At 41.7% G+C, this 144,179-nt stretch overlaps 3 protein-coding genes, 1 long non-coding RNA gene and 1 pseudogene across 10 annotated transcripts in view; 3 read left to right on the top strand and 2 right to left on the bottom strand.

Moving 5' to 3' along the window:
- Positions 1–2,428: 2,428 nt before the first annotated feature.
- On the bottom strand, positions 2,429–12,823 carry SFR1 (SWI5 dependent homologous recombination repair protein 1). Of its 4 annotated transcripts, none has more exons than XM_075612548.1 (4): positions 12,775–12,823; positions 12,015–12,122; positions 7,767–8,144; positions 2,429–2,853 (listed from the first exon to the last, which is right to left on the bottom strand). In XM_075612548.1, exons 2-4 carry the CDS (start codon positions 12,102–12,104, stop codon positions 2,662–2,664), a joined length of 660 nt encoding a protein of 219 aa, XP_075468663.1. In that variant the 5' UTR covers positions 12,105–12,122; positions 12,775–12,823; the 3' UTR covers positions 2,429–2,661. The 4 variants fall into 4 exon arrangements, with proteins under 4 accessions (XP_075468663.1, XP_075468661.1, XP_075468662.1 ...); XM_075612546.1 differs by having other exon boundaries at positions 12,664–12,801; XM_075612547.1 differs by lacking the exon at positions 12,775–12,823 and adding an exon at positions 12,552–12,654.
- A 14,230-nt stretch (positions 12,824–27,053) lies between these two features.
- On the top strand, positions 27,054–28,966 carry LOC142500967 (uncharacterized). Its single transcript, XR_012803379.1, has 2 exons — positions 27,054–27,445; positions 27,710–28,966. It is a non-coding gene; the product is annotated as an uncharacterized LOC142500967 (long non-coding RNA).
- Positions 28,967–44,674: 15,708 nt separating this feature from the next.
- Positions 44,675–46,092, top strand: LOC142500966 (eukaryotic translation initiation factor 2 subunit 3 pseudogene; annotated as a pseudogene).
- Positions 46,093–66,528: 20,436 nt separating this feature from the next.
- Positions 66,529–133,038, top strand: COL17A1 (collagen type XVII alpha 1 chain). Of its 3 annotated transcripts, none has more exons than XM_075612538.1 (56): positions 66,529–66,734; positions 78,225–78,289; positions 79,950–79,997; positions 81,211–81,312; positions 82,068–82,205; positions 82,517–82,564; positions 83,361–83,396; positions 84,492–84,539; positions 88,030–88,173; positions 88,322–88,465; positions 88,563–88,634; positions 89,729–89,809; positions 89,906–89,977; positions 90,434–90,592; positions 91,030–91,110; positions 91,206–91,244; positions 93,804–93,971; positions 94,476–94,712; positions 95,876–95,914; positions 96,304–96,330; positions 97,923–97,949; positions 98,522–98,584; positions 98,927–99,031; positions 99,848–99,910; positions 100,084–100,119; positions 100,654–100,707; positions 101,575–101,610; positions 101,919–101,954; positions 102,496–102,558; positions 103,797–103,832; positions 104,108–104,179; positions 105,089–105,115; positions 106,016–106,051; positions 107,025–107,060; positions 107,524–107,601; positions 110,911–110,946; positions 111,074–111,133; positions 112,292–112,402; positions 113,446–113,496; positions 116,709–116,771; positions 116,872–116,931; positions 117,727–117,753; positions 118,526–118,579; positions 118,690–118,767; positions 119,742–119,789; positions 120,569–120,709; positions 121,347–121,463; positions 123,341–123,427; positions 124,533–124,631; positions 125,555–125,719; positions 126,259–126,402; positions 127,264–127,656; positions 128,336–128,479; positions 128,818–128,880; positions 129,720–129,782; positions 130,993–133,038. In XM_075612538.1, exons 2-56 carry the CDS (start codon positions 78,235–78,237, stop codon positions 131,040–131,042), a joined length of 4,560 nt encoding a protein of 1,519 aa, XP_075468653.1. In that variant the 5' UTR covers positions 66,529–66,734; positions 78,225–78,234; the 3' UTR covers positions 131,043–133,038. The 3 variants fall into 3 exon arrangements, with proteins under 3 accessions (XP_075468653.1, XP_075468652.1, XP_075468654.1); XM_075612537.1 differs by having other exon boundaries at positions 66,530–66,734; positions 88,316–88,465; XM_075612539.1 differs by lacking the exon at positions 83,361–83,396 and having other exon boundaries at positions 66,530–66,734; positions 88,316–88,465.
- Positions 133,039–136,092: 3,054 nt separating this feature from the next.
- The window catches only part of SLK (STE20 like kinase), a 55,203-nt gene continuing 47,116 nt past the window's right edge, over positions 136,093–144,179 (bottom strand). For both annotated transcript variants that reach the window (XM_075612540.1, XM_075612542.1), the window contains 5 exons: positions 143,124–143,248; positions 142,554–142,742; positions 141,288–141,413; positions 140,535–140,648; positions 136,093–139,186 (listed from right to left, as the gene is read on the bottom strand). In XM_075612540.1, coding sequence (XP_075468655.1) covers positions 139,040–139,186; positions 140,535–140,648; positions 141,288–141,413; positions 142,554–142,742; positions 143,124–143,248 — 701 coding nt within the window. In that variant the 3' untranslated portion in view covers positions 136,093–139,039. The remainder of the gene's footprint in view (positions 139,187–140,534; positions 140,649–141,287; positions 141,414–142,553; positions 142,743–143,123; positions 143,249–144,179) is intronic.

Raw genomic sequence — 144,179 nt, 5'->3', positions numbered from 1 at the left:
CTGAGTTTTGGATTATTTTCAACACAATAATTATTATCAATAAATGTAATTAAAATCAGTAGAGGTAGAGTGCTTACTATAGGATTTCTTTTCTTGTTTTTTTTATTTTTTATTTATTTATTTATTTTCAAAGATTTTTTTATTGGGTAGTTACATGATTACAAACATACAAATATTGAATTTACATCCCAATACAGTATAACATTTTCTTTCTTTTCTGGAAGAAGGGCAGGACAAGGTGCCCATAAGGTGGGGCTTCCCCGAGAGAGGGAAACTAAGACAAGAAGAAAAGTGGGGGAGGGGGAGGGTAACAGAGCGGGAGGGTGGAAGGGGGGGGAGGGGAGGGGACGTTTTCCCCAAGTGGGCACCTCAATTTGCTGAGTATAAGTTCCTATATCGTGAACCCTCAACTGGGTGGAGGGGGGGAAGCGGTGATGGAATTATCCTATAAAATCAGCCATGGTTCCCATACCTTGTAAAATGGGTTAGTTTTTTGTTTTAGGTAGGCTGTGCGTTTTTCCATCTACATCACCTCATTAATTCTCTTTTTAATCATACCCTTAGTAGGGGGGGTTACCTTCTTCCAAGAGGCCGCAATTTCACATCTCGCCGCAGTAAGAATAAAGGAGATTAATTTCCTTACTGGTCGGCCGATTTCCTCAGTCGGTCTCCCAAGCAGGTAGGTCAGTGGATCAATGGGTAGCTCGAGGGTCGTGACCTCTTATTAAATTTTGGACCATAGTCCAGTATCTCTTAATTTCTGGACATGACCACCAGATGTGTGCCATGTCCCCCCTTTGACCACAGCCTCTCCAGCAAAGATCTGATGCCAGAGGGTAGATTTGTCGCAGTCTCACTGGAGTTAAATACCAGTAGAAGAGTATCTTATAGATATTCTCCTTTGTGGTAGTACATATGGACGTCGCGGAGGCTGCTTCCCATATTTCTTTCCAGTCTTCCTCCTCAAAGGATATGTTCAGGTCCGCGGCCCATTTAAGCATGTAATCATGCTCTAGTGGGCCTTCTCTTGTTCCTAACATCGAATAGATTTCTGATATAAGTCCCTTTTGGTCCGCGTCGGGTTTACATAGTCTCTCAAATTTAGTGAGTGAGGGGAACTCCGGGTTTGGGGATATTTTTTGAATAAAGCGTCTGACTTGGAGGTATTTAAACATGTCCAAATCCGGCATCCCGTACTTAGCCTGCAGATCCTGAAAGCTCAGGAGCTTTCCCAGGAATAATACGTCAGCCACTGTCTTAATCCCTTTCACCTTAAATTGGTCAAATTGCCTCGATCTACAACCAGGGGGGAATGTGGGGTTGTCGAATATTGGTGTAATCTGCGTGCCAGGGGAAGAGAGCTTATATTTGAGCTTGGTTTTTAGCCAGATCCCCCAGGTATGTCTTGTCGTCCCTAATTTAAATTTTTGTGGGGGCATATCTCCTCTGTTCATACTCCACAGGCACGCTGGCAGAGAAGGCACTTCGGCATAATGTGTCTCTATTTTGAGCCAGCACCGTTGGGTTGGGTCCGAATTCCAAAGTGCGGCTTGTTTTAGTTGGGCAGCCTGGTAATACTTATGGATGTCCGGGACTCCCATGCCCCCCCTCCCTCGTGGTGACAATAGCACTGATCTTGCTACTCTGGGTCTTTTCCCTTGCCATGTGAAATGGAACATCCTGTTTTGGATGTTTTTGATTTCTGAGCCAGGGACATGGACCGGGAGAGTTTGGAAGAAATATAGCAATCTGGGGAGTATATGCATTTTTATAGATATCACTCTCCCGATCCACGATATCTGATAACCTTCCCATTTGCTCAAATCCTTTTTGATTTTATCAAAGAGCGCTGGGTAGTTATACTGATACAGTGATTGGTAATCCCTCGATACATTCACTCCCAGGTATTTGTTGTATGAGGGGCTCCATTTATATGCAAAATTTTAATGCGGGTTATACAAGCGGGTCCACGGAGCTCCACGCGTACCCGACCATTCCTGGTGACGTCACCGGAAGCCTCTCTTTCTGTTCTTGTTTGTGTATTGCTATGCTTATTCCCTTAGCAACCCTTTACTAAGTGAACATATTAGGCTGAGCAACTCCCACCCTCCTTGGCGCTATGTATACATGTACATACACTCATGTATAGTCGTGTGTATGCATATCATTATTTGCATGTGTATACATACGTGAGAGTGAGTGCGAGTGTGAGTTTGCCCCCCCTCCACCCCCCCCCCAAAAAAAAGTTACATGTAAAAAAAAAATATTTTAAACAGGAGCCACACTCAGACCGCGTTATAAGCGGATCGCACTATAACGGGGTTGAGCTGTACTCTGCATTACTACAAATGGAAGAACAATGGCCACATACAGTATTATTTTCCTTGGAGTTATCAAGTAAAAAAGACCAATTAATCAAAAAGATTACTCAAAGAGAATGGAAACATTTTATTTAAAGGTAAAAAATTGCACTTTACATTTCAAAAAACAAAAAATTGTTTATCTGTGAAACTGAGCCACTACAGGCATCTTGTATGCCAACAGTCAAATAACAACAAATCTGCCCGTAAACATTTTACATTTTGTAATTTGTCATTATAAATTAATTTTTTTGTCAGTGCCCTTCATATCCATGTCGATTTGTAATTATAATTCCAAAGTTTACTGATCTTCAAAATCTTCTTCAGTCCTATTGTAGTGAAGTAATTTGTCATCCAACCCAAAGCTCTCTATTAACTGAGTAAGAGACAGTTTTCCATTCTCTGTTGATAAAGCCGATTGGAGTTCATAGAGCAAAAGTTGACTACCTTTCCTCCATTTTTCTATCAAAGACTGTACCTCTGTCAAGTTGTTCTACATAAGAAAGAAAATATACAATTGTAGTATTAGAAAAGATTGGAAAAATAATAAGATATTGATATTAAAAAAAAAATTGGGGTAACTCAAAACTGTAACCAGTGGAAGAATAAAGATGAAAATTCAGACTCCTCCCATAAGTGCATATCTACTGTAGAACATGTTGATCTAAAGCAATACATTACTCCACCTAACTAGTCTAGTGATATAAAGAAGAACAAGTTAAACACCTTGCACTGTCAGTGTATGTATGGATATTTTTATTTATACTGTATAGCGTCCACAGTATACTTACTGCTTTACAAAAGAGACAATACAGTACAGGGAACTATAATACAATAAGTGCAACAAACAAAAGTGCTATGTTGGGAGACAGAGACAGCAGGTGGAGGAATAAGTGCAGTAGATGGCAGTGCTTGGCCACAATGGTTGGTAGGAGCGACTGTGGGTGTGGGACAGTAGTCATTAGTCTATGCTATTGAAAATGCTTAATTTAAGAGGCGAGTTTTAAGGTTTGACTTATACTGTAGGTGGGGAGAGAAGGTGCTTGGCATATACAGGTAAACCCCGTTATAGCGCGACCCGTTATAACGCGGTTTTCACGTGGCTCCCGTTTTTTGATTTTTAAAACTGCTCACTGCACACACTGCTCACTGCACACACTGCACAGTGCTCACTGCGCACACTCACTGCGCACACTCACTGCACACACTCTCACTGCGCACACACCTCACTGCACACTGCGCACAGTGCTCACTGCACACACTCTCACTGCACACACTCTCAATGCACACACTCTCAATGCACACACTCTCACTGCACACACTCTCACTGCACACACTCACTGCACACACTCTCACTGCTCACTGCACAGTGCTCACACTCACTGCGCACAGTGCTCACTGCGCACACTCTCACTGCGCACACTCTCACTGCGCACACTCTCACTGCGCACACACACTCACTGCGCACACACACTCACTGCGCACACACACTGACTGCGCACACACACTCACTGCGCACACACACTCACTGCGCACACTCACTCACTGCGCACACACACACTGCACACACACTCACTGCGCACACACACTCACTGCGCACGCACACTCACTGCGCACGCACACTCACTGCGCACACACACTCACTGCGCACACACACACTGCACACACACCTCACTGCACACTGCGCACAGCGCTCACTGCGCACAGCGCTCACTGCACACACTCTCACTGCACACACTCTCACTGCACACACTCTCACTGCACACACTCTCACTGCACACACTCTCACTGCACACACTCTCACTGCACACACTCTCACTGCTCACTGCACACACTGCTCACTGCACACACTGCTCACTGCACACACTGCTCACTGCACACACTGCTCACTGCACACACTGCTCACTGCACACACTGCTCACTGCTCACTGCGCACACTCTCAGTGCGCACACTCTCAGTGCGCACACTGCACACACCACACTGCACACTGCACACACTCTCACTGCACACAGCGCTCACTGCGCAGTGCTCACTGCGCACAGTGCTCACTGCGCACACTCTCACTGCGCACACTCACTGCGCACACTCTCACTGCGCACACTGCAAACACTCTCACTGCACGCACTCTCACTGCACGCACTCTCACTGCACACACTCTCACTGCACACACTGCTCACTGCACACACACACCCACACACACATATACACCCATACACACACACACCCACATACACACACACACATACACACACCCAGCTTCTCTCTCACTCTACACAGACGGGGGGGTCGGAACAGAGGAAAGGCCGCGACCAGCACCACCACCCGCTCCCCCCCCTCCTCCCGCACAGGCAGCCGGAGCGCCGGGGACAGCGGTGGGGAGAAGAAACCCCCCGCTACCACCTCCATGCAGGCAGCGGGAGCACCGGGCACGTGGGGGGAATCAGAGGTAAGCTGGAACCCGAGGGACATCCCCGCTCCCATCTCCTGCCCCGCGGGCTGACACGCGGTGACAGTGGGAAGCGGGGACCGGAGGGACATCCCCGCTCCCATCTCCTGCCCCACGGGCTGTCACGCGGTGACAGGGGGAAGCGGGAACCCGAGGGACATCCCCGCTCCCATCTCCTGCCCCGCGGGCTGACACGCGGTGACAGTGGGAAGCGGGGACCGGAGGGACATCCCCGCTCCCATCTCCTGCCCCACGGGCTGTCACGCGGTGACAGGGGGAAGTGGGAACCCGAGGGACATCCCCGCTCCCATCTCCTGCCCCGCGGGGTGAAAGGTGCCGCGGGGGGGGGAGGGTGATGATGCGCCGATGCTGCCGGGGGGTGGCGGTTTTGGCCGGGGGGGAAAGGAACTCAGGCCTTTGGGAAACACTGTTCTAACTAATTTTTTTGTGGCGGCCATTTTGTTTTCGCGCGACCCCGTTACTAACGCGGTGGTCTCGGGGTGGACCCCGAGGACCGCGTTATAACGGGGTTTACCTGTACCAAGTGTGAGGGAGTTCCACAGGTAAGGAGCAGTGAGGGAATAGGGTTTGAGGCGAGAGACAGCAGCAGAGGTGAAAAGGGTGCAAAGTACACAGTTATGGGTAGAGCGCAGGAGACGAGCAGGGGGATCAAAGCTGATATTTAGGGAGGAGCAGGAGAGGAGAGACTTGAAGGTCAGGGGGAGAACTTTGTAGGTAATCCAAAACTTGATGGGAAGCCAGGAGAGGGATTTAAGGAGGAGATGAGAAGAGACTGTTTTGGGAGAAAGTAAAATTATTCTAGCAATTTAGAATTTTAGATAGATTGCAAAAGAGAAAGTTGTGAGGCAGGGAAGCCTGTTAGCAGTATTTTACAATAATCTAGATGGGAGAGGATATGGGCATGCATTAACGTTTATGCAGTAGACTAAGAGGAAAGGGTGAAATGTTACAGAGGAAGAAGCAACACATTTTAGCCATGCTGTGAATGGAGAAGGAAAGGGAGAAGTCAAATGTCACTCTTAGGCAAGGTGCTTTGGTGACATGATAGATGGTAATACTGTACAATTTACTGTGATGGAAAAAGGGGATATTAGGTCAAATTTGTGGGGAAATATGACGAGCTCAGTTTTACACATATTAAGTTTAAGGCAACGGAGAATCATCAACGAGGATATAGCCAGACGGTGGGAGTGAATGGATATATCTGCATATCATCTGCATAGAGCTGATACCCAAGGGCAAGAGAGTTGATGAGGCCACCAAGTGATAGTATATAGAAAAAGAAAAGGAGAGATCCCAGCACAGAGCCTGATGTACAGCAACAGACAGATCAACAGGAGACTAAGACCTGTTGGCAACACAAACCGAAAATGTGCAATGTGAGACATATGATGAGTGCCACGTGAGACCAGGACAATTACACCAGGGATCAGTACACTAGACCAGGGGAGCGCAAACTTTTTTTGCTGCGCTCCCCATGCCTGCTCTCCTCCGTCGTGCGCCCCCCTCCTTACCTCGCGCAGGGTCGTGTGACGACACATGACCTGCGGCATAATTTGACGTCACGTTACCAAGGCAAACGTGACGTCACATGAAACTGCGTTGCCATGGTCACGTGCCCTGAAGCCGGCTGAATCCCGGTAAGTAGAAGTTGCAGAGGCCTTGCGCGGTCCTCCGGCATTTAATTTAAATTAAGCCACTCCCCTTATCTCGCCCAGGATCTCCTTTCTGTGGAGATTGAATACTGGTATACCCATTCTCCACACAAAGGACCACACATTTAAACCATTAAGCATACGATTAACCCGTTTCCCGAAGTGCTGGAACCAGGCTAAAAAATATCATATAAGCCCAATGTGGGCACAGTATACATATACAGGATGGGTACCATGAACTGTGTGTACACAAATACATTACATTATTGACAGGTAGGGGTAATGGCAGGCTTAACCTTTATTAAAAGCAGCCAAATCTACCCCCACCGTCTTAATGAGAACCAGGATAGAGCTTGGTTACGGATACCAATAGAATTTAGAATGTGAAGAGTGTGATCAACATCAACCTTATCGAAGACAACAGAGAGATTAGTAAGATAAGTATGGAAATATGACCATGGGATTTTGCTTCATGTAGATCATTGGCTACTTTAGTCAGCACAGTCTCTGTTGAGAGTACTATACGAAAGCCAGATTGCAAAGGATCCAAGAGGGCATGGGAATTAAGAAACTTGATCATACGGTGTGATACCAATACAAACTATAATAGCAAATCTTCATAAACATCAGATCCATGAGGATAAAGTGCTGCTCAAGTAAGATTGATGTATATTTCTACATAAGTATCACATGGATACACAAATAGTTGGGGTGCATCTTTAAATAAATCCTAAAAAAATAAATATGTGCATCTTTAAAATTAGTTGCACCCTCTGCTTGCTGAAAGAAATCAAATATTTATATATTTAAAAAAAAAAAAAACACGTCTGCACCCCCGTTTTAATAATAATGGTTTGTTCTTGTATAGCGCTGCTAGTTTTACGTAGCGCTTTACAGAGACATTTTGCAGACACAGTACCTGCCCGTAGAGCTTACAATCTATGTTTTTGGTGCCTGAGGCACAGGGAGATAAGGTGCCCAAGATCACAAGGAGCTGACATCGGGAATTGAACTGGGTTCCCCTGTGTCTTTACATCAGTGTCTTTACTCACTGTGCCGCTCCTTCTCCCTCCATCTTTAAGAGATGTATTATCAAGAGGTCTAATGGCATCAGTTTAAGAGCAAGCGTGCCTTGACAGAAGATATGAAAGAGTGACGCGGTGTGTCATGCCTTTATCGATTGTAAAGTACTATTTTTTTTAATTGTTGCTTTGGTTAATAACATATATAGTAACATTATTCTAGTCACCACGACTAATCAAATTCACAATTATAATGCTTACCTTAGATCTGTACAATTTAACCATTTTCAATCTCCTCAAAATGTCTTCCTTCTCGTCGATATGCTTCAGCAACCTCCTCTTTTCCTGTAACATCTCCTGATGATTCCCATCCTTAGACGTGCTTGGTGGGGACACTTCTAATGAAGTTCTGACTTCTGATTTGCAAGTGTGTCTAACATTGAGAGGAGTTCTCGACTGTGTTGTCCCCACCGCACTTTCCCCGGAGTCTTCATGGCGTGCTGGTAAGTTATCAGTGGAATTGTTTGCAGAACTGCCCCTTTCGTCACAATCAATTTTAAGGCGTTTGGCCACAGAGAATCCAGCTCCAAAAGATCTTCGGGTTTTTCGTAGCCGTTCCTGAAGTGTTGCGCTCATGGGCTGCAGAGAAAGGAAGGGGTTAACCAAAGAAAAATCAACTTTTTGGCAGAATGTGTAAACAAAAATCTAGGAGAAAAAATTCCAGCACTCGATAAATTAAAACACATGGAATAAAGAAAAAAATGTATTAGTCAAAAAAACAAAAACAATATCGCAAGGGCAGTGTACGGGAGAAAAGTCCACAGAAAAAGTTCATCCACACTTACCCAGAAAAACAAAACAGAGCACCGGGGGGGGTAAGACAGGGAGCAGACTAGAGACCTAAATCACGAGGGGGAACACAAATTGTTTTTTGACTAATATTATTACATGTGTTTTCATATACTGTACTTAGAGTACTGGAACTTTTTCTTCCATTAACCTTTTATCCTCCGGCTTTGATGGCCAAAAGTAATGGCACTCCAGTACCGCTAGTGCTATCCCACTTTAACCACTGGTTCTAACTAGTGCAATGAAACTATTGACGCTTGCTCATTTTGTAGTGGCATAGCGGGCTCACCACTTTGATGGAGCGGTCAGCCCAAACCAAATGGAAGTGCAGCCCCCTCCCCTTCCATGAACCCATCCATGTCCTGGGTATGTCATGTGATCGCTTTAGTAGTGGTCACATGACACGGACGTAGCAGAGATTCGGGGGCACTCTGGCATTGTAAAGGTTGTTAAATACATATATTTTTTTAAATGCAAAGCACAGTGCCACTACTTTATGACACTTCGAGCACTGGTTAGACCAATTGGTAGGCCCAATTAAAATTTCATTTTGATGTCTTAGGGCAGGGGTACGCAAACTGGGCGGCGCAAGATTTTTTGGCGGGGGCGCGGTGGTTACACAGGTCCCATGCTCTTCAGCGCGTGGCCTGTGTAACTCACTTACCTGAATTGAGCCTGCTTCAGGCCACGTGTCGCCATGCCAACTCTGCGTCAAAAGACACCGCGGAGTCATGCGACGTGACCCGGGGCGTCACTTGACGCCCGTCGCCATGGCAATGCGGCGTGACACCGCGTTAAAGGGAAGGGGGAGCGGAGGCAGGGGGCGCAGCGCAGGAAGTTTGCGCACCCATGTCTTAGGAAACAAAAAAATATGTTTTGATTTTAAATAATCATAAGAAGAAATAGTTTAAGCAAACGCTCTGCGGTCAATGGTTACTGCCACCAATATGATCAAGAAATTGACACATTTGTACAATTAAATATTTAACCAATGATTTCTGTATTTTTATGTTGTGTTTACTGTAAAATGAAACAAACTACGATCAAGCAGCAGCCCCACATAACGTGCTTTTTTTAAAGTAATTTCTTTCCCAAATGGGAACCCGAGGGTCCACCAGACCACATTACTTTCAGATCTAAGGACCCCCCATATCCTGAGAAAAATCACTTGTGGAGATACCAGTGTGCTGCCATCTCTCTGAGGGAAATCATGTCTGTCTAATCTCACGGGTCCCTTCGGCCAATAGGAAGCTTTGTATTGGGTGGCAGAGTAAATGTCAAGCAAGACCACCAGTAACAAGGGTGGGAACCCTGGCGCCCCCGTGGCCAGAAAATCTTGGGAGTTAGACACACACACATTTTCAAGTTTTGTTATAGGCTTACCTACATTTTATCTGGGTAGGTTATAGCAACATCCAATCATTTATCATTTTATCTACTTCTAGAAAATAGAACTTTGTATAAATATATTTTGATTCATGCTTCTGCAACGTAGGAGAGTGGGCAGAATTTGTGGCATCACTATTTTCTTGTGCAACCACAGTGACTAAGTGTTGAGGCATCTAGATACAAGTTATATTTGATAAAAGTACATTCTGAGAATTCCCTGGGTGAATCACTTTTTTTCTTTCACAGAATGCCTCATTACACAGATTCTCTGGAAGTATTACAGATAAAAGAATGTTTCATATTTGTGCGTCTGGTTGCACTTTGACAGGACCCCCAGGGAGACGTTTATTCTTAAATATATTGATTAAAGAGGCACTCCTGGCGCCACTTGGAGTGTGTTTAAAAAAAAATAGGTTTCAAGTAGGGGTCTCTGCAGCTGAACCGCTTAAATTTTAGCTCAGGGGACCCCCTGCTTCCCAAAATATTTACCTCGAAAGGTGGTGCCGGTAGCAGGCCAGACCGGGCTATTGATATGGCGGCTTTAAATGTCCCACATTCTGCAGGTCAATAGGAAGCCATGATGTCATCCCTTGTGACTTCCCATTGAACGCAGGACATTTAAACTGCGCAAAGATACCGACACCCCCTTCCGAGGTAAGTATCTCGGGAAGCAGGGGGGCCCCAGAGCTGAAATCTATGGAAATCCAAAGACCCCCTGCTTCAAACCTATTGAGAAATAAAAAAAAGCGTTGCCAGGAGTGCTCCTTAAAGACCGCTATTCCTATCAAAGACTAGCCCTTTGTTTTAGGGTGTATAAATGTTCTTTAATAAACAGTAACTTCACACACAAGAATTGTTTTATGTACTTTTTTACTAGAAAGAAAACATAACGATATCTCAGAAACCAAGGGGTCTTTCGGAGTTCTGAGGTCTATGCCAGTTAATGTAATTAGTCGGTTAATTTGGGGGAATTATTGCTTTGCAAATCACTTACAAAAGATTACTGTCCACCATACAGAATAAGTGCTACTGCCACTTTTAAGTAAAGGGCCTATAGAACAAGTTTAGGCATCAGAGATCATCATTCATCCTGAGCCTTACAGGTTAACATGAGTGCTATATTTAACAAATGAAGCTTGCAAGGGCGACATCATTTTCTGCTAAGGATTATAGTTTTGCGATCTGGAAGGGAGTGCAGCATTAAATACAATTTCAGCATGATGTACCTTTTCTACATTCTGTATGCAGGAAAATGAATAAAATCTGTACAGCTCAGTTTGAAAAAGACAATTTGGGCCATTCAAAATGTGCAACATTATGTATCTTTCAACTGCAAAATGAGGCAGTTGGATTAATCCTATGTTCGCGGAGCACTTTGAAGCAACGGAGAGAAGCCGGGGGAAGTGACGTCACGGAGTCGACGGCGCGACGAAGAGGAAGAGCAGAACACACCGCGAGGTTGACCGGCCGCACGCATCCCCACTGCAGGGAGGTGGTGAGAACATCTGATGCACCGCAACCTTTGATTATATCCATTGCGCTTTTTTTTTTATAGCACTATTGTAAGTGTTCATTTTATCCATTGTCATAAAGCTGTGTTTATCATATTGATCTGCACTATTAGTTCTTTCTCTCTCTCGAGTGCTACCACCTGTTAGAGGCACTGACTGGCACATTGAGAAGCTTACCACATCTACATATCCTCAACTCATTCCAGTGCCTGTTTTCATTTGGAATCCTGTAAGTAGGATACCCATAGAGCCAAGTTATCGCTTTATTTCTATATTGCTGTACCATCTACACTTAATAGTTGTTTTTTTTCCATTCTCTTGCGGCCGATATGCTCCCCCTGGATTACAAGAATTACATGTGATGTAAAAGGGGGAAGCATCATTAAGACCTTTGTAAAATCAGGGCTAAAATTTTACATTTAATTCTAGAGCAGGGCTCTTCAACTGGTGGCCCTTGGGTACTGCTTCTACTAATTTCATAGAAGTTGCTTAGTCAGCTAATTCCAATTTTTCACTCTGAAACACACTTGCAAGTTAAGGTAATGTAAACATATATTTTATTATTTTCAAGTCTTTAAATATAAGTCTAAAAAGTATCTAAAACAATGAGCTTCTAATTAAAAATGTGTTCTGATCTTGAGGCTATGGGAAACCAGTGTGGGGATTTGTTTTAATCTAATTAGACATTTACTTTATCAAGTAATCCATTATTAAGGATGTTGAGGATCCAGTGTAATATGTTTTGAAATGCACTACTTACCTGTTTAAACGCTATATTGTGTTGAGAGTCTGGTGAACCAAAATTAATCTGAGGATTATATAAAGCAGGCTCTGTTGAAGGGGTTTCCATGTTGACAATAAGAATTTTCTACAAAAAAACAAAAAGGTTAGAGTTTAAATGTAATGAAATATAACCTGATTAAATTGGTATAAAGAATGACATATTATATGTCTGCTTTATAACTAATTTACTATATTTTTACTGTATATTGGAAGTAATCACACACCAAAAGCAATCATTTGACTTTGAATACTGATCGCTCCTGTTTCCCTATTTATGTAAGAGAAACGAGGGCCAAAATCTTTGATTTATGAAGCCTTTGTATTTTTCAACATCATAATAGGGCTGGATTCCCGTCAATATTAAACATGAAGGGCATTTTATGATCAGATTAAGCCTGGGATGTTTCAACATTTTGCAAACGCTGCATTTCAATTGCCATGGACGTAACCGCTGGAAATATAAACTTCTTTCTACGGGGAACGTTTCCAAAGTGTAAACATAAGGCTCACTAACCCTTTCAGTGCTGGGAGCGGGGGGTCAGCAACGCATTAGTGTGTGTGTGGTGTGCGCGTGCGCGCGCTGCTGCTCACTGACGTGTGTGCGCGCGCTGCTGCTGCTCACTGACCGATCTGTCCTGAGGTGATGTTGCTGCCAAGCAGTACAAGCATTCATGTTACCGGAGTCACACGCGGCTGTCACTCCCATAACACCACACATACAACCCGTCACTGCTCACCAAGGCAACCACTGACGTCACGACCCCTGATGGCGCACAGGGAGAACAAGTGGGAGGAGCACGTCTCCTAGCGTCAGAAGCTGCGCGCTCGACCTCTACTGGCTGGGGGGTGTCACTGCAGCCCCATATCCACTGCCATGCAAGGTCAGAGACGAGTGGTGGGTGGTAGTGTTGCTGGAGCTGCAGATAGGTCTGCTAGATATGTTGAATTCCATGACTAAGGTATATGACACTGAGGTAACGAGCATCATTTGTTATTTAAAACCCTAAGAACATTATATGAAGTTAAATGTGACACTTCTCCATTTCTTAATACTACAAATACCACAAGTAGTGGAGATTGGGTCAAAATAATAAGCACGTGTGTTCAGGCTCCGTGGAAGACCTTACTGGTTGGATCTATAGTGGTGACAAACATACATTTCTATTTTCGTGAATCTTTCAAGCATAAGTCGGGACTGGGGACTGGGGATTGGGGTAGTACAACAAAAATCACATTGTCAAAAGTAAAATCAGGGACATCAGAGTGGTATAAATACACACAGACCAAAAGCATCAGATGGCACAACAATAGCCCAGATTTATTTGTAAGCTCCCTAAAGTGTGCTCAGCTTTAGTGCTGTCTAATAAATATGGACCAAAAAAGTGTCATCCATGACTTTTGAGTTCTTTTTCATGCTAATTGTGCTGGGTGCCTGTAACTTGCATCAACAGCTGTACTCGTTCAGTAAATATATACAGTACTGCACTTTATCACACTTCCTATGAAACGACCACCCTCCAGTATCCACTATGGTCTCTTGGACTGTTGTTCCTCTCACCCACGTTAATGCTTCCTTCTGGTATCTCGTGTATACGCAAACTCCAGGTTGTCTCTAATGGTGTATATATTTAATCTACAACACTAGTGTCTAGAGGGAATATTTGCATTTTCTTTTGCTGGGGTCCTCAGCACTGCTGTTCTGTGCGGCCCGGAAGCGTAGGTGTAAGTGTTCTGTACCCACATCGTGGTACAAAAAGATACGTGGATAACTCATGCCACAGAATATACGCAAGGGACACGCCATCACAAAGAGCACGTTTGGAAACATTGTTGGGCCTGTTTAAAAGACAAAACTAGGCCAAGTAACTACTCTAGACCAGGGGTGGCCAACTCCAGTACTCAAGGGCCAGGGCCACCAACAGGTCTGGTTTTCAGAATAACCCTGTTTCAGCACGTGGCACAGCACGGCTCAGTCATTATGACTGAGCCACCTGTGCTGAAGCAGTGATATCCTGAAAACCTGACCTGTTGGTGACTCTTGAGGACTGGAGTTGGCCACCCCTGCTCTAGAGCCTCTATCACTGCATTATGGCGCAGGAGGCAAATAATAAGAGTCCTGCTGTGAGCAACTGCCAATCACAAGATATTAATAGGTGATAAAAGAGAAGAAAACTGAAACCATCGTAGATAGTACAAGATATGAATATACCCCGTATCTGGTGCTCTAGGGTCAAAAATTCCACATTACTGTTGGAACTACGATCATTCACCCAGTAGCACATGCACGCTGCCTAGGGGTCACACTCGACTCCTCTCTCACATTGAAAACATAGCTAAAACCTGTCGCTTTTTCCTCCGCAATATGATACGCCCTTTCCTCTATTACTCTACTGCTAAAACTCTGACTCAGGCTCTCATTCTCTCCCGTCTCGATTACTGTAACCTCCTGCTGTCCGGCCTTCCTACCTCTCACCTGTCTCCCCTACAATCTATCCTAAACGCTGCTGCCAGAATCACTCTATTCTTTCCTAGATCTGTCTCAGCATCTCCCCTCATGAAATCCCTCTCCTGGCTTCTGATTAAATCCCGCATCTCACACTCCATTCTTCTCCTAACTTTTAAAGCTTTAAACTCTTCTGCCCCTCCTTACATCTTAGTCCTAATTTCTCACTATGCACCATCCAGACTCTTGCGTTCTGTTCAAGGATGTCTTCTCCCTACCCACTTACCAGAATGCCTTCCTACTGTCTCTGTACGTTCTCCCTACCTACCAATTAGACTGTAAGCTCCTCGGGGCAGGGACTCCTCTTCCACAATGTTACTTTTATGTCTGATGCCCTTATTCCCATGATGTGTTATTTGTAGTTATTTGTTATTTATATGATTGTCAAGTGTATTACTGCTGTGAAGCGCTTTGTACAATAATGGCGCTATATAAATAAAGATACATACATACATACATACATACATACAAAAAGGCAAACCATGTGTATAAACCACATAGAGTCAATCAATGTTAGCTAAAAATGCTAGGGACGCGACATAGGCTGCCTTTCAATAAATCACATAAAGGGGATGGACAATCTAACTTATGAGGAGAGGCTAGCTAAATTAGATTTATTTAATTAGAAAGGAGGTGACTAAGGGGATATGATAACTATATACAAATATATTCGGGGACAATACAAGGAGCTTTCAAAAGAACTATTCATCTCAAGGGCAGTACAAAGGACACAGGGTCGGAGGAAAGGAGATTTCACCAGCAACAAAGGAAAGGGTTCTTTTACGCAGGGGTGAGCAAACTTTTTATGCCGAGCACCCCTTTTCATCCATGAAATTTCTCGGGCCCCCCCCCCCCTGCCTGATGTAATCAAAATCACATGACGTCAGCGCATGTGAGCTGTTTCAGCCAATGAGGGCGAACCAGCTTTGTGACGCGTCTGCCATGCATCTACAATCTCCTGCAGCCATGTTCACAACTCGCTTGAACTCCCGGCGTGCGTGCGTGCAGGCAGTATACTGGTATTGGATCACTGTTTTTTTTACTGCTGGCATCAGGTAATATGTTTTTTCTGGTGCACAAAGGCAATCCATTTGAGGGGGCTTTCATCCACCTCTTTGCTACATCCCTTCCCTCTTCCACACCCCTTTTTTCCCCCTCCATTTTTTCCTTCTCTCGTTTGCTTTCCCCAGTGTCATCCACTCCTACCTACCAGTTTCATGTATTATTTATTCCCATTTTAAATGTTGCCCAGGGATCAGAGACCCCCATAAACAAACGCAAGGGGGGTACTTATGAATCTCCCCTGCTGATCAATACTCCCAAGTTACCCCCCGGACCCAAAGAATAACCCTCAGCCCCCCAAAACTCATCCTCCCAAGCAACTCAATTCTGCCATCTCTGTCTGACCTTCATCCCTCCGTTTGGCCATCTTTCTCTCCCCCTCCCCCAATATGTCTCCCACCTCTCCATGTCTCTCTTTCTCTCCCCCTCCCCCCAATGTGTCTCTCACCTCTCCATGTCTCTTCCCCTCCCCCCAATGTGTCTCCCACCTCTCCATGTCTCTCCCCCTCCCCCCAATGTGTCTCCCACCTCTCCATGTCTCTCTTGACACACTCACGCACTCACATACTCTCTCTCTTACTTACTTTCTCCAGTCCCCCATGTCGACTGAAAACTGGGGCAGGAGGAGGGGCTGTCTGTGTGCAGGGAAGGCCCCGTCCCTGCTGCAGGCAGACATCACACAGGAGCAGCCTCAGCATGGAGCTTGAGCTTACCCGCCCGTGCACAGCTCTGCCCGCCCCCAGGCTTCCCCGCACGCAGCCTGTGCCCCCCCTAAATAATCTTGCGCCCTCCCAATGGGGAGCGCCCCCAGTTTGCGCACCGCTGCTTTACAGTAAGGGCAGTTACAATGTGGAATTCATTACCCATGGAGACTGTGATGGCAGATACAATAGATTTGTTCAAAAAAAGGTTGGACATCTTTTTAGATAGGAAAGGTATACAGGGATATGCCAAATAAAACAAAACATGGGAAGGATGTTGATCCAGGGAGTAATCCGATTGCCAATTCTTGGAGTCAGGAAGGAATTTATTTTCCCCTTATGAGATATCATTGGATGATATGACACTGGGGTTTTTTGTTTGCCTTCCTCTGGATCAATAAGGAAGTATAGATATAGGATAGAGTATCTGTACTGCTATGTAACGATATAATAACTACATATGTAACATAGAGCACAATAAACGTGTGGACAAAAATACAGGTAGGGGGTGAATATAGCGGGGGAAGAGTTTGAGTCTTTGACAAAGTACCTTGCATGGTATGAAACGCGTCAGAATTATCGCTGGAGCTATGATTGTACGATTCGTCAATACATTTGTTTTTTATAGATTGCGTTCAGCCGTTTCACGGACCGCATTGCAGTGCACAGCCTTCTCTGCCATTTTTTGAAACCATCGTAGGAGGAGCAGCAGCATACAACAGCTAAAACAGACTGGACCGAAGCCTAAAGGCGCATGAAGAGCGATTGGGAGATTGTGTTGTACAGTAAATGCTTGTGAAGTCACTTTGAAATAATATATCATCACATAAGGGCAATTTATATGTTGTATGCCAATATTAATCTGATATAAAGCAACATCGTGTAGAGAGCATATAGGTTTTGGGTAGAGATGGGCGAATCCGCCCAAATACGTTTCCTGGATTTTCTCGCATTTTCCCCCCAAAATCCATTTTGCGGTGTAAAATCCGCCCAACGGATTTGCTCGGTTTTAATCTGCGCAGATTCATCAAAAGCTGCCATTGGGTACAATCCGTTGACGGATTTGTAGAATCCAGTTCACGGATTCAGCAACTCATTGGAGGATTCTTAAAAATCCGTCGATTGGATTCTACAAATCCGTCAACAGATTCCGGAATCCTCGGAGTGTATTCCCAATAATAATAAAAAATTTGCAAAACGCAAATCGCCCTTTTTAAGATTGATCCGTGGAAATCCCCAGACCAAAGTAACTGTACGACTTGCTGCTGATCCAACCCCCGTCTCCTCCCCCCGCTAAAAAAAAATCACCCATCTATAGTTTTGGGGCCTGTATCTTCGGTTTGGTGAAGCAGATAGTGTTATCATGTTACATGCCCTAAAGCAATTTCTGATTTAAGTAAAAAGTTATTCTGGAAGCAGTACAAAGATATCTGTCTCCTACGCCCCAGAATTCTCTCTCTCGTCATCCAATACAATGAACAGAGCATGCACTTCAGCAAGAATAGACGCTCCATCAGTTACTGTTACTGGGGATAATGGGACATTTTTGGGGAGCTTCAGAAATAAAAAGTTTTTGATTAGATGTATGGATTAGTCACAAGTGTATCCTGATTAGATGTATGGATTAGTCAGAAATGTACCATGATTAGAGATGTATGGATTAGTCACAAGTGTATCTTGATTGTCCAAACACAGTTGCAAAGTGATTTTGAGAGGAGGCTAGATCTGTGTGTGGGGTGCGGTCCCGTTTTAACATGTCTGTAGAACAGTGGATGAATAGTAGAGTCATTGTTGTGACTGTCACATGGAGAAATGTAAAACCCCATGTGAAAGAATTTCATTTGTTTTCACTCATCAAACAGATCTTTTGCTGCCAAACAATAAGCCAACCTATGGAGGTTTCTTCTGCATTCACAAGCCCTGTTATTATTATTTTCCAGCATAACCTCTACGTCAGAAGGTGGTCCATACAATTGTGTTTAATTCGTTCCAGTATGTTGGCCTGCCACGAACAACTTTTTTTAGAAGCGTAACACATTATTGTTGGAAGTGTGTCCAATCCCAATGCAGATATTGGAAATTCAAAATTAAATGCTAAAACCAGAAAAACAGATGACTTAGAGAACATAGGCGTTAGGCTCTTTCACTTGTCTCTTTATGAGATTGGTGGATTTCACCAAGTGGCGTATGATTCATCCTGATACATAAGGTATAGTGCACACTCTGCACATTTTCTGTGGCTTGAGGCATTGAGGTGGAGTGTTATTAAATGTCTCACCAGCTGCTGAGGCCATTCTGTAACTCCAGTGTATAACAGAAGGGACCTGAGGCAATATTTTTTCTGGCAGCAGACTTGCAAACAACTTGCTCCTAAAGTGTTCTAACTTGTTTATAACCCTCTTAGTTATAAAATAGTACAGGAGATTTTCTCTATGCGTGGAACGACCAACAGCAATTTCTTTCAGGAGTGTGGGACTTGTTGGGAACATGACACATGTAGGAGGTGATAGTTTGAGATTAGTATCCAAAGTAAATATAAAATAACAGCAAACACTGAGAAAGAATGCATGCTGTGTCTTCAGATATACGTTAGATTAGCCAAGAGGGAGGAAGGGTAGGAGTTCTTTCACATCCATATTGATTAATTGCGAACCAAAGGTACTGTAGCATTTTTAAGATGCTTTCTGAAATGTTAAAGCATTATCAGCCTGTGTTGAAAAACCAAGGAGGAATGTGCTATACTGTATACTAATGCAGAGTATATTGGTGTGTACTTTTTTACTTTCTCCCTGAAAAAGCTCCCTCAACCCAGTGCAAATCAGTAGAATATTAATCGAGGTAATGCATTTTTCTACCAGATCTCCCTGATGTTGACCGCTATACATGGGGAGCCTGGCTCCAAACCATATACAAGCTCATTCATCCACGCGAGTCACTTTATCTCCTGCGTCTCAGGCACAGACAAATGCAAGTGTAAGGTTCATGTGGCAGGGGTACATAGCACTATTCCCATTCCATGTTCAGTACAAAAATGTGATTGGGACTGCAAATCATATACAATACTAGCTTAGTAAATATGGACTTAAATATCTTGGCCACATAATAGCACAATCTATGTTGAAAAAAAGCACATTGGTTGTCGATGCCCAGTATTTTTAACAAACCTCCTTACATTATTTGTACACTGTCACTAAAGATGGATCTGCTCTTTTTTGGGTGAGCGCCATTTCTGTTCAGGGAAAACAATTGCTTTGGAATAACATTGGTATTCCATTTTGATTGCCTGCTAATAAAAAAATAGTATTGTTTCATTTCCAAAGAATGTTCAGAGCACAGTACTGACCAATCTGTAGGTCACTACAAGTGTATTTCTGTCAAACCTCTCAGGTGGTTGGCAAAGTGAAACAAAATGATCATTTAGGGCAGGGGTCTCCAAACTACGGCCCAGGGGCCACATGAGGCCCTCCACAAGATTTTATTCGGCCCGCAGCAACTTGAGATATATATATATATTTGCTCATTGTATATGATTTCCCAGTGTAAGCACAGCATTCTCTCTTTGTAATTGTCACATTTCTCTTTTGTTCTGAATCATATCATGCCGATTACCCCAAAAAGATCCAAATAAAACTTATTCATTCATTTCTAAAATGTATAAATATATAAAAGTTATAAAAAGATGTTTTTTTCTTTGGCCGGCGAAAATGTGTAGAATATACTGTATGACGAGTCCCTCGTATCCTAAAAGTTGGGAGACCACTGGTTTAGGGCATGGGTGCTCTGCTCCAGTCCTCAAGCCCCCCCAACAGATCAGGTTTTCCGGATATGCCAGGATCAGAGGCTCAGTCAAAGCTCTGATTGAGCCACGTGTGCTGAGGCAGGGATATCCTGAAAACCTGACCTGTTGGAGGGTGGGGGGGGAGGGCTTGAGGACTTAAGTTGACCACCCCTGGTTTAGGGGAACTGAATAATCAGGACAATGCTTAATACAAAATAATACATACAATATCAAAAGAACAACGATAACGCACGGTTACCAACAATAACATCCAACATTTCCTTTAAAAAAAGCATTCGAAAAGAAAAAATACATACAAAATTCATGCAAAAAAGTATTTGTATTCTCTGTTATTTCTCCAGTGACACTCATCTCAATAACAGTATGTGTCAACAAATGATGAGCAAGGCTACCGGGAAAGCACTTTTACAGCAGTGTGTTAACAGTCTTCTGCCAGGACGTCTGTACTTTAGCAACTTGGCACAACTTGTGATGCTGGCACTAACTCCACTTTACCAGGCGAGCAGACTTATTTTTTTATATACCTGCAGTTACAAGTTTAAGACTTTGCAAAGATGATTAAGTCAAAACAATACCGTGGCCTGATGCATCTTGCAATAAAGTTGCCTGAGTCGCATTTTGGCAGCTCCAGGCAATGTGAAAAGGCTGACGCGCAATCACACAGGACTTTCTACAGGATTAGGAAGACCTTTCTGCACAGGACACCTGATTATTCATATACCCAAACGTCTGTGTCTGTGCAGATTGGTGAAACATACTGATAATCTCTCATTATATATTAGAGTCAAGAAAATGTATAATTTTCCTCTTTCTTTTCCTGTCCCAATACGTCATTTGAAGTGTCACAAATCCCTTGCATTTTCTTCCCAAATCTCCCTTGAAAGGCCAACATGGAATACATCATCGGTGTGCTACATTTTTTTAAATCTGATTTTCCAGAACTATTTGCCTGGACGTCATTGCTGAATTAACTCTTCTGCTGCCGCAGGGGCCTGCAGTGGACTCATTTGTGTAGTTCTGCTGTAGTTTTCTTCTCTACTTCCATAACCTGTGCTTGGCTGTTAGGTATTCACATGATGTAACATAGCAGGTTGAAGCGTTAGGGACGTTGTAATGAAAAAAAAGTGACACGCTCGTCACTCTGTGCTGATTTGCATGGTTTTAGTCAGAAATTGCCAATTAAATGCTGTGAGATTGGAGCAGGATTTAGATCTAAAATCACTTTAAGGAACCATTACCGAATGGCACCAGAAGAGCAGTATTACAATGGCTGTGAACAGCTTGCGTTCCAGAACTGACTTCCAGTAAACAGTGTAATATCTATGAATTAACAAAAAGATTAATCGTTGTAAAATATGTGTCAGATTGCCTCTAAACTGAGCTGTGACGCTCCATACAGAAAACTGGGCCACACTTTGCTTCAGTTCAGTCAGTTTCTTTAATCCTCACACTTAAGACAGTTATGTTGCTCGCATTATGAGATGTATCAACCTTGTTACTGCCAGGGCTATTTACCTGTCTCATAACTTAATAGTAATAACTCTTATGTTATTGTCATGATAAGGCCAGAAAATATTCAGCATTTTGATCAATCTGGCAAACTACAGGTTAATGTAAGTTACAAGTTGCATCTTAAAACTACAAGAAATTGTTTTTCTGGCATGTCAGGCCTTGCTCTGCATTTGTGTGTTTGTCTAGAAGTGAGGCTATCTGAGGCCAAAGTCTGGTGTCAGGATCTGGGGAAGTCACAAACTCATTTATGACGGTAGAAATAAACCCAAAACTTTTTAATATAGCTTGAAAGGAATTCTTCTGGCTACCGAAATCCCAGAGGGTGTGGCCAGATATTCCACATAACTGGGTGAATTTACTATATATGAAATATAATGGGTCGGCCAACGATTCGCAAGAATTACAAATACATCTTTGTAACATCTGCGATCACACAAATTAAATGATACAAAACACTCCATGATTGTGAGAGTGTGAAGGACAGATATTCGTTTGTCTCTCATACGTAGAACTAATCCCCTCAAAAGTCTACATGCTGCAAATTAACCCAAGTGCGATAAATTGCGTTACAATATTCTAGGAATTACGGGGATTAAGATATGGAAGATTTTCTGTATTCAGGCACCTTTTTAAAGTTCTTTTTTTGTCCTCGAGCCATAAAAGTGTCACTACCGATTGATGAAAGATAGTTAAGGAGACACCCAGAAGGGAGGGGGTCTTATGTTGTGCCCAATGTAGAAGGGTTTTAAGACCCTGTAATTGAGATATAAAATCAGATTTTCAACTAAGGGAGAGTCCATGCTGTGACACAGGAAATCTCATATTCTCATCTCAAGGCCCTTTGAGACCCTAATATGTGTGGTAATGTATATTAGGGACATCTGATTATATTATCCTTTTATTTGATGGAACACAAATGTTCCCAGCACACCAAAGAAAAAATAAACTAATAAAGGGTCAGCCAAAAATCAAATATAATTATACATGTATGATGCACATAAGGTCAGACAGAATCCAAGGGAAAACGTATATGTAGTGACAGGGACAAAGACGGGGAAGAGGAAGAGAAAAACACGGGGAATAAAAAGTGTAGGGCAAGGGGGGCAACGTAACGTTTCGGGGTACAGACCCCTTTCTCTGGCCCATTCTCAGGTAGACCGAAGTCACCTGGTACTTCCCTCAACCCTGTAACTGAGTCCCTGGAATACACAGTGACACACTGACACTAGATCTCAAAGGTAAATGAAACAGTGTAATACCAGAGATATAATAGAATACTGCTGGGTCTCAGGGCTAAATACAGGTAAACTGTGAAGCACAGATCTCATACAGAAGTGTCTGTAAACACAGTGACGGCTAAGGAGTATAACTGGCAAAATATGGTGCTAAAAGGTTAATGACCCCACTGAAGTAGACTTGAAACCAGCATACACAGGAAATGTCCAAAGGTAAATTGAGCTCCTCTGCGAGTTTACTGTTCCAGCTCAATTTACCTTTGGACATTTCCTATGTATGCTGGTTTCACGCTTTGAAGAGAGTAATTGCATTTCCTGACACATTTTGCTACAATACATTTTTGTGTGCTAATACATATTTTTCTTAGTAAACAGGAACCAAGGACCCTAGCGATTTATATTTTTCTGTATCCTTGGTGGTGGAAGCATTGACAGATTGAGTTGGGATATTACTTATTTGAGTGACCATGCGGTAGTGAAAAGTGAATCAGCTAGCTAGCTGTGTGTATTACACCTTGTCACATATGCAAGTCACGTGCTCAAATGTGTGCTGTTTGTGACAGCAATTAATACCTTTCTTTCATTCCTTAACACTAATAGGGGTAATAACATAGGTCGATACAGAACTACCAACCAACTGCTAGTGATCTCTCCGTGCCCTTGCCAAAAAGAGGAACAAAAAGGTTTTTGTTACACATTTTAAAATAAAACATTGTTGCCAGCTGGTACAAAAAATGTCCTGTTACTTATTTTCATCATGTGATAAGCGCCATGTACATTAATGGCGCTATATAAATAAAGACATACATACATCATGTCTTTCAAGTTATAACATTACAGACAATTCTGGCAGCAAGGGAGTTATTCATTTAATTGTATTGCATGTCTTTATTTGTATAGCGCTATTAATGTACATAGCGCTTCACAGTAGTAATCCACGTGGTAATTATATAAATAATAAATAAATATAAATAACAGGTCATTGGAATAAGTGCTTCAGACAAACATAACATTTAGGAAGAGGAGTCCCTGCTCCGAGGAGCTTACAATCTAATTGGTAGGTAGGAGGAACGTACAGAGACATGGGAGGGCATTTTGGTAAGTGCTTATGCAGGGGGCCAAGCTTTATGTATCAGGTGTCAAGTAATATCTACAGTGCTACTCATATGCTTCTTTAAGCAAGTGTGTCTTAAAGGTTTCATTTAATGAAACAGAAAGATGCAGACAGGAAAGTTGTAAACGTAAGACCATATTAAACTGAGATTTAAAAAAAAGCGGAAGCATATTTAATAAAACTACAACATTATCTGAGACTAGAAATGCATCTATGTGTATTTATTGTGTAAATTTGAGAGTTAGAATTGCAAAGATGATAATCTTTCCTTCATTCGAACTGGTAAATATCCCCAAAAGTGATATATATATATATATATATACATACATACATACATACAATCTTATTCCGGAGTCCACATTTTTATGCAAAGGCAAATATTTGAACAGGAGTGGTGCAAACTATTCACTGGCAATTTAAAAACAGAGATTAGAATAATCAACAGGTCTCCGTTTAAGTACTTAAATAGGATTGAAAAGAAATGGTGCTCATACGTGCAACCTGGGATTCATACAAACCCAAGAGTGATGAATCTACTGTACAAATACAACAAATCAGTCATCAAAAATCTCAATAAACACAAAAATATGAAAATACTGAAAGAAAAGGGTCACATCCATTAAACACTGTGGACAGCTAATTGCTTTTGCAATAATACTTTTGTGTACTGCAAGTTTTTAAATTCCAGTTACGCTCCTAATCAATATGCTAATGACTTAACACACAGTTGACTTAATTCAAAATGTATTCAAGATTAACATTATTATTCAAGTGAGTGGTAGTGAACACATTGTTACATGAGCCCAGCCATATACGCACCTGCTCTCACCCACACCTCCCTGCCACCTCTTTCCCTGCTAATAGTGTTAACCTATTTAATTTAATACCGACCAACCTTTAAACTCGAATCACAAAAGAAGCATCCCAATAGCCTGCACTCATGGCTACTGTCCCACACTCAGTCACTCTTAACATTAAAGCAGCAGTTCAAGCAATATCCTACATGTGTGTTTTTTTTAATAAATCAGTTTTGAGAAAATATTTGTAGCATTTAAAGAAAAAAAATGTTTCAAATAAATTTTTAATGTTTCTAATGTAGGAAGCATTTCCAAAGTGACCGCCCCCTCCCCTTCTGATAGGCTCAGGTTCTTGAGCCCCGCCCTCTCTCTATCAGTGGACCAATTGTATCTAGTAATTGCCAAGTCAATCATCGTCCAGGACTACATTGCCCAGAATGCTGTGCAAGAACTGAATTAAATAACCCTGAGCAAGCGATCGATTACAGGAGAACGGATCGATCTGCAGCTCAGCTAATCACTTGTCAGTGTGCAGATTGTATTGATGCACATATTGAATGGGATTTTTTATTTTATTTTTAAACGACAGCTTGAACTGCAGCTTTAAGGCCACTGCCATCTACAGCACTTATTCCCTCACCTGCTATTTCTGTAGATCTCCTAACATACCACTTAGATTGTATGCTCTCCGGAGCAGGGATTTCCTTTCCTATTGTCTGACTTTGCTGATCTTATTGTATTATTATAATTCCCTGTACTGTATTGTCTTTGTGAAGCGCTGGGTACACTGTCAGCGCTGTATAAATAAAGATATACATACATACATACATTCAAACAAAAACTATTCACCATATTGATGGGTGGTGATTATGTTCTCCCTATTGGGGAAATGAACCTGTCTTGCTGACTTACATAAGCATTGCATCCATCTCTCAGACAGTCAAGTTATGCTAAGGCCCCGCTCCCAGAGTCAGCGCACCCGCACTGCTGACAGGCGGTGCGCTGAGATACACAGACCGCGATATGCGGTCTGTAGGGAGCGGGAGGTGGGCGGGAGTGGGAGGTTTGACAGGGAGGGGGGCGTGGCTTGAGCGGAGGGACCCGCTACTCTCCCCCCCTCCCTCCACGGACTGCAGGAGGGAGCTGCTACTCTCCCCCCCCCCCTCCCTCCACGGACTGCAGGAGGGAGCTGCTACTCTCCCCCCCCTCCCTCCACGGGCTGCAGGAGGGACCCGCTACTCTCCCTCCACGGGCTGCAGGAGGGACCCGCTACTCTCCCTCCACGGGCTGCAGGAAGGACCCGCTACTCTCCCTCCACGGACTCGGGCTGGAGCTGCTACACACACACACACACGCAGGCAGGCACTCATACATACACACACAGGCAGGCAGGCACTCACGCACTCATACACACACATGCGCGCACACACAGGCAGGCACTCACGCACTCACACACACACACAGACAGAGGCAGGCACTCACGCACTCAGGCACACACATACACACACAGACAGACACAGACAGGCACGCACGCACTCAGACACACACACAGACAGGCACTCACCTGCTTTCACTCCACACTCCTCCCCGCTCCCCGAAGCCTCTCCTCCCGAAGCCTCCCCTCCCCATTGGCTCACAGCCACACCACGTGACGCGTCAACGCTAGGAAACACCATTCTCTTGTGTCTCCTAGCGGCTGACGCGCCACAGCGTGTAGTCAGCTGTGCCGCCAGGGGGGACCGGGACCGGCTCGCGAGGATTCCCCCACTGGTGGGGAACTCGCGACATAGCCGCCCGCGCCAACGAGCGCAGCGGGACCGAGGCCTAAGTCATTAACTGCTTCTGATATCTTAACTTTGAGGAAAATTAAAGAATTTTCAAAATTACAGTATGTGTTTTAACTTTCACTTTTTTTGGAGTACTTGAGTATTAGGTGATCCCCTTTCTATTTGGACTAACAATTGATATATTATAGGACAAGCTTTCGAGAGTTCTCCTCTCTTCCTCTGGTCAGCAACAAGTAGAACTCTCAGAAGCTTATCCTGTAATATCAATCAGTATTGCTGACCTGAGGCATGGAGAGAACTCTCAGAGGCTTGTCTTATAATATCATTTGTTAGTCCAAATAAAAAAAAGGTTATCACCTTATACTGAAGTAACTGCACTAACACGGCTATTTCTATTTACTTAAATTTTTGGTACCTTTGCTAGCATGGAATTTTTATGGCTTATAGCTGTCATTCCGCCTACCCAATTTATTTTTTAACTATGGATTTTTTTTTTTTACAGTATTCGAACCCAGTCTTCGATTTGAGCCATCGGTTGAGCCACCTGTGCTGAAGCAGGGATATCCTTAAAACCTGACCTGTTGGTGGCCCTTGAGGACTGGAGTTTCCCACCCCTGGATTATTGCTTTAACAAGTCCTTCATGTATGTTCTTTGTACACGAGCATTGAAGACCACAAAGAATTATTATTGACTCATAGTGCGATTTAAATCGATACAATAACTTGGGTAGTGCATCAAAGTAACAAGTTATTCATGCAACATGTTTAATCAGCCTTCCTCACTCAGAAGCAAAACGTCAAACTGGCACCCACTCTTTCCTGTCAATGACTGCAAGTAACCCTCTCCTGCATCTCGTTACAACAGACTGTATCAGGCTCTGGAAGTGTGTGTCTTGGTGTAAGTTACATTGTATTTTTTGGGGACGGCATGTTCCCATGCCAATTGCAGGAAACATTTGAACCATGGCCAGATGAACATACACTGCATTTCACAGCTTTGTGTTACCGGCAGCTGTAAAGTATGTTTATATTTGATTTACATCTTTTAACCTAGTTTTCGATATCACATGTTTATGGGACAAGAATACAGATCAGACACAGAAATGACGTTGCATATGTGTTTTTGTAACTCCTTCCTGCACGCTCTTATTTCTCCATACAGCAGCACCAGACGATAACACAAAGCAGATGAAATAGGGAGAAGATACTGTACCTTGCTATGTTTTTTTTAAGGTTTGTTCACTAAACATCGTTAATGTGGTTATAATGCATTTAAATGCACAGCGATCTTAGCCAAGGAAAAAAACATCTTTGTCCTGTTTGAATAAACAGATTTGATTTAAGTGCGCAATTGAGGGTGTGTCCTTCTAAGGTCGCGGACATGGTCAGCGCTGAGCCGCGCTCACGCTTGTGAATGAGCCCCTGCAACCGCAGTGAGAGTGCCTTTTGCAGGGGCTCACGCATGCTTCCGCAGGCGTGTGGAGGCGTAGCAGACAAAAAAAAATTTGTTTCAGCGCTGAGGGGAGCGGAGGGCCGGTCACGTGAGTGGGTCGCCCAATGAGGGCGAACCAGCTCCGTGACGTCACTGGCACGCCCCCGGACAGCACGCGTAGTAAGACCAGGGAAAGCACCCGCTTTCCCTCAGCCTCCGCGCGTCTCCGCACGGCTGCAGTCCCTATGGACTCAGCCTAAGGCCTTGCCCCCGCTGCCTACTACAGCGCCCGCTGTGGCGGACGCTACACGGACTAGAGCCCTCCCCTCAATGGCGCCGGGCCCGCTGCGAGGGGGGGCCGCAGCGCTCGGACGAGAGTTGCTCCTGCTCTCAATAGAATTGAGAGCAGGACTCGCGTCGAGCGATACGGCACGCCCCCTGGCGGTTCAGCCAATGAGGGCGAACCTGCCGGGTGATGTCATGGCCGCTCCCCCGTCACTCCCCCGCCACGCCCCCCCTTCCCCCGGTCTCTCTGCCTGCAGTGAGCTGCAGACCGGGGAATCGGCTGCACGCGCCGCCTATCTCGCGGGCGCGCATTGCAGCGGAGTTACCGGGGCCTTAGCCTAAGCCTGTCCATGAAAAAGGAGATTTTCTTTTAGTATTTAAAAAAAAAAACATAACGAGACAAAATTGGCTTTTATGCTTAAAACCTGTTATTTTAATTGAACTATAAATGAATTATATATGAACAACCAACGTTTAGGGTAATATTGACATTCGTATATTGCAAAGCATTTACATTTTGGCTGTCTTGAATGATTTAAAATTTGTAATGCAAAGTGAAGATCTGTTTTCTAAATTCAGCCACAGTAGTGAGTGTGTAATAATGATACTGTTCTTGTTCTCTTTTCCTGCAGGATTACATGTATTGATGTGCCCTAGACTGACCATAGTTTGGTTTTTGTATTAAAGAAATGTCATGCTTTGGTTTTTGTGTTGCCAAAAGTCGTCGATTGGTTTTGGATTATGGGAAAAATGTGAATTTGATGAATCACTATGCAGTTTGCAAACTATTTAGCAAAATTAATAATAATAATGTCGTGTACTGTATGTCTGTTTCAAAATCCTGCACAGAATAGGATGAGGTACCGCTAAGACACTACAGGACAAGTTAAAAGAAGGAGACTATTTAGAAAGACCATTTAAACAATCAAGTACAGTATGTTATGTTGGAGATGGGTGCAGCTGACTGACTGATGTACTGGACTAGTAAAGACTTTGAGATAATGAGACAGGTCATGTGGTTGTATATATCTGGTCACCTATATACCCGAATACCCAACAGGTAACCTAAGAAAGTTAAACCAACTACAACTGATTGACTGATATACGGAGACTGTAAGGCTGGAGATGAGAGAGAGGTGAGATGACAGTTTATCTCAGATCGCCTATATACCCAACGAGTATACTCAGGTTGTCAACCTAACTGTAACTGGGGTGTGCATGTATGTATATACAGTATATATACATATACATACTGTATACACAGCTCAAATCATTGTACTCAAGAAAGATGCTGGATCAACACTAAAAGACTATGCACTTATCATAAAAACAATTGAGAACTTCTACAAGAAAATCTCTGAGAACGCAGATAAAACAAGGCATATTGTAGCAGAGCAAGAGACGGCCACACTTTCACCTTCTCTAAGCCCCTAAACTATGTCAAATCCCAAAAATTGGAAATAGATTTATTATTCTGACTGAAGGGATGATTTAAAATATAAACATGAATTTGAAATGAATAGCATTATACTACCATTATTATATACAAAGATGATGGTGTAAAACTAAACTGAACAGTGTTTGCACATCGCATTCATTTTAATATTAAAATATTTTCATTCATGATTTTTGGAGAGCAAAGCTATTGAGGATGTCTTCAGATGATAAGCTACGCAGTTTGTCACTTTCGATGCACGTGATGCTTAGGGTCATATTTGATCGAAACTGTCCATATTTATAGAGTATCTTCTTTTTCCTGATATCTTCTTTATTTATCATCTGATTTAAAAACTTGAAATGCATACATTTGTGTCTATTTTTGAGGCCCCTCGTATTATGAGCCCTTAAAATGTAGCTTAGTTTGACATGAAAAAGAATAAATGGGTTTGAAACCAAATAAAAGTCTGTGACATCATTACAAGGGTGAGAAAATTGGGCCCGACGTATGGCAAGAAGAAATTACCATCTTTGGACAAAGATGGTTCTCGACTGGACTCCAATGGAAATTAAGAGGCAAAGATGATGACCAGAAGTAAGATGGGGAAATGAAATTAAGATCATTTGTTTTAGCAACGTGGAGAAGAGAGGCTAGAGGCCGCGTTGCCAGCAGTGGGTCAACAGGGGCTGAGGATGATGATATAAACCGTTATAAATAATTAAGCTTTCAATAAAGAAAAATCCTTTATGTACTCTCACATATGGGGTTATGCACTAAGCAGTGATAAGTGGGTTTTCTAGGTGCTATGCACAAAGCAGTGATAAGTGCTTTTAAGTGAGATACATGCCTTTATAGCGTGATACTGCCTGCTGTGAGATTCACAAAGCAGTGATAACACTGCAGTATCGTACTATAATGGCTTTTTATCCAACTTAAAAGCACTTATCACTGCTTTGTGAATCTCATAGCAGACAGTATCACGCTATAAAGGCATTTATCTCACTTAAAAGACTTATCACTGTTTTGTGAATCTCACAGCAGGCAATATCACGCTATAATGGATTTTTATCTCACTTAAAAGTACTTATCACTGCTTAGTGCATAACCCCCTTAGTGTTCCAGCCCTAACTGTAATAATATTGTAATTACTATATTAATTTTCTTGGTAATCCCTTAAAAAAAAAAAGTTTCAAAATTCTAAAAAACAAAGTTCAGCTACAAAATTAGCCCCGGCTATTCAAAATTTTCTGTGTTGGGCTGGCCGTCTAAGGCAGGGATGTGCAAAGTGGGGGGCGCAAGATTTTTCAGGGTGGGCGTGGCGGTTGAAGAGGCCCTGCGTTCTTCCCCACGGCATTTAAATTAAATGCCAGGGGATTGCATGCTGCAATCATTTACAAAGTCACATCCCCTTCCTCTTCTGAAACAGGCTCTGGCACACCCCTTTTTGAGCCCTGCCCTCACTCTAGCAGTGCACCAATTGTATCTAGTGCCTGCCTGGTCACATGATCTTCCCCATAGAACTTTGCATCTTTGGTCCTCTTCTGCTGCACTGACAGCCATTCAGCGAACCCCCGAGCCGAATCTTCGCTGATGGATCACAGGAGAATGGATCTATCGGCAATTTAGCTAATTACTTATCACTGTTTGGATTGTATTGAGGAAAGAAGGATCCAGTGCTCCACGGTTTTATAAATAAAATAATTTATTGTGCCACACAACGTTTCGACCAATAGGTCTTTCTCAAGTGACTAGTCACTTGAGAAAGACCTATTGGTCGAAACGTTGTGTGGCACAATAAATTACTTTATTTATAAAACCGTAGAGCGCTGGATCCTTCTTTCCTGAGTATCACTTTGGAACATACCTTGACAGGTACTTCCTTGAACCAGCAGCACCGGTAAACTGTATACTTTATTTATTTTGTGGAGTGCAGCATAACCCCCTTTACATTGGATTGTATTGATACACATATTAAAGGGAAAAAATAAATAAAATGTAAACACAAATGGCAGCTTGGACTGCTGCTTTAAGGGGTTAACAGCCTTAATGGGTTAGCTGTGTGGAATCACTCAGGTTACTCCCCTCACCATCATGCAGGATGACTATGCAGAAAGGGATAGTCCCCCCCGTTGTATGCCTTCTGACCAGTGATGTCAGAATAGGGAGATAGAAGGGTATATATAGAATCTCCCTATGTTCTAGAAACAGGTTCCTCAGAGTTCAGACTGAAGCCTCACTGTGAGTTCTGTAAATAGGTTTGTGTGTATTAAGGATGTCCTGTCACCATTTATTGTTTTCAGTTAAGGAACGGGCCCTATTAGTTAGCGCCTATAGTAATGGCCCAAGATTGTTATCATTCTCGAAGAGGAGTGAGCATGTGCTTAGCAGGAGCTCTCAGAGTAGTAGCTCTGGAACGTAATCAGATCTGCTCCAGCTCAAGGTCTTATGTAAATTTCCAATCCAATATACATGGACGGGGTAGGCAGTATACAGAGTAATGGGATATTGGTCCCAGAGGACAGAGTGTATTCCCACCACAGGCCCACTTGAGATGGGGCACTGTTGACGCTATGCAATCTAACTATTAATAAGGGAAACAAGCACAAGTACCTCCCCAGCGTAGAAGTGAGAGCTACCAGAAGAAAAAGCAGAGCAACCACATTATTTGCCACCAGTTAAGGTCTGAAGTGAAGTCTGTTTTTGTATGGTGAGTATTATCAACGGATGTGAATAAAGCTCCTGTTTGTACTATAAAATTTCCTGGCGTCCATCATTATTCTACCAGCACCCAGAAAAGGTTTAAGAGACTGTGTGATATATATATAAATATATATATCCAGGTCAATGTAAACTCCTTTAGAACCTGGCAAGAAGGGTTACACATACAATGAGTATCACAACATTACTGTAGTCATAACTGATCACCAGATAGTAATGCAACCTTCAAGCAACATCACACCTGCCAGAAGTCCTGGGCAACGGTTCAATGAGAAGTAAAAAAAAAGGATAGTGACAGAGACCAGGAACGGGAAACTAGAAATGGAGCAGTACAGTACATACGAAAAAGTCATCAGGGCATGCATTGTGAAGTTGGCAGCTGTGCCATGTGAGATGGGTGAGGTGGGAGATTGTATACAGTTTGCAGGCATTGTTTCATGTTCTGTCGTGTTCAGATAATAGTTCAAAGATTCTCTCTATGATGCATCTTGTAATACTATATATTTATGGAATGTGTTTTCCCTTAATAAGGGAGTGTCACTCGCTCTGCTTGCAAGTCTCTACTAGATTGGCAGAGGACGCCCGAGGAAAGCAGGTGCAATAATGGCAAAATTCAGGGGGAAATATGTAAAGAATCATTCAAGACACTAAAGTTATGTTTTGATTTTTATCTGAGATATTTTACGAAAAATGCATACTTTCTGCTAGTCATAGATAATGCAGCTGTAAAACATTTGTCGTTCCACAAACAACAATCGTTTGTCCTCTAGTGTTAATTACTATGTATGCAAGAAGATTGCATTAAATGTCTGTTCGGCATTATTTATGTTTCCAACGCCAACGGTAAAAACATTAGCAAGACCAAATGAGGAAGCAGGATGAAGGTTGCATGTTAGTTGCCTTTAGCGTGGGACAATTGGGGGGAGAACTGAGCTCCGCCTCCAGCCACAATAAAATGACTGCAGCCTTTCAACTTTTCAAACATCGGGCGCCAAGACGTATGCATATTACCTGACTGTGGTAGATGAGATTGAACCTTGATACCACCACTTTCTATAAAACTGTGGCTCATATTTACTACGCGGAGCTGTGACATAAGGTGCCTTCTGGCGATGGAATATAGCCATGCCTTGGTAATATGTGCCTGTCAGACATGTTCTTGTTGGAGAGCACAAGAGTTGGGATGTGCCTGTCTAGTTGCTTTGTGTTTTTATGTCTCTTATGCCTGATTGTACTTACTTAGGGGAAAAAAATGATAATGTGGAACTAAGTTGGGGCAAACTCCAACAGTACTGTTGGCACCGCTGCACTCCTAATAAATGACCGTCTAATGCTCCTTGTCTAGTAGCTGTGATAAGTGCATTCTGGAAAGATCCCTTTTTGCATGGATTAGCATGTCGCCGTATTAAAGAAGCACTTCTCGCATGTCCAAACCATGTGGGAAATGCTTTTTATTTAGAAGCAATTTCATTCCGGCTCTGCAAAGAAGGGCGATATGGCCAAAATGTCTCAATCTCACAAATGTTGCCAATTTTCTGGCAGTTCCTCCGTTCAGTCCAAATGCAGAACTGGGCGGAAATACTTGTCCATTTTGTCTCATCACCTCAACGCTGGCAAGACTGCCCCAGTAGATTTGAGATGAGCTGTTTTAGGTCTGTTGGGAAGGGACACCCTAATTCAATGACTTAATTACCTTTTTCATGCACTTTTCTAACTTTTCCCTGTACTGTCTTCCTAATTATGTACATTACTGCAAACATTACTGGTCCATAATGCCCTGGCCTGGAGGAGTTGAAGGGCCAAAGCAAAGCTGTGGGTCTCTGTAGACGGACGTTCACAGAGGTACACAATTGGAGACTTTATAAGGTGAAATTATAATAGGCTTTATTGTGCCTTTTCCTTTTCATCAGGAAATCATCCAAACACAGGGGGGGAACAAAGCTTCTATTCACTTGGGAGTATCTCTAGTGAAAATACCATGCAATTAATTCACAACTCCCTAAGTCAAGCATGTCTTGCAGCCCCAAAACATATAGCATGAAATAAGCAGATATAAGCAGTCTCTTAAGAATAAAAGTCTTATCTGTTTCTCGGAGGGAAAATCTTCTCACTTCCTGGTTCAGCTTCAGGTGTAGTAGTTTTCCCTGTGTCTTGAAATCAGCTCTGCTGTGCAGAGCTCAAGACCGGTCAGCTCCAGAGATCTGTGTTCTCTTGGTCAGTCTCTCCTGGGAGACTCAAGAACACTGCTCTGTCTCCAAAGTTCAGCTCTCAGTCAGAGCTAAGGAGTCACTTCCTGTCTCAACAGACAGGCTTTTGTAAGCAATCTAAATCAGGCAGGTGGTGTTTATTAATTGACTACCAGCAGTTAACCACCACACTGCTAGATTAAAGGCACATTACTTGAACAGGGATTACTCCCCTGTTACATACCTTCCCTGTTTGTGGGAAGCTCGGGCTTGCCACGGCCAAAGCCCATCCTTCCACTCTCATTCTAGATATCTCTGTGACTTGAATGAGAGTGGATGGAGGAAGAGAACCCTCAGTCCTGCTGGGATTGGAGCCCTTTCTCCAGTTTATTCGTGTCTCCTCCTGAAGGTGCTTGAGATCAGCACCCCTCAGTCGCTCGAGGACTTTTTCCAAGTATATTCTTTTTTTCTACGTGCGCGGTCATGAGATTTCCCTCGCGTTGGGTGCTCATCTTATTGTAGGCATACTGTATGACAGCAGTTGCAGAGCATTTAAGAACAGCCTTTGAGTTTTCCACTCTTGAAGCTGTCTCTCTGCCCTTTTCCCACTCAATGGGGTTGCAAGTTCAGCCTCTTTGAGATTAAGTTGCAATTTCACACCCACTTCCAGAAAATGTCACATCTTTTCAGCTTCATCAGCTAAGGATTCTTCTGGTTTTAATTCAGCACGTGTACCTTCTTTTGTTGCCTGCTGGGTGGCTGAAGGTTTTGCTAGTGCTTGTTTAGGTGGTTCAAATTTTGCAACCTTGTCTTTCAGATGAGCGGTATTCCCAGCTCTCACTGTACCCTTGTCTTCATGGGTTTTTGAGGCTGTGGGATACTGATGCTTAGTCAGGGTAAATACTTGTCCTTGTAGCACTGTAATCTCATCCGCGAGAGATCCCTGTTTTTTGAGTGCGTCTTGCAAGTCTCTTCTCAGGGAATTTATCTGCATGCTTTGCTTTCTCTGAGCTTGCTTCCACATTTTTATTGCATTGTGAAGCACTATGAACTTCTTTGCTTGGGCCACAGTTACTTGTTTCAGTTTCTGGACCTTCTTGTGCTCCCTTTTGTGCCGCGTCACCTGGGTTCTAAGCTTGGCTTTTAGCGTTGCTTTGGTGATGCTCAGGGTAGCCTTCAGTTTCTCATGCTGCTTTGCGGGGACATACTGGGTCATCAGACGTTCCTGCAGCACTTGAATTTTTTTAACAGCCTGCAGATTGTCATCCTGCAGAGTTCGCTGCTTCTCCTCTGCCTTCTCGAGGTGCGTACGCAGACCTTGCAGTTGGTTCTGCAGTCGGTGCTCTGCTTCAAACTTCTCACCTTCCAAAAGTCTATTTATTTCTTTAAGCTCGTGCAGCTTTTCATTTTTTTCCTTGACGTCGTTTGTCAAATTAAAATTTTCTTCTTTGAGTTTTACGTTTTATCTTTGTAATCTTAAATGTTCTCCTTTTTCAGTCTCTGTACTATTCAGGGCTTCTTTGCAGTCCTCCTTCCATTTACGCACATCTGCTTTGAGACTGACAGTCTCCTGGCGTGAGACATCCTTCTCTAGGTTGAGGGTCTGAAGCTCCTTCTGGGAGACTTGGAGATTTGTATTAAGATTGGCAATAGTTTCTTTAGCAATGTCCAGCTCCTCAGTGAGACTGTGTAGTTCCTTTCTGGAAACTTCCAAGTCTGTGCGGCAGCTGTTGGTCGCACTGGATGTGAGGCATCCAGTGCTCTGCGGAGTGTCTGAACCTCTTTCTGAGATATGTCCACCTCTATCCGAACACTGTTGACCTCCTGTTGTGAGGCATTCAGCTCTATGTGAAGAGTGTGAACCTCTTGCTGGAAGACTGTCATCTGCTTCAGTGCCTCCTCATACTTCCGCTTTAGCGTAGCCACCATTTTATCAGATTGACTCTGCTTTCCATCCATGGCGGAAATAGTAGCATTTGCAGTATCTAGCTCAGTCTTGAGATCGTCCAATTCTGTCCTGGCTAAAAAGTAAATTGTGAGCACATCTTTTTGTAGCCTCACATTATTTTTCTGTAGCTCTGTGTAACCATCTTCCTTTTGTTTCAATTGTTCACGGAGCATATCACAGTCATGCCTGGCATTTTTCAGGGCATCTTCAGGGTTGGTCAAGGGATCGTCACTCACTGGTTCTGGCTCCACTTCCCTGGGGTGGTTGGTTGAGGGTTCCTCACTGTTGGCACCGGACAGAAACTTCTTTGGGGTACACGACTCCTGCCTTGGGCCCTCAGGATATTCGGTTAACCGCGGGACGAATTCTCCATTTTCTCTAGGCTGCAGGGCAACTCGGTCCCCCTTTTCCTTCACAGGATCTGCGGACGTGTCTGTTCCTTCCACGGTAAGTGAAGAACCGCTTTTCTTTTTCTTTTTCCGCTTTTTTGTTTTGGATGACTCCGTCCCATCAGGAATACTGGGGTCTCCTTCTTTATTTGATACTTTAGCAGCTTCATTATATACGCCAGGCTTTTCTTGCAGTTGCTTTAGCTGACATAAATATTGGGTGATCTGCTGCTCCCGCTCTTTCTCTTGTCGACCATATTCGTCATCATAGAGGGCGGTCTTTTCTGTTTGTGCCGAGTTTAGGCACCCCCACCATTCTTGGGGTGTTTTGTGGATGTGACTAGGTTCGGGTTCCCCGTAAGAGATGTTTTCCTCTTTATTGGACTGGAAGGGCCACTCTTCCGTGGGGTAGGGTTCATTACAGGAACGCTGCATCTTGTCCTCCATTTTTAGGCTATCAGGTGTCATTTTCTTCCTGACCTCAGGAGGCGCTATTGCAGCTGTTGCCACTGTATTTTCTAGAACCCCCAATTGTGGTAGTCCTACAGGTGGGCATATTTTGCGTGTAGAGGTCGTAGCTCTCACAGGCATCTCTGTAGAATTTTTCTTTCTTGGATAAGTTTTACAATATCAGCAGTACTGTGCATGCATTTTCTCTTATCAGGTATACAAGATGTGCAGTTGCTAGGTAAAAAAAAGTCGATTTGCTTTACACCATTTACTTGCTAGGTTTAATCTCTCATTAGGTATGCTGAATGTGTGGTTGCTAGGTAAAAACTTCTGTTTGCTTTACACCATTTACTTGCTAGGTGCAATGCCTCCGCTTCAGCAACAGAATTTGGTAATTTTCAGTCTCATCTTTGGGTATTATGGCATTCACACTTCACACTTTGGGTGTCTTTTTGCTCCCAAGATATATATAGGCAGACTTTTTTTTACTTGCAGAAAAAAAAACATTCTTTGCAGTGGACTATTTCTTTCATTCCCGGCAGGGTGACTCAACACTCAGCAATTGGCTTTGAAAAACCTTTTACACAGTTCAGAAATCCCCTTTTCCCCTATAGGAGAATTTTACACTCAGCATTTGTTTGCTAAAAATTCCCCTGCTTCAGCACAGTCTTGTATCAATTTTCACACTTTTCTGCATATACTCCATTCACAGTTGGTAGCCCTATGCGGTGTGGCAACCTTTATTTGCAAAATCAGTACCACTCGTGGGTCACCATCTGTATTCACTGCTTCAGCGAAACTTTTGAAAACAACAAACACCTAGCCCTTTTTAAGGGCTGACTCACTTCTTGAACCCTGACTATGGCTGGAAGGCAAAACCCCTATTTCAATGACCATATTACACTTTGTGATAGGCAAATAAAGTTTTAGCTGTTTCAGCAGTCTCTCTCCTCTTGGGATTGTGGCAAAGAGTCCATCTGTGGTTTTGTAAGTTTTCAGTGGTGTGTATCCCTTTAACTCTGATCTCTGCTGCATGAGGTTTTTTTTGTTTTTTTTCTAAGTTGCTCAGACTTGTTTTTAGGCAAAAAGCATAAAAAAAATTTCACATAAAAATCTCCGGTCCTTTTTAACTACAAAGACACCTCTCATCTCACTTCGGACACCATATGTAGACGGACGTTCACAGAGGTACACAATTGGAGACTTTATAAGGTGAAATTATAATAGGCTTTATTGTGCCTTTTCCTTTTCATCAGGAAATCATCCAAACACGGGGGGGAACAAAGCTTCTATTCACTTGGGAGTATCTCTAGTGAAAATACCATGCAATTAATTCACAACTCCCTAAGTCAAGCATGTCTCGCAGCCCCAAAACATATAGCATGAAATAAGCAGATATAAGCAGTCTCTTAAGAATAAAAGTCTTATCTGTTTCTTGGAGGGAAAATCTTCTCACTTCCTGGTTCAGCTTCAGGTGTAGTAGTTTTCCCTGTGTCTTGAAATCAGCTCTGCTGTGCAGAGCTCAAGACCGGTCAGCTCCAGAGATCTGTGTTCTCTTGGTTAGTCTCTCCTGGGAGACTCAAGAACACTGCTCTGTCTCCAAAGTTCAGCTCTCAGTCAGAGCTAAGGAGTCACTTCCTGTCTCAAAAGACAGGCTTTTGTAAGCAATCTAAATCAGGCAGGTGGTGTTTATTAATTGACTACCAGCAGTTAACCACCACACTGCTAGATTAAAGGCACATTACTTGAACAGGGATTACTCCCCTGTTACAGTCTCTAACCCAGCCTGGGCATTAGTGGTCAGTGATGCCATTTTAAGGGGATTATTAATATAATAGTTTAAATGTATGAGTTTTTACTGTATGCAATTTCTATAACATTATTATATTTTTTATTCTCTGCTCTGTAGCATTTCCATTCTAATTTTGGTGGCACCAGGAGACAAGAAGAGGTAGAATGAATTGCCCTACACTGGCGACACACTTTATTCGAGCTCGGCTAGTCCCACGAATTCGGGTATACCCGGGTGTATTGAGGTTTGTGACTGTTTTCTGCCCGAGTGCATTGAGGTATTTTCCATGCAGGGATTGAAGCATTTTATTCCCGCTGGCTGCAATACTGCACAGTATATATATATATACTGCATTACAATTCATGAATTTATGCCATCTGGTAGACACGCGAAGCATTGCAGCCTATTAAATCCTAATCATTATCATTTAACAGATCAGCCGCCCGTCAGCCAGGCATGAACCCAGGCTGGGAAGGCAAACGCAACGGGGCTTGTCAGAGGTGGGGAGCGGCGCATTCCAGGTATCTGCCAGGTACATACTGGGTATTTGCTCGAATAAAGTGTGTCGGTGCAGTATGATGCAGGGTAGACTGGTTAAAATTCCAATGTCATTGGTTTCAGACTCGTTTACTGACAGAGCCACATCTATAGTATATATAATATTAATGTCCTAGGGACAGTGCGTGCACGGCCAATAGCAATTGAAAAAATGGCAATCTCCCATAAGATCCACCTTAACCAACACTGGACACATATATGTGGAAAAAGTGCCTATTTATTGGTCACCTATCCAATAAGTTTGGCCCCTGAAGAAGGTCCCTCGGGGGGGGGGGGGGGGGGGGCGAAACGTCGGTTATCTAACACATATGTGTGTCCTGTCCAGGGCTGCTTGTGGCAGATCTTTCAGGAGATTATCAATTGAATATACATGTATATATACACACGGAGTAAGCGCTTCTTTGGTTTTTTTTTTAATGTTTTTTTTTACTTATGTGTAACATAAGAAATAAACATTTCGACATTTTATAAAAGACGCATTACCCTTTTCAGTAATTGTAAAATGCAGAGTTTATATAATGGGGCTGTGCTGAGTGATCTCCCCGTGTATGCTACGCTAGTTCTGTGAAAAGTAGATAAATAAGATTGGGCGATTTGTGCAGTATGTTTATTTGATTTCAATAGGCACGATATTTTACAAGCGGGAACGCTTATAGAATACGGCGCCACCACACATTGTTTTCTGTGCAGTACCACAGCTGCTAGAATTGGCCCCAAAGACTTTTAGCCTTTTCATTGGTTGTGTACTTATTGATCTAAACTGACTGACTCCTTTCAGGGTAAACACATCGCATCAGGAAGGACCTGTGTATTTGAATTTGTAAACCTCTGAAAATCTATTTTTAACTTAATGCTAGATAAGCCCTTAATTTATTTTTAAGGGGCGGCCTTTGGCTTTGCGGGGCCCAAGGCAACACGCTGGCAACGGGGCCCCCCTGTAAAAAAAAAAAGGGGGTACTTACCTTGACCAGCAACCCTCCTCCGGCAGCATCGCGGCATCATGTGCATGGCAACGCGATGCTACAGGAGACGGCCCACTCCGGAAAAGGTGAAGAGAAAACACAAGGCTCTCCCTGCTAGTCCAGCCCCATGCTCCCTCCTCGTGTCGGTGCCGGCATCCTTCCGAGCGGAGCGGAGAGCTGGAGGAGGGGGGAGCTGGAGGAAGGGGGGATCTAGAGGAGGGTGGGCCCCACACCCCCTCCTTCAGCTTCCCCCTCTGGTCGGATGAAAGTTGGATTCTTGCGCTAACAGGAGGGGGCGCAAGCCCTGTAGGCACGGGGCCCAAGGTGGCCACCTTGCCGTAGAGCCGAAGGCGAGACAGGACTAATTTGGTGTGCTGAATGTGGTCAGAGAGGGATTTGGAAAAAATAAGGATATCGTCAAGGTATACGGTGACGAAGCTGTCGAGGAGATCACGGAAGATCTCGTTGACAAACACCTGGAAGACTGCCGGGGCATTACACAGGCCGAAAGGCATGACTAGGTATTCATAATGCCCATCCCCGGTGTTAAAGGCGGTCTTCCACTCGGCCCCCTGATGGATGCGGACAAGGTTATAGGCTCCGCGGAGATCAAGTTTGGAAAAAATCGTTACCCCTGTAAACGATCGAAGAGATCGGAGATGAGTGGTATGGGGTAACGATTCTTGATCAGAATTTTGTTAAGACCTCTGTAGTCAATACAGGGGCGCAAGGAACCATCCTTTTTCTTAACAAAAACAAATCCAGCACCAGCTGGAGATGAAGAATTGCGGATAAAAACCTTCCTTAAATTATCCTGAATATACTCGGTCATGGCCTTGGACTCGGGTATGGATAGGGGGTAAGAACGACTCTTGGGTAAGGTAGCACCGGGAAGAAGGTCAATAGGGCAATCAAAGTCTCTATGGGGAGGTAACACCTCAGAACGTACCTTATCGAAGACGTCCGCCTGGTCCCAGTAGACCGTTGGGAGAGAAGTTTTGTACTCTGCGGATAAATCCACTCCAGCTAACATCTGTTTGGGAGGAAGACATGTCTTGAGACACTGGGGGCTCCATCGTATGGGTTCTTTATTAGCCCAATCCAGTTGTGGGTTGTGTAGTTGCAACCAGGGAAGTCCCATAATCACATCCACCGATGGAGTGTGGATCACGTCTAAGATAATCTTCTCTTGGTGACCGTCCTCCGTGGAGAGGGATAGAGAACAAGTCTCCAGGGAAATAAAAGCTGGTTGGAGTGGACGCCCGTCTATGGCCTCCAGACCAACGGGAACAGCCTTAGATTGGAAGGGAATCCCATTCCTATAGGCAAAACTCTGGTCAATGAAGTTTCCCTGAGACCCAGAATCTATGAATGCAGAAGCGGGGATAAGGGAGTTATTCCAGGATAGAGATATAGGCAGCATTATACGTGTGGGCAGTGCTTTTGGAGAGGAAAGAGAAGAGACTATACCCAACAAGACCCTCTCATACTTTATTGGGTCCTGGCGTTTCGTGTGTGTGTGTGTGTGTGTGTGTGTGTGTGTGTGTGTGTACACAGAGGGGGCGGCAGTGTGTGGATATAGATATCTGCAGTGTAAGCGTATATAGTGAGGTTTCATGTATTTACCATTTTATTTTAATTTAAAAAATCTATATAACTATACAAAAGTGTCTATTATTTATGAAAAAAGTCTACATTTAGCCTATAATAGTAATAATCCCCTCAGAACAGGGCATTACTGGCCAATAATGCCCTGGCTGGGTTAAAGGCTCTACCTGTTCTTCGGGGATTATTCTTCGGGGGTTCTTCTACCCTGTTCTTCGGGGATTATTACTTAATTAACATATATACTGTACGCATTAAACAATACTGGTACACGTGCAATGGAAAGTATACTGCGCATGTCCGTTAGAGAACAAAGACATTAACATCTAATATCTCCAAAGTGCATTAGCATGTCTAACGCGCATGTGTATCATGTCAGAAACAATTGAGAAGTTTGGAAATTATAACTACATGGTAATTATCGCCCGTTACTCAGAGCACACACCGGCACTTAGAGAGAAGCATGTCTGGGGCTCAGGATGCGACCCTGGTCCTCCCTCTGTACAGGCAGGGAGGCTGAAGATGCAGCGCTTCACTGAAGAGGACCTAGAGCTTCTTATTAATGGTATCGTGGATCACTATCCCAAGCTTTTCGGTGAGCTTTGTTATAAAACAAGCAGTGCTGAAAAGCAACGAATTTGGAAGAATCCTGACCTCAATCAATGCTCTGGGGCATGTTGTTAGGAGCATTGACATGCTGAGGAAGCATTGGACAGACAGCAAGAGAAAATGTAAGAAGCTGTTGCACCCTGCCAGGTCAGCCAGGATGACCGGAAGAGGTTCACCAGCTGAACTGCACCTCACGGACTACAGAAGTCTAGGACAAAAGGCTGCTGGCGGTTACTTCACCGCGGGGACATTTCACCATGGGACACCGCCGCGGTGTCTGCTCCTGCGCTCGACCGCCATCCGTCGCACTACTAACCCGACAAGCCAGGTCTGCCACGCCCGACCGCCCGCTCCGACAACTGGATGTTTAAATGTCCCGCGTGGGACCGGTATGCTGCCGCTCTGAGCGGCCTATCAAGGCAGTGTAGCGACCCCGCGTGGGACATTAAAACATGCAGTTGTCAGAGCGGCAGGCCTGGCTTGTTGGGTCGGGTGTGCAGAGAACAATGGGCAGTCGGGGGCAGGAGTGGACTTCGCGGTTAAGGGTCCCGCGGTGAGCTGCCCTGTGGCATCCCCATCTAAGCTTAGCATGACTTTATTGTACTCGATTGCCCTTCCCTAAATCTTTTTTCTGTACCCCCTTTAAACTTATGAAAAGAAATGAAGTGTGTAAAAATGTTTTTTAAAAAGCCGCGGTAACTGTGACCGACGTCTATGGATATGCAATGTTAAGGGGAACGCCTCTTGTGCATGTGATTATCAGTAATGTCCGTTATAGCTAACGTAATGCCCTGTCAATCAAAACTGTTATCTCTTAACAATATGTTAACCCCAGTCAATGCATTGTTAAGTCAATAACAAAGTCCTGACCATCTGGACCACAGTCTCTGCATCCTTAAATCTGGTACAAATTTCCTATACCAGCTACACTTCTGTTCATTTAATAAATACAAATACAACTTGTGAGCACATTCACATGTCTCATACAGGTCTACAACCGGCCTTTCCCCATTATCTCTTAGCATACAGTGCTTCCACTGCAGCCAGGGATTCTGGGTAATGAGCACTCACAGTGAGTCACTCTTTACTTTTTATCCATTTTAACATGGGACCCCTACAAGCTTATTTATGCCTGCCGCATTACACAGTGTTTCAGCACAGCCTGGGTTAAAGAAGTTAATTTAATAAATAACTTGAAATAACTTAAATGAAGTCACTCACAAAATGTAAACATAGCTGATCTTGAAAAGCAAAAGGCTGCAAGGCAATGGAATCTTTAATGAAACTGTAGGCAATACCTGTACATTTTATTCTATGCCATTAATAATATGTGCAGCTTTACAGAGGTTAGATTGAATTCATATGTGAAAAACTGTAGCTACCTTAATTCACTGTACTACAAGGTTGCTGTCTTTTACACCATCTTTAAATACATGTTGATAGTCACAGGTTTAAGCTTTTTTCATTACACTTGGTTTTGTTATATTAAAGTATATATATATAAAATATTGCATTATATTTGAGGTTAAATACTTTCAAAGGTGATTCACATGAGTGGGGAGTTGTCAGAGCTAGTAACACAGGAGATATTATGATATTCATAACACAGCCTCAGGTAACCAGTGATAACGTATGTAACCCTTTTGTGATTACTATGGCTGTAAGAGGCAGGTGCAGACGTACACACAGTGAGACAGTTTTGGGGAAATTAAAATATGGCTTTATGGTTGGACGCCTAACTTCCTCTTCACCAAGATGGCGGGCGACAAGCCGGGAGTAACTCTGGGCCAGCCTCATTTATCGAGGCAAGATCTGTTAATCCTGAATGTTACCAAACTGATGCCCCTTTCGCAAGAAATCATCAGCAGACCAGCCACAATTAATATAGGCACCATTGGTCACGTAGTTCATGGTAAATCAACTGTAGTAAGAGCCATTTCTGGTGTCCATACTGTTCGGTTTAAGAATAAACTGGACAGGAATATTACCATCAAGCTGGGATATGCCAACGCTAAGATCTACAAACTTGATGACCCTAGTTGTTCCCGGCCTGAATGCTACTGGTCCTGTGGAAGCAGTACCCCAGACAAGTTCCCAACAGACATACCCAGCACTAAGGGCAACTTTAAGCTGATCAGACAAGTGTCCTTTGGGGATTGCCCAGGCCACGACATCTTGATGGCTACCATGTTGAACGGTTCCGCTGTAATGGACACCGCTTATTGTTAATAGCCGGCAATTAATCCTGCCCGCAGCCCCAGACCCTCTGAACATCTGCTGCCATCGAAATCATGAAACTAAAACACAACCTCATTTTACAAAACAAGATTGATTTGGTCAAAGAAAGTCAAACAAAGGAGTAGTATGAAAAAATCCTGGCATGTGTGCAAGGTACAGTTGCAGACGGAGCTCCCATCATTCCGATCTCAGCCCAGCTCAAGTACAACATTGAAGTTGTTTGTGAATACATTGTAAAGAAAATCCCTGTGCCTCTAAGAGACTTCACTTCTGAGCCAAGATTCATTGTTATCAAATCTTTTGGTATCAATAAATCAGAATGTGAATTTGATGACCTCAAAGGTGATGTTGCTGGAGGCAGTATTCTTAAAGGTGTATTAAAGTTGGGCCAAGAAATTTAAGTCCAGCCTGGTATTGTCTCCAAGGACAGTGAAGGGAAGCTCATGTGCAAGCCAATTTTTTCCAAAATTGTGTCTTTCTTTGTGAACACAATGACAACTACAATATGCTGCTCCGGGAGGCCTTATTGGTGTTGGTACCAAAATTGACCCAACTATGTGTCGTGCTGATAGTATGGTGGGACAGGTTCTGGGGGCATGCGGAGCTCTGCCAGAGATCTTCACAGAGCTGGAAATCTCATACTTCCTTCTGCGACGACTGCTTGGAGTGCGCACTGAAGGGGACAAAAAGGCTGCAAAGATGCAAAAGCTGTCCAAGAATGAGGTGCTGATGGTCAGCATTGGCTCCTTGTCCACCGGAGGTTGTTTAGTGCAGTGAAAACTGATTTAGGGAAAATTGTGCTCACAAACCTGTGTGCACAGAAGTTGAGGGAGAAAATCGCTGTTAGCCGAAGAGTTGAAAAACATTGGCGTTTGATTGGCTGGGGTCAGATAAAACGTAGAGTGACAATCAAGCCCATTATGGATGATGACTAGACAGCAGAAAGGAAAACACGCAGGCTGCTATAGATGTTTCTAGAAATACCTACCAGAAAACACCTGCCATAAACCCATCAAGGAATTGCTACCTACATGGATTCAATAACTTACCATGTACCAGAAGGTTTACATTTATGGTCCCATTTTCTAATTTATAGATGAGGAACTTCTCTCGACGTGAGAGGTTTGCTTAACGCTGTCTACAAAGGCTTTGGGGTGTGTAATACATCAATGCAAATTTGTTACAAAATAAAATACTCAGTTTTATTCATTCTTCCTGATATAGCCACGAGGGTCAGGACCTGTTCCACCAGTGAATGAAAGTCAACAAAATAAACTTTGAAAGACCAGAAAAAAAAATATGGCTTTATTAAGACTGTCCCTTAAAACAAGGCAAAGCATACAAAAGAAAGTCTACTCCACTTTGGAGACTAAATAAACAGTACAGGCCCTAGCTATCTGACCGTTTCGATAGGCCAGTTCCCAGTCCAAAACACATAATATACTGTCCAGGCATAATGTATATAAAAGTCTTATCTTAGTGTGCTGGTCCGGCATCTCCGGGTTCTCCAGTCAAAATTCAGATGTAGGCGTTGCAGTCCTGCTGCTCCCTTGAGGGCCCAGCCTATGGCAGGTTCCTGGGTCCTCTGTGTCCAGGAATCTAGGTCTGATCTCCAGGTGTCTTGATATCAGCACAGCCTTTGTGCTCAATACATTATCTCCTCTGTCACTACACAGTTGTGACTGTGCTAAGGCGTCTCTGGGTCTGTTTTTTTTACCCTCCTCTGATTACCCAGACGGAGCTGGTTAATTAACTAACTGCAATTAACAATCTCTCTGCTAGATTTTTCAGACCACTAGAGGCAACTTTATTTAAACAGGGATAAGTACCTGTTACTATGGCCTTAAGGGGTTAACTGTGTGGGCCCGCACAGAGTAACGCTCCTTCCCCATCATATTGGGCTGGGTGACTAGAATCATAGCCCTACCCTGTGTACAGGATTTGTGAGACTCCATTGTGTGGTGGGCAGGTAATTCACGTAGCCAGCCAGCACACAATGAACTGTGCTTGTAATCTAATTTTGGCTAGATGAAGTGCTTGTGAACATTGGGGAGGTGGGGAAGGATCTGGGAGTCAGGAGAACGTGCACTTGAAAAGCGGAGCTATTGTTCAGGCATCCCAGACTCTGGGTGTCTATCTCTGTGGTGGGTATCAGGCTGAAACTGGAAATCTAGGCTTGGGTCCTAGCCCCGTTGGCTCGATTCCAATTGGTCAGTTTCTTTCCCACTCTCCTTAAGCCTGCCTCTGTGTGATATTCTAGAGCACTGCTACCTCCCACGGCCCTGATTGGTCTGTCCAGATGTCTGCGCTGAAGGCCACATCTTTCGCTTCTCGCCATGCTTCTATGGATTCCCCAATGAAGGGATCCTGCGCTTTAACCCCCTGATTCCTCTGTGGGCCGCCAGCCAACTCCACGCTTACTCCACTTTCTCTGGAGCTGCTCCCACTTCCTCTAAAGAACCCTTTTTCCTCCAACAGCTGCTGCTACCCCACCTCCCCGTCTGCACCTCAGTAACTCCCTCTGTACCTCGGCCACACTGCCCATTGCCCTCTCAACGAGTGCTCTGGCCGGGGAGTCAGCCTCGTGGCCTGCTCTGCTCCATGAGTGCATACGCCCCCTCATCCTCACAGGTGCACTGGCACCTCCATGCAAGGAGGCCCTCTGCACTAAATCAGACATTTCTGGCCTTCCGGTTCCAACCTCCTCCTGCTCTCCAGCTTCCTCCAGCACCTCCTACATATGCTGGTGCAGCCAAGCACTTTGAGGCGCTGCCAAGAGTAAGGGAGGCACAGTGTTACAAAATTGATTTTCTCAGGCCACTTCCTCCCCTTAAGGGCCAGGTGAATGGGCACCTATATCCCTAGGCTCAGCGATCAAACCCCACTAAAGGGAAGGGGGTTCATTTCTACCAAAACAGGGAGAAGGGAAGGAGGGTAGGGCTCTCGTATTGTGCTTACACCTGCCCCTGTGAAATGATTCAGGGCCCTGTATTTGCTTTTGGTCAGGGAAGTAAAACTAAAACTATCTGCCAAACAATTGAGACCAACTGTATTTTTAAGTTTTGTGTATATTTATGCTAAAGATCCTCATGGACTAATGAAACAAAACTTTATGATTAATATGTAAGTAGTCGCAATATGACTGGGAAACACACAGCTTTGAAAAATACATTCGGCTGTTTTTCAATACATTAAATGTACTCTACATTATGAAAGAAATCTGGAATATTTTCCAGTGGAGCTCCATTGTTTGCTGGTTTAACAGCAGCAGTTTTGCAGCTTCTCAAATGTCACTTTGTGAAATGGAAGCCTAGGATACAGTGGGGCCACCGCCCGCCGTATTTCCGCCTCTCCATTGTGCTGTGCTCTTTTATGTCTCATCTCCGTAAATAGCAAAGCCAGACCAGTCCGATACGTTTGAGCAACTCACACTATTTTAATGTAGAGCACAAAAGACTATAGAGAGTTTTGAAGTTCATTGTTTGCTCTCTTGTGTTTCTGATTTCTTGCAAGCTATTCAGAGCAGAGGCATTGAACAAACCTTTGTTGTTCATCTCTGTAGTCCTATTACAGCTTTTATTAGCAATTAACTGTTTACCATGAAATGCATTCAGTCCTCTTACTGAAGGGATTAGAGAGTTCATTAGAATACAGCTTCCAAATGTGCAATTTCCACCCAGTTTCAGTCTGTAAATCCGTTTCAATCTACAGAGGAGTATTCACTCTTTCTAGTTACACATGTATTCAGTGAAGCCTTTTGGCGCAGCACCAGTTCATTAGCGTTAACAAATGTCATTGTTTGTAACAGGACTTTTCATCTATGTGATATTTGCTGCAGTTTCTTGCGCCAGTTTTGGGGAGTTTGACAAATACCTCACTAAGCATTTTCTGTGATTCATAATTTAAAAAAAGCTAATATTGTGGGCGCTGAAATGTCTGAGGCCCCCGTTGGCCATGGATGTTCCAGCAATTTTACTTTGTGACATGATCTCCCAGCTTCAGGAAGAGAAGAAGAAGGACTCTATGACAATTGCATCAACAGCTTCCTGAGATCTGCTGATGTGAGCTTCCTTAGGCTGCGATTATAGTGCAGGCGCCCGCAACACTGCCCGCCGCAAACACAAATGTGTATTCCTCAATGAGGCCACCCATAGTGTGTGCGAGCGCGCAGAGCGACCCCGTGCGCAAATGTTGAAAACACAATTCAAATGCTTTTTTTTCGCGCAAAGGCTGCGTCACATGAGCGGTTCAGCCAATGAGGGCAAACCAGCCATGTGACGCCTCCACCATGCCTCCCGATTGCCAAACAATAGCTTCCAGCCCTAGTTCAGATTTTGTGCGTGACATCATGCGGTCGAGTGCACGCATGCACTATAATCGCGGCCTTAGAAAGGAGCAGAGAAGTGCTGGTGTCAACTGGCTGTCACGATTTGGTTGACCTCATAGGGGCACAGCAACAGTATCTAGTAAAACAAAATGACATTATGTTAGCAGCCTTTTTTCTGAATTTCCTTTATATAATAACATATAGCACACGCAATAAAGTCAAGTTAGAGCCTGTTCCTTTGCGAGGCACGTGACATGTGTCACAATCAAACACACTATGCTCTGTCTTATAATTATTACAGCGCTGACAGCGTACACACGTCTCTGTCCATTATCAAGAACCACAAGCTGCATCCTGTCGCTAGCGGGGTAAATAAGTTATTGTCACGATTAAGCCACGCACGGAATAAAGTATGTGAGCTGTGTAGCAACCAAGGGGTTAACCTTATTTTGAAGCGCACTACCTTAGCTAGGTGTGTTGTGGGTTTATCATGGAATGTCCTGGCTCCACGGCTTGGGTGGTAATACAACCATTAAGGTTAACGCTTGCATTAAAATAACAAGCAACTGCATGATCGGCTTTACAGTCCCCACTAAATCACTGAAACTTTGAAATCCCTGCAGTGCTGTGGTTTCTACTTTTGAGAAAGGTTTAATAGGAGCAGTATGTTTATAAGAACAGCACGTCAAAACCTGAACAGTAAATTAGTATTATTAAGGGCTATGTGCTCTAAATGGTTCATGCTTTGCCATTCAGTTGGAAATGATAGACATACACAGTTTTAATCCACATTAATGAAAAGCTTGATACCAGAAGATTGCATCTTCCGCTTAAAGATGAATCACATGGTAATGGGGGCTTTCCAGTTTCCATTTATGGTCAATAGAACGCTTTTGAATTTGTATAGCCCCACTCGTCACCTATGTTAAATCTTACATATAAAAGGTGTTAATGACTCAGTTATCCTCAGGGACTGTAATAAATGAACACATTTCCGGTATCATTCCATTCCCAGGAGCAAAAAAATTATTCAAGGAAGGTATGTCACGAACAAAATGAAATGTTGCATTAGGTTAGTAACCTGAAGCCTTAGGGTCATTGACTTTGAAAGGACCAGACCCATTTAAAAGTTGAAATTATTCATTTGAAGATCTCATCCTAACTTCTTTACCATCTTTAATGTTTGATAAAGAGCTAAAAATATATATTTTTCTCCATATTCTAAATAATCTTACACTTGATAACATGTGGCTGAAGACATGCAAAATGTTTGCCAAACTTCGGGAACCAAGTGAAATTTGCATTTTTTCCCACCAAAAAGTTTGCAAAAAAAATAAATCCTTAACAATCAATTTTATATACTGCCATTTTAATCCAATTCTGGCTTTAAATTGGCAAAATATTTGAGTACTGACATGCATTTAAAAAAATGGAAAGATGACGTCTACAGCTTCCAAATTGAAGTGTTCATGCAGTCTCAGAAAATTCCTAACGTCAGTGTTTTTTCTTATGTTCCCCCTTTCCCTACTGTATGCCTAAGGGATCTATGTGGGCAACTATGCGTGCAGCTGTACCTGTTGCTCACAGGAGGCCTAAGGCCTCGTCCAGGGTGAAGGGAAGAGCAGAGCGAGCGAGCTGGCGCTCATGAGCAGTGACGTCACCTGCATGTAAGCAGGAGACCAATCTTATCCTGCTATAGGAAATTTGCGAGCACTGGGGGGGCGTGTCAGTGGGACAGGGGGCGTGTCAGTGGGACGGGCGACGTATCTATTGCAGTAACATATATATATATATATCTATAGATAGATAATATATATATATATATATATTGCATATATGCTTAGAGGGCATGAGACTGCGAGCGGCCGAGTCTGTTCCTGAGAGTGGGTCGGTGCGGTATCTCTGACACCATGGGCTCTTGTACCGAGAACATGCCACCGACGCTCCGGACAGGTTATGGACAGATATAAGACAGCTAGTGGTACCCAGGGAGTAAAGGCAGCAGTTGTTGCAGGTAGCTCACTCCATCCTACTAGCGGGGCATCAGGGGGTCTCTCACACCAGAGCCCGGCTACTGCAGGGTTTCTACTGGCCAGAGGCATCCCAGGCAGTAGCAAATTTCTGCCGCTCCTGTGATGATTGCCAGTCAGTAGGCAAGTAGGGTGACGGTGTGAAGGTCCCCCTGAACCCACTACCGGTGATCAACGAGCCCTTCCAGCGGGTAGCAGTAGACATAGTGGGTCCACTCCTAGTCCCTAGCTGGACGGGGAGGCGCTACATCCTCACGGTGGTTGATTTTGCAACCAGGTACCCTGAGGCTGTGGCACTGTCCTCGATCGAAGCTAAAAGGGTAGCAGAAGCTCTGATAGCGATTTTTACTAGGGTTGGGTTCCCTAGTGAGATTCTAACTGATCAAGAGGTGCAATTCATGTCTGAATTGCTCCAGTGTCTCTGGGCTACGTGTGGGGTGACAGCCCTCCGCACTGCCGCTTCCATCCCCAGACAAATGGACTGCGTGAGTGGTTCAATGGTACCCTGCAAATGCTACGGGCTTTCGTAGAAGCTGAACAGGGAGACTGGGAGGCTCATTTACAGCATTTGCTGTTTGCATACCTAGAGGTACCGCAAGAGTCCACGAGTTCTCACCTTTTGAGCTTCTATATGGACGCAGGGTCCAGGTACTGCTTGACCTGTTCCCTGTGGGATGGGAAGGGGAGACTACTGATGCTTCTGTGCTACAGTATGTAGTAGTTCTCAGGGACCGGTTAGAAAGGCTCATGGGGTTGACACAGGCTTACCTGCAGGATGCTCAGACAAAGGAGAAGTTTTGTAATGACAAAAATCCCGTAGCAGAGTTCATCCCTGGGCAACAAAGTGCTTGTTCTGAAACCCACTCAGCAGAACAAACTCATGGCTGCCTGGACTGGCCCGTATACGATACTCCGGCGGATGAACGAGTGCAACTATGTTGTAAGCAATGGAGCTATCCAGCACCCGGTTTACTGCAGCTCACAGCTAGTGCTGCTGCCCTGAGTTGCAACGATTGTGGGTTCTGATCCCGTCGAGCCTGACACCCTCGGTGCCCGAATCCACACAGCGTCAGTTTTTCACAAAGACACAGAGGAGTCGTGCGGCTCCATGTACCTGTAATCTCAAGAAGGTGGAGTCATTGGCTGCCACTCCCATTGACTTTCCCCACCTATACACCGTGTGGCTGGCAAGAGCCAAGGCATGGGAGAAGACCAGCATGCTGCCTTGGTGCTGGTAGAGTGAATACAAGTCCTCACTTGAGGCTCTGAGCCTGCTCACAGTCATCGACTGCCTCAGCAGAGTGGATGCCCAAGATTTGAAGGTACTTCCCGTGAGCTATGTGACAGTGGCAGAGTAGTATAAGGGACTGAGGTACCAGGTCTGTGGACATTGCCATCAAAGAGCTATGGTTGCATTGTTGTTTCCCTGCCCTTACACTGTGTTCCTGCTGGTGTACAGGGAGTGGGTTGCTAGTCACACACAACCAGGCCTCAAATGGTTACTCAACACCTGTAAGGTGTGATGGTCCATCTCAGGGACCCAGGGTGAAATCCTAATTCAAAATTGTGCCTGAAGTACTCTATGGAGGCATGAGACCTGTGGCACAAAGTGGTGGGGAACAGCTACTTTAGTTCTGATTTCACTGGTGTTTTGTTGTTAATTCTAAAAAACTCAGTTGGTTTTAGATTTTAAAAAAAATGTAAGTTAAATTTGGTTGAACTTTTTTGAATTTCAAACTTTTCGCAAAAGTTTGCATGTTTTTCCCCCCAAAAAGTTCAATCATTTTATTAATAAAAATAACAACAAAAACTTTCCAATAATGAGCTTACTTTGGGTTTGGCTTAAATTTCAATTGAATTCAAAGATTGATCTGAGAATCAAACTTTCAAGTTTCAAACTGTATAAGAGTTTGAATCGAAAGCCAAGCTAAACAGAGGTGCTCCTGCCCCCCGTGGGCTAGGCAGGGAAGCCTGCCACTCCAGCAGTCCCCCTTTACCATGCAGCAGAGGCGTGGTTCACGTTTATAGCCTTGCCTGATCTGTTGGCAGTGATTTTATTATATTTGGCTGTGTTGACTTTGGTTGTGTATTCATTGTGCAATATATTTTTACATTGCCCGAATGTGTAATATGGCAGCACGAGGCAGTGACATGGAGACCTCCTCTGTCCACTGGAATCCCCAGCCTAGATCCCTTTTTGCCCTTACTGCATATTCGTGTCTAACTCTTTTTCTGTGTTATTTTGTGTTATTTTGTTATTAGCTGCCTTATTCTGCATTGGTCCCACTTTATTAGAGTCCCACTGTACTGTATGGCTAAAATAGAAGCGAGATTCACTCAGGAGTGTACACAGAGTTGGCCCGCCATCCACAATTCCATGCCTCCAAGCCACCAGCAGCCCCATTCCTGTATCAGGGTAACATCTTTGAGCACCCCACTCAGCCCTGTTCTCACTTTGTTTGCTTGGGGCTCATCAGCGTCATCTCCCCGCCATTGACCTCTCATTTAAAGCTCTGAGCATGCTAGCCCAATGTAGAGGGAGAGGGGGGTTGGCCCGGTATTAAAGGGGTTGCACCCCATATGGCCACCCCCTGACCTCACCAGGGAGGCAAGGGGTTAACTGGACTGCGGTCCAGGAATGTGGCTTACACCTTGTCCTGCCAGGAAACTGTATGTTCCCCTGTTCCCATGTTTCATTATAAACCTGTATTTTTTTTTTCAACTTTGTTTTTATTGGTTTTTAGTGCATACAATCAATGGGTTACATTACGTTGATATTTATTCCTCGTATACACTTCACTTGCAAGGACAAACTACAGATGACGGACGCACGTTGGGGAGACCCACAGGACAAGACCTTAACAGACAGACAACAACTACGGGGACGTAGGGGGGGGAAAGGAGGGGGAGGGGGGGGGAGGGAGGGAGAGGCGTAGACGAGTCCCTTACTACTTGATGATCCGACGACCTGCGCCGGCACTGTTATCACCCTGCTCTTGATCTCCTCGCCGAGAGCCCTGCCAAATCCGCTTCCGCTATTCAACTTCGTTCCAGTTGGGATAGCCCTGGGGGAGCCCTGCCGTCCGATCGTCCCGTGTAGCTCCCCGTCCATCATCCAAGGAGAACCCACTTCCATCTATCAAAGCCATATTGTGGCCTCATTCATCCCCTGAATATCGGTCTGGGCCAACCACAGTGACCAGACTTTTTCGAATTTATCGGCCGAATCGTTAACTAAACTCGTTAACTTCTCCATTCGGCATATGAACCAAATTCTGTTCCTGATTTTGTCTATAGAAGGAATCACATTCTGATTCCACAGTGCTGCGGTCTCGCACCGCATAGCGGTACCAAAGTGTGCTATCAGCTTGTTACCCGACCGAGATACCTCATTCGTAGGTTTACCTAACAAAAACAGCCACGGGTCCAGCTGAATTTTGAGCCCCAAAAAGATCCTCTGCAGCCAATCTCGGATCTGGGTCCAGATCGGCACTATTTTCGGGCAAGACCACAGCATGTGTACCAGGTCCCCTAGTTCCCCGCACTGCCTGGGACAGAGCGGGGAAGATCCCCGGTTGAATTTAGCTAATCTAACTGGGGTGAGATACCACCGTAGTAATACTTTATACGAGTTCTCCTTCAATGTTGTGCAGATGGAGCTAGTGGCCGCGGCCTTAAATACCTCGGCCCAGTCCTCGTCCTCTAGTTGGCCCTGAAGATCCTCTTCCCATTGAGTCATGAAACGGGATTTGACTGTCCTGTCTGTGTCCGTATTCACCACCTCTCTGTATAAGGCAGAGATCAGTTCCCGCGTGCCTGTCCCGCGCACACAGAGCTTCTCAAAATTCGTCAGCGGTGGTCTCACCGGGTGTGCTTTATAATATGCCCTGACCTGGAGGTATTTCATAAAATCCGTGTTAGGAATGCCTGTTTCCGACTGTAATGATTCGAAGGATTTGATCTTTCCTTTAACCTCCAGGTCCTTCAACCGTCTAACCCCCGATTTACGCCAGAGCGGGAAGCTCTTATCTGTCAGACCAGGAGCAAAGTCCGGGTTGCCATATAAAGGTGCCATCAGAGTATGTTTGGAGGTTAATGAGCTGTTATCTTTGGAAGCCTCCCAGACCGAGAGTGAGTTGAGTACAGAGGTCAATGGAATGAGAACATCCCTCACCCGTTTCCTCGGGTACCAGATCAGGTCCATGAGCTCCAGCGGGGCGCACACCTCCCTCTCCAGTGCCACCCACCGCCGCAGCTCAGGGTCACCGTGCCATTGCGTAATTTGGCACAATTGTGCCGCTTTGTAGTAGGATATAACACTCGGCACCGCTAGGCCACCAGCTTCCTTGGCTTTCTGCATCGTCTTTACTCTAATCCGTGGTTTTCTACCATTCCAAATAAATTGGGATATTGATTTTTGGAGCCCTGCAATATCCGCTCTTACCACGGGAATTGGGAGAGTTTGAAACAGATATAGAATCCGGGGAAGGACGTTCATCTTGACGCTATAGATCCTCCCTAACCAGGAAATACCATATGCCTTCCAATCCTGCAGCTCTTTTTTTAGAGTCCTCAGCAGTTTGGGATAGTTAGCCGAATATAAGGAGCTTATCTGTTTTGTGATCTGCACTCCTAGGTACTTCATGGAGGAAGGGCACCATCTAAACCCAAAATTGAGTTCTATCAGCTTCTCCATCTCTCTAGGCATGTTGAGGCTTAAGGCCTCTGATTTGGATTGATTTATTTTGAAGCCTGAGATCTGGGCAAACCGCTCTAGAAGCTCGAACAGATTAGGTAGCGAGACGAGCGGTTTAGAAAGGGTTAGGATGATGTCATCTTCATACAAAGCCACTTTATGCTCCTGGGAGTGGATTTGCACCCCAGAGATATCGGCGTTGTTCCGAATTTGCGCTGCGAGCGGTTCGATGCATAGGGCGAAGAGCAGGGGCGAAAGCGGACACCCCTGCCTCGTGCCGCTTTTAATTGGAAAAAGAACAGACGGGTATCCTTGGTGGACCACCCTAGCTGTTGGAGCCCTGTACAAAGCCTTGACTGCCTGTTGGAATATGCCCCCAAACCCAAATGCTCCAAACGTGGACTCCAGGTATGGCCAATCAATCCTGTCGAAAGCCTTTTCCGCATCTAGGCTTAGGGCCACACTTCGGATCTCCTTGGCTCCTATAAAATCTATGATATCAACAATCCTTCTTGTGTTGTCGGCCACTTGTCTATTTCTAATAAAGCCAACTTGATCCGGGTGGATAAGCCTCGGCAGGATTATATTTAATCTATTGGCCAGCAATTTAGAATAGATTTTAACATCTGTATTTATTAATGATATAGGCCTGTAACTCTGGCAACTAGTGGGATCTTTGTCCTCTTTATGAATTACTGAAATTGACGCTTGGAGCATCTGCCCCGGGAAGGGCTCTCCTGCTAGCACTCCATTGAATAACTGGAGCATGTGAGGAGCTAGAACTCCAATAAATTTTTTATAGTACAGATTGGAGAACCCATCCGGGCCCGGGGCTTTTGATGCTTTTAAGTTTTTTACTACCGCCTCCAATTCCTCCCTCGTAAAGTCGCTCTGTAGTGCCTCGCTCTCCAATCTGGACAATTGTGGCAAGGCCGCGTCTGCCAGGAATTTCCGTAGCTTACTACTTGTCCTAGCATTGTGGACCACCTTCTCCCCATTATATAGCTGTGCGTAAAATTTCGCCAACTCCCCCACTATCACTTTAGGGTTTGAGGAACACTGGCCCCCACTTGTTTTGATAGACTGAATATTATAATTTGGTTTCCGGTTTCGGAGTCTGGTTATAAACCTGTATTTTAATGCTTTAAATTACATTTCTGTATCTCCAGTTCTGGAGGTCACAGAGAGTTGATATTTGGCCAATATGTGGAGTCACTGTAGGCATTAAAAACTGGCAAATTTCGACCCACTGAGCCCACCAGAATGGAACTTATTAATATGTGTAGATATTAAAGAGTATATGTATGGTATTTTGGATCTGCTCTGAAAAATGCAGACTCCATCTGCTATGCTAAATAGGTCAGGAAGGGCAGCCGGATGATTGAGCCTAAGCACTGTGATCAAAATGTAACTGCCCTGATTGTTTACACTAAGTACTAATCAACAGACCAAGTACTAATCAACAAGACTCTGCCACTCTAATTGTTACCTGAGGGCGGAGAATCATCAAACTGGAGTGGTTTGTAAGTGTTATGTCTACACCTACAAACAATGCAGATACTTCATTTGGCAGATTGGTCGTCGCCCCTGATTTAATTATGGGGCTACCCATAGAGTCCCAGTACACATGGGCTAATTAGCTGGGGGGCATGGGTTAATCTGTGTCTCCACGTTAGGGATTGGATACAGATAATTGTTCACCAATCGTCTGTATTCAATGTTAAGAATAGGGTTACACAGGTATATAAACTGTGTCAACACTCCAGTTTTTAGTTCTTCTTCTGATATCATCTTGAATGTCACCGGATTGCTGGAGAATTGCTAGCTGATACTTCTCCATCCACCAACCCTAAGTAAGTGTTACCTTCTTGTCTGTTAATTGTACTATATTGCTGTGTTCACCTTTTTTAAGGAATAAATTATATTTTATTATATCTAAGCCTCGTTCAGTTCAACCCAGATATTTGGTGTTCATTATATCTTGTCATAAGCTACCGTGACACCCAAGCTTTCAGAATTATCCATATGCTGTATTCTGATTGGTCGGCAATTTAAAGCTCCAGACGTACACAATTGGACAGTTTAGAATCCTGGGTTTTGGGATAGAGCCTGCCTCTGATTGGCAAAGCATTTAAATCTCAATTTTACCTATTGACCCATGTATTTGGAGACAGACTGAGGAAGCAACACTGCAAGGGGTTAATAGCATACTTGTAAAGTGGTACATCTTTAAAGTGACACATTTTTTCAGTGGCATACAATATGGAGTTATGCAGGAGTTGAACACAAGAGGAACTGCCGTTGAATTCAGAAATGAAATGTATGATACAATTTCTGTTCTTAACCCTTGTAACTTTCTATTCATCACTTTTACAAGACTACTGTTGTAGGATCGCAGCTCCTGTACCTAAAATGTTAATGTCCCTGATTGCAATTCACTTCTTTACTGTGACCTCCCTTAAACCTCTTACTCTTTCCCAGTTAAATAGCTCTTACTTTGAGAGCTCAGGCTATGTAATCATACACTCTGGCTTACAAAAAAGCTTTGCATTACCTACTGAATGTTAGTGGCAAGCTCTGAAAAACAGCCCACCTACCGCCAATAAGTTAAACTACTATTGCAAACATCATTCCTTTGCAACCACAGACAATTATTTACATTTCAATTCCTTTTGTTACTATCGTTGGAAGGTGATGTTGAATTAAGCCCAGGCCTTCCCTTGTCCACTAACTTCCACGCCAAAGAAACTGTCCCTAATTTGTAGCTTGCTGCCCAAACTAGAAGTAAGCGCACGGTGCTTCTTGCATAAGCCGTAGTTCTAACTGAAACATGGCTAGGTCCCCAAACGCTTGATACTGTACATCTATTTCTGATCACGGTCACTCTATGTTTAGGAATGATCAGTCAGAGAGAGGAGCAGGGGTGTTATTTTATATTGACGATGCATTCAAATTTGTGTTTCTACAGTAAATACCCCCTGTAGCCCATCCTCTTTTAAAAATTGTGTTGGTAAGATTTGCCTCTCTTACTCTAAATCTATCATTATTGTTTGGATCTACCACACACCCAAGGCACCCCTACAATCCCCATCTGATGTGCCTAATTTTCCTGCCAAAATTTATCTTTTTAACACTATTGGTTCTTGGTGACTTCCACCTTAATTGGCTTGACTCTAAAAACAACAAAATCTGTACACAATTCAAATCACTAAATTTAACACAACAAATTTCTCAACCTACTCGATTAAATCTAAAATCCTGTAACTATTTACTGATAGGTTGGATCTTATCCTCCTGTCCCAATAGAATCCAAACGTCTGATATCTTACTTGGCATTTTCAGTGATCATGCAATGGGTGTATTGTGTACGTAAAATCAAATGATTCAAATATATCCTTACTGCCTATTAACTGGAACATTTAGACATTTTAACCTTCAAAAACTTCTTGCTGACCTTACCAACTGCATTTGGTTCAGGATCAATTTGATACCAGACCCTGATTTTGCACTTGACTATTTACAGTCAGAGTTCCTAAAACTGTGTGATATCCGTGCTGCACTGTGCAGAGTCAGAGACCATGCATCTCATCTTCCACCTCAATCTTATTGAGCTTTTCCACTTCAGAGATGCCTTAAGGAATAGATACATATGAAATTCTAGAGCTCTGCGGAATACATGCACACGGCAAACTGACTCGCAAAATCACAATATTACTTAGACAATATTTATCAAAACACATAAAATTCTGCAAAATTGTAGAAGGTCATCAAAAATATTTTTGAGCATTCTAGCAACAAAGAACCCTCTAGTATCAAAAAGGATGATCTCATTTTGTCGGATCCCTCAGCCATTGCAAAGAAATTAAATTAATACTTTCTGGGGTGGGCTTACTTCCTTATTATAAAGTCACAAACGTGACTTTAATCCGGAAGCCCAGACTGAGTGCACTCCTATATCAGCACCCCCTCCTCACTTTGTGTCTGAAGAGGAGATTGTACAGGAGCTCCTAACACTAAAGCTAAACAACCAATGTGGGCCTGACCAATTGCAATCTAAGCTCCTACTGTATATCTTAGTGCCCCGGTCACTGCTAAACCAATTGCCTCCACTAACTCTATTTTGTCTTCTGGACAAATCCAATAAGGCCTGGGAATCCACCCGCCATCCCTGTTTTCAAAAGTGGTGACAAAAACATTGGGCCTCATGCTACAAGCAGCGATAAGCCCCTTATCGCCAGCTTATCGCCAAGAAAGCCTACAGCGACTCAGTAAGCCCCGATAAGATGGCGTAAAGAGCAAAAAGGGCTTTTTTTGCTGAGAAAAAAAAATGCCAAACGTGCAGCGATAAGCCACTATCGCCAGCTTCTCAAACTCGCTCAATTCGAGTAGCCCCGATCAGCTTATCGAGGCTGATCGCCGTTCTAGAATGGAGATTTCCTCTCCAAATCGTCTCGCCACAAAAAGTTGGAAAGAAGGTGGGGAGAAGCTGCGAGACGGCACTTAGAAAATAAAATACATTTTTCCTGCATCGGATTGATGCCGGGAGACTGCGTAGCTGATATCCATTAATATCAGCACTGGAGACCCCTGGCATGAACCCCATGCAATAACAATGCATTTGCAGGCCACTTCATTACCTTAGCGGCTAATGGCTAACCACGGTTAACCACTATACCCACCCTGTATCCATTGAATGGCATAGTAGTACATCATTAATTGCTTTGTTGGTTACTGGTTCAATTAATTTATTGTTTTGTTGGTTAGTGCTTTTATTAATTGCATTTATTGGCTAGTGTTTTTATTTATTGAATTGGGGTGTTTAAGTGTTTGTGTATGTTTTATTATTGTGTCTTTTGGACATTCATGTATTTTGATTAGGGTGCCCATTGACTGCTATAGTAGCTTATCATGCCCATATTATATGGGTATGATGTACTACTATGCCACTTAATGTGTACAGGGTGGGTATAGTGGGTTCCGAGGTTGGTGGTTAGGCCGCCCGGGTGGATAGGGGGAGGGTTGATTAACCCCTTAATTACTATAGCGGTTATTAACCGCTAAGGTGATTAAGGGGCAGGGGGCCATTAGATTGTATTTATTATGTATGCTTTCTGGCAACGGAGGACATGGCCCTGCAGTATGCTGACAAGGATGCCCTTCACATTGGAAGGGGTAAGTAGAACGGTTTTCATTTACTTTATTTATGCTGGCTGGCTGGCTGGCTGGCTAATGTTGCGTTTAATAATGGGCAAATAATCTATTATCCATATCTGGATAATAGCTATTTTGCCCATTACAGTACTGTGTGTTTGGAGGGGGGGTGTATTTATTAAAACGTAGGCCATGTTTTTTTTTTTAATTCAGGATTGGTACCGCAGGCCAGCGGGGACCCACGGGGACGAAGCTGCTTTAATGAAATTTGTATTAATAGTGTGCGGGAGCAGAGGTTCTCCTGAGCTGAACCAGTTTGATTTCAGCCTCAGGGACCCCCTGCTTCTGAGATACAGGCCCTGTTAAGGGGTGCCGGTATCTCCTATGCATGTAAATGTCCCGCATCACGTGACCGGACATTTCAATGCATAGGAGATACCGGCACCCCATACCAGGGCCTGCATCTCTGGAAGCAGGGGCTCCCCGGACCTCAAATCAACGCTGTTCTGCTCCAGAGACCCACCTGCTCATCTGCACTATTAATAAAATTAAAATTTAACAGCTTTAATTTCCGGCGAGATTTGCGCAGAGAGGTGTGAGGGATACTTTTGGTTACCGTCATTATCTGTCCCAGGTAGTGGACCACTACTGTTCCTCCTTTTGTGTTGTTTTAAGAGTACCCAGACACTATTCTTGCTGACGGAGTCCTTATCAGGACTCCATTTACCAATCACTTGCCTTTTTGGGATAGAATTACAAAAAAAAAGGAATTGTATGAATTCAGCAAAAAATAAATGACATGAACTGGACAATATCCAATTATAGGAGAAGGAGTGGCTCAGTGAGTAAAGAGTTAACAGGGGAACCTGGTTCAATTCCCGGTGTCGGCTCCTTGTGACCTTGGGCAAGTCACTTTATCTCCCTGTACCTCAGGCACCAAAAACATAGATTGTAAGCTCCACGGGGCAGGGACCTGTGCCTGCAAAATGTCTCTGTAAAGCGCTACGTAAAAAACTACCAGCGCTATACAAGAACATGCTATTATTATTATTATCCGAACTGCTCAAAGAACTTAAAGGCATGTGATTATCAATAACTCTGTGGGCAGTGTCGGATTCGAATTAAAAAAATGCCGCCCATAGGCACTTACTTGGTGCTGCCCTCGCCCTCCAGCGCCACGCCACCCTGTTGCCATGGCAACGCGAAGCCGTGTGACGTCACGTTGCCGGCCTTGCATGCGTGATCGGCGCTTGCCAGCTGTTTGTGTGCACGCGCGATCAGCACTTGCTGGTCGCAAAGCGCCGATCGCGCATACCGCCACCAAATTCTGCTGCCCCAAAATGTTGCAATGGGAAATCCACCACCGTGGGCGAAGTGTTTTATCAGTATATGAAAAGACACACTTAAAAGACTGTAGTCTGTGTTTGTCATGTGGCTGCAGCAAGGGAATTAATCCGTCACAGCTGATCTCTGCCCTTAAATATCAAACAGTTTGCAGCCTCCTTCGCCTGTTTGAAAATCAGAGTCCACCCTCCATCACTTCCTTTCCTTCTTTTAGTATGGGCCTCATACCCTCTGCTGTACATATCTTACAATTTGTAGGAAACGCAGTTTCTAATTCAATAAATCATAATCAAACCAATTTGTTACAAAATCAACATCTTCTCTAATACATATACAACACCGACAAATAAAACCACACATGGTTTATGTAGCAACCTAGAGGAAAGTGTGTCTTGATGCACTGCGCTATTTGTTGTTGCAAAGTACCTTGTTACATTATTGACAGACACTCTTTTGCAGTCTGTTACATATTGTATTTCTTCTGTCTTCTCCAGGTGGTCTGGTAGGTAGAAGAGATGATGGAGTATAATAGAGAGGGCGGGGATCGAATGCACCAGACAGAGCGAGAGGGTTAAATAAATGAGGTTTGTTCCAGTCGAAGCCAACAGGGAGGAACGCAAATGCAGAAACACTGTTACAACTCATCAAGTAATGGGAGTTTACAGGGAACTCTTAGCTCACTAGGTGCTGAGCGCTGCCGGAGCGAGTATAGCCAGATGACTCCACGTTCTGTCTGTCTCAGGATACCCCAGTGACTCGGGATCACCGTATCTCGGGTGACAGTTCATATTTTCAGTCAGTCTCTAGTCACCGAGACTGACCACGAACAACTGAGGAATTCAGAGGACTCGACAGAGACGGAGCAATCAGGAATGGGGGCTGGTACAGTGCAGTAGGATGGCTCCCAAGGGGCGAGGCCTCAATGAGATGGAAATATGAATTTACCAATAGGGAATGAGCCAACGGGACTGGAACCTAGATATCGCTAACCGGTCCCAGCTCCATATCTTTCGCAGTGTGAGAGGCCTCACTGCCAGGGAGAGAACAATACTCCGGCCTTGGAGTGTGCATTCTCCCAGCAGGTGGGTGCATCCCAACCCAACTCCCCTTCATCTCACAACACTGCACCTGGCCCTCTACAATGGGTAGTCCTTGGATTCATTGTATGCTAGCTTCGCTAATTAACTACGGGCACACAATGAATCCCAAAAGATATACATAGTAAGCACAACTATGAAAATAAACTGGCTGTTACAGAGGGCTAACTGTATGCCACAGATTAACAGGTATGGCAGCCATTTTGACTATACTTAGATTGCCTTTCTGACCCGATACATGCCCGCCATCTTGATGAATAGGGGCACACAGCGGGCTTAACTTTTAATATACTGTGCCAGGCTGCCCCTACCAACACAACCATTGTCTCTTTTTAACATTCACTTAAATGTCTGGTAATGACAGCTAATTGCTGTTGCACCTTAATGTATATATCCCCATGAATTTCAGGCCTACCTTGATTTGAAAGGGTTAAGCACAGTGTTACTCAGAGTATTTCAGTTTTGTACATACCAAAGCCTTCACCAATAAATAACCATTAAAGCAGAGTAATAGTCTACAATGTAATGTGTTTGATGGCAGAGAACAAACCAAACAGTAGTTTGATGTTCTTTTAACTCAATATTTTCTATAAACTCCATTTGACAAGGAACCAGCAACCAACCGACAGAGGTGGACAATGTCTGCCTTTGAATTTCAATCCGACACGGGTTAGCCAGATCGTTTTATCCGCCGATCAGTCTGAGAAAGTCAAATCCGCCAGGTTATTTTTTTCTATCAACTGAAAATACGCCCGTCAAATTAGTAACCTGAACCAGGAAATTGAATCCGAATCAGGAAAACTGAATTATAATAGGGGGAAGAGGAGCCGAGGATGATAATATATAGCGGAGCATCCTGAAACTGAAGCCATCGTGTTGTAGACACTGCAGGGTTTAGCTGTGGGTTGGTCAGGCTGTTGACGCTATAGTACTATAGCTCAAACATGTACTGTATACATTATTTACTTCATAAAACTTGTAGATGAACCATTAACCAGGCATGCCATTAACGTGTGACTATGGAAGTATCTCTGGAAGCAAGGGGTCCCCGGAGCTGAAATCAACACAATGCTGCATTAAAGATTGTGAAAATACAGTTTCAATCACGCGTAAAGCGAAAACTCCAAGCAGTAATAATAATAATAATAATAACAACCCTGTATATTGATTATTTAATAAACTGGAGCAAACATCATCAACATCACGCACATTGATGTTTCCTTCATCCTAATCAGCACCAACAACGCCCTCTGTTACACAGGCGTCATTATCACTACTACCATTGACCAATCATGGTTCTTGTTGTGATGATGGTGTTGTCCCCCAGGGCCAACACCACAACATAGACAACCATGATTACATTCACAAGTTCATCCAGAAACACCAGTTATGTCTCCCATTGACCATACTTTCAATACAAGAGCCCCCGTGTGGCGTTATTTTCAACTCTCAAAGGATCTGTTTACAGCTACATGTAGCCTATGTAGAACAGTTATGAAAATGAGTAGGCTGGGTACCCATCTTGGCACCTCAGCTTTAAGAGGTTCTATGACCCACCACCATGAGGTAGCAGGCAACCGTAGAAAGCCAGGATAAGACAAAGAGTGGTTGCAGCAGTTAGCACAGCAGCGTATAATGTCACAGGTGGAAATAGAGAAAATCCATTGTCATTTTTTTCAATACAACGTTGGATTCATCCACCGCCTTTTAATAATATATATATATTATTCGTTGTCGGATTCGATATAAACACAGTCCGTATGTTAAATTCTGATTATTTAAAATCAAAGAAGCCTAATTTTATGGACGGATTTTATATAATCCGCGTGGATTAAAGTTCATACAATCCGAAGTCCGATTTTGAATGAAAAACTCGGAAAAATCCAGGAAGGGGATTTGAACGAGTCCGCCCGTCTCTACCAACTAATCACCACAATAAACCCCTTCTTTGTGTAAATTAAGATCATTTAGTGATGATGAGGATGCTATTTGTTACAACATGTTGCCTTAGGGAGTCCACAGAACATCCTCATCATCACTATTTTGCAATCTTTAGACTCAGCCCATATTACATGTCCTCAAGATACATATTTTGCTCTTAGAAAACAGTGTCATGGCAACCAACTTCCACTATTGATGCTTGTTTGATTTTGTGCTAATTTTGCACTGGTTCATCATAATCAATACACATCTTAATTTTTTTTTAAATCACTCACATCTCATAATTGACTTGTGTGGTCTTAAGGTCATAGGAAGGATAGACTTGTGTGGTCTCAAGGTCAGAGGAAGGATAGACTTGTGTGGTCTCAAGGTCATAGGAAGGATAGGCTTGTGTGGTTTCAAGGTCATAGGAAGGATAGACTTGTGTGGAATTCAAACCATGTATGTAGAATTGTGGTCCAATGGGATTTATCTCTGTCTGAAAAGACCAGTTTGCTGAAGGAAGATTCACTACTGTATATATTGTTATGATAACACTAGGCCAGGGTGGTTTAAATGTGTATTATTAACATATTAACATATTATTTTCCTTAGTGCATACTTTGTCTACTCGCCTCAAATCATTCGGTGTATATTTAATCGGTCAATGTGGGCAGGTGCAACTCTAGCACAGAGTTTACAACCTGAAGGCAGAGTTTTTTTCCCAGATTATTGGGTTGAGTTAGAGGGTGGAGCAACATTTAAAACTATGCCACACCTTTGTCAGGACTTGTCTAGAAATGAAGGGACTGGAGGGAGACTGGGATACAGAGATTAAATAACAGAAAAAGGGAACATTCTTGAAGAATCAGTCAGCATCAACACACCTTAAGGAGGACGTAGAAATAAGTGTAGGTGGGCAAACATTTTATAAAAAGGAAAAGTTTTGGGTGGAAGATATAATTTGGCCACAGTTGTTTCCAGAGGTTCTTCTATTATTGAAACACACAAGGTATGTGCATTTATACAGTTTAGCTATTTATTTCGGTTTAAGTGCATAGAGGCAAGCAATTGCACTGTGTTTTCCTAAGTTGCCAAGTAAAAGTAATGTAAATATGCATAGGTAGTGATTTCAAATAGCTTTACAGATAACTTGCTCCTATAACCGCAGTTGGTAACATGTTGCTTTTGTTGATATTTTTCTAAGTAAATGGATTAAGAGACTAAAATAGTCTAGGATATAAGAGATGATGGTTCAGTATATCACTTTAAATACTTTCAATGTTGAACATTTTATAATATTAGGCGACTTCTTACATAATTCGTTTGCTTGTAGAACAATGTTTATACTCATGGTCGGTGAGCAAATGTCATTATTAAGATCATATTTTGCTGCTTCTTGGACAGTGCTATAGAACTTGTTGTTAATGGTTTCTTTCTGTGTCTTGGAGAGTCTTGATCTTATCTTTTGTATATAGTCTGTTTGCATTGGTTACACTATCAAACTGAGTCATTGGTTCTGGACTATTGAACTTTGATTTGTTTTATGTAATATTATGTTGCAGCACAACTTTTTTCTAACAATGTTTGTTAGAGTTGCAAGAACACACACACACACACACACACACACACACACACACACACACACACACACACACACACACACACACACACACACACACACACACACACACACACACACACAATATCTGTGTTTCTGTGTATTGAATGCTATGATCCTCAAGAACAAAATAAAGTTATGAAAAATAGATTTTCAACCACATCTACTACTTATAGGCATTATGTATATATAAAGTATATACAAAATTGATATGTCATCAAAATCCATAAGTAATCCAAAAGCTGCTATATTTCAGTTTGAAAAAATAGACAGTGTACAGAGCAAATAGCTTCTGCCAGGAAAATCTGCTCATCACTTCGGTGTAAAATGTTACAGGATCAGGTTTCGGAACGCACATTTACCTTTCCAATGTACTGCTCCGAATATTTGTGGTTGTGTTTTTCCTCTTTTTTGAAAGGTTATCATTTTGCATTTACTTACAACTGTTCTTTGCCATACTATCACAAGGAATACTTACTGTAACATACAAAACACCCTCCTAAAATCATATGCATACTGTATGCTAGAATAATGCACTGACTAAACTAAAGATAAGAAGGGCTTACTGCACATTTCGTACAACAGTGTCACAATTACGGAAACACTTAAAAAGGATATTAACCATTGACAAAAAATCCTACTCCTGTTATAGTGTAGTGTGTTGTGTATGCAGATATACAGAAATTAAAGTGGAAAGGGTTATAAGAATTATTTAAAATACTGAATCCAAAACAATACATATTTATCTCTCTGTTACCCAGTGTCCAACATACAAGACCATGGGTAGCCAACTCCAGTCCTCGACTGAGCCACGGATTGAATCACCTATGCTGAAGCAGGGATATCCTGAAAACCTGACCTGTTGGTAGCCCTTGAGGACTGTTGTTGGCTACCCCTGTGCTAGAATATGTTACATAGCATACACTGCTGGAGTTTCTGTTACTGTTACATAACTGTGCAATAACAATCATATGAGCAATACGGTGTCATTAACTACTGTAAGGCTTCGGGGATTGGGACTGGGAGAGGAGGCTGCTAGCTCAAAAACATAATCAGAGCTGTCATTGCATTGTGGTCCAGTCTCTGGGAAATGACCTCTCTTCCTGCCATAAAACTCCATCCTAGCTCTGTCGATGTCTGGCTTGTTAGCCATGCACAACCATACACTGAGAAGTCCTCTCATTCCCTGAGGGAGTTCAAGGGAAGAGTTGAAATAGAAAAACTTTATGGACCATAAATATAAAGATGTTTTTCATGCTGAATCACATCCACCCCCCCCCCATATATATATATATATATATATATATATATATATATATATATATACATAATTACAGTTAATACAAACCAAAGCAAGACACACAATTTAATACATTACATTTCTTAGCATTCTTGTGCAATCTCTTGTTCTTAAATGCTAGACTTTCTTACAATTTCTGTCCCCAAATTGCTTTTTTGGGCCACTAAACATTAATGGAATCAAAAGGGCTTCCATAAATGTCTACTTAGCGTTAGTCCTTTTTAATCTGTTTACTAAGGTAACAGTAGATAGTTGACTGATAGAGAAGGATTTCAGAGAACAGAAGCCTTGTGATCAAAGCAATATCCCTAGTTTAAGGCGACTCTATCTCTGTGAAGTTGATTTACCTATTCTAGGCACTACTGTAGTTTCAGACCAATGTCAGATTATGAAATATTCGAATGTAGGTTACCTACTTTCCCTATATCTGTAAGGCTCACGTTACTTCCACGATATACAATGCCTAATTGAGCTGTGGGGGTCTTGAACTAGGGTCTCTGAGGCTCCATGTACTCCAGCTATTCTGTCTTCACATTACAGGTGTGTTTAAAGATGCGTGACAGCAAACAGACAATGTGTATTGCACATTTAACCTATGGAAACCCCTTCCCCAAATCAGGAGAGGGACAGTGGGGCCTGTACATGCAAAGCGGAGTAGAAATCTTATGAGACTCTTTATGGCAGGAGTGGCCAACTCCAGTACTCAAGGGCCTCTAACAGGCCAGGTATTAGGGATATCCCTGCTTCAGCACAGGCTGCTCAATCATTCTTACTGAGCCACTGATTGAGCCACCTGGGCTGAAACGGATATCCTTCAAACCTGACCTGTTGATGGCCCACGACGACGGGAGTTGGCCACTCCTGCTGGATGGTATATATGATGAATATGTATTTCTGTGAAGAGTAGGTAAATCATACTAATTGCATTTCTGCTTAGGAGGAACATGCTTTATCTTAAATAACCTATTGCGTATTCAAGAAAGATTGGCTTAGAATAAGGTGTATCAGTTATTTATAAAAGGATTGCACCAATGCAAGTTAACAAACACAAGTCTGTGTTTGTATTGCTTCAGGGCTGGGTGCATATATATATATATGCACCCAGCCCTGAAGCAATATATATATAAGAATGCAGACCAAATGACTTTTTTTAACTTTAGACATGAGTACAAAGACAGTATTGTCTAGTTGCATTCTTTTATTAGCACGAATGCTGCTGGGGAAATTATGATGACACCGTTAACTTAGAGCCAAATTACAGTGTTTATTGCTGATGTTTTAAAGTGCATTGCTGATTTCCCAGTCTCACGCCACAATTTGCAGGTTCATATCCTAATAAGATCCTTAACCTGTTACCTGAGGTACACAAAATATGCACAATGCGTGATTTGGCAATCAACAGGAATGCCCTTATTATGCGTGCACATTACTCCGTGGCAGAAAACAAGCAATAAAGCAAATAGTTCAGTTGATATACATAACATGGCATCAGATTATTAAAGGGAGAACTTTCACATTTCATAATAACATGAAGCCAGTAAAAATAACCCATGCATATTACTTGTTAACAGTTAGAGCAGAGTAAATACATCTTATAAACTGTGAAAACTGCAATGCAGTATTAGGGGGATCATTTATCCAGTGGCTAGAAAAGTGGGTGATACTAGAGAGTCACATTAAACATTGGTGGCACTTTTCATCAATGACCGACACATAAGAATTAAATCCGCAGATTCCGCAATCTGCTGGTGGATTTTACCAATCCGCAGATTCAGTAATTAGATTGTCCGTGATAAAGTGAAATCCGAAAAAGACGAATCGCCCCGTTTGAGATGATTCACGGAAATCCGTGAACCAAAGGAACCGGACGATCCGCGGTGGATCCACATCAGCCAAAACCAGTGGTGAATTTCCCATTAGGCCCTGGCCTACGGCATAAAAATTTGGGGGTGGTATACATTGGCGCTTGCCGCCCGCTCATGTGCAATTGGCGCTTACCAGATGCTCCTGCGCATGCGGGATGGCCGCTTGTCAGCCATGCATGGGAGGCCAGCAAGCGGCAATCGCGCGTGCGCGGCCGGCACGCGCTGATCATGCAAGTGCGTCCAGCAAGTGCTGTCGCACGTGTGGCCTGCAACACGATGTCACGCGGCATTGCGTTGCCATGGCACCGGGACAGCGCAGCGTCAAATGACGCTAAAGGAGGAGGGCGGCACCAGCTAAGTGCCTAAGGGAGGCATATTTTAAAATCTGCCACTGACCAAAACCATTTTCCCATCTCTAGTGGGGGTCAATGAATCTGCCATCAATTGTTATATTTTTAATTTAGCATAATAAGCTTTTTGCCTTATTTTGACCAATTTATCCTAAAGTTCTGTGTACAGCCAAAAAGATCAGTATAGTATGTCTTCTTGAAATAATTCAATGTGGCTTATGTACTCTCAGTGCTTGGAAGAACAGATGTAATGCGTTAATTTTTTAGAAAGAAAGTAATTCCCGAACCGAGTAAATTTTAGACCCTAAATCCATTACTTATCACAGTGGAGTTTCATTAAAATATCCCGATACTTTAGAATTGTTGCATATACAGGCAATGTCTTGACAAATTGACATTTCCTTAAAATCTTGTTTTTTGGGGTTTAACGGTTTTTTTTGCTTACAATTATGTATATCCTAACATGTGAGTTTAAAACTGCACTAAGAAAATAGTTACTGTCGTGCTATATTCAGTAGAAGAATTATATTCATACAGTGGCCTTTTTAACATAATGAATCTCTTGTCTGCTCCATGTTGCTGTACACGTTATCTGGATCCAGTGTATATGATGTCATTTAATTATGCATATGCATTTAAATTATTTCCAGAAAATATCTTCTCCCCCTCCTTGCATCAATGGAAAGAGACATGTTCTGATATGCTATACAATTTGTTCACTGTCATTTCTGCATCGCTGTAATTAATGAGCATCTTAGCGTGTGCAGAAGCCGTACTAGACAACATGAGTCGCGCAATGTGTGTGAGATCACTAATCCTTTTAGTAGCTTATTAATGGTATTTATTCCCTCATCGTTAAGAAATGCCTCACATACGTTCTTCACATCCAGGGTAAATACGATCCCTGCATGTACAAGGAACTAAACTGTTCTAACTTGCTGGAAACGTTGGCTGTACCTATCACAGATGCATGAAGATATTCATGACTAATTTTTGAATAAGGGTGTATAAGTAAAAATAGCCAGGGGTTGGAGGTGTGAACTCTTCCCTTTAACATTGTGTTGACCAGATGGTAAGAAAGGAGCTGGTTCTGCAGTTCCAAAAAATGAATGCTTGCTAAGAAATGCCTCTATTGTTCAGTCACAGGTTTAACACGACATGCCTCCCTTTCCCATCATTACTGAAGCGCCTCTCTCCTGGAGACTGATCTCATCTGTTCAAATACCACAACATGCTTATCATGCACTATATAAATGACTGGAGCAGCGTATGAAGTCTATTTGGTCTCTTCTTTTGTTTATTCATAAAGAACGGGCGCCACCTGCTGAGTAAGTGGCGTTACAGGTGGATGCACTACATTTAGCGAGGGGCAAGCAAGACTTAAGTCCTATTTAAATTCTGATCACTATAATGCTGCTTCTATGAGCACAAGTTGTTTTATTTTGCTTTTACCGGTTGATATATATATATGCCCATCCAGTCACCACATCTAGTGATGGGAATGAAAAGCGTAAAAGAAATGGCCGTATGATTTGTTTCCATTTGAGGCACATACAGCTTCTGTTACAAGTAGTGAAACGATGTGAGAATGTGTGAGAGGTCAGCTCAAATCCAGTCCCCAAGGGCCACCAACAGGTCAGGTTTTCAGGATGTCCCTGTTTCAGCACAGGTGGCCCAGTCAGAATATCGCGTAGCAGTAAAACAATGTGCTCACTTGGAGCGCTCAGCCGGTCCTCTCCTGGTAACGTCGGCGGGATCCTTAGCTCTCCTTGTTTGGTCGGGTCCTCTGTTGCACACACTGAGCATCAAAGATACATCCGCCAGCTTGAGTTCAAGAGGCTTACAGCTACTTCTGTCCGGTTACAGCTCACAGAGACTCGACTCATACTGATTAAACATATTTTCCTCTTGGTCCTACAACAGGGCCGCTGACAGATTTCCTGGGGCCCAGGACAAGAGCTTCACCCCCCTTGTCGGCCGCCTTGCGGGCCCTCACCTTTCACAGCTGTTCACAGAGCCCCCCTCTGTCTCTCACTCTTTCCCCCTCTCTTCCTCACTCACTCTTCCCCTCCCTCTCTTACACCCCCGCTCTCCTCTCTCTCCCCCCCCTCCGCTATCACTCAACTACCCCCTATCACTCAATCCCCCCCTCCTCCCCTGGCCACACACACAATTCCCCCCAATACCCATACAACCCCCCCAATACCCATACAACCCCCCAATACACACACAATACCCCCTCCCAATCAAAAACTACCCCCCCAAATACAGACACCACTAGCCCCCCCAGATGCAACCCCCACCCCCAGATACAAACACCACTACACCCCCAGATATAAGCACCAGTACTACCCCACCCCAGATACAATTACCACTACCCCCAGATACAATTACCACTACTACCCCCCAGATACAATTACCACCTCCCCCCCACAAATACAACTACCTCTTACCTCTGGTTGCCGCCGGGTCCCGGCTCCCCCCAGCTGCTGCCGCCTCTTCCCGCAGTGGGCCTCTATCTCTCCTGCCGGTGCGCAACGGAAGCTGGGTACACTCGGAAGTTAGGCTCAGCTTCCAGCACGCACCAGCGGGAGAGAGAGGACTGCATGGGAAGAGGAGGCAGCAGCTGGGGAGAGCCGAGGCCTGGCCCCCACAGCCACCGGGCCCAGGACACTTGTCCCAGCTCTCCCCCCCTGTTAGTGGCCCTGCCCACATGGCCACCCAGCATCTAAAAGAACTTGAATCTAATTTAAAAGACACTGGTCATGTATGTAGACTTATGGAAGGTTTTAATTGGGAGAACACTACTTATGGGTACCATGCGATGGGGAAGTTCTCTAGAGCCGTGGTTCTCAACGCCAGTCCTCAAGTGCCATCAACAGGCCAGGTTTTTAGGATATCCCTGCTTCAGCACAGGTGGCTCAATCAGTGGAATATCCTTAAAACCTCACCTGCTGGACTGGAGTTGAGAACAACTACTCTAGACTAGAGGACATGCAGAAGGAATACAAACGGTGAGGTATTTCCTGCGAAAGAAAAATGATATTCTTATTACAACAGCAGGTATTTTTTTTTTAGAGTATACAATTAATTATTGAATAGAACTCTTTTCATTTTAATAATGAATTTTATTTGCTGACTTGGTGAACGGTGATGAGTACCCGATTTGCCCACAGTGTTGCTAATGTATATATGGGCAGAGAAGGATATGGAATAACAATCCCTTCCTGAAGAATACCAAATGATATAAGTGATTTATTGATGACATTCTCCTGGTGTGGCATTCCCACGTGGAGAGTTCGGAAATGTTTATTGAGTATACATGGGATAATGATTTGAATTTTAAATGTACATATAACAGTGACTGTAGATAAATGGAGTTCTTAGACTTGCTTCTTCTGGCGGAAAATAATAATAAAAAGGTAATATCAAAGACATTGTATAAATCAGTGGATGTAAATACCTATCTAGAAGCAAACAGTAATTATTGTAATTATGTAATAAATGGAAAAACAATATTCCCTTTGGGCAGTTCCCACGACTAGAGAGGAACCGCCCAGGGGAATAACATTGGATATCTCAGGCTATAGGTTGAAAAAATAGACATTTAAAGTAAAAGGTTATAAAGATAGGTAATTGAGAAGGATAAAAATGTGTCTAGAGAGTATTTACTTACTTATAAAGAAGAAATAAGAAGGGCGAGTCACCTAAAGAATTCAATCAAAAAGCCAAAGGTAATAATAAAATACGTAAGAAACCTTTGTCACTTCTTAAGCATCTGAAAAGAGGCGATTGGTGAAAAACCCGGAGTGATTTATAGAAGAGCGAATAATGTAGAGAACCGGCGGTCACCAAGAATTCCGAGAGCATGGACCTCCAATAGGAACAACAACATACCCTGGCTACCAAGTAACCCTAAGGGTTCTTTTAAGCGTGTCCCTTGTAATCCCATAAAGGATAGAGCCAAAGGTTTTGTATCCCATTCCATGGGAGAATCTTTTCCCATTGTCAATTTTGTGAATCATCCCTTTTGATATCTATAGGTTGGAGGGACCATATGGCTTCCAGTATATAAGTAGGACCTAGAGGAAGCTTAGAGGACGTTTTTAGCATAGATGAAATATCATAAACAAATATAGTGTATACTGCACAGTGTTTCTAGGCATTTTTTACAATTTCATAATGGAAATCGCATGGGGATGTATATATTAGGTCTGGAGATTATTAAAACAGATTCTTTGGGAGCAAATAGATTTCTTTCACTTTGTAATAGAGAATCTTATCAAATGGAAATATTACTGTGCGCTCGTATATATATATATATATATATATATATATATATATATATATGGTTTTGTCACTTTTTTTACTCACCATAACTTAACTCAGTATTATGGTTTAGCCTATCCCATAGCCTCTCTTGCATTCCCAGTAAAATCAACCCCACACTGATGAGACCCATCAAGGTCGAAACAGCTGTCTGTGGGTGGTTTTCTGGGTATGCACCTTAACCCTGGCTGTGCTCAAAGCTGTGACCATGCAGCAAGCTTAAGCCTACTGTATAGGGAACCATGTTAAAAATGGTTATTGAGGCAAAAAGTGACACTGTGTGCTCATTTGCATGTCATTTCCCAGAATCCCTTGCTGCAGTGGAAGTGCTGTATGCTGGGTGATAATGGGGAAAGGCGGGGTTGCAGACCTGCCTAAGACATGCAGATGAGCATACAGCTATATTTGCATATATATATATATATATATAGAGGTAAAATTCAGTAGCGCCACTTGTGAAACAAAAATTGTATAAAATAATATGAATTAAACCGTGCAAATATTGTGTATAATATTGAGCAAAATATCAATCTAGCAATACAAAAAATGTGAAAAATTGTTACAAATATACATAAAATATATATATATATATATATATATATATATATATAAAAAAAAACGTGCAAATATATATAAAAAATAAAACAGGGAAGAAAAGGGACAAAAAATGGAAGAAAGTCCAACCTTTGGTACAAGTCCAGTGGAAATACAATGGTGATTGGAAATGCTGTTCAGGGATCCACGGCTGCTCTCAGAAGGAATAACCAATTCCAACAGGAAGACTATAGAAAGAGAAGAACAGAGAGCGCACGTCCCATAGTGTAAAACAGTACATTTAATCAATAAAAAAGAGGACAAGGGGATTAAGAACACTCACAAAGGTACAAGATAAAAAGGCAATTTGTGATATATAATCACCACCAACAAGGCCACACCGTCCTGGAACACATCAGATGGTAGATTGTCCCTCCGGTTCACATCCAGCAGTGGTCGGGTGCTTAATCCCCTTGTCCTCTTTTTTATTGATTAAATGTACTGTTTTACATTATGGGACGTGCGCGCGCTCTCTCTCTCTCTCTCTCTCTCTCTCTCTCTCTCTCTCTCTCTCTCTCTCTTCTTCTCTCTTCTTCTCTCTTCTTCTCTCTTCTTCTCTCTTCTTCTCTCTTCTTCTCTCTTCTTCTCTCTCTCTATAAAAAAAAGGTTACCAAAAAGCTGTCAAATATATGTAACTGTGACAATAGACAGCGGTGCTCCTGGAACAATAATAATATGAAAACAACAAAAGAGAGTACCAAAATGGAGCACACAGGTGTACCAAGAAAAAACAATTTATTAATGAACAAAAAACAGGGGAGAAAGTTTAAAATAAAGGGGGACTCAAACAGACTCCTCTAATAACCACAAAGGGACAAAAAGGTGTGTTAAGGGACATTACATCAAAAAATAAGTGTGACCTGATACAAATATGTATACAAGCATGATATACTGTGCAATAACTCTCCTAGTACAATTGAAATAATATCTCAAGACCTAAGTAGGACAGAGAAAATGTAACTAGGAGAAGTTGCAACAAAAGGTACACACATACACGCACCAGCAGAAAAAGCAGTAACAATGTACTGAAGATATTGCACGGATATAGTCAGATAGTAATGCACATAGCTTGGCAGCCAAAGAAATCCTGAAGTGGTGTTGAGATTACAACTGAATGGACAAAAAGGGCAATCCAAAAAGAAGCAATGTCTTCACCACCTACCAGGGGCTGTGCATCAGCACTTTTTGATGATTCATTTGGTGATGTATTGCTAAAAGGATTTTATCTCTGTTCTCACTCAGGATTTCCTTTTTTTCCTTGCGAGTGGGCAATGTTCGCAAAGCATTGAGAGAATGTCCAAGGTCATGGCCCTTTATATACTGCCATTCACCGACTGATTTGTGCTCAATTCTGCTTTAAAGGGGTGACATTTTGCAATAATCTGGTGAAAATATTGCACCCAAGTGTGTTTTTGCTCATTTCTTAACAATGTCAACTTATGCTTAAACAAATCCCCAAAACGTGAAATTTAAGATAACTTGAAATTTAAGTCAAATTTCCCCCCACGATTGCAAAGCACATTAGGAGACATTCACACATCATTGCTAGAATATTAGCATTGCAGGGTAGGCACCGACTGCCACATCCCACACTACTCTATTCCAGTGGTTTCCAACTTTTTTTGGTTAAGGAAACCTATGAGAAATTGTAAGGAACCTCAACCCTCTCTAATAGTGTGCCTGAGATCAGATGCATTGTACGGAACCCCAACCCTCTCTAATAACGCGTCTGAGATCAGATGCATTGTAAGGAACCCCAACCCTCTCTAATAGCGCGTCTGAGATCAGATGCATTGTAAGGAACCCCAACCCTCTCTAATAGCGCGTCTGAGATCAGATGCATTGTAAGGAACCCCAACCCTCTCTAATAGTGTGCCTGAGATCAGATGCATTGTACGGAACCCCAACCCTCTCTAATAACGCGTCTGAGATCAGATGCATTGTAAGGAACCCCAACCCTCTCTAATAACGCGTCTGAGATCAGATGCATTGTAAGGAACCCCAACCCTCTCTAATAGCACGTCTGAGATCAGATGCATTGTAAATTCTGAATTTGGTACAATTTTAAAATAACCTGAAAATTACAGGGAACCCTTTAGGGATGCCCGGGGAACCCAAGGGTTTCTAGGAACCCTGGCTGAAAGTTCTAGTGTCTTCTGTTAGCCTCTGAGATGCTGGAACAACGACACATTGCTTTGTATCTCCAGAGGCCAATGTGTTACAATAAGGCTGCAGCATTGGGAAGTACAGTATGCTGCATTCACAGAGCCGCTTACGCTAAACATAACATGATTTGTTTGTATCCAGCCTAGTGTTTTAGTATATTGATGAACAAGGCTATATCAGTATGATGAAAATCCGCATGATTAATAACATTTAAGTGATCCTTGATAAGGACAAATTGAAGAACCTCTTGCATAAATATGTATTCATTTGCTTTCAGGGATTATGGAATGGAGAGTATAAGAAATAAAAGCTACAGAGACGGTGCGGAGGTCACTGGAAGAAGTAAGATAGATGTATTCAATATTCTTTTAATATGACCAGTTTATCACTTTGGGGTAATTCTGTATATGTCATTGCGGCTGTTTTAGCAGCATTTTCAGTGTATATAAAAAGGTGAGAATCACTCCCCATGTAGCCACTAAATTTAAATGTATATTGGTATGTGTTGGTAATAGAATAATAAGCGGTGCATCTAATTAATTAATTAAGTAACAAACACATAAGACTATAGGGCATAAAAGAGAGATGCCCATAGGTCAGAGGTTCACGTAAGGAGTCCCCCACTGTAAGACTTAACCTTTAATCATATTTACAAATCAAACAAAAAAAATACAATACTGAAAATGTTACTGAAGTAACTACATCTAAAATAGGTGAGAGAGAGAGGGAGGAGAAAAGGATGATGTGGGGAGACAGCTATATATAACAGGATACGCTGACAAAATTACCTCTCTGGGAGGTGATTGGTAATATTCAAAGGAGTAATGTCCCTATATAGAGATAATCCTGATGAATGAGCTGTCTACCTGAGAGATACAGTGACATCATCATCTGCAATCCTTCATAATTATGGTAATAGGCTCTCTCAGAGAAGTGTAGTGTCTGTAAATAAACGCTGCCCAATGTTAGCAATTCAAATAAATTGAGGATCAATGTGATTGACAGATGAGAATCCCCTCATAAAGGTAAGTTTTTAGCAGAGTAATCACACTGGGTGGCCCATCAGAGTTCTAATACTTACTCCACAACTGCTGATTCAAGTCAGAGGATCATAGTATAAAGCAACCAAGTAATAATGCCAATACTATCAATCATGAGGGAACTTCTGCTAATGTTGCTAAACCAGCTAGTCTGTGACTAAATCACATCTGGGACTAACTAAAATTGCAATCCCCTACTCTCCTCTCTATTCTTCCCCCCTCCCCCCCATCCACTTCAACCTAAAGTTTGCCTGGGAGTCATCAAAGCCACCCGACGCGCGTTTCACTCGTGTCTGCGCTTAGAGCTTGGTCACGAGTGAAACACTCGTCAGGAGTTTTTATTTGTATATATGATTAAAGGTTAAGTCTTATCAGTTATTACAGTGATGTGCTCCTTAAGTGAAATCTGACTTATGGGCATCTCTGTTTTATGCCATATAGTCTTATGTGTTTGTTACTTACTGTATGTAGAATAACTCCCTTTGTCTGTTAACACACTGTGTGATATAAACATAAAAGAAGGAACCAAAAAAAATGATTTAACAGGCAAGAATGTAGTAACATAAGTCAAGAATTTTGTAGACAAGTCGAACATTTTTGTAATGCTATTATTGCCATTAGATTTACAGACAGGAACTAAAACAAAATGGCCCCCCGGATTTTATATTTATTTGAGAAGTAGGAATAAGACATTGGTGCTTCAGATTTCCCCAAATTGTAGCACTATATGTAAGTAGATCAGAAAGGAAAACAATGGCGCATTTTAAAATATATTTGTAAAATAATAACACTAAAACATCAGATATTAGGACAATATCTGAAATAGCTGCCCTGTGTTGTGATAGAAACTCCCCTTTTTATGTACTGTGCATTACATTATGAATACTGTATATAGAATACCATTGTTTAGTTTATTTTCTGCGCGCACAATGTGAGGCAATAACAGCTTCTTGTTTTCCCAGCTTTCACGGAAACAGTAACAACCACAAGACTGGCATCTCTACCACCAAGTAAGTCAAGTATAACAACAACATCCTTTTCTGAGCACTCGTACACTCCACTGCTTTAGACAGCCTGGCTATGGCCTCTTAGAGCATCCATCCCACTTGTTTTGTTTTTTAAATACTTGAGGTTCTCAGAAGACTAAGTTAAAGAAAATGGTAAATGGTCGTTTCCTTGGAAGTGTTCCACAGCGCGCCTAGGTATATACTTGTCACTATCTGCCTCAATGGAGAGGACAATGTCAAGCACAAGGGAAAGGTATATATGTAGAGACTGTCCCACTACTTCTTTTTGGTATGTTGCTGCTGACCTAATACATTTTTAGTTTACGATCCAGCCTCCATCATCTTTTTGAGCAGTGCTCCGCCTAACCCTTCCCCCATGGGAAGCGCTTCTGGCACAAGGGAGAGGTGAATTTTGATTGGGACAACAGGAAACTAACGGTGCACTGGCATATTGGATGACACCATTTTGGTTGTAGGGGGATATTTATTTTATTTTACTCAGATGTAAAAAAAATACTTGAATACTTTAGGTCCCATTATTAGGAATCTTCAGCTGAGAATGATGGAAAGGTAATCAAAGAAAATAACTCTTTGATTTTAAGTTGATTTTGTCGTATATTTATATATTATTGATTGCCGTGTACATTAGGTTCACTAACATATCATCCTCCGTTAATGTTATTGTATTATATACGTATATCGATAGGCAATTACATTTCTGTTTGAGAAGATTGTGAAGAGTTTTAGCAAATAACCTTAAAAGAGATAAAGCAACTCCAGTGGCCAACTCCAGTCCTCAAGGGCCACCAACAGATCACATTTTCAAGATATCCCTGCTTCAGCACAGATGGTTCAATCAGTGGCTCAGTCTTTGACTGAGCCACTGATTGAGCCACCTGTGCTGAAGCAGGGATATTCTGAAAACCTGACTTATTGGTGGCCCTTGAGGACTGGAGTTGGCCACTCCTGTACTAGTGTGGTGAGTATGACCATGTACTAGTGTGGTGAGTATGACCATGTACTAGTGTGGTGAGTATGACCATGTACTAGTGTGGTGGGTGGTGGGTATGACCATGTACTAGTGTGGTGAGTATGACCATGTACTAGAGTGGTGAGTATGACCATGTACTAGTGTGGTGGGTGGTGGGTATGACCCTCTTACTTTACTCCGACATCTAATTGGTCACCATTGAGTTTCCATTTTGTGTCTGAGCAGAAGGGGCAACCAGCGGTGGTTCCAAACTCTCATACCAGAGTGGAGGGGGTGGAATGGAAAAGAAGAGCCTGGGCCAAAGCAGCAGCGGCTACGTCACTTCAAGTAGGTATTACAAAGTGATAAGATGCTCATGGGTCAATTATTCAGTAGTAATATAATGTAATATGCTGAAAACAACACTACATCAGTTAAATAAGTTAACAGATAAAGACTTTGAACGTTGCTCTCTTGAAACTAACACAGCTTGGATGGGTTTATGAAAAATTCATTCAAGTTTTACAAAAGTGAAAGAGGAAATGTGGATTCTTTTTTAATGTTTACAGGTTAAGTGGCAATGCAAAAATGTACAGTTTCAAATTTAAATGGCTTAAAAAACAATCGAATCCAACAACATGAGCTATACAAATGGAGCTCACGTATCAAATGCCCAGGAATGAATAAAGTGACCTGCAGAACTGGGAACATCTCTGGTTCCTGGCTCTTTATAAATAACTACAATAGTTTTGTGCAGTGCTTTTTTTCTAGAAATAAAAGGGAAGGGAAGCCTGAAATGAGGATGGGACCGGGGCGGACATTATTCTTGGACATACGCAATAATATACACATTTCAAAATCGTTTAGAATCCTTGCTATTATTTTTTGTAAATAATAATTATGACATTATAATTGTTTAATAAAACATATAAAAAATTGATATTATAGATGATCACAATAGTGTTATAACATTTACAACGTGGACTATGAAAAAAGGAACAGGAACGGCGTTCCACCGCATAGCTCCTGAACAAAAAGTCCAGGGTTTTGTGCAATTGTTCAGGTTACTTGGTATTGACGTATCGTTTGTGCTTGTAATTTAGCCTCAGGTAACAACTCAAGAGTAAACCTTAGTACATCCGGATCCAGACATCCTCAATCCCCAAATTCTACACTCTCCGTTTCTCCAAAGTCAACCTTTGAAAGGAAGACATATGTCTCCACCACCCGAGGATATGAAGGTAGGAATGGATCACAGCGTATCAAACAATAATATGCACGTTATTTACAGGATAGTTTAGGCATTATTAACCTCTGCAGCTCTGGCTAGTGTTATTGATTTATGGGCTTTACAATACTGAAATGAATCAACTTAGACTGAATTCACCACTTTCCGAGTTGTATGATACATTTCATCCTTAGTACATATTACTATGGATTAATCGTTCGAGACGAGTTTCATTGTATTGTTTGATTTCCTACTATGATAAAATTACACCAACTACTATATCAGAAAATACAACTGAAAACTTGCTTTTTGTTTCCTTTCTAGGAAGTTCCAGTGGAAATTCTTCCCCGGAATACGCCAGAAAAGAAATGGGTATGTTTACTTGAAAAATGTCAGAAATAAATCATAGAGTGAAGTCAGATTATGACAGCCAGCCAAAGCAGCTGATGAGCCATTGAATATGCTGACAGTAATCTTCTTAAGTGTTTGTCGGTGTCTTTTCCTGACCCTCTAGCAATTAACCTTTTTGTTTTGGTTTCCTTAAGCATGTTTTTGGAAATTGTGCCTGCATCCCAATGGGCGTTTGTTAAATAACATGATTCAATTAGTGCTTGCTTAGTGGCTGCACCACTCACTGTCCTGAGGGACATACCACTACTGTAACTATACTTAGTGAATTGAATATTAAAGAATATCAAGGTGGCAAATTTTATATATATATATATATATATGGATGGTTGAAGCAGGTGGTCTCCGGAGCTGAACCCTGGTAATTTCAGCTCCGAAGACAACTTCTTCCGGAGATACTTACCTGCGAATTAGGTGCCAGTAGCCTCTTCAATGGCTACCAGAATTTACAATATGTCTGCTCATCAGAGATTTCCTGCCCTGCGAACCAATAGGAAGCCGTGACCTCATCAGTGCGGCTTCCTACTGGCCCATGTGACGCGGGACCTTTAAACTTTAAAGCCCAGCTTGCGGAGCGAGAGCAGCTACCGGCACCTACTTCGGAGGTAAGTATCTCCAGAAGTAAGGGGTTCCGGAGCTGAAATCAACGGGGTTCCACTCCAGAGACCCCCCCCCCTGCTTCAATTCAATATTTAAAAAATAATAATAATTCGCCAGCTTGGATTGTTCCTAAGCATTTGTTTTTGTTGTTTTTATCCAGCATCTTCCACCACCAGGGGGCGGACTCCTAGCAGAGGTGAGTACATGCGTGTATAACACATTGCAGAAATAATACATTACACCAATTACATCACAGGCAGAAATCAACAGAAAGAACAGACTTTTGAAATAATTTGTATTGTTGAATTGCAATTTTACTTTTATCTTAATATTTGCATCAAAATCACTAGACCAACAATTATTCAGAGGATCTGAGTGTGCATCATCTATCACAGCTTTGCAAATATAAAACTGCACTGCAAATCTCTAACCACATTTACATTCAATAATAATATATAGCGCTGAAAATGAACGCAGCACTGTACATACAGTAGACATTCTGCCAATACAAATCCCTGTCCTGAAAAGCTAGCTATCAAATTTTGGTGACTGATGTACAGGGAGACAAAGCTGACACAGGGATCGGAAACAAGTTCACCTGCTTCAAATGCTGTGATAGTAGCATGGAGTTAGTCTTCAGCCCTCATCATAACACCAGTGATACTTAACGTCAGTCCTCAAGGGCCACCAACAAGTCAGGTCTTCAGGATATCCCTGCTTCAGCACAGGTGGCTCAATCAGTGGCTCAGTCAAAGACTGAATGAGCCACCTGTGCTGGAGCTGGGATATCCTTAAGACCTGACCTGTTGAGGGATCTTGAGGACTGGAGTTGAGCCCCCTGATAACAACCCTTACATTTTGCCAATGAATTAATCGTGCCAATATTACACATGTGAAGATGGGAATTCAGCGCTGTGTGATACACAGTAACCATTATAATATGGTGCAGTGCACAGTTTTGAGTCTTTACATCACTTGGGAACATTCAATCCCGGGCAACGCCGGGTCTCTCAGCTAGTATCTCATATTAAAGGAGCAATTCATGCGTTTTTTTAAAATTATTATTATTTTTTAACATAGGTTTGAAGCAAGGGGTCTGGCGCTGAACCCCATTAATGTCAGCTCCGGTAAACCCTGTGTCTGATTTAAATACACGGATAGGAAATCACTACGTGTACGCAGAATATCAGGAGAATATGTTCACCGTTACCACTTTCCTTGGGGTTCTAATATGTCTTTATAATTCTAACATGTCTCTAATATTTGTAATCATTTGTATCTTATGTTATAGAGAGTGAGATCCGTGCTCGCCTCCAAAGTGCCTCTCCCTCCGCCAGGTGTAAGTTCCTCTATCCGTTTACTAGGATAATACTAGAATAATGCAGTAGTTGAAATTCCAGATCCTCTGTACAGTATTTTGGAGTTTGCCTTCAGAAAGGATACTAATAACATTTCACCAGAAAAACAATATTATTCTTTTTTTTTTTATAACAAATACATTCTCAACGTTGAAATTGTTATATGACTTTTTTCCAAAACGTCTCCAATGCTCTCACGATACAACATTTTCTCTGGTAGATAGAGATTGGCGAATTTTCCGCGGTCATTTAAATCCGCCGCGAATTTGCACGCCCCTTTCTGACTCGGATTTTCACGCCCCTTACTGACGCGGATTTTCACGCCCCTTTCTGACGCGGATTTTCACGAGTCCGTCTCAAAAAGGCAGATTTGTATTTGTTTTTTCACTGTAAATCCGCACTTGATGCTGATTCATCCATTCGAATATTACTTGTTGTGAATGAGGCTTCTGATGGAGATGTTGCTGATGTTATGAAATACTGTGATTTAAGTGGTGGTGGCACTGCTGGTGTTGATGAATGTGATAATGCTTCAGGTGCAAGTGCTGATACTGTGGTCATTGTAAAAGATTGTGAACATGCATCATCAACAAGTAAAGGGAAAACTGTATGCAGTAAGATGCCTCTTATATTAATTATTTAATGAACACAACCAAATATCATCACCAACAGCACGTACATTGATGTTACCTCCCCCCTCCTCGTCACCCTCTGTTACACAGATGTCCTAATCACAAGTACCATTGAGCAGTTGTGTGTCCTGTTGTGATGATGACACAACAACATCACCAGCACCACAACATTGACAGCCAACGATCACATTCACATCATCCAGAGCCACCAGTTATGTCTTCCCTAGGCCGTATTTTTAATGCAAGAGCTATTGTGTGGCGTTTAAACCTGGGGACAAGTTGTCATCATTTTGTAGCAAGTACATCTGCTGTTTCTTTCATTGGAAAATCAACAGCACACAAACACTGGTTAGTAAAGGCACTGCAATGGCAATCAAGGGTAGGGTTAGGCGAGGGTATTTAGGAAGGATGCATGCGGGCACCGCATCTAACAGGCAGGCATGGGTAGGCAAGGTGGGCACTAGTGGAAGGCAGCCTGGCAGAAGGTCGGGCAGCAGGCACTCATAATAACTAATAACTACGTTGAGACTTGAGATAGAACTTGATTTGAGACAGAGTGGAGATACAGCAGCTCATCAGCAGCAGTAGTAGCACTTTACACAGACAGGTCTCTCTGCTCACAGTCAGAGAGAGGAAGAGAAAAGGTCAACATACAATGTCATCCTTCATGATGAATCTGATGACAGATTCCTATATACTATGATTTCACGAAGATAACATAGAAATTAACCCTCAAAAAATAGGAGAGTGATGGGTCAACTGGCCGATCATCCGATTCGTTATCTTCATTAATCATCACTTCAAATCAGTCATGATATAAATTTAATATAGGTCAATTTTTTTTTCTTCTGTAGTTTCAATCTAATCTACTGTTACTACTACAGTATCTATGTAATATAAGTAACTAGTAGTAATGATTAAATATGTCTATGATTGATGAATGCAATTAAATGCAATTTGAAATAGAACATTGATTTGAAAAAAAGGCAACTAACACAGCCTTGAACTAGAAACACATGATTAATCTAATGTAATAAGTAAGTACTAGTAGAATGATTAAATATGTATGTGATTGATGAAGGCAATTTGAAATATTACATATCAAGTTGCAAAAAAGGCAAGTAACACAGCCTTGAACTAGGAAAACATGATTAATGTACCATAAAAATGTAAATGCGACAAACTTTTATAAGCATCATTAACTATATATTTTTAAACTTTGTTCTTTAACTTTTCAACAAACTTTTTGTAATTGTAAAAAAACAAAAAAAACCTTTAACAAAATATTGTTGAAAATAAAAAGAGACCTCTGGAGGGTAGCCTCAGTAACAGCAACACTACAGTGTTCACCCCATGTCAGAGGAAGAGGTCATGTAGGAAGCAGCAGAAGCAAATAGAATGAGGATTTGCTTGATAGAGATGAGAATAATCGTAAGGGATTGTGCAACATCCAACACCATCATTAAAAATAAATGATGGTGCATCTCTACACAACCCCAAACTTAAAACATGGCCAAGATGCAACCAATGTTGTTACGCATCTGTGTCATGATGACTGTCAAATAATTCCATGTTGTGTATAGTGACAGACCCAAATAGTAAAGGATGAGGTCAAGGAGTGAGAGTGAGAAAAAGTGGACCAGAGGAATTTAATTGTGACTGAGCCAATTGCTTTCACGGTGAGGATGTAGAGGACTCATCGTTACTTAGTTGGTGAGGCAGAACTACAGGGATAAAATCATTGGCATGCACTAAGGCTGACCTCACTTCTCCAAATAGCCATACACGCCGATGATCCATGTCCGCGTCCCTTCAAGTACCTCACCCCTACTAACAAAGTGCCCAGAGTACACACATTGCACCCTCACACAATGCCGTGCAAAGGTATACAGTGTATATTCTATGGCACCTGACTCTGTCCCACCAGTGAAGCCTGCAAGGTCTTGCTCTGTGGTAGTGGATGAGGGGAGAAGGAGGAGGTTCAACAGGCGGGAGATGGGGGGGAGAAGTCACTTCTCAGAGAAGGGGCGGACTGTGAAGCCCACCTGGGCCTGGTGTGCTGTCGAGGACTGGAGTGTACCACCGCAGAGTCACACACCGAACCATTATGGGGCAATTGAAACAATTCCCACACCATGGAGGTGGTTCCTTTGTGCAGATGACTGCATCCCTGTGATGACTGCGAGCTGGGAAGGAGGCTGGCATATCACAAATGTCGACCTGAGGACTACCTCCATGACGTTTTTGAGAAGAACATCCGCATTCCTCCATCTCACCTTCTCCAAGACACCTTGACTGATGCATCCCCTGGCCAGCACTCTCCTGAGGTCAATGAAACAGAGGAAATACTGTAGTTGCCGAAGATGGCCCTGACTGTAGAAAGTCTACTTCCTACCTAAAGGTCCTAACCTGCCTACCCACACACTAACCCAGCAACCAGCCCTGTCCCACACACCTTCTCCCTTCCAAAATCCGCTCAGAAGGAATCCAATGGCGGATTCGGATACAACCGCCTGAATTCGTTACCATCCAATCCGCATTCAGATATTCGCGCGCTGATCGGATTTTGATTGAAAAAATCCATGGATCGGATTTTGTCTAATGCGCCTGTCTCTACTTATGGATCCTCATTTGTGCTATAAAGAATAATGTTATATTGTCCACCCACAAACCAAACAATGCAATGGATACTTTTTAAAAAATATATCTAAAAGTATTAACAATTGTAATGAATAGGACCGCACGTCTTGTTAATTAGTGGAGATATTTGAGTCACTGGCACACAAATTCTACTCACCAATATCTGGGCATAAAGATACTTTTTCTTCTTTTCTTTCAGGGACAGAACTCGATGATGTGAAGAAATTGCTGAAAGGAGGCCGTTCCACCAGTGTCAGCCCCACTCGATCCCCAACAAACACGCTCCCCATTCCTAAGAAAGCCATAGTGGAAACAAAGATAGTAACAGAAAGCTCTCAATCAGGTGAACATCTCATACAACGTTTCATTGTTTAATCAGAACTTTCCAGAGGCTTGAGAATTTGACCCATCATTTTACATCTGTTAATGATCCTTGGTTTGTGAGACTTAAACTGCATTTTATGTGACAATGTCCTTTTGCCCAGTTGCAGGGACCTATGACACAGCCATGTTGGATGCTGCTCTCCCATCATTCATGTGGACCTCCACCCTTCCAGCAGGATCATCCATGAGTGCTTATCATAACAACATGAGTCACTGTTCCCCTCTGATGAATGCCCATTCATCAGGATCAGGTAAAGTCTTTTAAATCACAGTGAGGCAATTTAATCCTATTGTTTCCAGATAACGTTTTTTTTATATTGATTCTCATGAAACTTTCTCTTTCTTTAGTATTCGGAGTCCCAAATAACTTGGCCCCCAGCTCTCCCTCCCTAAACTCAGGGCTTACCGCCTCCTCCTCAGGTAAGTGTTTGTAGTCAGCTTCTAAAGTTTTACTGTGCCTATTCCTACAACACTGCTCCATCCAACAAACCTCGTCAGTGCTGTAGCGGGGACCTGTAATGCCATATATACGTCAGTAAAGGAAATCGTCAGGAAGACATTTGTAACTTTTTTATAATAGAGGATAAATGTAAAGTTAATAATCTATCAAAACCTATGGCTGCTGTAAGAGTCAACTGTGCAATGCCATCCAGAGCCGAGTTTCAAATCAAACTCACAATCTGTGCACTGTAATGATCAGTAACATTCCACCAAACAATGCTGATCTGCAGTGGCATGAATAACCTTGTTATTCTCAGTGCTTAAAATGACCATCCAAGCTGGCAAATTTGTAAAAATGGAAGCAGGCGGTCTCCTGAGCTAAACCCCATTAATTTCAGCTCAGGGGGCCCCCTACATATGGAGATGCCGACCTCCAAAGTCAGTGGCGGTAGCTGCTCTCCTCGGCTGCCAGGGATCATGTAATGGCTGCTGTTGAAAGATCTCGTGACCTTCAAACCAATAGGAAGTTGTGATGTCATTGGTGTGGCTTCCTATTGGCCCAGGTGACACGGGAGCTTTAAACTTTAAATCCCTGCTTGCTCAGCCGAAGCAGTTACCGGCACCTACTTCGGAGGTAAGTATCTCCGGAAGTAAGGGGTCGCCAGAGCACGAAATGAATGGGTTTCAGCTCCGAAGACCCCTGCTTCTACTCTATACTGTATATATAAAAAATTGCAAAAATATTCACCAGCTTCGATTTTTCCTTTAAGGGGCCAACAATGATTTTCAGGGCAGTACATTGCAGAGCTTAGTAAATAGCCATGGGCAGATTCTGCATACTTACTTGATTCTGCTGATGAACATTTATATCCAGTGATGTATTATTAATAACATACAGTAAGTAGGTAAAACGGATTGTTATTTGCACTGTTTTGTAGCACTAGCTTATTTTAACAATAGACCACATTGTCAGAGATATATTTAATCACGAAGGCACATCACTTCTGTTGTATAAGAATTAGCACCTCTCATGGTATATATAAGTAACAAGTTGCCTATTTCTCTGTGCATAGTATTTGGTGTTCAGAACAATCTTGCGCCACTCCCAGGTCCAGGACCCATTGTTAGCAGCTTGGCACCAACAGCCGCTTCAGGTTAGTTCAGAACCTTGAAAAAGTATACGAAACTGCCCTGTGACTCATGTTTGAGCATAAGTATATAGCTATAAGTGTCATTTTGTTCTGTTGTAGGTTATGGAGTACAGAAAAGAAATGCTCCCCACAGCTCAAGTGGGCTCACTAGCACTGTGACCACGTCCACTGGTAAGACCCAAATACAGCTGCTGAGAAAAGACTACGTGTAGTACTACTGTATGCCTCTACTTACAAGTGATATTATTTAAACACGTGTGTCATGCTGTGTGTTTATCCTATACATATTGCATCAAATCTAAGGAATATGTGCCTCTATTGCAGGACTGGCCAACTCCAGTCCTCAAGGGTCACCAACAAGCCAGGTATTGGGGATATCGCTGCTTCAGCACAGTCATTATGACTGAGCCACTGATTGACCACCTGTGCTGAAGCAGGGATATCCTTAATACCTGGCCTGTTGGTGGCCCTGGAAGACTGGAGTTGGCCACCCCTGCTCTATTGCATTACATTGTGCTTGATAAGCTGATTCAACACATACAGTAGATCGTGTCACATTTGTGGTTTGGAATGTTGCTGAATTCTGAAGTGCGTGTAGAGTTCTTCATTGAAGAAATCTCTTCTTAGTTGCCAATGGGAAACCCCAAAGTGAGGACATCCTCAGCAAAGATTACAAGTTCCTCCTACTGGAGAAGGACAAAAGTCCCACCAAGAAGGAAGGAGACATGCTGATCATGTCTAAGGACAGCGGTAAAGTCTTCACAGCCTCCAGTGGGGGAGTTTCAGGTACAATTTGCAATTATTCTACTTAATGGAAAAAACATGTGGTCTACTCTTCAGTTGAGAATTTGTGTAACAGAACTCCGGAACCTCTTAAACATGTATTGTGACTTGTAAAGCCTACTTATTCTTGCTATGTAAACATACCCTTACTTTTGATAGGCTTATATTTTTGAACACTATCTTTCTGAACTATATATCATTTATAAATGACTGTGTAACACTTAGTAACTTTTCTGAATGACTACATTGAAAAAATGGAATAGAACATGATGATGCCTTGAAGATTAAAATGTCTGGCATTGTCAATTTTTTTTAATTTACAGTGGGTGTATAAGTTACATATCCAGGAAGTGTGCATTAGGTATAATCTTTATCCTTTACTTCTAAAGGGTAATGTAATGGCAGTATAAAGGCTAACAGACTATTCATTGGTTTTGCAGGCTCGTTTGGTGACGATGCATTGAAGAAAGAGAAACGTTTTACTAGTACCATGGACACCGCCTTAAAATCTGAAGCCAACGGTAACTTGCCATTCCATGCCAAACTTTTCACGTGCCATGCGCCTTCATACTATTGGAAGACATTAACAGGACTGTTCTTCTCTCTTCTGTCTTAGGAGGGTACAAAGTAACAAAGGATAAGGCCACTTATGCAGGTAAAGAAACTGAAATACTAAATAAATTCCCATCGATTGCCGTAATAATTACCGATCAGTCTGAGTGAAGGGATTTAGGAAATCCACTCTTTACAACAACATTTAATTCAGGATATGGCCAAATCTTCAAGAAATGTTATATACGCTGACATTTTAAGAAGATGAGATTTTCTACTGTTGTGATTTTGTGCATGTTATACTGTATGGATCTTTTGATCTTGTATCGTGTCTTTTCATTGGTTGACCAGCAGGGGGCATGAAACAAAGCTGGTAGAGGCTCATTTGAGATACAAGTTAACTATTTTCATCTATGGGGGAAAATGTTGAGTTAAAATGAATGTCCTAGACTCGTGGTATGGAGGACCTTTACTGCTTCATTTTCCCACACAGAAAACCACTACTATATTTTATTGTTCCACTTCTATCTTTACAAAAGATTATTTTATTAAAGCGTTTCCCATGTCCTAATTTTGTTAATACATGTATTGAGTAAATCTAAGATGCATTTTAAAGATCCAATGCTTAATAAATGTAAAACATTTTTGTAATACAATCATAGTACAACTACTTTTGTAAGTCACATCGACCACTGTCTGTTGAAAACTCCAAGGTGAATTAAACCTGTTTGAGACGTGTAGATGATTTAGCGCACAGGAATAATTAAATCACATCATTTCATGTGATGCGCCTCGTCTCACCACCATTTAAGGCCCAGGTTCACTAAGTAACGTTAAATCAGGGCATATAATGGGACATTACCTAAAAACCAATGTTATTTTCTCTGCATTAATGCCTTACTCACTGAGCAAATCATATGCAAAGCAACTACAGCAATAGAATTCATTAGCATAGGGTTAACATGATGTTATTTTAAGATAACGCTGCACTATCTTCAAATAATGTCACATTATTTAAATTTTACTGTTGCTTCCATCTAGACCCGGTGAGGGAATTCGTGCCGGGAAAGAACGTTTTGTCATAGCTAACTCTGGCGTTACACCCATCCAGACCCTGAAACAGCGCTTGTGTCCTATTCCTGTGTCTGGGTGGGAGCATCGCCAGAGTTAGGTATAACAGAGAAGCAGAGCTGCGGCATATGTACAGTAGAACAGGTTTTTTTAGACTTTTTGACTTAAGCTCCTCCAGATATGGAGCATTTTGGGGGCAAATAAAAGGCAAAATGAATGGCGCAGGGAGATGCAGACTGTGATACATCTCCTTATAATCATAATAACCTGGGCACCATGTAACTCCCCCAACTCCTCCTGCTGACACGCCCCATGCTTTGATACATAGGCGCAGGGTGAAAATGTTCTGTTTTTGCTCCAAAGTTGCTTTGATTCAGTGGTGTTTTGCTTTTGGATTTCAATTTTCCAAAAATGAAGAAAAAGTTTGACGATTTTATTGAAGCAAAAACACAAAATAGGAAAACAAATCTGAAGAGGATGCTTTCTTGCGTTTTTACTTTTACCTTTTATTTCACTTGGACTCAAAAATGTGTTCAGAAGTTCGACTCAGAGTTGAATTGAACAGTGAATTCTCAAACTGCACAAGTTGAAATTAAGATTGTACTTCAGGAGCACAGGATTGTATTTGAACCCGCAAACATCCTTAATCTATGTATATACAGTATATATGTGTATACATGTATATATGTGTATACATGTATATATGACGTGAGGGGAGAGTGAATAGGTGACATGGGTGGGGAGAGAGTAATATGGGTAGGGAGTGACTAGAGGGTGAGGGGGAAAGAAGGGAAGAGTGTCATGGGGGGGCATGACAGTGACAACATGGGCGGGACAAGAATTACAACATGGGGAAGGGTGTGACAAGACGAGAAAGGAGAGTGACAATATGAAAGGGACAGTAACATTATGGGGAGAGAGTGACATGGTGAGAGAGGCGTGTGAGCCTGAGAGTGTCCACATGGGGGGACGGGAGAAAAACATGGGTGGGGTGTCGGGAGGGGAAAGAGGGACATAGATGGACAGTGCCTCTCTGTCTCTTCCTTTTGCACAGGGAGCAGAAATGTTGCAGCCACAGGTAGGAGCTTCTCTCCGCCCTCTCCAGTCAGTTGTTTAATGCCGGTGACTGCACTGATGAATGCTGCCCTGCTCCTCTTCTTCCACTTGGAACTAGTGTTGAGCACAGGAGAGGAGCGTGGCAATACTTATCAGCACACTGTCATTAAACTGCTGACAGAAGGAAGTGGAGAGATGCTTCAATCCAGCTAGCGAGGCTTTGTAAATAACACCGCTGTCATTTTTAAGAACCCTTGATAATGATTGTTAACTTGTTAAAATAACAATTTCATGCTGGCTATGAAAATGTTTGATAAATGACCAGTGAGTAAGTGGATACATTAATAATTCCTGTCTATTCTCTGGGAAACTGCGGGGGTAAAGGTCTGTTAGCAAAAGCCAGAGTTATTAAGAAGGTAGCGTGTCGTGTCTGTTTAGACATTATTAAGTGATTACAGCAATAAAATGTATAAAGTAGTCATCAAACGAGGATAACATTATGAGTAAAACACTCTTCATGATGGTTTTTCCACAGAGATATATCGTGGTGATGGAATGAAGGCCGGTGCAGATAAACAATATGGCGGAGTAGGAGGAGGAGGAGGACCGTGTGCCTCCTGCTGCAAGTGGTGGATGTGGCTCCTAGGCTTGCTTCTGGGTTTGCTGTTCCTCTTGGGTCTACTCTTTGGGCTCATAGCTCTATGTAAGCAATGACTACTGTTGTTCCCCCCTATTGCCCTAACGCACTGGGAAATATACCGCACACATTCACTGTATGTTTCTATATCACTGGTAACACACACAGAGTTTGTTTAACGCACAAATAATTTTTAAGACGTCACCATTTTATTTGACTTCAATAAAAGGATTTGTACATTCCATGGTCTAAAATATTAAAGGCAAAGCACATTCTAATTTGAGGTGTTATGTGAGTTAGTTTCACATTACTACATTCAAATGATCATGTTATGCTTGCCAGGATCTCCCAGGCTGATCACCGGGTTACAGAATCAGACACATCATAATCACTAGTAAAAAATAGGATGGGCTGGAAGGAAACCATGAATCCAAACGACGAAGGGACAGATTACTATAAGAGATGATTAGACGTCAGAACTATGTAAAAACACTTGTCATGTTCTTGGTTTTGTGAAAAGACATGTCATATAGTAGTTAAAAGCTGAACCTTTTTCTCCATACATTGTAGCGGAGGAGGTGAAGACCCTGAAATCTCGTGTAAAAGCCCTGGAAGAAAATCAACCCAACCTAAGGGCGGCGGGCGCAGCATACCTAAAGAGCGACGAGCTGGGTACCTCAATGTTAGACAGCTCGGCAGCAGGTAGATCATCATCAAGTGGCACCGTATCAGGCACAACTATCATCGATGATCAAGCTAGAGAGTCTCTTTGGTTGTTCATGAAGAATAAAATGCAATCAGAAAGAGGTGAGGATATAAATCAATTTAATTGATATAAAACAGGAAAATACTGATGAAGATATTGATACAGTTCCTTTGCTTTCTGCTTTTGATTCCACTTATAAGGGGTCTGAAAGAACAGTAATTTCAGTAGCATGCAGAAAATAATTCTATTTGTTCAGATACAACATTCAATATTATTACTGGTAACATTCATTGCTTATAGAGGCAAGAAACCATGGAGGTGTCTTCTTCAGGTGTTATATGTATGACACATGAATGAAGAGAGATGGGGTCAGGGTTTGAATCTATGGGCATTAATTAGCAAATAAAGATCCCATCTCTACTCATCCATTGCTTGTTTGTTCTTCAGGTCAACACACTTCACTCACGTCTCTTACTTGACTTGATTTAAAGTAGCAATCCCGCCTACCTGTTTTTTACTATTCATTTTTCTACAGAGCATGAAACGGGCACTTCCTGCAGAGCTGGACAGAGCTAGGTTTACCCCTGGAGACCCTCTAAGTTCTGATGCACTTTCCCGTTTTGTTGCTGGTGTTTTCTTCCCCTTTAAGGCGTTATCTTGCTCGTGCCGCAGGCCAATAGGAAGCCACAATGTCATCGGTGTGGATGATGTTGCAGCTTCATATTGGACTACTGGTTAAATGTCCTGGAAGTAACACTGGCAACTAAACCCGGAAGTATTTTGGGACCTGTGGGCTCTCCAAAGCTAAAGCATAGTGTGAGTTAGCTCCAGAGGACTTCTCCCAACCAGTTCAAATTGCTTCTCTGAGAAGCTATGGAGATTATCTCATCTTTCCATCACTCCATGTACACTAATGTGATAGTGGGCAATATGCTATGATAATAATAATATGCTATGATAATAATTACACTGTTTTCAATGGGGAGGTACCAACAATCCTTGAGAGGCAAGTCTAATACCCTTATTCTGTAAGGTGTGATGAGTGCAGATGACAGGTTATCGCAGGAAAAGCCCCATTAAGGTCAATGGGGCTTTTCCTGAGAGAGTCCATCATCTGCGTTTATCACACCTCACAGTATAAGGGTTTAAGAGAGAAGATTTTAGGCCTGTATGTTTAGATTACATGACATGCAAATCCTTCACTTTATTCACTGCATTAAGATACATTTTGTGCTTGGTAAAACACTGTTAACTTTTGCTTCAGGAAACTTTATCGGCGCCAAGGGAGAAAATGGCCAGAAAGGTAAGAAAATTGTAAAGATCCCTTTTTGTTTCTGCGTAAGTGGGTTTAGATCTAAATCCTGTGTCCCATAACTTCAATATTCCAAGAACATATTGAAATACACACACAGAGAAGGTACAGAAATATATAGCATTGCTGTAATAGTTCTTACAAGTCAAAAGAACGATACCAACAATATTATTAAACCTCCGTAAAATCGTCTCACCTACTATACATGGTCCTCAGGGAAAAGTGTTCTTATACATGGTCACCAGCCATAAATTAGTTGGGGTCGCATCTCTAAGTGCAGAAAAATACAGATCAGCTGTTGCACTTACTTTCAGGATCCCGCTCCCCTGACCTCAGATGTTTGTACATGGAGTTAATATGTATATCGTTTCCATTTTTAGGTGATAGCGGATTGCAAGGCGATAAAGGTTAGTGCTTCATATTATTTCTCTGATTTTAATTGTTTAATGGATTTTAGTTGGATGCTTTCAGTTGCATCATAATGCGGATAAGAAGCAAAAAGTGACGCACTGTGAATGCTCATTTGCATGTCATTACCCAGAATCCTTTGCTGCAGTGAAAGCACGGTGCTGTTATGGGGTAAGGCAGGTTTGTGGACCTGTCTTAGACATGTGAATGTGCTCATAAGTGTTCTTTAGCACCGCTGTATGCTGAATGGTGGATGGTTTTTGTCACTTTTTCCACACCATAACTTACTTGTGTACCTGGTTTGTAGCCATGACCAGCTTCACAATGCTAAGCTAGTAACCAACCCCAAACTGATGAGACCCCAAAGTTCAAAACAGCTGCCTGTGAGTAGGTTTACTGGCCATGCACTTCTTTAACCGAGGTTTTGCTTTAAAAGCAAATCTCTCCCTACCTATGGAACTCTCTTCCACTCAGTATTCGTCAGGCAGCTTCCCTTTCCCAATCAAAGCCCAGCTGAAAATCCACCTCTTAAAAGAAGCATCTCATTCCATTCCCCTTCTCCTCTACTACCAACTCCAGATGCCCTTGATTGTTAATATTTATTTACTCCTACTGTGTCTGTAAGCCTCCCAATGTGCCATTTAGATTGTAAGCTCTTCAGGACAAGATCTCCCTTTGCCTTATGTTGCCATTTATCTATTGCACGTATCCCCATGATTTGTAATTTATTTACCTTGTATTGTTATATTGTAAAGCTCTGTGTGCAGTGTTGGTGGACTATAAATATAATTATACATACATACTGTACAAAGGCTATTTTAAAAAAAAGCAGGCACGATCGTATGGGGATGTATAATTGGATTAGATGCAAAAAGTGAGCGCTCACTTGCATGTCATTACCCAGAATCCTTTGCTGCAGTGGAAGCATGGTACAGTATGCTGTGTGATTATGGGGTAATGCAGGTTTGTGGACCTCTCACATACATACGAACGTGCTTACAGGTATTCAGAATTGACATTAGTTATTTACCTTAAAGTATATATGTTTTGCTTTTGTCCACTCCTGTATAAAGTCTATTCTTGACAACATCATCATAAAAAAAATCTACATACATTTATTTTTTGCTAATTAAAGGATATATATGTGTATATATGTTACCAACAATGTACAGTATGCAGTGCTTAACAAAATATATGTTATAATACAGGGGATGATAATACAATACTGTATGTGTAACGAACATAAAAGAAGACAATAAAAAATATTGATCTATTTATTTACTATAGGATTTGGAGGCTTGGAGTATGGATTAATTTCATGGCTGACAACTAAATTTGAGGCCTGTGCATTGTGTTGTAATATGCCTCCTCTAAGAAGTTTTCAGCCACTAAATAAAATACACACTATCCTCCTCTTTTTACACTCTTACATCTTAATAGTAATATTTTTACTGGTCGATTACTGGTCTATTCAAGAAAAGCGTAAGAGGAAATAACACGGTGAATGAACGGGAAAGAGAAGAACCCATGAATGAACCAACAGAACTGATTTCAGAACCAGATGATGTCATTGTTTTGTGTTTCTTTGCAGGTGACAGAGGATTCGCTGGACCTCAAGGTAAGCAAGATTTTGAGTTACTGGTTGCACTGTACTCTTGATGACAGCATATTAAGTTGTCCATGTGGTGTCCTGACCTCAACCTTGCATTTTAGGCTCAATTACACTGCAGTATCAAACAAACTGGGTTAAATGACTATAGCTGAGAAAATGTTTACATGGCCTCATATTTACAACCTCTACACAACATTAGGGTGTGGCAGATGCATTAAGTACATTGATACTGGGCAATCGCCATTCCACAATAAAATGAAGTATCAGAATTTCTGTCTGACCCTGCAGACTTTTATATTTAAAGAATAAAACACCTAGACAAACTCATTAAAGAGTGCACATGCTACACGTTTCAGACCAGACAATGGCCCATAATATTTACTATGCAGTACTATGCTCTAAAGACACTTTATTGCTCATTCATTTGAGCAGGACGTAGGGTGTCTTATGCCATAGCACACGTAGTAAATGTGCTCCATAAGTGTACTAGATTAGTACTGTATGTACTCATCATTTTATTATTTCACCTATTGCTTAACAAGAGTGATAACATTGCATTTCTACCTGCTTTATAATAGGTACTCCAGGTCTCATTGGACACTCCGGAACAGAAGGACCAAAAGGACAGAAAGGCAATACTGGTGAGCGTGGGTTCATTGGAGTTGAACTTGACTGTAATTACGTATGAGACCTAAAACTTGACAACACAAAAGGATGAAAATAAACATTTGTGAATTTATCTGTTCTATATAGTAAAAGTGATATCACTATGGAACAAAATTCTAACATATTTGCTATACAATTAAATTAAAGATAAACACAGATGGTACAAAGCAATAATACTGTCGCTTACATGGTAGTGGAATTGACTCTTGCCATGTGTCATTAAAATAAGGAACTGACAGAAGAAGCCATAGTATACCCCTGATGACTGTCCTTCTGTTTGGCTGAAGCATTGTGCATTAAAGAGCATGTTTGTGTAGGTGATACTGGTATGGAAGGACCAGTGGGACAAAGAGGAAGAGATGGGTCATCTGGATCTCGGGGTGAGCCTGGTCCAGCAGGAATGGGAGAAAAAGGAGACAGGGGTAAGACATTATTCCTTGCTTTACATAATTGTTATATATAAATATATGGTGCTATGGTACAAGACACCTTCTAGTGCTGGAAGACAACTCCAGGGCCACAAGGTGTCTTCTAAAATATCACTGCTTTGCTTGACCAAATATATCTAAAAATGTTGAACTGATATTCTGCAAATACCATTGTGAAAATATTGTACTATCTGAGTTCTTATAGACGTGGGGATATTATATTACGTCTGGCCAGTAAATACTGTGTTACATGCATTGTGCTGAATGCATTATAAGTGAGTATAAATTGATGTTGAATGCAGATCTATACTCTAGGTTGCTAAGTGGAATTAGAGCTTTAAATCAATAACAATTTATATGAGCTAATTATTACAGTGTCATCTTGCTAACCTTGCTCGTTTTTCAGCCCATAAGGAAGGATTCAATATAGTGATTAGATAAAAGGAGAGTGCCAGCAATATTGCGTTGTGGGTGCTGAAGAAGGAGAGGACCAAGACAGAGCCCTGTTTGGTGCTAAGCTATAACACACTTGTATAGGCCATATGGTGCCTCAGCATTGCTTAGTAAATATGGGCCTAAATGACTTATCGTAGAAGCTGAGTATGTATGTAAAAGGTGTCAAATGATGTTTCCTTCAGAGGCTTAACCCTCACAAACTCTGTTGTATCCACAATCACGAGGCTGATCACTGTGGAGAACAAGAAATGAGTGATTAACTGGTGCTGCTACTGTATGTGCATATGTAATAACGTCATAAGTGATAGAGAAAGGAAGAAAGGTTGTCTCATTTTCCTTTGATCTACTGTGTAGGCATGGGAGGTGAAGCAGGTCTTCCAGGAACACCGGGAATACCAGGACAAATGGGACTTAAAGGTAAAGTATAAGCAGCTACTTAATCAGAGGGGTTTAAAGGTATAAGTGTCACTATTTGTTGCCTACTAACTGCTGTTTATTTAAGCCGCAATACTAAAATAGGCAAAACAGCTCAGCAGGTTATTAATATAATTATTTAATAATTCTAACTATTGGACTTTCTCCACCTATAGGTTCTATGGGGCCTCCAGGTTCACAAGGTCTTTCAGGTTTGTACTCACATTTATGTTTTGCTCACAACACTTGTTTAAATATTAGCTAAACTATGCCACAAATTATTAAGGGGGTTGACTGAAATTACCATTAAATACTTGGATAACTTGTCTAGTTGTGTTGAAGTCTATTAGTGTCAAATAATTGTCCAGTAGAGGGTTTAAAAACAACATCAGAGGATGTTGATTGCCTTATTTATGCTTGTATTACAGGAAATACAACCTTACATGTACTGTATTAAGATAGTAAATATGTGACAGTTGACTAAAGTAGAGGCTTAGTTAAAATAACAGCAGATTCTCGGTTCACAAATACAGCAATACTACCATGAGCTAGTGAATATTTTTGTAATTAGACAAATTAATCGAGGTCTTTGTGTTTTATAGTAAATGTATGCATCTCTCCTCTAGGTTTCAGTAGTTATTTTTGCAAACTATTTTGAGTTTTTGTTTAAGAATACTGATGTCGATCAGAAGGGTTCCTGTATAGACCATGTGCTTATAGATGTCCATCACTTCTCTATACTCTAGGTACTCCAGGGCTTCAAGGATACAGGGGCGAAGCAGGTGTTCCAGGACCTAAAGGTAAGATCCTGTGGCCACATAGAGAACAGCTTGCTAGCAATTAAAGGCACTGACAGAGAAGTAATGGCTTTGTTCATAGCATGGTGTCTTTATATTTTTTCCGAGCTCAAGACAACCAAAAACACCCTTGTGCTATGGAAAAATATCAGAAATCCCCAAATTGGACATTGTAAACATAACTGTTTTGTTAATTTCATCAACACGTTGACTTAAACATGTCTGTGCATCCCAAAATTGAATTATTATTTACTGTAGGAGGGAGTTCAAAGTTCCTGAAAAATTGTAGATTCATTGTGGGTTGCGATACCATTTAGAAGCCAAACTTTGGCGTTCCTCAAATATTACATTATTTCATTCATGAAGAACTCCCAAAGAGATGAATTCCATGCCAACAAATTGAGATGGCCAGATACACATGGTCCAAGAATAAGATTAAATAAAAAATGATATAGAAAGGGTGCTATAGACTCTGGTCAAGATAGAAAAATCATATACTAGAACTACAGTCACGCACACCAAAAAGGAATAGTAAGTTGAGTTAGTCAAGTCAGTCAGTTCAATGACTTAACGAGTTATAGGAGAATCTAGTTATGACTCTTTTAAGTCGTTGAACTGACTATGACTTAACTAACTCAACTTACTATTAATTTTTGTTCGCTTGATTGTAGTTCTATTTATAAAGAACTCTAATGTTGGTTCACCTACAAAAGGTATCACAAATCTAAGGAAGGAGAAAGAGTGGGTTTTAGTTAGGAGACACGTCACTCTATTTCCTTGTTTCAAGGGATACCAGAACAATATAGTTTCTATGTCAACATTTCATTTTGTGTACAATACAATGACATGAATACTATTTTTCTTTGTCAGGTGACAAGGGATCTGTGGGATCGCCTGGACCAAAAGGTAATGACATTTCCCTACTTAAAAAGTGCAGTCACATTTGTCACTCTAAAGTAAAGTTTATGAATTCTCTAAAGTAGGGGCTCTATACTCCAGTGCTCAATACCACCCAAGCGTTCAGGACATCCCAGCTTCAGCACAGGTAGCTCTATCAATGAGCCACTAATTAAGCCACCTGTGCTGATGCAGAGATATTCTTAAAACCTGGCATGTTCAGGGGTCTTGAGGACTGGAGTTGAGAACACCTGCTTTAAAGTATTTGGAGATGAAACAGTTTAGAGAATTAATCAAAATTTTTGTTCTTGTTTTAGGTGACCAAGGTGAAAAGGGATCCCGAGGAGTCACAGGTCAGTTAATAAATAGGGCTTTGGGGTTTAAATACATGATTCAAATGAAGCTTTAATGGAAGAAAACGTAGTTAAATAGCCCTCACGTCAACACTAATGCACTAATACCTAAGCTATAATCAAAAACACATATCAGCGTGCAGTACTGCACCAATTTGTACTCCAAAATTGCATCATATGTACAGTACCAAACTTGTTGCTCCAGTTTATTTAATCTGGTACAGATTTGTGAGCAAGAAAGATTTGGGGGTATTAGTGACAGAAGCAGATTAACCCTAATATGTCATGTATCATGCATGGTGTGAAAAATATAATCAATTTGTGTTCTGGTATATTTTGGTCACATGCTTCCTATCTAAAGAAATAGAACATACTATCCTCTTATTGTCTCAGAAAAGGCCGACTTATCTGCCTACAACAAGCATGGAATGGATACCTCCTATCCCAGCTGTATCCACTTGTTTCCACTACAGCCTGGGTTTGGCTGCAAGATAAATGATTGTATCCCATGTTTACCTCTATTGCTTCTTATTATTTACAGGGGAACTAGGACCAAGAGGATTACCCGGTGGATCTGGAGAGCCAGGCGCTAAAGGAGCAGCAGGTCTGATTCCCACAGTTTGATCATTGCTTCCCAGATCTCTTCTGCACAGACCTTTGCAGAGCTGTAGATTGCAGTCTGGTTAGGAGCGCAGGGGTTTGGCATTGGTTAATGGCAGGATGTCCAAATGACCTATTTACGTTATGCATGTTGTGCAGAACAGTAGCGCCACATTTGCCTACCCAGTGGCGTTTAATATTCCCCATCCCTTATTGATTATTGATTATCCCAATCGTTCTTACTTAGTGATCTGTGCTATTCGTATGTCAAAACGTTATTTTAGGGTAAAGATTTTCCTGCCATAATCTTTACCAGGGGTGCTCAACGCCAGTCCTCAAGCTCCCTCACCCCCCCCCCCCCCCAACAGGTCAGGTTTTCAGGATATCGCAGCTTCAGCACAGGTGGCTCAATCAGAGGCTCAGCCAAAGACTGAGCCTCTGATTGGGCCACCTGTGCTGAAGTAGGGGCTGATTGAGCTGCGATATCCTGAAAACCTGACCTGTTGGGGGGTGGGGGGAGGTTCAGCGCCCCTGATGTATACCACCCATTAGGAGCAGCTATTCTGAAAATAAACCTGCTACAGGAACGTAATGATTAAGCACTTCATGTCTGACTACTGAAACTGAAGATAATAAACATTTTGTTTCACTGAATTAGCTCACGACAGTTTGGGAACATTCAATGATTTCAAGAGATTGGTAGTCATTTATTAGACAATTTTAAAGTTCGCCTTCGACTGGCAAACTGCAGTTATGTTTAGATACAATGCCAGACAATGCAATGTCACTGAACGATATGCAGGCATTACTTGTAAGTTTGTCTATTGCTCAAACACAAAACAAGTTATTAGAGGGTAAAAAAGTGACAAAAATCATCAACCGTACAGTGTACAGCAAATAAAAATATCACATTGTGAGCACATTCACGTCTCAGACAGGTCTGCAACACGGCCTTTCCCCATTATCTCTTAGCATACAGTGCTTCCACTGCAGCCAGGGATTCTGGGTAATGACATGCAAATTACCATGATCTGAGCCAGCACTGATCTGCACTCATTTGCATGTCATCATTACCCAGAATCCCTGGCTGCAGTGGAAGCGCTGTATACTAAGAGATCATGGGGGAAGACAGGGTTGCAGACCTGCCTGAGACTTGCAAATGTACCCACATGTGGTATTTCTATTGCACAACACAGATATGCTTCGTTCACATATAGTGACTAATCCGATGTTTCCTTATAGGTCCGTCAGGCCCAGATGGGCACCAAGGCCCAAGAGGTAAGTGTCAAAAACTCTAAAAATCCAGGGGAGCCAAGATATTTTGACACATATTGATACAACACTGCCTGTCATATATTGGAATATAGAAGGAGACATTATTTATAGTAAATAATTCGCTGTACTTTCTATTGTTCAGCTCTTCCCTCTGTAAACATATTAATATATTTATTAAAGCTTGTAATATTTTATACTAGGCAGTTACATTAAACATCAATGAATTTGCAGTGCATTTATCACACACACATAAAATATTTATTCGATGCCATATTTAGGTGAGCAAGGACTTCTGGGACTTCCAGGACCAAGAGGTCCACCTGGATCCTCAGGAGATTCCGGGCTGCCAGGTATGAAAATCAGAATCTGTTGTGTAGAGATATTGAATGGGAGGTGGAAGTCATATTAAGATTGATTTGCTGGTCCCAGGGTCTGTTTGGTGCGCCTTATTCTGTGAGTATGTTTGGGAATTGATGAGATATGTATTGTGTGTAGTATGAGCCCCTCCGTGCTGCTGGTTTTCTGTGCCATGACCTGTAGTCCTTTTCAATTCTCATGGGATAAATGGTCAGTAGAAACCAATGATGAGGAGGCTAGTAGGTTCCAAATATGAACTTTGGAAAGATGTGTGTTTGGATGATCGAGGGACATTTGAGCCAAAACCTTGTAGGATCACCCGCGGAATCTGTTTTCTTTTTTAATTAACTTGTGATAATAAAAAGTTAAACTAATATTAAAAATTCCCATTCCGCATCAGAGTATATAGAATATGGCCCTAAATGATACAGTACTGAAATTACCCGGTAGAGTAATTCCTGTGATACTCTGAACTATGAGAAAACTACAGGGCCAAGACAGGCAGACATAGGAAAGCAAAATGGCTACTGGTATCAATCCTTAAAAGTAATGTTGCCTCATTTGTTTAATACCCTGGTAATTATGGGGGTTAAAGTTGTCTAGTTTAATTTGGATATTAAGGTTAGTTTTTTAAGGACCTCTGTGGATCTCAGACTAAGTACTGTATGTGCAGTAGAATAAGTCAGGGAAAGTTGACAGCATAAATTATTGATTTACCGCTGGAATTCACAAAGCACATAGTATCAAATGCCACCAAATCTTTTCTGTCTTGTTCTTTCTTCAATTATTCAGACTATGAAAGCAGATAGTTTAGAATGCTTTTATTTCTCAACTGTGTTTTTCTAGCACCATGTTTACCTTACTATGTAACTAAATATTTCATTTATTGCATTGATTTTTAGGACTTCCTGGAGCTCAGGGCCCACAAGGTAAACCTTTCGGAGTTTCCTACAGATCCAGCTCAATATAACATGGAACCAAACCAGGCTTTCAAGGAAGACAGTCAATTATTATATATAGCAAATACAGTATAGCACTGACATCAATAATTATACCAACAGTGATATTAATAACAATGCTGTTAAAGACTCATGGAAAAATCTAAGGAAGATGTCATAGGTTATTGCCATTAAAATGTCCCAACATGTCACAAAACATGACATGAAATATATTGTAGACTTTCTATAGGAATCAGTAGCAATGCCTCCACAGTTCAATACAGTATATATAGTATATAACAACATGTCAAGCTAGCAGTCTCTGCAGCTGGGTCACATATGTCAAAGCCAGTGCATTCTTCATATGTTTATTGCATTATCACAAAAATCATAGGATTCCTTTCAGGAAACATGTAAGACGTATTGTAAACTGTGTGTGGAACGTCTCTTCCGAAATGTTACTTTTATGTCTGAAGCACTTATTCCCATGTTCTGTTATTTGTGTTATTTATATGATTGTCACGTGTGTTACTGCTGTGAAGCGCTATGTACATTAATGGTGCTATATAAATAAAGACATACATAGTAACGGGACTTAGGCCCTTATTCTGTAAGCTGTGAAAGCGCGGATGCAGCACTATCACAAGGAAAACCCTATTACAGTCCATAGGGCTCTACATTGGCGCCATATCGCAGTTTACAGAATTAGGGCCTCAGTTTTGAAATATACTTGGACTGATCATCTGTTGCAATACCTGACAAAATAGGACTGATCCATGAAGTCATACGTTGCTGTATTCTGTGCTACGTAGAGTAACAAAGTTGGGAATTAAATATTGCAAATGTTATCCCTTCAAAATATTAAATTGTAAATATTTATGGCTATTCCAGGACCCCCAGGTAACCCCGGCAGAGCAGGATCTAAAGGTAAATAACACTCAATACATGTTTTATTATATTTTATATGAAGGATAAGGCCAGGTGTTTTACTTTACATGTTAACATCATTATTACATTTGGACTCAGCTGACAATATTGTTTTTTTCTATTTACTACAAAAGGAAAAGTCCAATGTACTTTTTTTATTTTTAAGCAGCGAGCCCCACAAAATGATTTTTCTCCCCCTTTCTAACTTATCTGGAGCTGATCAGTAGTGCCCCCACCTCTAGGGCTTCCCCAGTTCCCGAGTGACAAGAAAACTACAACAAACTATAAACATTGCTGCCTTGCTCACCAATAGGAAGCTGCCATGTCATTTCTTGATGATGTTGTGACTTTCTATTGGTTGCCGGACAGTGATTTCTTTTTGTCCTTCGGGCACAAAACACAGGAAAACTGGATCAGCTCTGGGAGACTCTCAAAGAATTGCTATTTTAAGCGCACTCCGTTTTCAATTTGATTGGCCTTTGAACTAGTGTAACATCGTAAATTACCTGAGGTCTGTAGGGAGAAGCTCACCTGCCTTTTGTGGTTAGAGAAGGCAAAGAAGGGTGGGTCACCATGTTGGTCCTTTCTTCCATGTAGTAACACAGGAGGGAGAGGGAGTAGGGGGTATGATGCCTTTTTATTGGACGAATAAGTAGTTGATATGTTACACGCTTTCGAACCTCTCAGAGTTGCATACCCGATGACGGACCCTGAGAGGTTTGAAAGCTTGTGTCAAGTCAACTACTTATTGGTCCAATAAAAGGTATCATACCCCCCACTCCCTCTCCCACCTTTGTTATTACATTTACATGTATCCCCATTATTTACATGTTTCCTGGTGGCATCATGTTCCTTTCTTCACATATGTTATTTGATACTTGATAACTACACTTCAGTTGTAGACACGAATATGATTGTATTTGTACAAACACTGTGTGTTGTTGTCTAACCCTTTTATTTTGCCTTTGCACAGGTGAAGCTGGCGATCCTGGCAGAGTTATCAATGCAGGTGTGTAATTTGCTGTCTGACTCAGCAGGGCCTGTGCAAACCACACGTTCATTCTCAGTGCAATGCCCAGAACATGGGGACCTTTCCCATAAAAGCAACAACATACACTAGAACTAGCGTTGGATAAAATGTACTCCTGCAATGTAGATACCTCTGCAATGGATTATATAATGCTCCAGTTCTGCATTGTTGCATTGCAATTTTGATAACGATAACAATAATATTTTTGTATATAGCGCTGCCAATGTATGTAGAATGGTACATGGAATTTTGCAGGCACAGTCTGTCTCTGTCCCAAAGAGCTTACAGTCTATTTTTGGTGCCTGAGGCACAGGGAGATAAAGTGACTTTCATGTGGTCACAAAGAGAGCTGTCACTGGGGTTACCCACGTTAAATGCAGTGGCATTTCCGCTAAACTACTCCAGGAACAACTTTGTTCATTTAGAAATATTTGTGTTCCAGAGGGTGCCTCATACGCTCTTCCTGGACCTCCCGGACCTGCCGGACCTGTGGGTGCACCAGGAGCACCAGGAGTTTCAGGCAAGTAGACACTTCCATACTCACAGATAACATATAGAGATGGGTCAGCTCTTCCTATCAGTCCTATATCGCAGGGGGGCTCAACTCCAGTCCTCAAGACCCCCCAACAGGTCAGGCTTTAAGGATATCCCAGCTTCAGCACAAGTGGCTCAATCAGTGGCTCAGTCTGATTGAGCCACCTGTGCTGACGCTGGGATATCCTTAAAACCTGACTTGTTGGGGGGTCTTGAGCACCCACTGCTATATCGCACTGTTACAACCACAGTCCTTGGCAATAGTTAGAATGTTGCCACTGAAATATTCCCAGTCATGGCTAATTGCAGGTCTAAAAATTGCATATTTACAACCAACCAAGTTCTCATATAAGGCCATATTCAAGAGGCCTGTTATCTCAGGCCTCATAACAGGTTGTTATCAAAATCAGCAACGTATGTTATTTTCCCTAGCGTTAACGCATATCCACAAAGCTAATTATATGCAAAAACAACAGCCATTGTATATCTCATTAGCATAGGCTTAACACCATGATAAGATAGCACTGCCTTCCATTAACTTCAAACATGGCTGACGTTAAGGCTGTCTTACCTAAAGCTGGAGTTTCTCCCATCAGAGGGGAGAGGGGAGGGGGGGAGAGGGGAAGGGGGGGAGAGGGGAAGGGGGGGAGAGGGGAGAGGGAGTGGGGAGGGGGGGAGTGGGGAGGGGGGGAGAGGGGAGGGGGGGACTGGGGAGGGGGGGGGGAGGGCAGGGGGAGGGGGGAGAGTGGAGGGGGGGGGGGAAAGAGAGCACCAGTACCAAGTGACTTTCATTTGGATATGCAAAATATATTCAATTTATTTAAATTAGCCAGTTTAAAACTAGCACTCTCTCACTCTCTCACTCTCTCTCACTCTCTCTCTCTCTCTCACTCTCTCACTCTCTCACTCTCTCACTCTCTCACTCTCTCTCACTCTCTCTCTCACTCACTCTCTCACTCACTCTCTCGCGCACTCTCTCACTCACTCTCACTCTCACTCCAACATCAGGTTAAATCCCTGCATTCATTTTTAATGGACCGCCATGGATATGCGTTGTAAGGGAGAATGCCTCTCTTGCATATCATTAGCATTTATACTTAACGCAATGCTTTGAAGATATACTTTAATGAGACGTGAGCTTTGGTTAGAGTCTTGTTAGGTTAGTAACCGATCTCTGGTGACCTGGGCAAAGTGAGGTCAAGTATACTCAGGATCACTTAATCATAATAACTTTATTTATATCGCGCTTTTCTCCCAAAGCCCTTCACGTAACAATGTGGAAAGGTATTCTCACAAATAGTTTTACAAAAATTGAAGCAATAATAGTTAAACTAATTACAACGTATATATGTTATTTTGAACAAACAGTACAGTTCCGAAGTGCAGGGAAACAGTTTCGGGCGAGGAGAATCCTGCGTGTGCAGCCAACACAACATAGACAAACAACATTCCTCAAAATGCAGGTCTCCTCTAGGACAGAGGTACAACGTAGATCTCTACTCACAAGTTCACAATGCAATTCTTCATTTATTGTAACAGCCAAGAGCAGAGAAGAAACAACGTTTCAGGTTACCTGCTGAAAGGTACATATGGGACCCGAAACGTTGTTTCTCCTCTGCTCTTGGCTGTTACAATAAATGAAGAATTGCATTGTGAACTTGTGAGTAGAGCTTTACTTTGTACCTCTGTCCTAGAGCAGACCTGCACTTTGAATAGTCAAGCAGATCGCTTTTTGTAATTGATGATCACATTTTCTTAATAATTCTTACGTGATGTCCTGCCTGATTTGTGAAAGGTTAAATTGGTCGAATTCTACTAATGGACCCAAAACTTATAACGAGCAACAAGTCAAGACGTAACTCCCATCTCCCATGAAATGATTCATCTTTCACTCCTGCAGGAAATAACCTGACATGCAAAACCCTGGGGATCATTTCTGTTTCAAATCATTCTCAAGGCTACAAATATTCCACCAAATATTCATTAGTTTGAATAACAGATTTCTCAAAATATTTGAGAGTACAGCGGCATCATTCCCATGTGTGCCTCCCTGAATATTGGAAGACATAAGTCAACTGTTTTTCTTTTGCTTCAAAATGTATATCCGACACTAATTTATCCATATTATAATCACTGGGAGATAGATGAAACTCTCTGTAAGAATACAAAAAAAAACTCTGCACTGGATAAAATCTCTGCACCACAACAGAAAAACAACAACAATACACATAAAACAGCACAAGACTCGTTGCAACCCATAAACGGCATATAAAATGATTATTAGAAAGACGATGGTGGACTTTAGCTTCCCTTCGGTGAATAGGTGACCTGGGAACCTAATATTAGGTGTAGAGTTATCATAGATCAGGGTTCAGGATCTGGCTTTTCGTTGGTGGTAATTTAATTATCCCCTCTCGTGCATCGCTGTGTAGTTATATCTGTATTAATATTATACTGTATATTTACTAAGGACATAAAGGCTAGATCCACAAAGCCATGAAAAGCCTCATGACATAAACAAGAATGGGCATTATGTTTTATGGTCTCTGAGGTGAATGTGCATTATCCAAGCTAATTATATGCAAAAACACATGCTGCATTATCTTTCTGAAATGTGACATTACATCTGCCTTGGTGTTACTCCCATACAGACCCAGAATTAGGTCTTTAACTCAAGATCAGCAAGAGCGAGGAAGGAAATAATACTTCATATAATGCTGTGCTAGTTAGATCAGGGGGGCTCAACTCCAGTCCGCAAGACCCCCCAACAAGTCAGGTTTTAAGGATATTCGAGCTTCAGCACAGGTGGCTCAATGATCGTGCTGAAGCCAGGACTGATTGAGCCACCTGTGCTGAAGCTGAGACTGGTTGAGCCACCTGTGCTGAAGCTGAGACTGATTGAGCCACCTGTGCTGAAGCTGAGAATGATTGAGCCACCTGTGCTGAAGCCAGGACTGATTGAGCCACCTGTGCTGAAGCTGAGACTGATTGAGCCACCTGTGCTGAAGCTGAGAATGATTGAGCCACCTGTGCTGAAGCTGAGAATGATTGAGCCACCTGTGCTGAAGCTGGGATATCCGGAAAACCCAACCTATGGGGGATCTTGAGGACTGGAGTTGAGCATCACTGAGTTAACTCATGCTTAGCTGTGGCGTTACACCCATCCAGACCCTATAAGATCCCCTTTTTTTAGTGTCTCAATGTCATTCCTTCATTACTTTTAACCTAACTTCATTCCTTCCCTACTTCTGAATGCTGCTAACATAAATTAATACTAGTATTTCTCTTAAACCAGGTCCAGTTGGGCCAGCTGGTCTTCCAGGACAAACAGGTAAAGTATTTTACTGAAGCAGTGAGCGTATTGTTCTGCTTAGTGCACAGAATATATGTACAGTGTTATTTCGCTTCTCGGGCTTTGCAAAGACCTCATTGTTTTACTCTCATGCTGTTGTTTTTAGGAGCAAAAGGATCCCGTGGAGAGCCAGGAGAGTCCCCCATTGTGTATTCGAGGCCAGAAAGTAAGATCGCATTTCTATTTACTAAAGCAGGAGTGGCCAACTCCAGTCCTCAAGGGCAACAAACAGGTCAGGTTTTAAGAATATCCCTGCTTCATCACAGGTGGCTCAATCAGTGGCTCAGTCAACTGAGTCACTGATTGAGCCACCTGTGCTGAAACAGGGCTATCCTTAAAACTTAAGTAAAGTGTAAGCACAATAATGATCAGTACATGTTTTATTTTTTGAAAACAGCACACACTAAACCAACTCTGAATAGTGTGAAATATGCATTTGGCATGTAAAGGTAGCCACATTGCTTTGAATTGTCATATACATGTTCATACTGTTTAAATGGGATATTTGCAAATATCATCAGTAAGCATGCAGCAAATAAACATCATTTACAAAAATCCTCGCAAGTCAAAATTAATTTTTAAAGCAGCAGTCCCAGAAATATCCTACATGTGTTTTTTTTTTAATAAATCAGTTCTGTACTATGAGAAAATACTTGTAGCATTTTTTTTAAACAATTCCAAATAACATTTTTTTATATATATTATAATGTAACAAGCATTTTTTGTTTCTATAGCAACCATTTACAAAGTCACATCCCCTTCCTCTTCTGAAACAGGCTCTGGCACACCCTTTTTGAGCCCTGCCCTCTCTCTAGCCATGCACCAATTGTATCTAGTGACTGCCTGGTCACATGATCTTCCCCACAGAATTTTGCATATTTGTTCCTCTTCTGCTGCACTGACAGCCATTTAGTGAACCCCCGAGCCGAATCTTCGCCAATCATCACAGGAGAATGGATTTATCGGCAACTTAGCTAATTACTTATCATTGATTTGATTGTATTGATGCACATATTAAAGGGGGAAAAAATAATAAAAAAATAAAAAAACAGCAGCTTGGATTGCTGCTTTAAGATTGACTTGTTATTACACATTATAGTAAATATAGGGAGTTATACAAGAAAGTGTGTGAGTGCCCATCAAACACTACTGCATGGGGGTTTCTGTGCAATAATTCCGCATATTAATAAATAACCAATTGGTGTTAGAATGCATTAATCTGTAACGCATGCACAACCCTTCCATTCCCATGCGTTGGATTCCTTGCATTGGAGATATATTTCAGCATTCAGCAATATAAAGCAGATGTTGTCTTTTTCCACAGATACTTTTAGTGCACCACAATCTCAACAAGGACAACAAGGACAACCAGGACCACCAGGTCCACCTGGCCAACCTGGCCCAAGTGGTCCACCAGGCAGCCAAGGAGTACAAGGTAAGTACAAGCCAATGGCAAATAATTGTTGTCATGGTGTAACGAGAAGGTCTCCGATAGGGGATTTCTGGGTTATCGTTGAGACTGTAACCCAACTGCAAGTGCCAAGTTAAATTACGTTTGTTGTTATTCTAAAAGGACCTAAATCTCATGAAATGTACAATGAGATTGGAAGTGTTTTTTAACCCCAAGATTGCCGGCACCACTTACAGTACAGTAGAAAACACGGCATAGGATGTTTTGTTGCCCTCTCCGGTATGACACGGTTGCAAATGCCTCCTTGTCTTTCAAAACAGCTTCGGGAAGTTTACATTTACTTTTAACTCTTGGAATTCTTGTACTGGGTTTTTTTTTCTGTTTGGTTCACAAATAGAGATTTGTGTATATTAATTAATGGATCAGAAATGAAGCAGCCTCCATTTACACACCCTCTCTTTTTAGGCGTTGATTCAATGATTACTGTGAATTAATTCCTACATTAACTAATAAGATATTAACAAACAAAAAAAGAGTTAAAACCTCTGGTGCTTACAATTACTTTTTGGACTATAACAAAGCAGGAAATCCAGTGCATGAGTACACTGAGTTTTATTAATCTAGAAACATTTCAGCCCTGAACATGGACCGTTATCATCTTAAATATATTAAGATCATATTGGTATTATCTCAAGTGAGGCACATACAACTTGGGTAAAAGGATGGAGCTGGCTCTTAGTTTCAGGGTGCAGTAAGGTAACCCATACATTTCAAGTAAACCTTTTTGTGGAACCAATAACCAAGTTCTTTTTGCATAGTTATTACTGGTCTGCGTGCACTTTTTTTTTTATAAATACAACCTGAGATATTTGTAAAATATTAATATAGCAGCTGTGCTTGAGTTGTTAAAACATTTTACGTTGAAATAAATATAGACAGGTTTCCCTAATGCAGTTAGAGCCTGAATTTGTAGTGTCAAGAATCATTATCATTGTCAGTGCCCCTGACTTAGCCATTAGTGCAGGTGGGTACACTTTCCTTTAAACATTTGCTTTTTTTTTTCTCAGGAACCTCGATTCAGGGAGCACCAGGACCATCAGGTCCCCAGGGCCCACCAGGTAGGACTTTAATTCCAAGGCAGACAATATCTGATTTTCACTGAACACATGAATTTGTCAGGAACTGTAAACAAAGCCCCAAATAACTATTTGTTATAGAAAAGGCAGACCATACATTAATATTCAGATTTGGTAGGTTATTCAATCACATTGTATACCAACTGGACATAAATTAAAAAAATATAGGCCTGCTATTTTCCTTGAATCTTATATTTAAATTCCTTAATACAGTACACGTTGCACCAGGACCAGTTGGTTACTCCTCATCGTTTCTTAAAATGCTTAGCACACACATTGACCCCTCTCTTACAGAATATTATAATAATATATGAATACAAGGTACTCGTCCAATGTATTTTAATTCAGTCTATAGTAAAGTCGTCATGAAAAAAAGCAGGAACCCAGAAGATGTGGCATCATATTGCCCTATTTCATTGTTAGACCAAGACTATAATATTATTATGAAAATATTGACAGAAAGACAGTAGATTTCTTCCCAACATCATACATCTGGACCAAACTGAATTTGTTAAGGTCAGGCACAGTGTTACCAATATTCATAAGGTTATTATGGCAATATAATATTAGTGTAAGAAAAATACTGCTTGTCTACAACAGTCAACTGATGAATCTGCCAGTATGGTTGGGTTAGATACAGAAAAAGCGCTTGATATGATAGCATAGGGACACCTTTTCAAATCTATTCACAGTTTAGAATTCTGTGACTTTTTCTAGATTCTGTTATGAGTATATACTGTATAGTAACCTGCTAGCAGCTGTGGTTAAAAGTTTTGGAATGTTAGATTGGTTTACGTTGCATCGGGGGAACTAGACAAGGCTGCCCTCAGTCACCATTATTATTTGATATTGCGATAGAATCACTCATCATAGCATTAAGGATATTTTTACCTGGTTTACAAATTGATAGAAAAAATACAAATTACCCTCTAAACAGAAGATCTTATTTTGTTCATTACAAACCCAGTTAAATACATACCTAGTACAGTATAATGAATTTAAGCTCCAATTATCAATCGGATACTTTTCCAATAGCCTGAGATTTTATGGCGAATAGGAGCGGGATATATAGAATTTGGCATTTGATCATTTCAAATAGCAGGGACACCATTAAATATCTAGACATAACAATCCCACAAAATCTTTGAAAGTTATATTCGTTAAACTATAAACCTATCATTAGGAGTATTAAAAAAGATTTCTAATATTGGAAATCTTTTCCGCTTTCCTTGTCTGGCAGAATCATTCTTTTGAAAATGTTTGAAAATCTCTTTCCCCAAATTAATTTATGTTTCACAGAAGTTACTTGTGTTAGTAAAAAACAAACAGATGTAGCATTTATTAACAAGATGTTTACAGACTTTTGGGCCTATTCTAGTAGCTCTGAAGTTGTCATTGCCAAACCGCATGGTTTGGCATATACAGTAGTAACGGAATGAAACGTGGAAAAAACACTATTCTCTATTGTAAACCGCTTCTAAGAAATGTGACAAAATGCCTGGATTGTACTTGCTTTTGAAGTGGAATGACCAGAGGTGGTGCTAACTCCATCCTCAGCCTGACTCTGCTCTTTCAGTAAAACCCGTCAGGCTCTGGATGTAACTCGCGATACCAATCTCGCCCCCGTTGAGGTGGTGTGAAAAAAGGCGATTTTTAATAAGCTGTTTACATAACGGAGCTACTAGAAAAGCCGTTTAAGTACAACAAAATGGGAGTTGGAGGCTTTTTTGACAAACCGATCAGATTGGCAGAGCCGGAGTGAAACTGGGTTAAATTCAAACTACCAACTGCCAAACAAGGATAGAGTAGACTCCCTACTAGACAAAGAGAATTGGGGAAGGCAAATTTGTAGACAAATGGAAACCATTTATTCGTACACTACCAATTGAGACCAGAGAAACAGTTTTGCAGCCCTTTAAACACATTAAGGAATACTTGGAAGTGCAGCGGAGGCAATGAGTGGTAATTATTCGAGGATCTTGTGTTATATTTCCAGGCATTACAGGTATGGGGTATGGTCCCAAAGTCTGTAAAATGTAATGACAGTATAATCCAATACTACCGTAATTAAAATATATAAGGTGTGATATTAACTAGTTTGTTTGATACATGCGGTTCAAGTTAGGTAGACAGTGGCTCCTAAGAGGAAAAGACCAAAATAAAAATGAGAAAGGGAAATGTATATAAAGTATGTGACAGGAGAGTATAAAGGTCAAAATTAAATGGACATGGAATAAGTTTTATCCAGACTTTATTATTATGGTATAGTATCTATTTCCCAAAATATTACATGCATATTGTGATCTGCAAATTTTAAAAAGGCTGTACAACATTTCCCTGTGTCAACAATCGGGATCCGTAGTCAAAATGTGGAATATAATTGGCTGTGGAATGTAATCTATTGTTCCTTCTCAGCAATAAAAAGTATTGCAACATTTAAATAAATACAAGTAACTACTGTTCACTTCTGAACACACATTTCCTTTTGTTTAAACTGCTTTCACGAGCTTCGTGTTTAGTTTTTGATATATTATCATGTTGGACACAGATTTTCCGGAGCCCTGGCGACTTATTTGCTTGCTGGTCAAAGTAGTAAATTAGGAGTATCTCATTTCACAGTAAAAAATAAAGTTGCATTTCTAATAAACTGACATTTTCTTCTTAACTAGCCCATGTAAATGGAATTGAAATCATTCTCGTCTTTGTATCCTGTGACATTGAATATGACTTTTCAATCGGAACACACAAATTCAGATATTTTCTGTCTCCCAAGTTTAGAATCCTAATTTCTTCCAAAGAAGAAAAAAAGTGGATGACCTCTTAGTCTTAATGTCAGATTTATCACCTAAAACATTCAATAAAGGTGGAAAAGCCGTCAAAAGCAGCTGGTTGGCCAAGGGGCCATTAAGAGTTGATAAAATATGTAAAACTGCTGATTTCTCTTCAATAAACATAGTAATGCTATTGAAAGCAAAAGAAATACAGTACACATTACAACATTTGGGTGTCCTTTTGAAAATCCTAAAGTATATGCTGCTATTCGTAGTAAAACTTTTTGTAGGTTACCAATATTGGACTTATTCACGGGTATTCTTGTAATTACTTTGCCTACAACTCTAACAACTGCACCACGAAGCCGGCTCTGTGTAATACGTCCTTTATAGTGTTGTATTTCTATTGTTTCTGTTGATTAGGAGAGAGTAGACAAGGACCTCCAGGTGTACCAGGCCCACCAGGATCCTTTGTGCCCACCTCAGGTAAACAAATGTTCTGTACTGGTAACTAACTGCCTGATGCTTGTCTTAAAGAGTAGCTTTGTACCAACAAAAAGATCTCATATTGTTTTTGTTTCTACAGAAACCTTTTTCTCTGGCCCACCAGGTCCTCCTGGCCCACAAGGATTTAGGGGCGAGACAGGTAAGAGCAGTAATAAAACTCTCTTTGAAAGAGCCCATAATCTAATTTCAAGCACTTGGGATTAGGAAATATTATCGTAATTTAGGTCGAAGAAAACATGCATGTTTTGCTCAGTGGTAACTGGGTGAGTTACTCATCCTGTAGTATCGGTACGATGCACCAAATTTATCAAAGAAAAATCTCTAAGCACTTTCAATGGGATATATTTACGTGATAAAATATGATGCAGATTATTTACCATTTTTTGTGCCCCAGTTTTGCATCCAATGGACTTTGAAACGTCACCCTTTTTGTGTAGTATTACTGTCTTACACAAAAGGATAATAGTGGGTTTTAAACTGAAGTCCATAATCACCTGACTACTCCTTTTACCATACGATTACAAATGTGTTTGCACATCAAATTCAGTGAACACTAACAACAATCAAAACTCACTACTTGTTCACTGTGTCTTTCCATACAGTGTGCTAAAAAGATTATGCGAATAATGGATTATAATCTAAAAGTAAGGGATGCTGAAGAAAACAGGCGTACTTTGTATTAACTGTCCAAACAGTAAAATATGCTTAAAAGTCAGCATTTTAATGCCACTGCAATGTTTATTTTGTCATCAGATTTTAGCTTTAGTATTTCCCCTCTGCCTGATTTAATCGTAGCTATGAATATATCAGAGATCCAGAAATCAGCAGGCTTCCTAAGACTTTCTAGTAGATTGTCTATACTGTATGCAGAACTATATAAAGATCCATAGATGTAAAAAGGTCATTAACAATTATTCTTTCCTTTTCTACTAAGGTGATCAAGGTCAAAGAGGCACACCAGGTAAAATGAAAAATAATAACTTCATTTCATATAATAGCTTTATTCCATATAGTGCCAATGGGACTCAAAGCGCGTCACGCAGCACATAGGAATGTTACAGATACAAACCCTGCCCAGATGAGCTTACAATCTATTTTTTGTGCCTGAGGCACAGGGAGATAAAACGATTTGCCCAAGGTCACAAGGAACTGACACTGGGAATCCCCAGCTTCAAGCTCAGTCTCGTTGTTTACAGAGTCAGTGTCTTTACTCACTGAGCCATTCCCTCTCCCTACTTCTTATATTCATTTACACCATTCCATTTTACACTATTAACCGGTATATACTATAACACAATGCTTTTTCTCAGTGAAGAAACACATTTTGAAACCTGATATAGGTTCATATATTGATATGGATGTGTATATATATATATATATATATATATATATATATATATATATATATATATATATATTCCACAACCAGTGGAATCCTGAACAGTATCTGTACTGCTTCATCACCCAATTATACAGTAACTTGCATTGGAAATTCTGTATAAAATGCTGTAAATGTCTCTATTTTGAATGTATCCTGTATTTGGTGTGATGCTTATTATATAGAATTTACATCCCCACTTCCCCCAGTTTTAAACTAAATTAATTATATTTGTTACATTCTAAAGGAATAGTGTGAGGTCAAATGTAATGTTGCTTTGACTAGAATGCAGAAGATTTCAAATACTCCTACTATATATTAGTGTAACTCACATCATCTCCTTGGTATTTAACAGGTGAACCAGGACAACCAGGACAGCCAGGACTTCCTGGATCACCAGGGCGTGATGGTCAGTCCCAGTACAATTATATGCTCCCTACCATGGGATTAAATGCCACCCTCAGCTGAGTGGGATCTTTAATATACATGGGATTCTCATTTTTGCTATTGTCTCTCCAGGGCCAGCATCAGTTGGACCAGTTGGGCCTCCCGGCAACCCCGGACAACCTGGACAACCAGGAGAACCAGGAGAGAAAGGTAGGGAGCAGCGAGGCCTGAAATCCACGGTTTGGTCTTTGCATCGTTGATAGCATATTCAGCATATCGAGAAAGAGATGGAAAAAGCTGTCCAAGCTGATCACATGTCTGCTTTGCAGTTCACAACATTGTGAAGTAATTATTCCACACCAAAGATCAGTGTGTACAACCTGCTGTGCATTTGATCCTTTCTGCTGAGGCAAACTAGCTAAATAGTTTTGGAGGAGCTGGTAGTAATAAATCACACATCCACTCTCCTATTTGCTTGATGTGTTTTACCACATTATTAGAAAAAAAAAATTGGGAGCTCACACTACTTATAGTACTCACATGTACCGGAATAAAGGAATTGGGGTGCACCATATGCTGTCAGGGGGTCTGATCCTGTGATAGATCCTGTGGTATGAATACATTCAATAGTAGGAAGGCAGCTCAAGAAGATAAAGAAAAGGTTTCTTTATTGAATTTACATATTCCTCCAACGCGTTTCAGTCCCAGCTGGGACCGAAACGGGTAGGAGGAATATGTAAGTTCAATAAAGAAACCTTTACTACAACTTCTTAAGTGCTCACTGCCTTCCTACTATTGAATTATACTATATGATACCATACTGTATATGCCTTTATTTAGGTCAAGAAAACAAATAGTACAGTAGATCATTGACTTGAGTGGATCCTTACCCTTTTCATGCATTACTTTTATGTGGAAAATAATGAGCATTATTTTTCTTTCTTTCTATATATGCCATTGTTATGTAGATGATTCCATTCATAAAGTTGTCAGCCCTGTCATAATATTTATAGAATCTGAGTAATAACATCTCTTTCATACGCAAATATGACAAGTTTCCAGAAAAAAAAGACTCAAAAATGCATCACGTTTGGAATTAGAAGTCAATGCATTGCACGACTTGTTGGAATCGTCACCCTCCGATATATCTCATGTTCAGCACAATAACGCTTTTGTGTTTGCAGGTGAAGCTGGTATTCCGGGTGCTCCGGGCATTCCAGGCGGATCACGGAGTAAGAATACATCACATTTTTACTGGATATCCACAGGGCATTCTAATTCAGTATCCCATGCCGTTATTTGGAATAGTAACTAAAACGCCATGTCAGTTATGAATCCATGAACTCCTAGGTCAAATTTGGGTCATTAAGCACCAAATGTAATTGACCACAATGGGTGTTGTAGCTTGATACACTTAGATGTCTTTTTTTTGCTGCAGTATTGCAATGATTTTGCCCCAGGAAATGTTTGGTATACATTTTGCATTCATTCATCTTTCACATTCTTTTTAAGCAGCAATCCAGCTTTCCTTTTTTTAAAAAATAGTTATAGGTCAGAAGCAGGGGATCTCCGGAGCTGAACTGTGTTCATTTCAACTCTGGGGAACCCCTGCTTCCTGAGAAACTAACCTCTGTAGGGGGTGCCGGTAGCAGCTCCGATTGGGCTAGGTGGGTTTTTTGAAATGGCGGTTTTAAAGTTCCCGTGCCACGTGTGCCAAGAGGAAGCAGTGACATCATCCCTTGTGGCTTCCTATTGGCCCGCGTGACCAGGACCTGCGGTGCTGCTACCGGCAGCACTTATGGAGGTAAGTATGTCTGGAAGTAGGGTGTCCTCTGAGCTGAAATCAACACGATTCAGCTCCGGAGACCCTTTACTTCCTACCTGGAGGGGGGAGGGAGAATGTTTTTGTGCAGCCCAGAAGTAGACATAGTCCTTCCTTTCTTTAGAAATCAAAGTTAATAACTGTAGAATGTTGTCAAGCTTCATCTAACTGTCAATTTGATATCTTTAGGCCCAGCTCCTGGTGGAAGATCTGGCCCAGGGAGTCCTGGTCCTCCTGGCCCTCCTGGTCCTCCTGGTTCCCCAGGTCAACCTGGTAACTCTGGTGGTGGTGCAGAAGCAGTCCAACAGTACATTGCACAGTATCTGCAGAGTAAGCGAGATATGAGATTCGTACAGTAGTTACAGTCATCCTGCATTGAGTTTTGAGATCCTGTGACCTACACATCACATTAACATGGGCTTCATTCATGTGATAACAATTTTGAATATCCACCATGGGTATCCCAGATATATCAAATGCATCATGAATGGGGGTCTAAATAAACACATCTTTCATATTTTATTTATTAAATTAGATTAGAAACCCATGCCATATCTTCAGCATTGAAGTGCATATTATTTATCAAAAACATTGGCCCATTTTTATTAAGCGGTGCTGTTCTTTAAGGCACCTTGTGGTGCTGGAAGACACCCTGTAGCCCATTGTGGTGATTTGAGGATAGAGTGCTCTCCAGCGCTAAAAGGTGGAATAGCACTAAAAAGTGTCTTGTGCATTACTGTGTATATGTCTTATTGTGGTTATATTTCTTATTGTGGTTCAAACACATGCTTCAGCTGTCTTTGGTGGCTTCATCAAACTTTTACTTCAATGTTAAATTACGTCTAATATCAGTGCTGTTGTTCAAATTAAAGCTACAATATTTTCATTGAATATCTTATTGCTCCAGTACAGAGACTGGAGATACCATTTTAAAACCAATCCACTCGTCTCTTTTTATGTTTCGTAGGTGAAAATGTCAGGAGTTATTTGGCTGGACCCCAAGGACCTCCAGGGCCAAAGGGAGACAGTGGGCTGGAAGTAGATTATGCTGAGCTGGCAGGCCGTGTTGTGACCTACCTACGAGGTAAGAGCTAATTGTCCCCTGCAGAATAAAAGTCTTGTTCCATACCGACTGTAACAATTCAATATAGGAACTTGCTGTGTAATGGAATTGCCTTACACAAGGTGTTACCTGTGCTTAATTTGAATACAAATTGCTGCCTTGTCAAAATGATACATCTTTCCTTTTAGACTTTTCTTTTTATTACAACTTCACTGTACAGGAAGCATGACAAATGAATTCTGCACAGTTTCTCTGGATTAGTCAGCTTCGCTGGTTTTCATGGCAATGAAACTGACATTTTTTGGTTCAAACGCATTAAGAGCAAAATGCACAAGGATTGTCCTACTGCACGCTTAATTGGGGAAATTACTTCCTTGTAAAAGAAGAGATTGATGCTGCTCAAAGCATCCACTCGACAACTCTTGGGTCTAAGGCTCAAGGACATTTTGGAGTAAAACTGGGTTATTTTCTTCCTATGTCATTGTATCAAACCAATCAATTTTACCCTGTATTCAGTATCTAGGAACATAGGGTGTGTCAGTAGGAATTGCCTACTCTAGGGAAACTATTTTCAATTATATAAGCATTCTTTTTAAAGTACAATTATTAAAAGTTAGTTTTTAATCATTTCAACTTTTCTACTACACTATACTATGAATTAGAGTGCACCAACTATAGGCTTTCTTTGTCCTACCTCAAGGATTTGATCTATTCACTCTGTACTTCAATCCTACGTGGCACCTTTTCAACCTACTATACCAACTGAATCTAAATTAATAGTAGAGTGAAGTTCTTTCATTTTCTTCTTTTTGTTTAATATGCCAAAAGTAGTCCACATGAAATTGCCATTAGGGGGTGTCGATATTACATTGACCAATAGGAAGCTGTGACATCATAGGCGGCTTCCTATTGGCCCATGTGACCGTAGGCTTTAAACTTGAGCAGGAGATACCGGCACCCCTTAAGGAGGTAAGTATCTCAGGAAGCAGGGGGCTCCAGTGCCAAAATGAATAGGGTTCAGCTCCAGAGACCCCCTGCTTCAATCCTACATATATATTTGTACATTTCATATTATTGCCGCCCCCTGAGACCTGCCACCCCTAGGTGCAGCCTTTCGTAAGGTATGCCTAGGGACGGGCCTGCCTACATTTCATCTGCTTTTCTCCTGAACCAATACAGTCACCGTATGAGAACTTTGAACTACAAGAAATGTGCAAAACAAACGCATGTAGGCCAAATATGAGGGGACAGGATTTGATATATGCCATTATACCAGGGCCTCACTTTAGGTCTGGCTTTAGGTAAAAAGATGGTATGAAGCAATGTGTCCACACTGAAAAGGTACAATAAAAATATCAAAGAGTAGAAAGCAGGCCTCTAACATTGAGCTCCCAGTATGGCCCTACCCTTTCAAGGAGATGAAGACGCTTCAACCTTTGGTGCAAAATGTATGTCATTTATTTGTGGAGCATTGAGCAATCGCAGCTCAAACGTTTCAGACATCCATGAGCCTTTATCATGTAGGGGAGCTCCTGCTTTCTGCAGTTTGATCATGATATTACTTTGTTGATTGTCACTTTCAGTGTTTAGGGGTTTTTTTTGCTTGCGTGTAACATTTCATTCAATGAGGTCTTCCAGATTATCACACTAGCTAGTCACAATAACCCTACTCAATACAGTGACGAGCACAACAACATAAGATTAACGGTGCAGTAACTACTTAAGGGAATATAAGTTACTACATTTTAACTCAGTTTTTCCTGTATCTCACCATTATGAAGAGGGGCTAATTGAGGACTTAGAAATTGGTCTCAGGCCGGGACCCCAATATTATCTGTGTGTTGCCTGCTCTTTCTGCACATGCAGTAGTGTCAATAATATGTATTTTACTCCTCTAGGTTCTGGTTTTACTTCATTTGAACATGGGTCACAAGGACCTCAAGGTACCACAGTCAGCTACGAGGAAATCCTATCAATGTTGCAAAGTAAGTAATCATTATTGTCAATATCAACCTGTATCGTTTATTTATTTTTTAGAATAAGTGTATGTGGCACAATAAATGTTGTTGACTGGAGTCACAAATATACACTTTTTGATGGTGGCAATGAGGCACCAATCAAGATCTTCTTTTTATGCTGTGGATCAGAACATACATTGCTTCTGCCCAAACCACGGCACACTCTGTGCTAAGTAACAATGTTCTACTAACATTCTGAGATGAAAGGGAGGCACTTCCATTCCGCTGGCGTGTCCTTTGTTTTTGCCTTGGCATGTTTCACCAGCATTGCAGCTCTGTCATTGTTTTAGTAATATATATATGTATGTATATATTATTTAGGTTATGGTGGGTCAAAAGGTGACTAAAAACCCTCCACCGTATAGCATATAAAAATATTACTTGTGAGCTCATTTACATGTCTTAGACAAGTCGGCAACCCTGCTTTGTGTTTTTAGTCACCTTTTCACCCACCATAACCTAATAATTTGTGGTGAAGACCTACCCAAAGTCCAAAAAATTGCAAAGCCAGTATAACCAACCTCACACTGATGAGACACAAAAGGTTGAAACAGTCTGTCTGTGAGTGGGTTTACTGGCTTTGCATCTCATCCCAGGCTATGTTTAAAAGCTGAGTTTGGCTTATGGGTTCCATGTAATAATGGACAAGACAAAAGGTGGCAGTGCGTGCTCATTTGCATGTCATTTCCCAGAATCACTTGCTGCAGTGGAAGCACTATGAAGCATATAGACATGTAGTAACCAGGGGGATCCTGACGACAAAAGACAGCACACAGCAGTAATAATCCAAAAAGTGTGTATTGTGAACACAGGGCCGCCAACATTTCGGTCCTCGTAGAGGGACCTTCCTCAGGGCAGTGCGCACTGCCCTGAGGAAGGTCCCTCTATGAGGACCGAAACGTTGGCGGCCCTGTGTTCACAATACACACTTTTTGGATTATTACTGTGGTGTGCTGTCTTTTGTCGTCAGGATCCACCTGGTTACTACATGTCTATATATATATATATATATATATATATATATATACACACACACACTACATGGAATAATATTCATGCTTATTTCTTCTAGACTCTGGACTAGGGTTTGGTCTTCAAGGACCTCCTGGGCCCCCTGGACTGCCAGGATTGCCGGGATCTGCCTATGGGGACATAACAGCTTTACTTCAAAGTAATTAATTTCAATGTGTTCTGTGTGATTAACACTCTTCTAAGAAAAAAATATGTGTTCTGTTATTTTAGAAATATTTCAGGAAAAAATGTATATCGAGACTTCCGTCATCTTCTGCTCATTTCCAAATAGGCCAAATAGCTATTGTTCACTTGGTTGTTAACATTGTACCATGTATACCCAATCTTCTTACGTTCCATGCTAAAGCATTGATTAGGGAAACCAGAACACGCCAGGAGAAAGGATGCGTCTTGTGTTTGAGTGTTTTTGTGCGTGGTGGAACTTGGAAGTTGATAGCAATTTCTTAACCTAGAAAACTCTCAAGTGTTTGTTTTCACGTAGGAATGTAATGGTATCATAGTGGTCACACTGGGGTTATCTGAATTATTATACACCGAGATGGTGATTTGAGAGTGTACAGTATTTATTTATCTTTATGTAGACCAGGGGGGCTCAACTCCAGTCCTCACCCCCCCCCCCCCCCTCACCAGGTCAGGTTTTCAAGATATCCCAGCTTCAGCACAGGTGGCTCAATCAGGGGCTCAGTCAAAGACTGTCACACCTGTGCTGATGCAGGGACTGATTGAGCCCCAACTGTGCTGAAGCAGGGATATCCTGAAAACCTGACCTGTTGGGGGGGTTTGAGGACTGGAGTTGAGCACCCCTGAAGTAGACTATTATTGAATAAAAATACTGCATCATTGTAGGGTTTGGCCTTTTGCACTTTCTCTACAGATACCTTATCATACAGTATTAGTCAGCCTACTGTATGTGTGAATAATATAAGCCGTTTTAGCACAAGACATAAAACTATCACATGTAATAAGAGGTCTGGGCAAGATTACACCGTACATAGGATGAGGATGATGTTAACGTTCATTATTATTTACGGTAGTGTTCTTCATATTTTTTTGTTAAATCAGCATCTGAGTTCAGAGGAGTTGTTGGTCCTCCTGGACCTCCAGGCCAGCCTGGACGTCAAGGCCCACCGGGTCGTACTGGAGCCCCTGGACCTATGGGACTATCAGGAGGTCCCACCATGAGTAGAACCAGTTTCAGCACAGAGGACATTTCATCCTATTTACAAAGTAAGCTATAAGTATTTCTACCAAAACAGAGGCTTTCTGTGTCTTTATCCTCATCAATGTTGATGGCAGTATACTATCAAAAGAAGAGGAGGCCCCTCAAACTAGACAAAGGAATCAAAAATACATCCATAGTGAATGGACAGTTATGGCTGGAAATGCCCTTTGGTTACAATGCATTTTCAAGACTAAAGCTGCGTAGTACTGCAGCACTTAATATTTGCAGTATATTCTGCAATATCTCCACCAATTTACTTTTTGTCTCGGGTTGTCAGACTGGTCCTCAAAAGCAGTCAAACAACTTTCGGACTAATTGTCCTATTTATATACAAAATGCATCTCCGTGTGTGTAACTCCTCGAGTATTTATTACCCTGGTGTAGCTTGGGTCCCCAAGGACATGTTTGATAACCACTGAGTTAAACAGCCCCAATGTTCAAAAAGCACATTTCGTTAGAACATTTAAATGTGGTATAAAAACACATGGAGACAAATTGCTTTCTTAAAGAGAAGAGTATACAAAACGTTAATTTGTTGCCTCAGGTATTGGATATACGGGAGGAACTCCAGGACCACCAGGTCCCCCCGGACCTCAGGGACCACCTGGTGGTGGCAGTAGTCTGGTCTCCTACGCTGAGAACACCCAGGGTGATCGATTCCGGACTGAGCTCATTGAATATCTGACAAGTAAATGCACTTTACTTTCCTCCATATTTCTCGACTTAGGGCAGTTTTTGGGGAAAAGGGAAACGCAGCAATACTCTGGGGGAGTGCAAGGTGATAGCATTTTGAGTTGATGTCACCTATTAAAGTGTCCATTTGTCTGCAAGTTTGGTATCTATATTCCTGGCTTTACAGACACTGGGCAGATCATCTTACAGTAATATATTGGTCGTTTGGTCCTGGAGACGCCGGCCATTCTCATAGGTTATGATACATTTCAATAGCCTAATGAGAGAGTTCTCCATAGCTATAATAGCTCGAGTACAGAGAAGCTCACAGGTATCTTCTTTAAATGTATATAAAGAAGAGAACTACTCTACTGCATTTCAAAATGTCAGTATTGTATTAAATCTATGAACAACTTTTTTGTTAGCCCATTAAAAGATATCAAAAGCTATGACTATTCACCACTTTATAGTAAATCCAGTCGATTTAAACGTAATATTATAGTGACTGCAACTCCTTACACAGAGAGAGCCCTTATCAGCAATGGGCAATTTAGTTGGGAAGATTTTTAAAATAACTTTATGAAGATCCATGGATTGTTCTCTGTGCATTCAGAAAGTATATGCAACTTTTTCTTCTAAAATGTTCTCTTTTGTGGTACGCGTTGGGAGTGGAGTAAAGACATAACACTTTACTGCACTATAGTAGCAACCATGTACCCAGCACTTTATAATTTAAGTGAACAAATAATTGAAAATACTGACAAGTAACAGAAAGTACGAAAGAGACAGCACCTGACAAGTAACCTCAAGGAGGCTATAATCTCAGCCTTTGGGGTCTAAAATACAGTCTAATGTTTACCTTTATCATTCTCCCTAGGTGACAATATTCGGAGATATATCTCAGGCCCACCAGGCCCACCAGGACCTCCGGGACTTCAAGGTCTGCGAGGAGCAAAAGGAGATAGTGGGTGGATGTCTTCATCATCAGGGTCATCGGGATCGTCATCAGAATTCTCTTCAGGATCATCTTTAAGATCATCTTCAGGATCGTCATTAGGATCGTCATCAGGGTCGTCATCGGGATTGTCATCGGGATCATCATCGGGATCGTCATTAGGGTCATCATCAGGGTCGTCATTAGGGTCGTCATCAGGGTCGTCATTAGGGTCATCATCAGGGTCGTCATCAGGGTCATCAGGGTCATCATTCTCCTCCTCATTGGTACTGGATTACAATGAGGTGGTATCTCGTGTGACAGAACATATGCAGAGTAAGTATGGGGATGGTCATTGAAGCTTCATTGTGATTACTGGTCTTGTTCTGTAAGGAGTTGCTTATATCTCCACTGCCGTAATGTAATACATGAATATAAAAATAAATTAACTACAGCCCGTCCAAGAAGCTAAATTAATTAATTAATATAGTTTTGATTAGCCCTTCAGTGCGACTGGGTGTAAAAATTTACCTAACGAGAGAAATTACACAAAAGGCTTATGTTCTAGTTGTTAGTATTTGATCTGGAATCAGGTTGTGAGACTTTCCCACTTCAGAGGCCAGTTATTTTTAACCTCAAAGCTATTCTTCGGTCACTATGTATTTCAGTTGCCTCTTTTCTTACATTGCTGATGCTGAAGTTACCTGCATATATTTCATCAGGCGAATGGCAGAAAATATACAGTATACTGTATGCCACTTTTAGCCAAGAACCTCAGAATGTTTAGGAATAATATGTAACCGGAATGATCTAAGGTTCCGAGTCACTAAGCTCTGATGCAGGTCATGGCACCACAACCCCACAGTAAATGCCATTCGAGTTCGTGGCGGGTAACTTGGGGTCGTATGACTATACCCCGCACCTTCACTTAGTAAGAGATGAATGGGATATTTTTCGGGTTAAGTGTCATGCAGATTCCATTTCTATCCTAACATTGATGCTTTCATATCTTAAGGTCAAGGCCTCCTGGGAGAGATCTCTTACAACATGCAGAGGTCAAGTACTCCTGGTCCTCAAGGCCCCCCCGGACCACCAGGGATCTGCCAGATATATGCAACACACGCCAATATAACCACTGATCTCATGGAACTTTTCAGAGGTAAGGAGAATGGTTTCTCAGGGCATGCATTAATCAATGTATTCCAAATCACACAGGACATACAATTAAATGCACCATTTAACAAGAAACAGATTGTGTACAATGAGGGAGTGTGTCCGCTCACAAAGAATGGGATTACACATTTATATAGCCATGTTTCGTTCCCTTTCCATAACCTTACTTTCTATAAATGTACCGGATCTAAATGCATTTTGGATGTTCGTCCTTTCTAAATCTTGCAGACATACAGGATAAAGAACACTGGACTAATTAGTAAATATTTCAGACATTGAAGAGAAAGAACACTGGACTAATTAGTATGTATTTTCTTTTTATAGTTTATGGCACCATTCAAGGACAACCGGGGCATAACGGAGAAAGAGGATTCCCAGGTCCCAAGGGTGAGTGCTGTATTTGTTTGCTTCTTTATAGCTGACCTGAATGAACCTCTATGTGTATATATAAAGGGAAAAGAACTATTAGAAAAGTATCCAGAAATCAACACTTCTATTGCATAATATTGTCACTAGGTTAATGCTGCATAGTTTTGCATAACTTTGAATGCACTGATTTCGACATAAAACATTGATTTTTATATTGTTGCAAAGCACGGGTGGGCAACTCCTATCTTCAAGGTCCACTAACAGGTCAGGTTTTCAGGATATCCCTGCTTCAGCACAGGTGGCTCAAGACTGAGCCACTGATTGAGCCACCTGTGCTGAAGCAGGGATATCCTTAAAACATGACCTGTTGGTGGCCCTTGAGTGCTGGAATTGGCCACTCCTGCTGTTAAGCCTTAACGTTATCGTTGATGGTTTTAAGCACCAGCATAGCATCAACCTGGATCTTCAAACCTCTATTAAAGATTGCAGTTGGCTGACATTAATAACCATTTCTTACGCTGTAATTCATTACGAATGAGAGTTGCTCATTTTCATATTTTGACCAAACTGAAAGACGGCCACCAAGGTACACCCCAATAGTCAGTCTTTTAATGCCTTATGTCCTTCATATCTTGTGCATTCTCTCATTTATTTGTGAGGAAAAACCCTGACAAGATATAAAACACATATCTGACATGTAGAAAATCAGCAGACTTCTCGGTGTGGAAGAGATAAGAAGAACTTACACCAAACAGCGGAACCAGCTGAATACGTTTGCCAAAAACATTTAATATTTTTCTTTTACTGTATTCATGTGCCATATATTTATTTATTTAATATTTATTTTATTTCTACAGGTGATAGGGGGGTGCCAGGATATACTGGACCACCAGGACCAAGGGGTCCCAGAGGAGAGAAAGGTACGTGATCCAGACTACTGAGAAAAGATTAGTGTCAGTGTGATAATAAGAATAATGGGTGTGTGCAGGGCCGTTTTAAGGCCTTCGTAGGCTCTAGGCACTTTTATTTCTAGAGGCCTGTGTGTCCGATATTTTTACTCATTTTTATGCTAATTTCATCGTTTGCTTGTTTCTATCGATACTAGCGATATTTGGCATCGATACTTTTGTTTCAATATTTAAAGGTATCAATACTTTGAAGGCATTTTGAATTAAAATTTGCGGTTTTCTCTTATTTTGTGATTTTTTTTTTTGGTTAGGTATTTTTTCAAGTGAAATATTGTACAGTAGGCCCTAAAAGGTTCGTAGGCCCTAGGCACTGTGCCTAGTCGGCCTAATGTATAAAGCGGCCCTGGGTATGTGAACTGAAGTGCAACAGCTATTGTAAATAATGAATGCATATACGGTATCTTTACATGTGCATAAGGTGGCTGAGGGTGCCTTTGATCAAATTAGCCCATTTATTTTATATGGCATTGAAGCAAACAGAAGAAACAAATTCTTAGGGTGTTGAGCGCTTATGCCTTCGTGGGTTCAATTCTTGCCATGGATGCCCAGAGTAATCATAATCAAAGAATGTTGTTCTTCTCTGTGCTTCAGTTTACATAACTGGAAACATTGTTACCCTCTATTCCTCCCATGGAGATGACAGCACCCAGTGTGGTGAAAGATCATTATTGCCTGTTATAAATATTACTGCACTATGTTGAGCAAATGACTTTTCTCCAATCATTCTATGAAATCTAGAGTTACTTCTGTCCACGCCATCCAGGCACAAAACAATGTAGTATTTAGCTTGGTTCCGTGAACATTAACATATATTAATGTTCTAGAGCAGGCGTGGCCAACGCCAGGTCTCAAGGGCCACAAACCGGCAAGGTATTAGGGATAGCCCTGCTTCAGCACAGATGGCTCGGTCAAAGACTGAGCCACTGATTGAGCCACCTGTGCTGAAGCAGGGATATCCTTAAAACCTGGCCTGCTGGTGGCCCTTGATGGACTGGAGTTGGCCACGCCTGCTCTAGAGAGAAGATACTTTGGGAAAGAGGGGAAAGCATAAAGATATAGCAAACGTCAATATATGATCATTTGTAATAAAGAAAGACATGTGAGAAATATACATTCATTTTTTTTTTACTGCAACCACAAACTTTTTTTTCTTTTTTTTTAGGGGAACAAGTATTTGTGGGGAAACGAAAAAGAAGAAGCACCGGCGTTTGATATGAAAGCAGCATGGACCCGCATCCCAGATTTTACTTACAATGTTTATAACCGTTAACTTGGGCCGATTGCCTCTTTCCTGCTCCATGTACCCGGGCGAGCTGTAAATATAAGAAATGGCACAGGGCCACAAGCACATTTAAAGCAGCCGTAGATAACGTATAGGTCAGTGATTGCGCGCTCTGTGTCCTCATCACAGAATTCCCATTTCCCTGAACATTATTAACCACACACACCACCATATCAATACATAATCCGGTGAGATCTCCTGGTCATCTTCCAATGAGTGCCTGAAAAGCATGCAATGCTTTGAGCACCACAGCAGGGGTAACCAACTCTTGTCCTCAAGGGCCAGCAGGTCAAGTTTGAAGGATATCCCTGCTTCAGCACAGGTGGCTCAATCAGTGGCTCAGTCAAAGACTGAGCCACTGATTGAGCCACTTGTGCTGAAGCAGGGATATCCCCAATGTCTGGCCAGGTGGTGGCCCCTGAGGACTGGAGTTGGCTACCCCTGCTACACAGCCATTAAGGACTTATTTTACTAAGCAGTGCTATGCTGACACCTTACGTCCTATTTACCTGAATGGGCCACAGGATGTCTTTTTTTAATAGCTGAAACATTATGCTAAATGGATTAACTTCTTTATGGAATTCACGCCTTTTTTCCCTTTAGATTAGTCTCAATTGTCTTGATTTATTTTACATTTTATTTTTAAATTAAAAACGTTGTACATTTTAAAGATATTTTTTAAATAACCCTGTTTGTTGTCCGCGGACTGTTCTTTTATTCCAAAGATGGTCTTTCGAACGTAAAAAAAAACATTAACTGCCCAAAGAGGTTTGATACGGCGGTGTGTACTGCAAAGTCTTGCATGCCTCTTTGGCACTGAAGGGGTTAACCGCCTTGAGTATCCTCATGACATCCGGGGTAAATTGGAAGGTCTGGTACACCAGGGGCCCTTATGACGTACCAAGTACATCACAGATTGTTATCTTGCTTTCGAGGGGAGATGGTGCACTGTGTTCCACAGGCGCAGTGAACACTGCTGAGCAGATCCTCTTACGCACACATCGCCGCTGTGACGTCGCAATTATATGATTGTGACATGCCGGAGGGGTGGTGGCACTCAACGGGTTAATTGCAACGTTACCGTTGTAGCATTTGATACTCAGATTGCTTATAAAGAGCCTGCGTGAAATGCGGGCGTTAAACCTGGCACTGTGTGCTAGTGCGGTAATGGTGCCGATCTATAGATGATATTGTTTAAGAAGGACGCACAGTGTTTCTCTTTTCATGCAAATACAGTAACTGTGAGGCAATTTACATCCATGCACTAACACATGGTCAAATCAGGCACCAACCGTGTCGTGTTACATAACCTGTAACAAACCCCGGCCCTTAATAACCATAAAAGCTCGGTCTACTCATGTGCTGTACATTTCATTTAATATTCACTCCAAGCCTGGGTGAGCGGGGAAAATAAGATCTATAGTAGTTATTCGGTCTTCACACAGGGGCAAGCTGACCATGTTGTTAAATTGCACAATTATATATTATGTATGCAAAGATTGTCTGCACCACGTTATTAAACAATTGCAGTTGTTACAGCTACATTTGTGCTTAGTACGTCAAGATGAACTCTCTTCTAGACCAAACCCAACTCAAAGTCATAAACAAAACATCAGGGGTGGCCAACTCCAGTCCTCAAGAGCTAACAGGTCAGGTTTTCAGGATATCTCTACTTCAGCATAGGTGGCTCAATCTTTTGACTGAGCCACCCTGTGCTGAAGTAGGGATATCCTGAAAACCTGACCTGTTGGTGGCCCTTGGGAACTGGAGTTGGCCACCCCTGCCATACACAATGAAAATAATGATATTCATTAATTGTGCTGAACCTCTATATATTAGGCCCTCTTTATGTGAGTGAAAGCTGCAGTGGCAACAAAAGCATAAGCACTTTTTGAAAAAATAAAAAATAATAAAGTAATTTTTTAATTTGTGTATATGATTCTTTCTAAAGGTGATTATAAGGCACACACATTTATTACTCGTGTCTGGTTTGGTTCCATTAAAACATACTATTTCTCCAATCGACGTGAGCACTGCTTTTCTTAGTAACTTCAGAAGTGTTACATTGTTATTTTATTGTGATTCCCTCACGGTAGTGAAGATTTTTTTTTTTATTTTTTTTTAATAAAAAATCTAATTAATATGACATGATAATGCATCTATTAAACAATGATTCCAGTGGGGGAAAAGGCTATATAGATATAGATTTAATTTTGACATAGACATATTTTCAATTTAAAGAGGCAATCCAAGCAGCCCTTTAAACAAAAAAATATATTTTTTAAATATATGCCGCCTTTGATTACCTTTATTGAAAACTAATGACCTAAGCTGCCGGACAATTTGTCCTCCCGTGATCAATCAGCAAAGATCCTTCTACCACGGTTCACTAAATGGCTGCCTTTCAGTTTCAATTAAAACATCAGACAGTGTAACTCAGCAGCTACAATGTATTCTTACATTACTAAAGTAACATTATCTATTGCTTGTTTGTAGCTCAAACTGCTGGGAATATTGGCAACAAATCATCAGAATCATTAAAGTGTTGCAAAGATCTTGCACTGCTGGGGAGGTGGGCTAAAGCTTACTATAGAAAGCAAAGGCTGCTCAGTATATTGACACTCATAAAAATGTAATTTAGTTACATTGTTTATTTAAGTACTACAGTAATACTACAGAACTGATTTATTTAAAAAACACACATGTAGGATATTGCAAGTATTGCCTCCTTTAAGAATTTAAATAGCAGTCAGTATGGCTATTTTTTATTACCCAAACCTGGATTGGAGGGTGGGGGGAGTGGAGGAGTTCCCCACAGAGTTGATCCTTCATCCCCCAACCTCCAGCGCCCCCAGGTTCCTGAGAAACTTGTCGCAGGGTCAGGTTTTCTCTGGTGAACATTAGAAAGCTGAAACATCTTCAGATGACATTGCAACATGGTACAGTATTGGTGACCCCGCCGCTGTACAGTATTTGGAGCCAGCACAAAAAAAACACCCCCTATCTCAGGAATTGGGGGAACCACAAATTCGCTCCAGGGGCACCGGTTAAAAAAAATTAAACCCAGGGATTGCTGCTTGAAGATGTATGGCAAGGCTGCTTATTTAACGCCATTGGCGTTTTTGGTGTGTGAACTACTTCTGTAGTAAGAGCTACCTAATACATACATAATACATATAATATTTTAAGAACTGGACCCATACCATATTCCCATTGTGTCCGTGGTGACTAAATATAATGCGGATGTCTAGTAGTCAAAAAGGTAGTAAGGGGAAAGTGAAGTTTAGCACAAAGTAGCAGCAGCAGCAGCAGCCTTCTCAGCGTATAGCACAACTCACTGAAAGTCACAAGCTAAACAGGTTTATAGAGGTTCATACTATATGAGGGGTGGCCAACACTAGTCACCAACAGGTCAGGTTTTAAGGATAGCCCTGTATCATGATGTCGATTTGTACTAAATGCACAATGCAGAGAAGGAATCCAAGTTCAAGCAAACGGTTTCAAAACACGTCCTGGAGTTGGTGGCCGTGTACTTTCTAAACCCACATTTGGCTGCACAAGTTGCTCAGGAATATCGTTACCATTGGATTGGAATAATGACACGTACGGGGGAGAAGTTACCGAAATGCAGCACATTTACTGTTAGGCTAAGGCCCCGCTGCCTCAGTCAGCGCGTCCGCACTGCATGCAGGCAGCGTGCTGAGAGGCAATTGACCGCTACCTGCGGTCCGTAGGGAGCGAAAGCTGGAGCGGGAGGGGCATAGTTTGAGCGGAGGGCTGCAGCAGGGGTCTCCCACTCTCCTGGGCTGTGAGGGTGCAGCGAGCCCCCACACGTCCTCTGCTGCTCCCCCCCAACATATACACACACACAGCCGGCCGCAACCTCCCCAGCACGCGCAGCCTGCAAGCCGGAGAGAGGGAGTGGGGGCAAATGCTGCCATCGCAGGCGTGGGTGCACATAGCCACAAACATTTACACTCAGACCTCCCTCCCGTAGCTCTAGACAGCTCCCCTCCTCATTGGCTCCCGCCGCACCACGTGACACGTCGCGGCTTGGGATCCTCATGTATCCCCTGCTGGCTTACGCATCACAGTGCGCAGCGAGCCTTGCAGCGAGGAGGGACTGGGGCTGGTCTGGTGAGTTACGTGCACGTGCCCGCCGTCGGATGTAGCGGGACCCAGGCCTTAAAAAGGCACAGCATGCACATTTATTTTACTGCACTTTGAAAAAATCAGCCACATCACAAGTGAATGGGAAATAAAAACATAGGAGGGGATGCATGAAGCTCTGATTGCCAGAGCTCAAGTGGCGCTACCTGCCAATCAAGGCACTAGCAGATAACCCCGATTATCGGATATTGTATTAACATTTTGTTTTGACTTTATATGGCTACCCAGCAATATTTTACACGTTTCTGACATTTGCCTCCATACAAAGAAAACACGATCTTGCCATCTCAAAAGACAGCCTGCAGATCCATTGTGGGTAGCATAGATCTAAATTATTTACAACCATGCAAAGACAATCAACTGCAACTGCATGTCTAACACAGCTCCCAGGAGGGAGAGAAAGCTGGGCATAGGAAATAAGTGCACATTCGCAGGTCATTATCCTAAATCCTGCAGTCTTAACACTGTATTTCAGTAATTGTTTGTGGTTTTGTGGATCTCCTTGCTGTATCTTGCACAGGGGAAGGTTTTTGTCACCATTTTTATCCACCGTTATTGTGTACAATTAGCAAAACAGATCACCTTCAAAATGTAACATCAGTAAGCAAGTTCAAACTGAAGGGTTTTAAAGAAAAAACAAATGTCTGAGCAATTTGTTATCTCATTCTCTAACCCTGGATTTACTAATCTACTGTGGGATGGCTTCTTCAAAGAAATTGTATCTTCTACATACTGTATTAGGAAAACATTTACCACAGCAATTGTATCAAAATGTTAACTGGATGTCAAATAAAACAATTCACACAAATATATTTACAGAATATTTTGATTTATTTACATTAGAATAAGGAACTTTACAGAAAGCAGTTAGAAATTCCTTTAGAGATACAGTAGGAGTATGTGCTTTTAGACATTTTCAGAGTGTATTGAGTTTAATCACTGGGCACAAACAATAATATTTATGTCACCAACATATAAACTAATTAGCGAATTCTAACAAAAATACATTCAGTCTATTCTCAGACAACAAAAATACACACAGATATTTGGTGGAGAGCACTTCAATGCCTTCTAGTTTGGAGAGGAAACATCACATTGAAAATCTCATAACTTAAAAGAATCCATCACCACACCTAAAGATAGTGTCGAGATGTAATACTATATGCTAGAGAGCAGATAGCAGGTTAGCTTCTTCACCGGGAATAGTAAACCATAAAGGCCACATTGTTTAACAAAAAGAAGAAAAGCGGAGTGTTCAGTAACTGAAATAAAAATGAAATCTCATAAGTACAGTAACTTTACCTCCTAAATGAAGTTCCAAAACCTTTCAACTACTAAAAACAGTCACATCATCTGTTTGATGTTTTCCCAGAAGTGAAGGAGTTGATATATTATCTATCACCCAGGCCCTGATGTGTCTTTGCTTTGTAATGCATGGCAGACACCTCTGGCAGCAAATGAGTTTGAGGCAGTGTTCATTTAACCATTACACCTTATTTTTCCATATCCAATACTTTCATGGTGCGCGCGCGCACACACACACACACACACCACACACACACACACACACACACACACACACACACACTCAATTATTATCATACTACTGTAATTGTACATGACCAAAAAAACTCCACTACAGTAGTATAAATTTATATCGGGTACTAAAAAATAAAGGTATGAAAAAAGCCTTTATATACATTTTAAACCAGTATTTCAGCTGGATAAAGAGAACAGTAATGTTTATGTGATATGCAAAGTATGAGCCCATATTGTTTAGGTCTCTCCATAAAACAAGCTAGATTTTTTTTTCCAATCCCAAATGTAAAAAACAAACAAACAAAAAATACAGAAAAAATAATGTGTCTCTTCTACAAATAGTTTACTGCAAGATTAGTAAGAGTTACAACAAAGAAACATGCGTTGGCAGACTGTGGCAGAGATAGTAGAATTGCTTTACATACCAAAACAAAGCGGATAATACTGTTTTGATATAATGAAATTGAGCTCTTAGACTAGAACAGCGCGGACTTCCCATTTACTAGCTAACGTTGTCTACAATATCAATCTGTTGTTGCCGCCACTGCAGATAAAACACCATGTACAGTATAATGTCCTACATATTTCAAATAAGTAAAGATGTATGTTAAGTGAAAATATGTTCAACATACTAGAAAGCATACTGTACTTAGAAGCTCTGAGAATACGATTTGCAAAACAAAAGCTTCATGTTTTGCCCTTAAACCCATTCCTGAAAAGAACGTGTAAAAGCAGCCGCAGTAATCCGACAGTCCTATGCATTTTTTAAGCGAATGTTCTTTGGTCAGAAGAAACATTTCAAAACAATATGCAGCTAAATGGCGTATTGTGGATTTGAAACTTGCTTAAAGATCCAAACACCATTTAGCAGAAAGATTCCTATTCTAGTTTGCTTGCAGTTTTTTGTTTGTTTATACATATTTTTAGTGCAAAATATTTAAAAAGTGAGCATTATTATATTATGGCGATAGCAGCAAGCAATTTTTTTCCTTCTCTTTACAATAATATGAAGTAACAGCAATATTGAATAAAGTACCCAACATTATTCCCACTTTCACCATTTCAGGCACTCAATGAATGAAACTAGCACCCCTTTCTATCTTAGACTGAACATTTAAATGGAGTGGAGTATTTAACAATACCAAATGGAAGTTATAAATACACTTTCAAAATACAGTGTTCCAATTTTAAATTTGCTCTCATAGAAGCAATTTGAATCAAATCAAATACTCCCTTTGGAGGATGTCCCACATACTTCTCTCTCCCCTTATGGTCCCCCCAATGAACCTGTGTAGGATTCTTATGGAGCGAAAAAGGGACAGAAACAAACTGTGTTTAGAGCAGGGGTGGGGCAACTCAAGGGCCACCAACAGGTCAGGTTTACAGGATATTCCTGCTTCAGCATAGGTGGCTCAGTGTAAGACTGAGCCACTTGAGTTGCCCACCTCTGGTTTAGAGAAACTATTTTTTAACTAACTATTGTGAACCATGTGTGAAGTCCTCAACTGTATAATGTCCGTTCACTTTAACTTTTATTAAGCTTTTTACAGTATCTTCTACTCAAAAGAATCCATTCGCCACAATTATTTCTAACTGAAGGTGTATGCATCGCATGATCATAAACGCAATGCCATGTGCATTTCTCAATGGTACCAGAAACCACACGACTAAAAGCAATTGACAAGAACTTCATATAAACTGGAGTGTGGAACATACACTACATGCGTTCCAATCAAATAAAACATGGCTAGATCTTTATGAAATACTAACACTAAATGGTGTCATGAAACCAATAGTATTCAGCAGAGAACATTAAAAAAAAACACATTAATGGTCTGTTTAATAAAACAAGATAGCAGAATCCATGTGTATTATAATCAAAGGTGACTTTCTGTCTTCAGCATTATGGAACTGCATTTAAACCGTTGAATCCCAACTAACAAATGTTACTTTAAAAACATGTTGAATATTGGGGTGGTTTTCAGACACGTTAACATTGTTCTAAGGTTTTGTGTATTACAGTATATGTTACAAAATGTAATTCACTTAGATTAAACAAAAAACTACAAACAAAAAATAAAAATCAGTCTGAAGACTGAAATGACTAAAAATGAAAAAACACTATCCATGCTTTTCTAAAATGTTTCAAAAGCTAAAGTGACATACCCTTGAGCTAAGACTATAAAACAAACTCTAAAATTGTAAAGAAACACACAAGTTATGACCCTGTAGAATGCATGCTTGGAATAGGATAAAACTTGGAGATCCGGCTCTGGGATGTAGGGTTAAGGCATTCGGAATCTCCGCTCATTTTAAAAAACACTTCCTGTTCCTGAAGTTTCCTAGCAAATTCCTCTTCAAGTGCCTGAAAGAGAACAAACAAACACTACAAATTAGATAGCCCTAATGCTATTAAAATCTAGTTAGCTTTTCAGGAATCTGGTTAATTGGCTTACAATAGTCATATAACCCCACAGTGTAATGGCTTGAAAATACATTTCTGTGTTCTACTGATCATGTACAGAACGGGGCGGCCAACTCCAGTCCTCAATGGCCACCAACAGGTCAGGTGTTAAGGATATCTCTGCTTCAGTACTAGAGAGGGGTACATGCACACAATAATATGGTGCTGGAGGGGGGTACTTATCTGCCGGTGCACTGGGTCCAGGGAGGTCCAGGCATCCCAAGGTATATCAGTGAAGAGAAGGGAAGCAGGCACACGGTCTTATGCATAGAATTTAACGTGCCACAAAACAAATCCAACGCCTCGGCAGTATACAGCTGCCTTTATCAAGGCTTCAGCACAGGTGGCCAAGGAGGACATCCCTGCCACCTGTGCGGACGCAGGATATCCTTAACACCAGACCTGTTGGTGGCCCTTGAGGACTGTTGGTGGCCCTTGAGGACTGGAGTTGGCTACCACTGGTGTAGATTGTGGTGAAAAGGTGATGGCTGTAGATTTCTAACATCTTTTTGAGGGAACAATTAGAAAATCAAAGTTGCATGTTAAAAAACATGATCAGTGGAATACACTGGTCCCCTTTTCTAGCATTATGTAAAATATTTCAAGCGGCAATCTTGCAGAATGTCATTATTGAGGTTTTACATAATGCAAACTTGGGGCCCCTCCCGAGCTAAACCGCACTATTATTTTAGCATGGGGATAAGCCCAGATTCCGGAGATACTTAACCATTTACTTGCCAGTGTTACTAACGGAATATTTAAATCTTCGTCCAATAAGAAGCCACAATGTCATCGCTCTGATGACGTTGCGGTTTCCCATTGGCCTGTGAGCTTTGGCGGCAATTTTGATTTCCCTAAAGTGGTGGAAAACACCGGCAACTAAACTAGTAAGTATCCAGGGAACTGGAGGGGGTCACAGAAGCTAAAAATAGATCTGGGGGACCCCCTAGTTCCCATTCTGTAAATTTAAAAAAAAAAAACATGGATATGAAAACAAATTGGTACCCAGGATTGCTGCTTTAACTACAGGTTTCTTTTACTGAACAATTCACATATATTAACAACATAATTCGGAATCAAAGGTATTGGAAAACAGAAAGCTGAACTAGTCAGAAAGTCTGCAGAGTACAGCTACAAGATTAAGGAAATGAGAACATATGATGGCTTCTTTGCCAATTCTCACGAATCAGTGGACAGCTTTGCATGATAAATCTAGAACTAATATTGGATCAAAAAGCAAATTCGTTACCTTTTTTCGCGGTCTTAATTTCTCTCTCCACTCCTTCAGCTCCTGGCTGTGCTCTTCATCCAGCTCTTTCAGCTTCTGCGTTTCATGCTCAATTAGCAGATGGCATTTTTCATTCTGATAAAGAAAAATACAAAAGTGTAACTAAAACATTCTCAACAACATCATTAGTGATTTGTAGTCAACACTGCAAAGTGCTTTCCAAACGTATGTACGTATGTATGTATGACTACTTAAAGCCAAGCTGCCGTTTCACCCCCACCCTTTAATATGTTAATCAATACAATTCACATAATGATAAGTAATTAGCGGATTGATCGGCGAAGATTTGGCTCGGGGTTCACTAAATAGCTGTCAGTACAGCAGAAAAAAAATGTTCTGTGGGGAAGATCATGTGACCAGGCAGTCACGATACAATTGGTGCACTGTTAGAGAGGGCACGGCTCAAAAAGGGGTGTGCCAGATACTGTATAACAGGATTGTGGCCCTTTCACTGCTAAATGTTTTCTGATCGGGCCCCTCTGGAGAGCCCTGGTACTCCATTTTAAAAACATTTTTTGCCACGTTTGACAGTTAGATGTACTTTCTAGTATCACAATACATCATAACCCAGAGTTACTTTGCATTTCTGGAAAACTCAAATAAATCTATATGAACAGCTCCTTTTATCCACAAAAAGGTTGTGTGTGATACAGAATACAGTAGGTGCAGTTTAACTTTGCACAGAACACTGAACGTATAATCTATATACCAGACCTGCAGTTGCTGTAATTCTCGGATATTGGCGTCACACTGCAGCTGCAAATCCCGCATCTGATTTTCATGTTTTTGATGCTGAGCTAATCTATCATTCTTTTGTCGCTTGTCTTCTTGAATTGCAAACTGAAATTAAAAACATTAGTGAAACATCTTAATTTTAAATATATGATCTGTCCCACCCCCCCTGCCGAGCGAAACGGTTACCTAAAACTATAGGGAACACTCGGTTGCAACGATTTCGAATTTAAATCTCTCAGAGATACATTGTTGCTGAAGCCCACCTTGCTCCAGCCACCAACTAAAGCAGGGGTGCGCAACTCCAGTCCTCAAGGGCCATCAATAGGTCAGGTTTTCAGGATATCCCTGCTTCAGCACCGGTGGCTCAAAGACTAAGCCACCTGTGCTGAAGCAGGGATATCCTGGAAACCTGACCTATTGGTGACCCTTGAGGACTGGAATTTCCCGCCCCTGAAGTAAAATCTGATGTCGCGTTCTGTTGGGGGACCAGAGGAAAGACCAATACGGAGGTGCCTCAGGAAAAAGGGTTTGCCCAGTTCTCTTCCAAGGGATCCCCCATATCAGCTAAAGGAAAAGAAAAACATTGGTGACTTTGGTGGAGGATTGCCGATTTGGCAGGAAATACATAAAATGCCATGTTTAATTAAGGACACTTGGCGAAATATGCAAAAACAACTGTATTTTGCAGAGAACCCCCCCTGCTATATTTAAAGAAATAAAAATGGTTAAAAACAAGACGACATTATCAAACTAAAGTAACAAATAAACGCTTCAATGCCAGGAGTACCTTGTGAGCACTGCCAGCCCAAGACCTTAATGGCAGAAAATGTGTCCATAAATGGTCAGACTAAAAGCAGCTCATGTTTATGAGCAAATTGCCCAATGGTTAAGTCACAGGTGAAAAAAGACAGCATAGGCCCAACTAAGCACTATCAGGGGTGTGCAAACCTCTGTTGCTGCGCCCCCTGCCTCCTCTGCCCCGGCGTTCACGCCCCTCCTTACCTTCCTGTCGGCATCATTTGACGCCGCGTTGCCATGTCAACGCATCATCTGAAGCCGGCTGAACCCCAGTAAGTTCAGTTGCAGACGCCCCAGCATTTAATTTAAATGCCTTGGGGAAGAGTGCGGGGCCTCTGCAACCGCCCCCCCCCCCCCCCAAAACCCTGCGCCCTCCTGCACTAACTGAATGACGTAGATCCTTGAGCAAAAATAATTCATGCCCAACAGACGTGAGCATCATTTTACCTGCTTAATCTTTTCTCTGTCCTGTTCCGGTGACCCAGAGGAATTAATCCTTAAGCTCTTTTTAAACATGGCCATACGAGTCTTTCCATCACTGCGCTGAATTTTAGGGAGCCGACTCCTCTCCTGAGTTTGTCTGTTCTTTAATTCTTCTATAAGTCGTTGATTATACCTCTGCATCTGCTCCATTTCCTAATACATACATGAATAGTGACATCTGTTATGTACAAAAGTTAATGAAACAAAATGCTAGTGTAAGTGAAAATAATTTAAAAAGCTATTACTTTATTTTAAAATGCTAATCTAGGTCCACACATTTTTTAATTTAGAAGATAGTGGATTAAAATCCTCGTTCCAAATAAAAGTAATTAAGTCTACAACACTTTATTTTCCCAAATGTTCAAATGTATTGTGCAAAGCACAGCAACTAGAGTGAATTTGATACGGACATATCAATGGAGTTTGTACCACATTTGTGTTAAACTTTTATTGAGGTCAATTTCAAACTTGAAGGTGTGAAAGAGCGATACAAGGCTCAGACGAGCATCATACAAGCAACACATCGTCACTCACCTTGTCATGTCTCTTCAATAGCTGGTGCCTTTGCATAAAGTACTGATCCTTGAGCTGTTGCTTTAGCAACTGGTGCTTTTCTTGAAGATGCCGCTCTTCTAGTTCCCAGATTGCAGCTTCTCGTGCTTAATAAGTTACAAAAAGAAAACCTGCTTTTTCAAACTGCACCTAATGGAATTTATATTTGTGGGTCTTTTTGCTTTGTTTAACAGATTTGACATTTTCCCGTTTAGAAGCTATATCATCTCGATACAGGTCACACCGGAGAACTGAAACGTTGATCTCTCCGTAATTAATCAATCACTTACCTTTGAAGACTTGCCAGTGCCCCTTTTACCTTTTCAGGGATATTGTGAGATATTTTTATATATATTATTATAAAATACATTTTTCTTGCATGAATATCTATAATGCTTATTGTTCTATACCCCATTCTTTCCACATGAACACCAATATAATCCCCGGGTACATATGGATAAAACAGAAAGAAACAAAAGTGCAGATCTGTCAGGCAATATAAAGTGAATTGCTATGCCATTTCAATATTGCATGCCTTGGTGCATATGTTGGATCTTCTGTGCTGCGAGAACTCAAAGATCTCCAATCAAAGAAAAAAGACGACAAACAGGCATAGTACAATACCGGTCTATGTGATTAAAATGTTATTAAAAAAAGGTGATGTAGGAAAACACACATTCACAAAAGGAATTTTGTATGTAGACCACCAATCTGGGTCAGAGATAAAACACTGTTGCTACACTTCCAGTGGGTGTCAACGCTCGCTGATTCTCGTGACATCACTTCCGTATCGTTCCATCACTCAGGGAGTGTGGGAGTTTTCCTCAGGCTCCACATTTAGTGTCCACAGTGCATGCAGAAAAGAAACCCTACACATTTCAGGGCGTCTGTTATATTTGCAATCACATAATAATAATAATAATAGCATGTTCTTGTATGGCGCTGCTAGTTTTACATAGCGCTTTACAGAGACATTTTGCAGGCTCAGGTCCCTGCACCATGGAGCTTACAATCTATGTGTTTGATGCCTGAGACACA

This window comes from Ascaphus truei, chromosome 8 (assembly GCF_040206685.1).
Source record: "Ascaphus truei isolate aAscTru1 chromosome 8, aAscTru1.hap1, whole genome shotgun sequence".
In the NCBI taxonomy this organism is placed as follows: Eukaryota; Metazoa; Chordata; class Amphibia; order Anura; family Ascaphidae; genus Ascaphus; species Ascaphus truei.
The sequence above is the reverse complement of the archived record's forward strand: the minus strand, read 5'-3'. Positions and strand labels throughout refer to the sequence as shown.

Bases quoted from the DNA above. Each gene is read 5' to 3' on its own strand.
- SFR1 (XM_075612548.1), bottom strand. From the start codon at position 12,104: ATGGAAACCCCTTCAACAGAGCCTGCTTTATATAATCCTCAGATTAAT. The intron at 8,145-12,014 runs GTAAGTAGTGCA...CTTTCTCTGCAG, and splicing joins ACAATATAGCGTTTAAACAG to CCCATGAGCGCAACACTTCA. The intron at 2,854-7,766 runs GTAAGCATTATA...TTTCTTATGTAG, and splicing joins TTAAATTGTACAGATCTAAG to AACAACTTGACAGAGGTACA.
- COL17A1 (XM_075612537.1), top strand. From the start codon at position 78,235: ATGGAGAGTATAAGAAATAAAAGCTACAGAGACGGTGCGGAGGTCACT. The intron at 82,206-82,516 runs GTAGGAATGGAT...TTTCCTTTCTAG, and splicing joins CACCACCCGAGGATATGAAG to GAAGTTCCAGTGGAAATTCT. The intron at 104,180-105,088 runs GTATGAAAATCA...ATTGATTTTTAG, and splicing joins AGGAGATTCCGGGCTGCCAG to GACTTCCTGGAGCTCAGGGC.